At 39.6% G+C, this 144,179-nt stretch overlaps 1 protein-coding gene and 1 pseudogene across 1 annotated transcript; one reads left to right on the top strand and one right to left on the bottom strand.

Moving 5' to 3' along the window:
* Positions 1-77,197: 77,197 nt before the first annotated feature.
* LOC149168628 (uncharacterized) lies at positions 77,198-77,806 on the top strand. The gene has a single exon (XM_089424937.1). The coding sequence runs from the start codon at positions 77,198-77,200 to the stop codon at positions 77,804-77,806; it is 609 nt and encodes a 202-aa protein (XP_089281063.1).
* A 7,168-nt stretch (positions 77,807-84,974) lies between these two features.
* Positions 84,975-143,611, bottom strand: LOC149168627 (bifunctional riboflavin biosynthesis protein RIBA 1, chloroplastic pseudogene; annotated as a pseudogene).
* Positions 143,612-144,179: the final 568 nt, after the last annotated feature.

Genomic DNA, 144,179 nt, shown 5'->3' with positions numbered 1-144,179 from the left:
ACATTTTTTTAGTTCATGAACTTCCAGAGCCATTTTGAGGCCCTAAATGACATTTTTATGGGGAAAAGGTTTCGAGGACAGTTGGAAAATGTGTGTCTTTGTTAGACAATTCCAATAGGATAATGAGCATACCAAATAGAGATTGTATGCTAAATTTATGACCCCAGGAAGTTGGCGTTCGAACTTACCCCATCGAAGTCCACAAGCATTTTGGTGCTTCATCTCCTAGGGTTATGTTTTTGGATGTTATAGGGTTTCTCATTACTTCTTTATGATAAAAAGGAAACTGATCCTCATTGTAAATGAATTCGATGAAGGCGCGTAGTCGTCACATCTCTTCTAAGAGATAAGTTATCACCATTGTTTTTATTCTACATCTATACAGGTTCAACATTTTCCATTTATTAATAGAAGTTAGGTTTCACTATATCTCTATGTTTTGGTTATAAATCTATATATCATTTTGTTATTTTCATAAATTCAGATCAATAGTATCATAGTGGTTTTCTCTTTATCTATTTTTTATGCATGTCTCCAATGAGGTTTGGGTATAAGGAATTGGGACTCAAACTACATGAGCCCTTGTAAGACCATCCTCACTCACCTCGACAACCTCCCATGGTGAAAGAAGAGAAAGACAAGGGAGCAAGAGATCATATTAAACTATTGCTCAAGGAACTCTTGAGTAACAAAGGAATGAGATGATGGATAATTTCCCCAAATCCTTTGACGACTACCAACAGGTAATACATCTTCATCAAGTGGCCACTTTGGAGGCACTGCCCCCTTTAAGGTGCAAGCCAATTTTGATATTCCTATATTTGAAGGAAAATTTATGCATATGCTCTAGGAAAATGGTTAAATAAGTTAGAAGAGTAATTTTTGGTCCACAATTTTTCCCATAGAGAAAAAAATACCTTTGCACTCCTTAAGGTTCCCCCCATGTCAAGGATTGGTGGGAAACTTACCATGAAAAAAGCCACGAAGGAAACCACACCATTTACTGTCACACCAACTTGGGACTCTTTTAGAGATGCTATGAAGGAACAATATTACCCTGTTGGAAGCTACAAATACGAATACATGAGATGAAACAAACTACGAAAAGAAAGGGACCAAACAGTGCCAAAGGTCACAAATATCTTTCATACCTTACACACCAAGCTAGGTATCAAAGGCTCTAAGCAACATCTAGTTCCCAAGTGTTGTGGTTGTCTGCATATATGCATTCATACAAAAATGGATTTCCTGGAGATCTCCTCACTTGGCCTAGCATACCGATATGTTTTCAAAATCGAGAAAAAATTTAAATAAAAGAAGTGAAACTTTGGATCTGCGAACTCTTCACAACATAAGAAAGGAAAGGGCATCCCCATATCATAAAAAAAATAACAGAGTCAGGGTGGACCACATCAGGACAACCCATCTAAGCCACAAACAAAGAATGGTAATGGGAATACGAAAAAAGACATGAGAAAGTGGTGTGAGTTCCATAAGATCCCCTCTCATAAGATCGACAAATGTCATGTAAGGAAGTCATTGGTGGCTAAACTAAAAGCCTCAGAGTAATACCCAGGTTCTGACTTTGAACCAGACCTAGACAAGGGGAAAGAAATCATTGATGCAAAACCTAGTGCCACCACCAAGGTCCAACAAAATAAACTTGAAGATTTGAAGAAAGATGAGCACCTATTTCATTCACAAATGTGGGTGAAGGGTGCTCCACTGTGTTTTATTGTCGACAACGGGATTTAAAAGAACCTCATATCAACATAGGTCATTAAGCATTTGGGTTTTCCAACAACATCTCACCCACAACCATACATCATCGAGTGGCTCCACCAAGGGCGAGATATCCACGTTAGCCAATAATGTTTCCTTCCCTATAACATCAAGCCCTTCAAGGGCGAGGTATTGTGTGATGTTTCTCCCCTTAAATTTTGTGATGTTATTTTATACCACCCATACTTGTGGTAGTGTCATGTTGTATATGAGTCTAGACCTTGTAGTGTTTGAAACATGAATTCTATTTAATGGATGAGGAGGATGTGAAACATCCTTTTTTTCTAGAGAATTTTTGTAAGAAATGTGTAAACACTAAGTGAGTTGGTTAATTGAGTGCTCGAGGGCTCTTATTTATTTGAATTGAGAGATTGATTGGGTGGGGTATCATCCCTAATATGTTGGTTGTGGTCCAGTTTTATTAGAGTAGCCTAATGGTTCTAAAAATCATAAGAAATTTGATTTCTTCATTTCACAAGTAAGTTCCACGTCACTCATTGCTCTTTCATAGATCTTTGGCTTATGTATTTATTAATGAAATACTATTTATATTGTCAATTAATGATCTTGAATTTATTTAAGCAATTTTTTGTGTAATTATGTGTTAAATATGTGCCATTACAATAGTTATACCCATAAGGTATTCATAGTAAATAGTATATCCAAAATGTCTAAGGCATTCAATTTATCTTTTCAAACATATTACACAAGATCATGAATTCTTTAGTAAATACTTTAAAATTTAATTGAAATGTTTTCTAAAGAGTTTTGTTATGTAATATTCACCATAAAACTTAAGATCTTAATCTTGGAATCAAATTCCTAATTCCATATGGATAGCCTGCATTTCAACACAATGTCCAAAACTACTTGGCATGGTTGGTGAAGCCCAAACACTCATATTTGAGATCCACTTACTGTCTTCCACTACTAGTGAATCATCAACACAACTCAATAGGCTAAGAAACATGTTTTTTCTTTGTCCTTCCAATATTACTTCCTCATTTAAGGGGCTTATTACAACCATGTCTCCAATGACAATAGGTGATAAAAGAACCTAAAAATCATTTATTCTCATTTTCTATTTGAGGAATTCATGCATACAATCACATATATAAACTTACTAACTAATTTTACTACTAAGCAAGCAACCACATTTATTCGCCCATTTGTATTAATCATTTTTCATGTCAATAAATGTATAATTACATTGCTAATTAAAACACATGGACACGAACACTTATCTGAAAGTTACTTGTCGTTGGCAATTGATGTAGACCACCCCTTATCCCAAACATGATACCACAAGGAAAAAACTAATAATTCACTAGTAAATGTGTTGGGTGAAGGAAATTTTCTTTCACTACCATGAAAACATCAGAGATATTCTTTGTTAGCGGAGCTTGAGGTCTCCATAAATTTCCAAATGCCTCCCAATTGGATAGCATAACAATATGGAAACCCCTTTTCTACTCTATAGTTCCTTGGTTATTTCCTCATCCATTTCTTTTCATCCCCCCCCGCAACATGCATCAAATTGTAGCCTCCTTTTCCAACTAAGTTCTACAACTCCCTTGCCAATCTTTGGCATGCATATTGATTTTTAGAGAGCCAAAAACATAGTATATTCACTCATAACACCCCAACAATGTTTCCACTCTGAAATGGTATCATTCAACTTGCAAATATGAACTCCAAGCATTGGGTGTCTCTAGTCTCTCTCTATCTATGGCCAAATTCCTTCAATGCTAAATTCTCCATTATGAATGATTGGTCATATCCTTCTTTTTCCATTTTTGGGTCTCTAGCCGTTTCAAAATTTTTCCATATTCAATTCATTTTGCTACCATATAACCCGCATTTTCCTCTTTCAAGAATTCCATGGGTCAATTTCAAAATCCATGGAATGTACTTAGCCCACTCTTTTCATTGAATTTTGAAACAACATTTCAATTGCTACCCTAACTTCTACTATTATGAAGGTGACTATTCCAACTACTTGGTCATTCACAGTCAAGGAGTCCTTACGCAATAGGTAAAATTTTTAGATTTGAATTCAAATTTCATGGTAAGACTTTGCCAAGTTAATTTCCACAAGGCACAGTTTTCCCACTCATGGTATTATAGTTCGTACCAGTGCTTGTATGTTCCAGATAAAATTTGTCAACATATTCATTAATCAAGTATTTATACTATTTATAGATTGTTCTTGTATTTATCTAATTCATCTTTGTCTCAATAGCTCAATAGCAACACATCCATGTTGAAACATATAATACAATATCATTAACATGAGTAATTATAATTAACTACAAATTAACACATGGGTCATGTTAATTACAATTAATTACAAATTAACCTAGGGATCAAGATAGGGATGTCACAATTTCCATGCATATAGCTTGCATTTTTAAACTATTTAATTCAACACATCATAACTTGATTTTTATATAGTAAATGCAATGATTTTAATTAATAACTATTTCTTTAAAAAAACATATGATTATATAACTTGTATTTTAAAAACATTTCATGTAATACAGTATAATTTGTTTTTTATATAGTAAGGTCAATGATTTTAATTAATAAATAATAATTGAGCAAATATTTTTAAATACAATTGCTCTATTTTCTCTTAGCTTACAATATGCATCTTATGAATAAATTTTCAATAATAAATATGTTTAGTGTTTAATGGTTAACAAGCATTGATTCATAGTCATCATTTTATGGAACCCTATTATAGAATCTTTTCCCTGACACATAGTCAAACATTGATTCATAATCATCATTCAATGGAACACTATTGTAGAATGTTTTCCTCAACTCATACTCAAACACTAATTCATAGTCATCATTTTATGGAACCTAAGTGTAGAATGTTTTCCATAATTAATAATCATCATTTTGTTTATATGGAATTTTATTACGTTCTATCTTAACTTATTGATTTGGAAAAGTTCACCCCTACAATGCAATAATTATTTTTATTAAATTATTCTATTACAATTCTTCAATATTTGTTGGGCAAGCCCGAAAAAGCTACATGAATAAACTGATGGATTCTACATATATTATTGATAAAAAAGGAGATATTTATATAATCTGAAAACAAAGGGATAAAATTGTGTCTGAATAACTTATCCATAACTAGAAATACAAGAACAACAAAAAATTACTAACAATGTCCTAATCTAAATAATGTACAAAATCCTGAAGGATTAGTTAACATTTCCCCCCTTAATCCGAAGGTGTTGAGAAATATAGGGCAGCTAGATTAAAATACTTCTCTTACTTCGATAATTGCTTGTGATGTCTTTTTACTTAACTTGATTAACTTCTTCTTTAACTTGATTATTATTGTGTCTTCTATCATCAAAAAATTACCAAATAATAAATATCAAAGAGACAAGAGGACACAAAATGTAGGTTGCTAGCTAGAGACAAAACCTCTCCTCTTGAGAGGAAAACCAACACTAATTCTTCTCTTCTTGTAGAATCTTCAAATGACGAATTCCAAGACCTAAGACCCTTGACAAAGACCCCTCCAAGACCAAGTAAACCTTTCTCCTTGATGATCTTTCTTTCTAGCAATTTCAATCCCATCAACTTCTTCAACAACTACAACCCCAATAGGTTCTTTTGCAACTTTGATCCCAATAGTTTCTTCTGCAACTTAGACCCCAACAATTTCTTCTATAACTTCAACCCCATCAGTTCTTCTACAACTTCGACCCCAACAACTTTCCAGAAATTCAACTTCCCAACAACTTTCCAACACTTCGACTTTCCCGACAACTTTAGAAACCATAACACGAGAGAGAGAGAGAGAGAGAGAGAGAGAGAGAGAGAGAGATCCAAAAACTTCGATCTTGATTTTCTTCTTTTTATCCTTGATTTTCGTCCTTTTCCAACTTATTTCTTGAGGAGATCAAACTTCCTTGTTGTGTGTCCAAATGAGGTCAAGTTCCTTCTTATATATAGACTTTCCAAGGGTACGAATTTCTTCCTTGAGGCTGACTTGATCTTTCATGTAGGCTGAATTGCTTGAGACACCATGACAAGGCTTTGGAGGGTCTTTGACTCTAATTTGAATCAAATAAATTTTTATTTACAATATTTAACATGCCCAAAAGGGTCTTCCGTACATAACAATGGCTCTTATGACTTGTTGACTCAAATAAAAGCCCTAGAAGCACTCAATGGGTTCTTGACCTATAAAATGAATTTCACTTGAGCATGAAACCCATGCCTTAGGAATGAAAATAATAAATTAATTTTTCTCTTTACATCAAATACATAAGATCATGATTACATTTGTCATTATGAAGACTGAACCTAGTTACATATTTCAATACTCCTGCTTAACTAGGGAGGTATTCATAATCCATACATGGTACTTGGACATTCTCAAACTGAAGAATTCTCATAAGAAGAGTCATATTGGTAAGCCATCCCATAGGCTATCAATTCAGCTTATCTTATTGCATCTCAATATACCGACCAACATTATCACATGGAAAGCCTTTACTAATAGCTCTATCTCTCCAGAAGATCAAAGCACAATGTTGGCAAGACCAATGATTGATATACACCATCATCAATGTCTTTGAAGACACAAAGGTCACATTGAATACTATTACTCAATTTTTATTTTTATTTTATTTTTGTTTTACTCATATTATGACTAACTTAGCTATCATGTAATCATGTTCCTTAAAGTATTTCAATGTAAAAATATAACATAAGAATTCAGGGATAACTTTCCCTTAAGGACCAATTCCAAAACACATTTCCTCTAAAGTTTAAAAGATCATAACATGTTCTATTTTCATACTTATACATGAGCTCTAAGTAAGAGTGGAAATAAATTCTACCATAATTCCATGTGAACATTAAGCTAGATCAACCTATTTGATTTCCTAGATTATGCTAGAGAAGCTTCATTTATTGACTCTTGATATCATAACCACAAAAGTATTATGCTTCTTTTACAAAAATCACATATAAGTGTATGAGTATTAACCTACCTATAACATGGTAACTGAGGGAAGAATATGTCTCTCTTAATCAATAATCTAATAAATATGATATGTTTATGAAATAAAATCACAAAATATATTGACCCAACAACATTTCCAAATTCATCAATTAAAATTCCCAATCCCAATTATTAAGGCAATGCTGCAATCATGAGAATTATATATTGAATGTTATCTTAAAAAAGTGTCATGTAAAACAGTGAAACTGCATAAATTGGGCACAAGCAGTTGTTTTCTACTATTATTGAAGCACACGAATGCACCCATGAACACATGTAGCTCAAACAAAATTATTGTGCTCACTTGCACAAAATCTTATAGAAAGTCACTATAAAATTGTTTCCAACAACCCCCTTTTTTGATGAAAGATTTAGATAATAAAAGTAACAACAATCCTATTCTCTATTCACACTTCAGAAAATTATTAAATTAATTTTCACGTTCATACCAAAAACTTGTAGACATAAGAAGCTACATCCATAAAATAGTCTATTCATAAATTTCTAGTACATAAAAACTACGGTAAGTAGGACTTTTACTCTAACAATTTATACGCACAAAAACTACAGTCATTCATGTCTTTTGACAAACACTTTGCATGACGGTAAGTAGGAATTTTACTCTGACAATTTATATGCACAAAAACTACAACCATTCATGTCTTTTGACAAACACTTTGCTTGACGATAAGTAGGAATTTTACTCTAACAATTTATATTCACCAAAAATACAACCATTCATGTCTTTTGACAAAAACTTTGCAAACATGCAATCTACAACCATTGAGGCATTTTGACAAATACTTTGCAAGCATGCAATCTACAACCATTGAGGCATTTTACCAAACACTTTGCAAGCATGCAATCTACACCAATTGAGGCATTTTTCCAAACACTTGGCAACAATGAATTTGAGATTCTTCTTCAACCTATTCAACTTAGAAAATTCAGAAATTGAAACTTCAAATGTTGGCATCTTAAAACAGGGACTAAACAATCTTAGTTTTTCATCAAAAACTTGAAAATAGATGCATATAATTGACAACAACAATCTGTAAAATTGCCTAGATTTTTGATCTGGGTTTTGCAAAGTACTTTTTTGGAATCAAATGGGGGTTTAAATGGTCAAATGGCACAGATACCCCCTGATATTGAGCGAAAAAGTAACAGAACGTTCCAGAGATGCGATTTATTAAAACAACAAAAACAAAAACATTCCTACTATGTCATTTATCACTTTGTCAAAAACTTAGTGTGCAAACTTCATCTACAAATGTACATGGAGAAAAAAAAACTAAAATTTATGATAATATGGTATTGTAGTCAACTCATGGCAACCTGCAATGGACAAAAATTCATTATAAAAAGAACTTAAAACTTTGGCAACACATTATTGTTTTAATCCCCCTGCATGTACATTCTCAACTATAATTGCCATTCATTATTGGTTAGCTCATAAATAAATCTATAAATATCTCATAAACATTCACAAGTAGCAATTTCCAATGAGCTTTAAATTTCTACAACAATTTTAAATTAATAATAAACTAAAGTTTCAAGAATGCTTATGAACATACCTGGCAGTGTATTTATACAATTCTAAAAAGATGGGAATATGCTCCAGCTCCAATGAGATTGTGCTCCTGCTCCAATATCCTTACCAACTCATTGTGAACCATCCGGTTTTCCTCCCAACCATATCTAGGGAGAACTTCTCCCCCTGGAACCCCCGAGCTATAAGAGCTCACAAATAACACCAAAATATAGCAGTGGAGAGATATCCAAGGCAAGTCGAGGAAGGTAAGTTTCACTTCCTCCCAACACCACTCATGGTTAGCTCCACCAAGTAGAGCTACATAGTAATTTAGATTAAGAATTTCAAAATCATTTCAAAATCAATTGGCTACTGTCCAAGTCTCCCACTCTCATAATATTTTTAAAATCTCTCCAACTCTTGGTATCATAATGCACCTCCCTCCCCCTAAGTGAGAATACATGATGTTAGAAAATTATATATTATGGAGCAATGGAACACATAAAATATTCCAGAAATATAAACACAGAAAGCGCATAAAACAAGAGAGACATAGATATATGTGGTTCACCCAGTTTGGGCTACGTCCACCCTGAACAGCCAGTCCTTCCTTTCTATTATCCAGCAAAATGAAGAGACACAACCTACAGCAGATCCGATGTAATATCCTCTATTTTCTCTCACAGTCTCACCTCTCTATTTCTCGCTCAAAAAATACACATCTATCACACAGCCTCAAATACAATGCCCTCATACAAAGAGAGGGGTTGCCTTCTAGGGAAAAAACCCTAAACTAAACATAAGTTGTACCGTCAGATCATCCACCTAATGAACGGCCCAGATTGACTAGAAATTACTATACTTTTACAAGGCAATTTTATAGTTGTTTTTAGCTTCAGGGGCGCTGCCCCGAAACCCCCCACCAGGGGGGGGGCTCCCAAAGGTCGCAGCCGCCCCCCCCTGGACCCCCCCTGTAGTGAATATTTTATGGGCGGCGTTCCCGCCCCCATTTCGAACTAGGGTCCAATGTGGCAATAACTTTGAATATAGAAGATAATCAGGCTCCACAACCAACAATCTCCCACTTGGAGACTGATTGTAGCAACTCCACCGCTGCTCCATTTGCTGGACAATGACTCCTCTTTGGACTTGGCTGTTTCTCATCTTCATCGTCATCCTTGAAGACCAATTGAAACTGAGCATATTCTCAGTTTCTCCCTGGTTACAACTTTTGCTAGCATATCTGCAGGATTCTGGCTAGTGTGTATCTTTTTCAGCTTCAAATCTCCATCTTCCAACATTGATCGTATGAAATGGTACTTGAGCTGTATGTGTTTAGTCTTGGAATGAAATGTTGAGCTCTTTGCAAGATGAATGGCACTTTGGCTATCACTGTATAATGTGCCCATATCATGCTCCTTACCCAATTCACCCATAAACCTTTGTAACCAAATCATTTCTTTACTAGCCTCTGTAGCAGCAACATACTCTGCTTCTGTTGTTGAAAGTGCAACAACACTTTGGATTTTTGAAACCCAACTAACAGTTATTCCTCCAACAGTAAATACATATCTTGTAGTGCTCCTCCTGTTATCTCTGTCACCTGCCATATCTGCATCAACATATCCTTGTAGGGAGATGTTTGAACCACCAAAGCATAATGCTTGATTTGTGGTACCTTTCAAATATCTGAGAATCCATTTCACTGCCATCCAATGTTCCTTTCCTGGATTGTTCATGTACCTGCTTACAAATCCCACTGCATGTGCAATATTAGGCCTTGTGCAGACCATTGCATACATTAAGCTTCCAACTGCTAATGCATATGGAACTTTAGACATATAATCCATGTCTTCTTGGGTCTTTGGGCACATTTCCTTGCTAAGTTTGAAATGGCTAGCAAAAGGTGTACTAACTGGTTTTGCATTGTGCATGTTAAATCTTTTCAACACCTTTTGTATGTACTCATTCTGAGACAATGTTAATTTACGATTTTTCCTGTCTCTAGTTATTCTCATACCAAGGATTTGTTTTGCAGCTCCCAAATCCTTCATTGCAAATGAATTTTCCAATTTTATTTTGAGCACATTTATTTCCTACATGTTAGATCCTGCAACAAGCATGTCATCTACATACAATAACAATATAATATAGCTGCCATCATTTTGCTTTTTCAAATAAACACAATGATCAGAGTGACATCTAGTATAACCTTGTTCAGACATAAACTTGTAAAATTTTAGATACCGTTGCCTTGGAGCCTGTTTTAAGCCATACAAGCTCTTCTTCAACCTGCACACTAGTTTCTCCTTCCCTTTCACCTCATATCCTTGTGGCTACTACATATATATCTCTTCCTCCAAATCCCCATGGATAAATGTTGTCTTTACATCTAACTGCTTAAGATGCAAATATTCAGCTGCTACAAGACTTAAAATAGTTCCGATTGAAGTCATTTTAACAACAGGAGAAAATATTTCATCAAAATCAATACCTTTCTTCTGTGCAAACCCCTTCACCACAAGTCTAGCTTTATACTTATGTTTTCCTCCATCTTCTTCCTTCAGCCTGTAAACCAATTTATTATTCAATGTAGTTTTTCCTACAGGCAACCTGACTAAATCCCAAGTCTGGTTATGCATTAAAGAGTCCATCTCTTCTTCCATGGCTACCTCCCACTTCTTCCTGCTTTCAACCTGCATTGCTTCTTCATAACATTCGGGCTCACCGGAATCAGTGAACAATAAATAATATAATGAAGGAGAGTATCGTTCAGGGGGTCTACTTATCCTGGTAGATCTTCTAACACCACTTTCAGGTGTTTGGGGTGCCTGTTGTTGTTGTGGTGGTTGTTGTTGTTGTGGTTGTTGATTATTATTAATTTCAGGCACCTTTACTTTTTCAGTGATTTCATCAAGAACTGCGTATTCCTTGTTTTCCTTTTCCTGTTTCTTTTCCTGCAACTGATTCTTATACAGGACCTTTTCATTGAATATTACATCTCTGCTCCTAATGATTTTGTGATTTTGGTAATCATATAAGCGATAACCTAAATCATTAACACCATATCCAATAAAGGTACATTTCTTTGACTTTGCCTCAAGCTTTGTTATATTTTCTTTATCAATATGGACAAAGGCCTCACAACCAAAAGGCTTTAAAATAGAGTAGTTTACCTTTTTACCTGTCCATGATTCCTCTGGAACGCCACCATCCAAGGAACTTGAAGGCCCTCTGTTTATTAGATAAACAGCAGTATCTACAGCATCTGCCCAAAACTGTAAAGGCAATCCTGCATGCAATCTCATGCACCTTGCACGCTCCATGATTGTTCTGTTCATCCTTTATGACACACCATTTTCTTGTGGTGTTCTTGGAACTGTCTTCTCTCTGCGAATTCCATGCTCTGAACAGTACCTATCAAACTCTTTGTTGCAATATTCACCTCCAATGTCCGATCTAAGACACTTCAATTTCTTTCCTGTTTCAATCTCAACCAAAGCTTTCCATTTCTTGAAAGTATCAAATACATCAGATTTATTCTTAATACAATAAATCCAAGTTTTTCTAGTTGCATCATCAATAAAAGTAACATAATAAAGAGAGCCACTGAGAGATGATACCTGAGCAGGTCCCCATACATTTGTATGCACAAGCTCTAATTTTTCATTCTTCTTTTCTTTCCCAACTTTGAGAAATCTGACTCTCTTCTGTTTTCCATAAATGCAACTCTCACAGAAGTCCAAATCAACATTCTTCAAACTCGGCAACAAATTCCTTGAGTGAAGAATCTTCATCTCCTTTTCAATCATGTGTCCGAGCCTATGATGCCATAATGTTGCATCTGCTCCTTTGGAAGTTAAAGCATTAACAGAGTTAGAAACACCATTGCACAAATACAATGTACCAACCTTTTCGCCTTTTGCTATTACCAGGGCTCCTTTGGTGACCTTCCAAGCTTTATCTGTGAAGGTTGTCACACAACCTTCACCGCCTAACTGCCCTGTTGAAATCAGATTTTTCTTTAGATCTGGAACATGCCTTACCTCCTTTAATAGCCATTGGTTTCCATTCTGCTGTTTTACAAGAACCTTACCCATTCCAACGATTTTATAGGGTTTATCATCACCCAGACGAACTTGTCCAAAATCTCCTTGAACATAGTCATGAAAGTATTTCTTATCAGGTGTGGCATGGAATGAAGCCCCTGAATCTACCACCCAGGAATCAGTAATATTTTTGAAAGAAAGAATCAAAACATCTTGTAACACCTCACCTGTCACATTTGCTTCATGATTGTTTTCTTGCTGTGCATCTCCTTCTTTTCCCTTCCGAGATCTACAGTCTTTCTTTAGGTGTCCTTTCTTTCCACATTTCCAGCACACTATCCCCAATCTGGACTTGGATCTGCCTTTCCTTGATTTACTGCGATATCCTGAGCTCTTTCCTCCTTCCATTTTTCTTCCTCTAGACTCTGCACTCAAAGCATTTCCCGATGTCTCACCGGAGCTTTTTCGTCGCATTTCCTCGCTAAAGATAGCACCGAAAACATCATCAAACTTTAAAGTACTAGATCTAGAAACGGAGTTACTAATGGCCATTACCAAACCATTCCAACTTTCTGGTAATGAGCACAAGAATAACAGAGCTCTAACTCCATCATCAAAGTTTACCCCTACAGAACTTAACTGACTTGTAACTGTATTAAAATCATTTAAATGGTTTGCAACAGATCCACCTTCCGACATCTTCATATTAAATAACCCTTTCATAAGAAATACCTTGTTTGAGGCCGAGTGTTTTTCATATAGTTTCGACAACGCCTGAATCAAACCCTCTGTCGTGGTTTCCTTCGAAATGTTGAAGATGACTGACGCAGCAAGGCACAACCGTATTGTTCCGAGTGCCTTTCTATCGAGAAGGTTCAATTCTTCGTCTGTCATACCCGTCGGCATCTTTGATTTTCCACCCAATGGTAGGTATAGATCTTTCTGATACAGATAATATTCCATCTTCATCTTCCACAGTGAGAAGCTTTGGCCGCTAAATTTCTCGACCCTAAAATTACCATCTTCCGCCATTGCTCCCACTCGAACTAGGAACCCTTCTTTCCTGCGAGTTTATCAGCCAAATAGACCTTCGGCTCTGATACCAGTTGTTAGAAAATTATATATTATGGAGCAATGGAACACATAAAATATTGTAGAAATATAAACATAGAAAGCGCATAAAACAAGAGAGACACAGATATACGTGGTTCACCCAATTTGGGATACGTCCACCCCGAACAGCCAGTCCTTCATTTCTGTTATCCAGCAAATTGAAGAGACACAACCTACAGCAGATCCGCTGTAATATCCTCTGTTTTCTCTCACAGTCTCACCTCTCTATTTCCCGCTCACAAAATACACATCTATCACACAGCCTCAAATACAATGTCCTCATACAAAGAGAGGGGTTGCCTTCTAGGGCAAAAACCCTAAACTAAACATAAGTTGTACCTTCAGATCATCAGCCTAATGAACGGCCCAGATTGACTAGAAATTACTATACTTTTACAAGGCAATTTTACAGCTGTTTTTAGCCTCGGGAGCACTGCCCCCGAAACCCCCGGCCAGGGGGGGGCTCCCAAAGGTCACAGCCACCCCCCCTGTAGCGAATATTTTACGGGCGGCGTAGCCGCCCCCATTTCGAACTGGGGTCCAATGTGGCAATACCTTTGAATATAGAAGATAATCAGGCTCCACACCCAACAATCTCCCACTTGGAGACTGATTGTAGCAACTCCACCACTGCTCCATTTGCTGGACAATGACTCCTCTTTTGACCTGGCTGTTTCTCATCTTCATCGTCATCCTTGAAGACCAATTGAAACTGAGCATATTCTCAGTTTCTCCCTGGTTACAACTTTCGTTAGCATATCTGAAGGATTCTGGCTAGTGTGTATCTTTTCCAGCTTCAACTCTCCATCTTCCAACACTGATCGTATGAAATGGTACTTGAGCTGTATGTGTTTAGTCCTGGAATGAAATGCTGAGTTCTTTGCGAGATGAATGGCACTTTGGCTATCATTGTATAACGTGCCCATATCATGCTCCTTACTAAATTCACCCATAAACCTTTGTAACCAAATCATTTCTTTACTAGCCTCTGTTGCAACAACATACTCTGCTTCTGTTGTTGAAAGTGCAACAACACTTTGGAACTTTGAAACCCAACTGACAGTTGTTCCTCCAACAGTAAATACATATCCTGTAGTGCTCCTCCTGTTATCTCTGCCACCTGCCATATCTGCATCAACATATCCTTGTAGGGAGATGTTTGAACCACCAAAGCATAATGCTTGATTTGTGGTACCTTTCAAATATCTGAGAATCCATTTCACTGCCATCCAATGTTCCTTTCCTGGATTGTTCATGTACCTGCTTACAACTCCCACTGCATGTGCAATATCAGGCCTTGTGCAGACCATTGCATACATTAAGCTTCCAACTGCTGATGCATATGGAAATTTAGACATATAATCCATGTATTCTTGGGTCTTTGGGCACATTTACTTGCTAAGTTTGAAATGGCTAGCAAAAGGTGTACTAACTGGTTTTGCATTGTGCATGTTAAATCTTTTCAACACCTTTTGTATGTACTCATTCTTAGACAATGTTAATTTACGATTTTTCCTGTCTCTAGTTATTCTCATACCAAGGATTTGTTTTGCAGCTCCCAAATCCTTCATTGCAAATGAATTTGCCAATTTTGTTTTGAGCACATTTATTTCCTGCATGATAGATCCTGCAACAAGCATGTCATCGACATACAATAACAATATAATATAGCTGCCATCATTTTTCTTTTTCAAATAAAAACAATGATCAGAGTGACATCTAGTATAACCTTGTTCAGACATAAACTTGTCAAATTTTAGATACCACTTCCTTGGAGCCTGCTTTAAGCCATACAAGCTCTTCTTCAACCTGCAAAATAGTTTCTCCTTCCCTTTCACCTCATATCCTTGTGGCTTCTGCATATATATCTCTTCCTCCAAATCCCCATGGATGAAGGCTGTCTTTACATCTAACTGCTCAAGATGCAAATCTTCAGCTGATACAAGACTTAAAATAGTTCTGATTGAAGTCATTTTAACAACAGGAGAAAATATTTCATCAAAATCAATACCTTTCTTCTGTGTAGACCCCTTCACCACAAGTCTAGCTTTATACCTCTGTTTTCCTCCATCTTCTTCCTTATGCCTGTAAACCCATTTATTCTTCAATGTAGTTTTTCCTACAGGCAACCTGACTAAATCCCAAGTCTGGTTATGCATTAAGGAGTCCATCTCTTCTTCCATGGCTACCTCCCACTTCTTCCTGCTTTCAACCTGCATTGCTTCTTCATAACATTCGGGTTCACCGGAATCCGTCAACAATAAATAATATAATGAAGGAGAGTATCGTTTAGGGGGTCTACTTATCCTGGTAGATCTTCTAACACCACTTTCAGGTGTTTGGGGTGCCTGTTGTTGTTGTGGTGGTTGCTGTTGTTGATTATTATTATTTTCAGGCACCTTTACTTTTTCAGTGATTTCATCAAGAATTGCGTATTCCTTGTTTTCCTTTTCCTGTTTCTTTTCCTACAACTGATTCTTATACAAGACCTTTTCATTGAATATTACATCTCTTCTCCTAATGATTTTGTGATTTTCGTAATCATATAAGCGATAGATGTCCAAAATCTCCTTGAACATAGTCATGAAAGTATTTCTTATCAGGTGTGGCATGGAATGAAGCCCCTGAATCTGCCACCCAGGAATCAGTAATATTTTCAAAAGAAAGAATCAAAGCATCTTGTAACACCTCACCTGTCACATTTTCTTCATGATTGTTTTCTTGCTGTGCATCTCCTTCTTTTCCCTTCCGAGATCTACAGTCTTTCTTTAGGTGTCCTTTCTTTCAACATTTCTAGCACACTATCCCCGATCTGGACTTGGATCTGCCTTTCCTTGATTTACTGCGATATCCTGAACTCTTTCCTCTTTCCATTTTTCTTCCTCTAGACTCTGTACTCAAATCATTTCCCGACGTCTCACCGGAGCTTTTCTGTCACATTTCCTCGCTAAGGATAGCACCGACAACATCATCAAACTTTAAAGTACTAGATCCAGAAACAGAGTTACTAATAGCCATTACCAAACCATTCCAACTTTCTGGTAATGAGTACAAGAATAATAGAGCTCTAACTTCATCATCAAAGTTTACCCCTACAGAACTTAACTGACTTGTAACTGTATTAAAATCATTTAAATGGTCTACAACATATCCACCTTCCGACATCTTCATATTAAATAACCGTTTCATAAGAAATACCTTGTTTGAGGCCGAGGGTTTTTCATATAGTTTCGACAATGCTCAATGAATCAAACCCTTTGTCGTGGTTTCCTTCGAAATGTTGAGGGCGACTGACGCAGCAAGGCACGACCGTATTTTTCCGAGTGTCTTTCTATCGAGAAGGTTCCATTCTTTGTCTGTCATATTCGTCGGCATCTTTGATTTTCCACCCAATGTTAGGTATAGATCTTTATGATACAGATAATCTTCTATCTTCATCTTCCACAGCGAGAAGTTTTGGCCGCTAAATTTCTCGACCCTAAACTTACCATCTTCCGCCATTGCTCCCACTCGAACTAGGAACCCTTCTTTCCTATGAGTTTATCAGCCAAATAGACCTTCGGCTCTGATACCGGTTGTTAGAATATTATATATTATGGAGCAATGGAACACATAAAATATTGCAGAAATATAAACACATAAAGCACATAAAACAAGAGAGACACAGATATACGTGGTTCACCCAGTTTGGGCTACGTCCACCCCGAACAGCCAATCCTTCCTTTCTATTATCCAGCAAAATGAAGAGACACAACCTACAGCAGATCCACTGTAATATCCTATGTTTTCTCTCACAGTCTCACCTCTTTATTTCCCGCTCACAAAATACACATCTATCACACATCCTCAAATACAATGCCCTCATACAAAGAGAGGGGTTTCCTTCTAGGGTAAAAACCCTAAACTAAACATAAGTTGTACCGTCAGATCATCCGCCTAATGAACGGCCCAGATTGACTAGAAATTACTATACTTTTACAAGGCAATTTGACAGCTGTTTTTAGCTTCGGGGGTGCTGCCCCCGAAACCCCCCGCCAGGAGGGGGCTCCCAAAGGTCGCAACTGCCACCCCCTGGACCCCCCTGTAGCGAATATTTTACGGGTGGCATTGCCGCCCCCATTTCGAACTGCGGTCCAATGTGGCAATACCTTTGAATATAGAAGATAATCAGGCTCCACACCCAACAATCTCCCACTTGGAGACTGATTGTAGCAACTCCACCACTGCTCCATTTGCTGGACAATGAATCCTTATTGGACCTGGCTGTCTCTCATCTTCATCGTCATCCTTGAAGACCAATTGAAACTGAGCATATTCTCAGTTTTTCCCTGGTTACAACTTTTGTTAGCATATCTGGTGGATTCTGGCTAGTGTGTATCTTTTCCATCTTCAACTCTCCATCTTCCAACACTGATCATATGAAATGGTACTTGAGCTGTATTTGTTTAGTCCTGGAATGAAATGATGAGTTCCTTGCAAGATGAATGGCACTTTGGCTATCACTGTATAACGTGCCCATATCATGCTCCTTACCCAATTCACCCATAAACCTTTGTAACCAAATCATTTCTTTACTAGCCTCTGTAGCAGCAACATACTCTGCTTCTGTTGTTGAAAGTGCAACAACACTTTGGATTTTTTAAACCCAACTGACAGTTGTTCCTCCAACAGTAAATACATATCCTGTAGTGCTCCTCCTGTTATCTCTGTCACCTACCATATCTGCATCAACATATCCTTGTAGGGAGATGTTTGAACCACCAAAGCATAATGCTCGATTTGTGGTACCTTTCAAATATCTGAGAATCCATTTCACTGCCATCCAATGTTCCTTTCCTGGATTGTTTATGTACCTGCTTACAACTCCCACTGCATGTGCAATATAAGGCCTTGTGCAGACCATTGCATACATTAAGCTTCCAACTGCTGATGCATATGAAATTTTGACATATAATCCATGTCTTCTTGGGTCTTTGGGCACATTTCCTTGCTAATTTTGAAATGGCTAGAAAAAGGTGTACTAACTGGTTTTGCATTGTGCATGTTAAATATTTTCAACACCTTTTGTATGTACTCATTCTGAGACAATGTTAATTTACGATATTTCCTGTCTCTAGTTATTCTCATACCAAGGATTCGTTTTGCAGCTCCCAAATCCTTCATTGCAAATGAATTTGCCAATTTTCTTTTGAGCAAATTTATTTCCTGCATGTTAGATCCTGCAACAAGCATGTCATCTACATACAATAACAATATAATATAGTTGCCATCATTTTGCTTTTTCAAATAAACACAATGATCAGAGTGACATCTAGTATAACCTTGTTCAGACATAAACTTGTCAATTTATAGATACCACTGCCTTGGAGCCTGTGTTAAGCCATACAATCTCTTCTTCAACCTGCACACTAGTTTCTCCTTCCCTTTCACCTCATATCCTTGTGGCTGTTGCATATATATCTCTTCCTCCAAATCCCCATGGAGAAAGGTTGTCTTTACATCTAACTGCTCAAGATGCAAATCTTCAGCTGCTACAAGACTTAAAATAGTTTTGATTGAAGTCATTTTAACAACAGGAGAAAATATTTCATCAAAATCAATACCTTTCTTCTGTGCAGACCCCTTCACCACAAGTCTAGCTTTATACCTCTATTTTCCTCCATCTTCTTCCTTCAGCCTCTAAACCCATTTATTCTTCAATGTAGTTTTTCTTACAGGAAACCTGACTAAATCCCAAGTCTGGTTATGCATTAAGGAGTCCATCTCTTCTTCCATGGCTACCTCCCACTTCTTCCTACTTTCAACCTGCATTGCTTCTTCATAACATTCGGGTTCACCTGAATCAGTCAACAATAAATAATGTAATGAAGGAGAATATCGTTCAGGGGGTCTACTTATCCTGGTAGATCTTCTAACACCACTTTCAGGTGTTTGGGGCGCCTGTTGTTGTTGTGGTGGTTGTTGTTGTTGATTATTATTATTTTCAGGCACCTTTACTTTTTCAGTGATTTCATCAAGAATTGCGTATTCCTTTTCCTGTTTCTTTTCTTGCAACTGATTCTTATACAAGACCTTTTCATTGAATATTACATCTCTGCTCTTAATGATTTTGTGATTTTCGCAATCATATAAGCGATAACCAAAATCATTAACACCATATCCAATAAAGGTACATTTCTTTGACTTTGCCTCAAGCTTTGTTCTATTTTCTTTATCAATATGGACAAAGGCCTCACAACCAAAACGCTTTAAAATAGAGTAGTTTACCTTTTTACCTGTCTATGCTTCCTCTGGAACGCCACCATCCAAGGAACTTGAAGGCCCTCTGTTTATTAGATAAACAACAGTATCTACAACATCTACCCAAAACTGTAAAGGCAATCCTGCATGCAATATCATGCACCTTGCACACTCCATGATTGTTCTGTTCATCCTTTCTGATGCACCATTTTCTTGTGGTGTTCTTGGAACTTTCTTATCTCTACGAATTCCATGCTCTGAACAGTAGCTATCAAACTCTTTGCTGCAATATTCACCTCCATTGTCTGATCTAAGACACTTCAATTTCTTTCCTATCTCAATCTCAACCAAAGCTTTCCATTTCTTGAAAGTACTAAATACATCATATTTATTCTTAATACAATAAATCCAAGTTTTTCTAGTTGCATCATCAATAAAAGTAACATAATAACGAGAGCCACCGAGAGATGATACCTGAGCAGGTCCCCATACATATGTATGTACAAGCTCTAATTTTTCATTCTTCTTTTCTTTCCCAACTCTGAGAAATCTGACTCTCTTCTATTTTCCATAAACGCAATTCTCATAGAAGTCCAAATCAACATTCTTCAAACCCAGAAACAAATTCCTTGAGTGAAGAATCTTCATCCCCTTTTCACTCATGTGTCCGAGCCTATGATGCCATAATGCTGCATCTGCTCCTTTGGAAGCTAAAGCATTAACAGAGTTAGATACACCATTGCCTAAATACAATGTACCAACCTTTTCGCCTTTTGCTATTACCAGGGCTCCTTTGGTGACCTTCCAAGCTTTATCTGTGAAAGTTGTCACACAATCTTCACCGCCTAACTGCCTTGTTGAAATCAGATTTTTCTTTAGACCTGGAACATGCCTTACCTCCTTTAATAGCCATTGGTTTCCATTCTGCTGTTTTACAAGAACCTTACCCATTCCAACGATTTTATAGGGTTTATCATCACCCAGACAAACTTGTCCAAAATCTCCTTGAACATAGTCATGAAAGTATTTCTTATCAGGTGTGGCATTGTTACCGGAAAAAGTGTCTATTTAGAACTGCTCTATCCCACTAAGGTGTGACAGCTGCCTTAGAAACAAACAGAGAAAACTACTTTTGTATTTCCTTTATGAATTAAAGATAGAGGGGGATAGAAAGAACCGACTTGTGTCTTGCGCTAATCCTTTGATCCAATCCCTCTCTTCTTTGACAGCTTCCAACTACCTGCTCCCTTACTTGCCCAGCTTCACCAAGTACCTGTAAGATCACAGAAGAAGAAAACTATACAAAGACATGGATCTATATTCATAAACAGCTTAGGATCAGATTTAGGCTAACCATACAAATGTAACAAGCATCAATGATACAAAAGCATGGAGGAAAAACTCAAATAGTTTTTATTGATATACAAGAAGATCCAGGAGGAGTTACAACCGATGATTCCTGACCCAGCATCAACCTCCCAACAAAGAACCCCCTCTTCACCTCCAACAAGGCATAAATCACCCAATACTATGATATCTATCTCAAAACCAACAACAATTCCTTGCAATGTACAAAATTCTAGCCTCTTGGATCTCTGGGATGAGGGATCCATTTATAGATGTATGCAAGGAGGATGAGTCAGCTTGTGATTTGATTAGTGTCTTCTCTCTGTCAGTTCTTACTTCCACGTGGAGACTGAAAGCCTCTTACTCATCCTTGGTCGAATTCAGTGAGGCAAGTGTCATAGGAGAAGATTCTGGAAGCTTCCATTGTCTTTCCACCTCGCGGAATGGCATTGCCATTTGTCATTTCCCGCTCAACGCACCCTCATAGTGCATTTCGGTGCGTTGCAATGCACCCAGCTAGTGTGTTTAGGTGCTATGCAACGCAGCTAGCCAGTGGAGCAGCTGAAATGATCCTTTTTTGACTTATTCTGAGCAGTTTCTAGTGGAGAACTTCAGGGAGAAGCTATAATTTGTTGACCTTGTTCCTTTAGGGGTTAGAACAACACTTTTAGGGACTTAGGAGCCCTTGGTTTATGGACATTTCATGCTTGGAGCTGCAAGGCACAAAAATGTCTATAACAATTGCCCCCTAAAGTATGAGGCCGTTAATCGGGTGAAATGCTTTATTATGAGGATCCGAAGTTCTTTCAATGCTGGGAGGAGACCATTAATAAGATACAATACAATACATTATCTTCATACTGTTTTTCATGATCTAACTGAGGTGGGAATTCCCATGCTCAGCTTTATAAATTCATTTTCATGTACATAGGACAGACAATCGTCTGAGTGTAGACTGATGATTCTGATAGAGCCATCATCCTTTTGGAAGGATGATTATCTGTGCTGCAATGATGTACATTTAATGTCTTTATTTTCCTGAATATATATCGCAGCCCGGATGGATGAAACTAGATCTGGGGTCTTCAATCTCGTCCAATCTTCACTCGAAGTACAAGTCGATCCATGTGAAAAGTGTTTTGAAGTCGAACATGGAAAGACATCGCTTGATTACTAGTCAATGATGTAAACTGTTAACAAGCGCGAGAGGAATCACCGATAATGATAATGACCCTCAAGGTACTGCAGTACAATTCACGTGGTGTGAATAAAGGACTTGGTGTCGAACACCACGAAAAATATTTCGGTCGAAGGCCATTGATGTAAACCTGTCGCCAGAAGTGAGAAACTTGCCATTAAGGCGTGAAAGCTTCAAAGTACTGAATGGGGTGTTCCTAGACCAACTTCTTGGATAATGAGTTGATGTCGACAAGAAGTGATCCGTCATAGGAGGGCCTTAATGAATCCCACATCAATGACATGGAACAGAGCAAATGATTTTGATGGAGGTGAAAACAATCTGATGATATACGGTTCAGGGTGGCGGTCATGAAAGAATGGAATATCATGTATGGTAGTGGGTGGGACACAGGTGACTTCTCTAGATGACTTCTCTTGAACATGTCGGTGACACTTATGTGATGGATTGGTAGCATTAACCCCAAATGTGGATGGTATGGCGTGACCATGGCGATGTGACCGGTGAATGAAACAACCCAACCCGACTCGGACACGGAGTGGAAGTGTCATGTTCAAGAGCGACTTGCTACGAATAAAGATTCTTTGAGTTTTCTTCCCAATTTTTCCCCAGTCATTGCTGACCAATACCTCTTTATTTTTGTCAAGCTTGAGGAGGATAACATATGCTTGTTCTATAATTTGCCCTTCGGGCAAACCCATCGCTATGTTTTAACGAGCCTAGCGATAGTGAAACTCTTTCTCGTCTAAAGACAAGTTTGTCGCTATTAATCTTTTTAACGAGTTTAATGACAAAGATAACTTGGTTCTTTTCATTTTTAGAGAGTCTGAAAAGGTACGTAAAGGTAACTCCAAAATTCCTTTTTCGTCATCTAATCCCTTAAGTCCGAAAAAGTATAAAACAATACAGAAGGGATGAATTTTCGATAGTTTTAACAAGCCGAACAAAACAAGCGTTTGATCTTTTTGTGTAATAATCCCTCAGTTCCAAAAAGATTAAAATCTAGAGGAGGGATAGCACTTCTTGTCCCTTTAACGAGCTGGAGAGGCCAATGGCTTGGCAATCTTTTCATATTTTACGAGTCAGTTGAAAAGAGCTTAAAGGAGACTCGTCTTTTGAGGAACGAGTGATAAAATGGGTAGCAGCTGATTCCAGGTAAGGTTTGGAATTTTCCAATCACGGAAGTGTCACAAGGATGGCTAGTGAAATCACTCTTCGCAGTTGTTCCTCAAAAAGGGTAAACATTCAAATGGAGGTGAATGATCGGCCAATGTAAAAAGTGGAGGTGATGGTGCAAACACGACCAAGGCTTTAATGGCTGAAGTACTACATTCACGGTGGTTATTTACCGGGGAATAGTTCATTTTTTAATGAGCTTAAACGCGGGTGGAAACATTTTCTCATGTCTTATGTTTATTTTTTAACGAGCTTGAACTATGTGCTAAAACTGCTTGATTAATCCAGTCATATGATAAGAATGTCTCATATAAAACGGCAATTTTTAGAGTTTTGCCCCACATCCTTTCTTTATGCAAGTTAGGAAACGACCAATCCTATGAGTTTAAAGGGTTAGAGGTCCTAAAAATTTAAAAAATAAATAGTCGCTCTTCGCTTGCATTCCAAAAGGTTTGCATGCCCCCAGGTATAAAACAGAATTTCAAGGTTACCCCTTCTTTAGTCCGTTAAAACATTTGTTTTACCGAGAGAGGCCTACCTCTTATAGGTTACCCAAAGATTGTTCTATTCGCGGCGCAAACAAAACACTTCTTCGGCGATGTCTACCGAGATAAACAAAGGTGAGCGGCGGTGCTCGCCAACGTACATAACTTTGACAAGAGAATCCTGTACTAGAATAACCCCCTCTTCCACTCACAGACGGGGGTACAGACTAGGCATATTCTCCCGCGGAAACCTACTCTATACCAGAGGTTTTCCTGCCGAAGCAGACCAGGATGCATGGCCCCTGGGTTTCAGTCATATCCCTCCGAATTACTCGCGCTCATCGGGAGGACAAACTGGAGATTGAGACATTTCTTGCGTGAAAAGACCATTCAGGGATGGTATATGACTATTTGCTCTGTATGATCTGGGAAATGAAAGCTGGTCCACAAGCTTGACCACTCTTCCTTCGTGCGGAAAACACATTACTCTAAAGAGTGAGGAGACAATAGCTCCCATGCAATAAATATCGTCTCGTCCAAGGAGTAGATTGTAATCTAGGGGTCCTTGAACTACCATTACGTTCAGGCGAATGGTTTTCCCTCTCAATGTTATGGGCACATCGGGAAGGATCCCTAAAGGTCGACTGTGTTATCACTTAGAACTAGAATTGATATATGTAACTTTTCATCCTAGCCCGATGACAAAGGTCAGTGCTAGTTTATTTTTGTTTTAATTTTCTTCCCTTAGAATCTGAAGTTTTGAAGAGTTTTTGAGTCAAGTTGTTCTCAGCTCCCATTGGTTCCCCTCCATCTACCATTGTTTTATAGCCACCTGTTATCTTATGTCAGCCACCGTGTCTTTTTGTAATTTCGCAGCGCAATCCTGATTAGACAGTTTCACAACGCATCATTCAAATTTAAAACTGACAGCGCTGCGAAATCATGGATTCGTACATTCCGCAGCGAATCTTTCCCGAAATGTCAAATCCGTTAGGTGAGTCATAGGCCGTGTCTTCTCATGTCAGCTCATGTACCCCTCTTATCACATTTCACCACTCATTGCCACTATCACCACCACTAGATCTGTTGATACGCATGAATCACCATTTCCAAGAAAGACCACCGTGCATAAAACTTAATGATGGTCGTAAGTCTTGCATGAAATGACAAATCTGCAAGATTACAACTTGAAAGATTTTAAACGGAAAAATTTAAAATTCAACTGCAAAGATAATCAAGCGAGGCTGAATTCAAATAGAAGCTGAATCACAATTCCAACTGGAGCTCGTAGTTATTTTTTGCGAAGATTTGGAAGAATCAATGGAGAAAAAGGAGCACAGATCCGGCAAATGTCTAAGGACTGAGCCTGAAGGCTTAGATATAACGCTGAGAAATAAAGAGGTGGAGAAAGCATTTAAAAAGGCCGGGTGCTGGAATTTTTGCAAAAAGTTACAAGGAGGGCACGCACAGGTAACTAAAGAATTTGCACTTAACTTCACAGGCTTGAATTCAAAAGTAGCCATGATAGAATTGCAAGTTTCGACAGAAGTGATATCTACTGTGACAGAGATACCACGAGGACAAGAGCAATGGTTTAAAAATTTCAAGTTTGACATGAATCCTTGCAAGGAGTTTTTGAAGGATGAATTTTTAAATGAAGATTTAAGTAAGGCAGTGCCCAGGAGTTATGTCAAAGAATATTATGCTCATTTACTCACCTGCATACAGAAATATCTGACTTGTGAAGGAATGTATAACAAGGTTTACTCTTACCATTTTAAACTCCTTTTGCATTTCACCGGGAAGGTCTCCATAGACTTACCTTTTTATCTTTTCCGTAGTTTGAGTAAGATGTGTGATAAGGTACAACTGAGGAAAGAGGATTGTGAAACCTCTTTGTTTCATCATGGTTTGATCAAACTACTGGTTTTAGATGGGCTCCAAAAGGTAGATAGAGATTGGAATTCGTTCATTTTTATGGCTGGCTTCAAAAGCCAGACTGGCCTCACTCCTCTACCTGCTAAAGATTCTACAATAGCTGAGCTCCAAACAGAAGCAAGAGCTAAAAGAGTTCCAAATTCACAAGTAAGAAAACAAGTGAAGCCACTCATCATCCAAGATCAACCTCAGCAATCAACTAAGGAAAAAGCTCATGGTAAAAAGACTGTACCTGAAACAAGCACATCTGAAGTAGCCTCAAGGATAAGAACAAGAAGCCAGATGAATAAGGAAAAAGGTAAAGCTGTAGCAGTCGAAGAAAGTCCAGTGTCCAAGGGAAGTTTAAATACCCTATTATAGGCTATTGACTTTGAGAAGTCTCTACCAGTTCAAATTGAGTTGATACAGTCAGAACAAGAAAGCACCAAGAAAGCCAAGGCCTCAAAAAGGCTTAAATTTGATGAGCCAACTGAAGAGTTTGTTTTTAAACCTAGAAGACCTATGACAAGGAGATTCCAGCAAGTACAGGAAGCACTGTCAAGAACAGAGGAAACAGGGGAAGGGACACAACGTTGGCAAAAGAAAAACATAGGCAAAACAGTCATCACATCAGATAAAGAAGATAATATAGCAGCCATGAAGAGCCAATTAGAATCAACTAAGCATGAGATCGCCAAATTGAAGAAAGCTGTTAGAAGACATGCATTCATACACACAAACTATTATAAAACTCTATGGAAAGGGAATGAAACTGTAGAAGCCCAGTTGAATTCAGTGGTTGATGGCCATTCACAATTTCACACCTGGACAGTACCAGCAATCAAAGAAGCCAAGTACATCAGAAGGATCAATATGCAACTGAGAGCTGGGAATAAGGTTATGAAGAAACAAATTGAAGATCTGAAGGCACAGCTAAGCCAGCTTAAAGGACCTGCTAAATGAGTTTTCATTTCAAGTAAGATTTTGTTTCAAGAATTTTGATAAGTTTGCTTGATCTTATCTTTCTAAAGAAATCTAAATCCCTATTCAGCCTTTGGAAAGTCTAAAGAAGTTTTTGGCAATCAAGCACTCGGTTAATAAAGGTCTCAGGTTAAAAACAAGCTGTTTTAAATAACTCAGCAGTTTCGTAGCACGACCAAGGACCGACAAACAGGGGTAGTTTCCTATGTTTCAGGGCAATGGAAAAGATGTGTCATTGAAGATCAAACATGGAGCCTTGAACATCCATTACAGCCAAACTAAAGGGGAGAAGATGTCAAAGAACGAGAACCATTGTAATCAAGGCTATTATTAGCATAACACGATGTTAGAATCCTACTTGATTTAGATCTCTAAAAACTCCAGTCAACACTTTGTTGCATTTATTAAGTAGTTAGAGTTTAAGAGTTGTCAGTAATAGAAGTAGTTTTCGAATTCCCCTCATGCTGGAGGAGGAATCTCGATCAGTTAGAATAAGAGCTCTATATATAGCTGAAACAACAATGTAATCAGGGTTGGAAATTTTATGAAAAAGCTGGTATTTGGCCTATGTAAGACTCATTTTCAGTAATATACATGCTGAACTTTACTTCTCAGGATTCATGAAGGATTTTTTATGTTCAGAATATGTGATGTTGTCCTTTTCTTAATTCTTACAGTGGTATGGATGTATAATCACTCAGAATTCACTGAATGTGCTCTGACTTCCTGTATACATTTATAAACTGTGTGGTCCCATATGAGTTTATGTTCTGAATGTTTAAATGTTGAATGCCTTGACTTCCATGTAAGGTTGAGTTCATTGTTATATTGAGGTGTTGTTGACTCCATAAGCCCAATGGATAGTTTTGTTTAATGTGTTTCCACCATTCATATTTTTCACAGTTGTTCTATAAGAGTTAGCCATCTTATCTTTAATCAAAATCATTAACCCATCAAGAGAGAGCCCTCTCAGGTTGAGGAGGCTAAGCCTCAGCCTAAAGTTGGTTTGAAATAGTTACTTGAAGTCTTCCTAGTCTGCAGCCTTCCAGGGCCTGATTTTGAGATAACAGACTGGTTCCTTTATCAAAGCCTGTCGGATTTCTCATCTCAGGCAAAAGCGATGGCGAACCAAGCGCTTTCCAAGCAGTTGAGGAAATGATACTCACAGAAGCCCCCTCATCTATGATGGTACCACCCATAACCATTCTATATATTTGGACGATAATTCGGAATGGTATGCTAGCTGGTAAACGGGGTCTGCCTAGTTGATTCCAGTCGAAGGATACAACTAGGTTGCTTGGAGGTGGGACCGAATAGACGGCCGGGTACGACTCTGACGAACTTCCTTCCTGCGGTAAAGGAACGGGTAAATTGCCCCCATGTTCGTTGGAGTCTGTGCTTATGAAAAGAATTTGGACGGTGTTATCCTTGTTCTCTTCAGTGATTATATCATCTGAAGATGAAACCTCTGGAGGCAAGACCGGGTCAACTGCCACCTCGACCTTTTGACTTTCGTCTGGTATGGATCCAGATAGTTTATCTTCAATGATAGTTGCTTCAGCCGACCACCTGAGCGGGCCAGCCAGATTTTCAACTAGTGACGAACTCGGCAAGAGTTTTTTATATCCAGGAGGAAGTTGTAACGGTGAAACCAGACGATCATCCAAAACTCTTTTAGCTTCGTCTAAGAAGGGACAACGGTGGACGGCATGATCGCCTTTACACAGTTTACAAGGAAATCTATATTTTCCTTTTTGTCCTGGGGCTTCACTCTCACTAGTCGATGGTGTGCTTTCAACATGATCATCAGAGGTTGACGACACTGGGTTGTGCAATCTAGGAGACCAGTCCCTTAATATCCGAGGGATGCAAGGACAATCTCTCTGAAAGTGATCTCCTTTGCAAATGACACATGGCGATTTAGGCCTGGTCAGTGTAGTGTGTGGATTTTCGTTAGACGACACTCGTTTTCCCCCATTTGCCTTTGGCTCCTTCTTCTTCTTCTCTTTCTTCTTCTTTTCCTTCTTCTCCTTAGGAACTTGAATTTTGGCTTTACCAGCCCCATCAAGCGAAGAGGAAGGAGGAGAAGAAGAATTAGAGGAAGTAGAAGGCTGGTGGGCAACTCTGGACTCGTCTAATTGCTGATTCGATTGTTCAGGAATAGTGGTGTTCTGAATGACAGAGGTTGAGAAGAGCCATACAGGCAAACCAATTGTCAGTCCTGGAAGCGACAATGTGGCCATATGGGGTGCACCAACATCTCCCCAAGAGGAGAAGGGACTAGGATTTCCTCCAAGGGGAATTCCTTGGTTGGTAGACTCCATTTTCTCGACCCAAGATCAACGTAGGAAAGGGGTAATGAATATTCTGTTTAAAATAAATTTTTAGATGCTTTGACACAACTTGCTTTTTCAGTTTTTAAGAGTCGAGAAAAAACAAAAGATGACTCTAGTCTCCTTCGATTTTTAATGAGCCTGAAGTGACAAGTGCTCAGATGGACCTTTTCCGTTAAGGAGTCTGAAAAGGAATGAAAGGGACTGCTCTGGAGATCTAGGTAGAGGGAGTACCAAACCAATCGCAAAACTGCAGAATACTTTTTACGGTACGGCAGTCAGTCTTCCCGAATGCTGTGTTTAGTGCATTGCGATCGATAGGGCGACAAACACGGCTTCCTATGGATAAAGGATTTAAGCCTATAGGGGTCTCCCAAAATATACTCGACAGTAAGTGGGAGCACAAGTCCGTACTGGCACTTATCGTCTCAAAGTGGAGGAATCACCCAACCATCAGTGAGGACAACAGTTACCAGGCTTTACGACGCCGGAATACGTCTCTAGCCTAGACCTCTAAATGTTGTGCATTAAGTTCCAAAGCATTGTTAGATTCATTGAATTTATTTTAAGTTGATCTTTCTTATGAAGTTTGCCTTTTGAGTTCACCACGAGATGTAGATGTAATTCCTAAAATGCAATCTAAAGATGATAAACAAACTTTTACCTCTTTTCTGCAATGAAAATCCTAGCTACTAGGGGAAAAGAAAGACACAATCTTTTCACAAAGAGCAAAGAGCACACTGTAGATGCACTTTCCTAAATCAAGCAAAACAGACTGTCAATATGCAAATGCACATGCATGTATTTGTTTTCGAATTTCTTAGTATTGATGCTAAAAAGAAAGTTGATGTACAAATCTAAATTTTTTTTCAAGCGACAAACACAAACAAGCTTCTTTTCGAAATCAAAAGATAAAGATGATTACGACGCTTTACGATTTTGAAATGAACACTCGTTTTTGACACTAGAAAAACACAAATTCAGACCAAAGGCAAAAGTAAAAGTATAATCGACCATCAACAGCTGTAGGAATTTACAGGGTAAGTTCCTCAGAAAGAACACCAAAAGGACACCGCTCACAACCAGATCACAGATCAATACACCAGTATTTTTGACGTGGTTAAAACCCTCAAAGAGGGAAACAGTCCACGGCCTGCGCCGACGTGGCTACTACAGGCAATTTATTAATCAAAGAATGAAAATTTACATAAGCTTCTCTCATGCACGGATTACCCGAACAATGACCCTCCATGCGCTTTAAATAGAACTCATGGACCAATCGGGTGTCAAGCCACAGATCAAGTGTCGGTAATACCGAGGAGAGAATGAACCGTCGGATCACTACATATCGTGACCGTCGGATTGTAAGTTACAATATGTACAACGGTAAAGAAACACACTTTACCTAACTCTATACGTAACTCTAAACTAGACCAAGTTGTACTTAACTACTTCCTATGTGTCGGAATATCCTAACATCCCCCCTTAAGAACAACTTGGGATAGGATTGAAGGATTTACAAATATGACACAATAGGAGAAAGAAGGAGGCACTAGAACCTATCCCCCCTTAGTGACAACTTCCTGAACTCCAAGCATATATCGAAGTTTAGTGAACTTCGCCTCTGTGAGAGCCTTTGTGAAGATGTCTGCAACCTGATCATCTGTTGAACAATATTGCACTTCAAGAACATGGTCATGAATGAGCTTTCTGATGAAGTGCATGTGTAGTTCAATGTGTTTGCTGCAATGATGCTGGACTGGATCTTTGCATAGCTGAATGGCACTTTGATTATCACACCAAAGTGTGGTTGGATGCTGCTGCTCAAAGCCAAACTCTGATAGGATCTGACGAAGCCACAAGGCTTCTTTACTAGCTTCCACGGCACCACGATACTCTGCTTCTGCTGACGAAAGAGAAATGGCAGCCTGTTTCTTACAAGCCCATGTAATAGGTCCTGAACCAAGAGTGAAGACATAACCGGCAGTAGACTTTCGATCATCAGGGTCACCAGCCCAATCAGAATCAGTGAAACCGACTAATAGAGGAGCTGCTTTGGCACTGTAATGAATCCCAAACTGTACTGTACCTCGAACATAACGAAGTATTCTTTTAGCTACTTTCCAATGACTTTCACGGGGTTTTGCATAAAACGAGCAACAAGGCCAACAACAAAGGAAAGGTCAGGACGAGTATGGGTTAAATACAAGAGTTTTCCTACAAGTTGACGGTATAAGGTAGCATCAACTTCAGGAGAAGTACAAGAGACTGAAAGTTTGACTCCAGACTGAAAGGGAGAAGGGGCTGGCTTACAGTCTTCCATGTGAAAATGACGAAGAATATCACAAGCATACTTGGACTGGGAAAGGAAAATACCTTCCTTGGATTGCAAGACTTGAAGACCAAGAAAATAGTGTAAGTGTCCTAAGTCTGTCATTTCAAATTTCTTTTTAAGGCTGGACTTCACATGGTTTATAAGGTTGGGATCACTACCAGTAAGAATAAGATCATCAACATAAAGAACAAGGATGATAAGAGAGTTGCCCACTTTCTTGGTGTAGACAGTATTGTCAGAATAACACCTAGAAAAGCCAGATTCTAAAAGAAAGCTATCCATTTTGGCATACCAAGCCCGAGGAGCTTGCTTGAGACCATAAAGGGATTTCTTAAGTCGACAAACAAGGCTGGAGTCTGTTTGTATGAAGCCAATGGGTTGTTCCATATAGATTTCTTCCTGCAAGTCCCCATGCAAGAAGGCAGATTTAACATCCATCTGATGGACTTCCCATTTTAAAGAGGCAGCAAGGGAAAGAACAAGGCGGATAGAGTTCATTTTGGCAACAGGGGAGAAGGTTTCAGTGTAGTCAATGCCTTCAACCTGTGAAAAGCCCTTAGCAACAAGACGAGCTTTATGTTTATCAACTTTCCCATCTGGTCCATACTTGGTTCTGTAAACCCATTTACATCTAACAAGTTTGCGTCCCTTTGGTAGAGGAACAAGATCCCATGTATCATTTGCCAACAATGAATGATATTCTTCATTCATAGCTGCTTCCCAATGTGGATGGCCTGAAGCTTCTGCAAAAGTGTCAGGATCATGATTTACTGGAGCTTGAGCCAGTAAAGAAGAGGCTCTTTCAAACTGAGAACGTGTACGTCGCTGATCTGTAGGATCACCGGCAAGATCACCTGCTGCATCCCAAGTAGCACAGACCCATCTTGGAAGTTGAGGATCCTGAGAAGGTGGGGGAGGATTATCATCCTCACTTTCATCATCTGAAGAAGAAATGTTTTCAAAAGTAGAAGAGATAGGAAGAGGTGGCACATCCGCCGGACTAGGCTCGCAGGCCGATTTATTTTCATCAAATTTTACATCTCTTCTAATGATAACATTTTTGGACTTAAATGGAATAAGTCTATAACCTTTTACATCTTCAGAATATCCAACAAAAGTACATTTCTCACTCTTAGGTTCTAAAGCTTTATGCTTTTCATCTGGAATATGGGCCCATGCTTCACTTCCAAAAACACGAAAGTGACTTACATCTGGTTTAATGGAACTCCAAGCTTCTTCTGGAGTGATATTCTCTAGAACCTTAGTAGGAGTGCGATTGATTATATAATTTGCACAATTAATTGCTTCAGCCCAAAAACTAAGACTGAGTCCTTTAGATTGCAGCATACAATTAGCCATTTCCTTTAAGGTGCAATTTTTTCTTTCAGCTACACCATTTTGTTGTGGAGTGTATGGAACAGTATGTTGCATTTGAATTCCATTTTCGGTGCAAAAGTTGATGAATGTGTTTTTAACATATTCTCCACCATTATCAGTTCTTAGCTTAATAATTTGATGTCCAGATTGTTTTTCAACAAAGGCTTTGAAGGCCAAAAATGTGTTAAATACTTCGCTCTTGAGTTTTAAGAAGTATACCCAAGTGCGTCTGGAGAAATCATCAATGAAAGTTAAGAAATACTTGCAGCCAGAGAATGAAGCAACAGGAAGAGGACCACATAAATCACTGTGCACAAGCTGTAAAGGGGCTGAGGCATGCCAAGAGGCACGTTTGTCAAAACTGTCCTGATGATGTTTTCTGAGTACACATCCGGAACAAACACCATCTCTACAAGATACCATAGGAAGACCTGTCACCATTCTTTATTTACATAGATGCTGAAGGGAGCGATAGTTTAAGTGACCAAATCGCTCATGCAAAAGTTTGCTCACTTCATCATTATGAGCAACAAATACTGAGGGAAGATTTGATGACCCAAAGTTGTGAAATTTATACAACCTTGTGGAATCATCAGCAATACTAGTAGCTAGAATCTGTTTAGGATCTCTTAGATCCTTGATTACAACATCATGAGGTGAAAATTCAACAATTTTACCTTCACCTGAATGAGTTATCTGATATATAGATAGAAGGTTGCAGGATAAGGTTGGAACACATAATACATCATTAAACTGACCATTGTCTAGATGAACAGTTCCAGTCCCGACAACATTAAGAGATCTATCATCACCAACATATATATTTTTGGTGTTACAATCATTTAAAGAAGAAAACATGGCTTGGTTTTTGGCCATGTGATAAGAGGCTCCAGAATCAATGAGCCACTCATGAGAAGGAGAGGAAGAAGATACATTTAATGCATAACCAGACTAAGATGATTGACAATGACATGCAAAAAGTGCCATTCTGGAAGTTGAAGTTGAAGTAGGCTCCACATGGATGTTATGTTTCTTCATTGCGGCTTCCAAGGCTTCCATCTTCTTAAAGCATTTAGATTCTAAGTGGCCATCTCGATTACAAAAGGTACAATGTCTATCAGTCTTCTTCCATTTGTTTTTATTGGTCTTATCATTTTGCTGAAATGATCTTTCATTTTGAGGCTGAGTTGGTTTAGGACCATTCTTTTGAGGATATGACTTCTTAGGATTCTTTGAATTTGGTTGCTGCTGGGCGGCTAACGCTTTCGTGGAAGAGTTTCCAAGATTAAGAAGACCAAGGTGTAAGAGTTTTTCTTGTTCTCTTATTAAGGAATCACAAAAGGAGTCAAAGGAAGGGGCCTTGTAGTCTTTTCCTTGACAAATGAAAGCTTCCCTTGTAGAATGGAAAGTGGAAACAAATACAGAGTAGGCTGGTCCCAACTTAGTAAGGATGGAATAAATAAGGTTACCATCTTCTTTCTTAACCTTAACACCTTCCAAGAGATATCTAAGGGTCTTGAATTTGGACAAGAAATCTTCAATGCAAGAAAAATTATTAGGATCCAAAGTAAGCAACTCATTTTCAAGTTGATGGGCTCTAATTTCATTTTTGATCCCAAAAACTTTAGCAATTTTTTCCAATGCTTCATGAGAAGTCTCAAGTTCTGCAATATGGAATCTAAGATCAGGAGAAATAGACATCCCTATCAAACCACGTGCTTGATCTTGTCTATTTTCCCATTTTGCAGCCTTGTCTTCATCTTTTGGTTTCTTCTCTTGGTCTGTGGCTATTCTGTAGAGACCTTTACTTCTAAGTAAATCTTCCATGTAGGCTATCCATTGGAAGTAGTTAGTGCTGTCAAGAATGACTTGGCATGGACTTTCCATTTTTAAAAAAAACTGAGGCTGAAGATGCTGAAAGTAAGTGTTCCAATGGATAGATCTCGAAAAATTAGGCTGTTTTAAAAAAAACGGCTTTGAAAAAGGCTTTCGGATGAAGAAGTTATGGCTTTTTGAAAAAAAATTGTTGAAGTTGCCGGCAAAGTGCGCGAATGAAAAAATCCGCCCCTACAAAATGGAGACTTGAACCCAAGACCTCTACTCTCTTAAAATAGCTTTGAACCAATTGATCTATACAAAAAATTTGAGAGAGAGAGAGAGAGAGAGAGAGAGAGGGGGGGGGCCTCGGTTTGCGTGCTTGCCTTGAGAAAGCTCTTTTTCCCTACAAAACACAAAACACAAAACCCAACACGAATATGCAAAGAAAAACGAACCTTGCGGCTCGAAGTTAGCTTTAGCCAAAAAACTAGATATTTTTTTAAAAAAAATCTCAAACTTAGCTTTAGCCGAAAAACTAAATATTTTTCTCAATGTTTCTGATTTTCCGAGATCACACTAAGGTGCAGGGAAAAGAGCATACGCATGAGAAAAATCCTTCCTTTCTGTTTCTGATTTGCCCAGATCGCACAGAGTCGCAGGGCAAAGAGCATACGCAGAAATGAAAGGTATAGATCCGGTTAAATCGACACTTTCTCCTATGATCGAAATCGACACTTGCGACAGATCTAAATCAAAGGACGACAGTACGACTATTCTACTTTTGCAATGGAAAACTGTAAATGACTCAACAAACACACAAAAACATCTACAGTTCTTTTGTACAAAGGAGGCGGAATAACAGTAAGGAAAAGGGGTATTTAAACAGACATATACTGATCACAGGCTGCAAAAATCACAGACAAAACTGGAAAGAATGAAGCACAAGAACCTCAGCTGCACAGGGCTAGTCTGATCAGCGCACCTGTAACACAGAGAAACTGGATTGCAGTGCAGGTTGCCCTTTCGGGAAGTGCGCTGAAATGTAGGAACTCTTAACAGTACCTGCGCTGGGCCAGAAATGAGAATCTGTCCGGGTTCTGGGTCACGGTTTGCAGTTTAATCTTTGGTTTTTGGCCGAGTAAAAGCAATCAGTAATGCACATTCAGGGGGTAGATCTAAGGACGGTCTAAGAGCTATCACAAAGGGCAATCAGATCATTTGTGAATCAACTGTTCAAATCATAAACAAATCCAGTGAATGGATAGAAGTAACAGATGTCTACTTTGCATTTGTTATGGCAAATGCAGTTCGAATGCTACTTATAAGTTTATGAAACAAACAACAAAAAGATACACAAACAAACTAATTAGACAATATTCCCCAGCGGAGTCACCATTTTGTTACCGGGAAAAGTGTCTATTTAGAACTGCTCTATCCCACTAAGGTGTGACAGCTGCCTTAGAAACAAATAGAGAAAACTACTTTTTTATTTTCTTTATGAATTAAAGATAGAGGGGGATAGAAAGAACCGACCTGTGTCTTGCGCTAATCCTTTGATCCAATCCCTCTCTTCTTTGACAGCTTCCAACTACCTGCTCCCTTACTTGCCCAGCTTCACCAAGTACCTGTAAGATCACAGAAGAAGAAAACTATACAAAGACATGGATCTATATTCATAAACAGCTTAGGATCAGATTTAGGCTAACCATACAAATGTAACAAGCATCAATGATACAAAAGCATGGAGGAAAAACTCAAATAGTTTTTATTGATATACAAGAAGATCCAGGAGGAGCTACAACAGATGATTCCTGACCCAACATCAACCTCCCAGCAAAGAAGCCCCTCTTCACCTCCAACAAAGCATAAATCACCTAATACTATGATATCTATCTCAAAACCAACAACAATTCCTTGCAATGTACAAAATTCCAGCCTCTTGGATCTTTGGGATGAGGGATCCATTTATAGATGTATGCAAGGAGGATGAGTCAGCTTGTGATTTGATTAGTGTCTTCTCTCTGTCAGTTCTTGCTTCCACTTGGAAACTGAAAGCCTCTTACTCATCCTTGGTCGAATTCAGTGAGGCAAGTGTCATAGGAGAAGATTCTGGAAGCTTCCATTGTCTTTCCACCTCGCGGAATGGCACTGCCATTTGTCATTTCCTACTCAACACACCCTCATAGTGCATTTAGGTGCATTGCAACGCACCCAGCTAGTGCGTTTAGGTGCTATGCAACGCAGCTAGCCAGTGGAGCAGCTGAAATGATCCTGTTTTGACTTATTCTGATCAGTTTCTGGTGGAGAACTTCTGGGAGAAGCTGTAATTTGTTGACCTTGTTCCTTTAGGGGTTAGAACAACACGTTTAGGGACCTAGGAGCCCTTGGTTTATGGACATTTCATGCTTGGAGCTGCAAGGCACAAAAATGTCTATAACAGGCATGGAATGAAACCCCTGAATCTACCACCCTTGAATCAGTAATATTTTCGAAAGAAAGAATCAAAGCATCTTGTAACATCTCACTGTCACATTTGCTTCATGATTTTTTTCTTGTTGTGCATCACCTTCTTTTCCCTTCCGAGATCTACAGTCTTTATTTAGGTGTCCCTTCTTTCCACATTTCCAGCACACTATCCCCGATCTGGACTTGGATCTGCCTTTCCTTGATTTACTGCGATATCCTGAGCTATTTCCTCTTTCCATTTTTCTTCCTCTAGACTCTGCACTCAAAGCATTTCCCGATGTCTCACCGGAGCTTTTCCGTCGCATTTCCTCGCTAAGGATAGCACTGACAACATCATCAAACTTTAAAGTACTAGATCCAGAAACGGAGTTACTAATGGCCATTACCAAACCATTCCAACTTTTTGGTAATGAGCACAAGAATAACAGAGCTCTAACTTCATAATCAATGTTTACCCCTACAGAACTTAACTGACTTGTAATTGTATTAAAATCATTTAAATGGTCTGCAATAGATCCACCTTCCGACATCTTCATATTAAATAACTGTTTCATAAGAAATACCTTGTTTGAGGCCGAGGGTTTTTCATATAGTTTCGACAACGCCTGAATCAAACCCTTTGTCGTGGTTTCCTTCGAAATGTTGAAGGCGACTGATGCAGCAACACACGACCGTATTTTTCCGAGTGCCTTTCTATCGAGAAGGTTCCATTCTTCGTCTGTCATACCCGTCGACATCTTTGATTTTCCGCCCAATGGTAGGTATAGATCTTTCTGATACAGATAATCTTCCATCTTCATCTTCCACAGCGAGAAGTTTTGGCCGCTAAATTTCTCGACCCTAAACTTACCATCATCCGCCCTGCTCCCACTCGAACTAGGAACCCTTCTTTCCTGCGAGTTTATCAGCCAAATAGACCTTCGGCTATGATACCAGTTGTTAGAAAATTATATATTATGAAGCAATGGAACACATAAAATATTGCAGAAATATAAACACAGAAAGCGCATAAAACAAGAGAGACATAGATATACGTGGTTCACCCAGTTTGGGCTACGTCCACCCCGAACAGCCAGTCCTTCCTTTCTATTATCCAGCAAAACGAAGAGACACAACCTACAGCAGATCCGCTGTAATATCCTCTGTTTTCTCTCTCAATCTCACCTCTCTATTTCCCGCTCACAAAATACACATCTATCACACAGCCTCAAATACAATGCCCTCATACAAAGAGAGGGGTTGCCTTCTAGGGCAAAAACCCTAAACTAAACATAAGTTGTACCATCAGATCATCCGACTAATGAACGGCCCAGATTGACTAGAAATTACTATACTTTCACAAGGTAATTTTACAGTTGTTTTAGCTTTGGGGGTGCTGCCCCCGAAACCTGCCGGCCCGAGGGGGGCTCCCAAAGGTCGCAGCTGCCCCCCCCGGACCCCCCCTGCAATGAATATTTTACGGGCGGCATTGCCGCCCCCATTTCGAACTGGGGTCCAATGTGGCAATACCTTTGAATATAGAAGATAATCAGGCTCCACACCCAAAAATCTCCCACTTGGAGACTGATTGTAGAAACTCGACCGCTGCTCCATTTGCTGGAGAATGACTCCTCTTTGGACTTGGTTGTTTCTCATCTTCATCGTCATCCTTGAAGACCAATTGAAACTGAGCATATTCTCAGTTTCTCCCTGGTAACAACTTTTGTTAGCATATCTGCAGGATTCTGGCTAGTGTGTATCTTTTCCAGCTTCAACTCTCCATCTTCCAACACAGATCGTATGAAATGGTACTTGAGCTATATGTGTTTAGTCCTGGAATGAAATGCTGAGTTCTTTGCAAGATGAATGGCACTTTGGCTATCACTATATAACGTGCCCATATCATGCTCCTTACCCAATTCGCCCATAAACCTTTGTAACCAAATCATTTCTTTACTAGCCTCTGTAGCAGCAACATACTCTGCTTCTGTTGTTGAAAGTGCAACAACACTTTGGATTTTCGAAGCCCAACTGACAGCTGTTCCGCCAATAGTAAATACATATCCTGTAGTGCTCCTCCTATTATCTCTGTCACCTGCCATATCTGCATCAACATATCCTTGTAGGGAGATGTTTGAACTACCAAAGCATAATGCTTGATTTGTGGTACCTTTCAAGTATCTGAGAATCCATTTCACTGCCATCCAATGTTCCTTTCCTGGATTGTTTATGTACCTGCTTACAACTCCCACTGCATGTGCAATATCAGGCCTTGTGCAGACCATTGCATACATTAAGCTTCCAACTGCTGATGCATATGGAACTTTAGACATATAATCCATGTATTCTTGGGTCTTTGGGCACATTTCCTTGCTAAGTTTGAAATGGCTAGCAAAAGGTGTACTAACTGGTTTTGCATTGTGCATGTTAAATCTTTTCAACACCTTTTGTATGTACTCATTCTGAGACAATGTTAATTTACGATTTTTCCTGTTTCTAGTTATTCTCATACCAAGGATTCATTTTGCAGCTCCCAAATCCTTCATTGCAAATGAACTTGCCAATTTTCTTTTGAGCACATTTATTTCCTGCATGTTAGATCTTGCAACAAGCATGTCATCTACATACAATAATAATATAATATAGTTGCCATCATTTTGCTTTTTCAAATAAACACAATGATCAGAGTGACATCTAGTATAACCTTGTTCAGACATAAACTTGTTAAATTTTAGATACCACTGCCTTGGAGCCTGTTTTAAGCCATAAAAGCTCTTCTTCAACCTGCACACTAGTTTTCCCTTCCCTTTCACCTCATATCCTTGTGGCTGCTGCATATATATCTCTTCCTCTAAATCCCCATGGAGAAAGGTTGTCTTTACATCTAACTGCTCAAGATGCAAATCTTCAGCTGCTACAAGACTTAAAATAGTTCTGATTGAAGTCATTTTAACAATAGGAGAAAATATTTCATCAAAATCAATACCTTTCTTCTGTGCAGACCCCTTCACCACAAGTCTATCTTTATACCTCTGTTTTCCTCCATCTTCTTCCTTCTGCCTGTAAATCCATTTATTCTTCAATGTAGTTTTTCCTACAGGCAACCTGACTAAATGCCAAGTTTGTTTATGCATTAAGGAGTCCATCTCTTCTTCCATGGCTACCTCCCACTTCTTCCTGCTTTCAACCTGCATTGCTTCTTCATAACATTCGAGTTCACCGGAATCAGTGAACAATAAATAATATAATGAAGGAGAGTATCGTTTAGGGGGTCTACTTATCCTGGTAGATCTTCTAACACCACTTTCAGGTGTTTGGGGTGCTTGTTGTTGTTGTGGTGGTTGCTGTTGTTGCTGTTGTTGATTATTATTATTTTCAAGCACCATTACTTTTTCAGTGATTTCATCAAGAACTGTGTATTCCTTCTTTTCCTTTTCCTGTTTCTTTTCTTGCAACTGATTCTTATACAAGAAATTTTCATTGGATATTACATCTCTGCTCCTAATGATTTTGTTATTTTTGTAATCATATAAGCGATAACCAAAATCATTAACACCATATCCAATAAAGGTACATTTCTTTGACTTTGCCTCAAGCTTTGTTCTATTTTCTTTATCAATATGGATAAAGGCCTCACAACCAAAAGGCTTTAAAATAGAGTAGTTTACCTTTTTACCTGTCCATGCTTGCTCTGGAACACCACCATCCAAGGAACTTGAAGGCCCTCTGTTTATTAGATAAACAGTAGTATCTACAGCATCTGCCCAAAACTGTAAAGGCAATCCTGCATGCAATCTCATGCACCTTGCACGCTCCATGATTGTTCTGTTCATCCTTTCTGACACACCATTTTCTTGTGGTGTTCTTGGAACTTTCTTCTCTCTGCGAATTCCATGCTCTGAACAGTACCTATCAAACTCTTTGCTGCAATATTTACCACCATTGTCCGATCTAAGACACTTCAATTTCTTTCCTGTCTCAATCTCAACCAAAGCTTTCCATTTCTTGAAAGTATCAAATACATCAGATTTATTCTTAATACAATAAATCCAAGTTTTTCTAGTTGCATCATCAATAAAAGTAACATAATAACGAGAGCCACCGAGAGATGATACCTGAGCATGTCCCCATACATCTGTATGCGCAAGCTCTAATTTTTCATTCTTATTTTCTTTCCCAACTCTGAGAAATCTGACTCTCTTCTGTTTTCCATAAACTCAATTCTCACAGAAGTCCAAATCAACATTCTTCAAACCCAGCAACAAATTCCTTGAGTGAAGAATCTTCATCCCCTTTTCACTCGTGTGTCCGAGCCTATGATGCCATAATGCTGCATCTGCTCCTTTGGGCGTTAAAGCATTGATAGAGTTAGAAACACCATTGCATAAATACAATGTACCAACCTTTTTGCCTTTTGCTATTACCAGGGCTCCTTTGGTGACCTTCCAAGCTTTATCTATGAAAGTTGTCACACAACCTTCACCGCCTAACTGCCCTGTTGAAATCATATTTTTCTTTACATCTGGAACATGCCTTACCTCCTTTAATAGCCATTAGTTTCCATTCTACTGTTTTACAAGAACCTTACCCATTCCAACGATTTTACAGGTTTTATCATCACCCAGACGAACTTGTCCAAATCTCCTTGAACATAGTCATGAAAGTATTTCTTATTAGGTGTGGCATGGAATGAAGCCCCTAAATCTACCACCCAGGAATCAGTAATATTTTCGAAAGAAAGAATCAAAGCATCTTGTAACACCTCATTGTCACATTTGCTTCATGATTGTTTTCTTGCTGTGCATCTCCTTCTTTTCCCTTCCGAGATCTACAATATTTCTTTAGGTGTCCTTTCTTTGCACATTTCCAGCACACTATCCCCGATCTGGACTTGGATCTGCCTTTCCTTGATTTACTGCGATATCCTGAGCTCTTTCCTCTTTCCATTTTTCTTCCTCTAGACTTTGCACTCAAAGCATTTCCCAATGTCTCACTGGAGCTTTTCCGTCGCATTTCCTCGCTAAGGATAGCACCGAAAAAATCATCAAACTTTAAAGTACTAGATCCAGAAACGGAGTTACTAATGGCCATAACCAAACCATTCCAACTTTCTAGTAATGATTACAAGAATAACAGAGCTCTAACTTCATCATCAAAGTTTACCCCTACAGAACTTAACTGACTTGTAACTGTATTAAAATCATTTAAATGGTCTGCAACAGATACACCTTCCGACATCTTCATATTAAATAACCGTTTCATAAGAAATACCTTGTTTGAGGCTGAGGGTTTTTCATATAGTTTCGAAAATGCTTTAATCAAACCCTCTGTCGTGGTTTCCTTCGAAATGTTGAAGGCGACTGACGCAGCAAGGCACGACCGTATTTTTCCAAGTGCCTTTCTATCGAGAAGGTTCCATTCTTCGTCTGTCATACCCATCGGCATCTTTGATTTTCTGCCCAATGGTAGGTATAGATCTTTCTGATACAGATAATCTTCCATCTTCATCTTCCACAGCGAGAAGTTTTGGCGGCTAAATTTCTTGACCCTAAACTTACCATCTTCCGCCATTTCTCCCACTCGAACTAGGAACACTTCTTTCCTGCGAGTTTATCAACCAAATAGACCTTCGGCTCTAATACCAGTTGTTAGAAAATTATATATTATAGAGCAATGGAACACATAAAATATTGCAGAAATATAAACACATAAAGCGCATAAAACAAGAGAGACACAGATATACGTGGTTCACCCAGTTTGGGCTACGTCCACCCCGAACAGCCAGTCCTTCCTTTCTATTATCCAGCAAAATGAAGAGACACAACCTACAGCAGATCCGCTATAATATCCTCTGTTTTCTCTCACAGTCTCACCTCTCTATTTCCCACTCACAAAATACACATCTATCACACAGCCTCAAATACAATGCCCTCATAGAAAGCGAGGGGTTGCCTTCTAGGGCTTAAACCCTAAACTAAACATAAGTTGTACCGTCAGATCATCCGCCTAATGAACGACCCAGATTGACTAGAAATTACTATACTTTTACAAGGAAATTTTACAGTTGTTTTTAGCTTCGGGGTCGCAACTGCCCCCCTGGACCCCCCCTGTAGTGAATATTTTACGGGCGGCGTTGCCGCCCCCATTTGGAACTAGGGTCCAATGTGGCAATACCTTTGAATATAGAAGATAATCAGGCTCCACACCCAACAATCTCCCACTTGGAGACTAATTGTAGCAACTCCACCGCTACTCCATTTGCTGGACAATGACTCCTCTTTGGACCTGGGTGTTTCTCATCTTCATCGTCATCCTTGAAGACCAATTGAAACTGAGCATATTCTCAGTTTCTCCCTGGTTACAACTTTTGTTAGCATATCTGGAGGATTCTAGCTAGTGTGTATCTTTTCCAGCTTCAACTCTCCATCTTCCAACACTGATCGTATGAAATGGTACTTGAGCTGTATGTGTTTAGTCCTGGAATGAAATATTGAGTTCTTTGGAAGATGAATGGCACTTTGGCTATCACTGTATAACGTGTCCATATCATGCTCCTTACCCAATTCACCCATAAACCTTTGTAACCATATCATTTCTTTACTAGCCTCTGTAGCAGCAACATACTCTGCTTCTGTTGTTGAAAGTGCAACAACACTTTGGATTTTTGAAACCCAACTGACAACTGTTCCTCCAATAGTAAATACATATCCTGTAGTGCTCCTCCTGTTATCTTTGTCACCTGCCATATTTGCATCAACATATCCTTGTAGGGAGATGTTTGAACCACCAAAGCATAATGCTTGATTTGTGGTACCTTTCAAATATCTGAGAATCCATTTCACTACCATCCAATGTTCCTTTCCTAGATTGTTCATGTACCTGCTTACAACTCCCACTGCATGTGTAATATCAGGCCTTGTGCAGACCATTGCATACATTGAGCTTCCAACTACTGATGCATATGGAACTTTAGACATATAATCCATGTCTTCTTGGGTCTCTGGGCACATTTCCTTGCTAAGTTTGAAATGGCTAGCAAAAGGTGTACTAATTGGTTTTGCATTGTGCATGTTAAATCTTTTCAACACCTTTTGTATGTACTCATTCTGAGACAATATTAATTTACGATTTTTCCTGTCTCTAGTTATTCTCATACCAAGGATTCGTTTTGCAGCTCCCAAATCCTTCATTGCAAATGAATTTGCCAATTTTCTTTTGAGCACATTTATTTCCTGCATGTTAGACACTGCAACAAGCATGTCATCTACATACAATAACAATATAATATAGCTGCCATCATTTTGCTTTTTCAAATAAACACAATGATCAGAGTGACATCTAGTATAACCTTGTTTAGACATAAACTTGTCAAATTTTAGATACCACTGCCTTGGAGCCTGTTTTAAGCCATACAAGCTCTTCTTCAACCTGCACACTAGTTTCTCCTTCCCTTTCACCTCATATCCTTGTGGTTGCTGCATATATATCTCTTCCTCCAAATCCCCATGGAGAAAGGCTGTCTTTACATCTAACTGCTCAAGATGCAAATATTCAGCTGGTACAAGACTTAAAATAGTTCTGATTGGAGTCATTTTAACAACAGGAGAAAATATTTCATCAAAACCAATACCTTTCTTCTGTGCAGACCCCTTCACCACAAGTCTAGCTTTGTACCTCTGTTTTCCTCAATCTTCTTCCCTTAGCTTGTAAACCCATTTATTCTGCAATGTATTTTTTCCTACAGGCAACCTGACTAAATCCCAAGTCTGGTTATGCATTAAGGAGTCCATCTCTTCTTCCATGGCTACCTCCCACTTCTTCCTGCTTTCAACCTGCATTGCTTCTTCATAACATTCGAGTTCACCGGAATCAGTCAACAATAAATAATATAATGAAGGAGAGTATCGTTCAGGGGGTCTACTTATCCTAGTAGATCTTCTAACACCACTTTCAGGTGTTTGGGGTGCCTGTTGTTGTTGTGGTGGTTGCTGTTGTTGTGGTTGGATATTATTATTATTTTGAGGCACCTTTACTTTTTCAGTGATTTCATCAAGAACTGCGTATTCCTTGTTTTCCTTTTCCTGTTTCTTTTCTTGCAATTGATTCTTATACAAGACCTTTTCATTGAATATTACATCTCTTCTCCTAAAGATTTTGTGATTTTTTTAATCATATAAGCGATAACCAAAACCATTAACACCATATCCAATAAAGGTACATTTCTTTGACTTTGCCTCAAGCTTTGTTCTATTTTCTTTATCAATATGGACAAAGGCTTCACAACCAAAAGGCTTTAAAAGAGAGTAGTTTACCATTTTACCTATCCATGATTCCTCTGGAATGCCACCATCCAAGGAACTTGAAGGCCCTTTGTTTATTAGATAAACAACAGTATCTACAACATCTGCCCAAAACTGTAAAGGCAATCTTGCATGCAATCTCATGCACCTTGCACGCTCCATGATTGTTCTGTTCATCCTTTCTGACACACCATTTTCTTGTGTTGTTCTTGGAATTGTCTTCTCTCTGCGAATTTCATGCTATGAACAGTACCTATCAAACTCTTTGCTGCAATATTCACCTCCATTGTCTGATCTAAGACACTTCAATTTCTTTCCTGTCTCAATCTCAACCAAAGCTTTCCATTTCTTGAAAGTATCAAATACATAAGATTTATTCTTAATACAATAAATCCAAGTTTTTCTAGTTGCATCATCAATAAAAGTAACATAATAAAGAGAGCCATCGAGAGATGATACCTGAGCAGCTCCCCATACATCTGTATGCACAAGCTCTAATTTTTCATTCTTCTTTTCTTTCCCAACTCTGAGAAATCTGACTCTCTTCAGTTTTCCATAAATGAAATTCTCACATAATTCCAAATCAACATTCTTCAAACCCGACAACAAATTCCTTGAGTGAAGAATCTTCATCCCCTTTTCACTCATGTGTCCGAGCCTATGATGCCATAATGCTGCATCTGCTCCTTTGGAAGTTAAATCATTAACAGAATTAGAAACACCATTGCATAAATACAATGTACCAACCTTTTCGCCTTTTGCTATTACGAGGGCTCCTTTGGTGACCTTCCAAGCTTTATCTGTGAAAGTTGTCACACAACCTTTACCGCCTAACTGCCCTATTGAAATCAAATTTTTCATTAGATCTGGAACATGCCTTAACTCCTTTAATATCCATTGGTTTCCATTCTGCTGTTTTACAAGAACCTTACCCATTCCAACGATTTTACAGGGTTTATCATCACGCAGATGAACTTGTCCAAAATCTCCTTGAACATAGTCATGAAAGTATTTCTTATCAGGTGTGGCATGGAATGAAGCCCCTGAATCTACCACCCAAGAATCAGTAATATTTTCAAAAGAAAGAATCAAAGCATCTTGTAACACCTCACCTGTCACATTTTCTTCATGATTGTTTTCTTGTTGTGCATCTCCTTCTTTTCCCTTCCGAGATCTACAGTCTTTCTTTAGGTGTCCTTTCTTTCCACATTTCCAGCACACTATCCTCGATCTGGACTTGGATCTATCTTTCCTTGATTTACTGTGATATCCTGAGCTCTTTCCTCTTTCCATTTTTCTTCCTCTAGACTCTGCACTCAAAGCATTTCCCGATGTCTCACTGGAGCTTTTCCGTCGCATTTCCTCGCTAAGGATAGCACCGACAACATCATCAAACTTTAAAGTACTAGATCCAGAAACAGAGTTACTAATGGCCATTACCAAACCATTCCAACTTTCTGGTAATGAGCACAAGAATAACAGAGCTCTAACTTCATCATCAAAGTTTACCCCTACAGAACTTAACTGACTTGTAACTGTATTAAAATCATTTAAATGGTCTGCAACAAATCCACCTTCCGACATCTTCATATTAAATAACCGTTTCATAAGAAATACCTTGTTTGAGGCCGAGGGTTTTTCATATAGTTTCGACAACGCCTGAATCAAACCATCTGTCGTGGTTTCCTTCGAAATGTTGAAGGCGACTGACGCAGCAAGGCACGGCCGTATTTTTCCGAGTGCCTTTCTATCGAGAAGGTTCCATTCTTCGTCTGTCATAACCGTCGGCATCTTTGATTTTCCGGCCAATGGTAGGTATAGATCTTTCTGATACAGATAATCTTCCATCTTCATCTTCCACAGTGAGAAGTTTTGGCTGCTAAATTTCTCGACCCTAAACTTACCATCTTCCACCATTGCTCCCGCTCGAACTAGGAACCCTTCTTTCCTGCGAGTTTATCAGCCAAATAGACCTTCAGCTCTGATACCAATTGTTAGAAAATTATATATTATGGATCAATGGAACACATAAAATATTGCAGAAATATAAACACATAAAGCGCATAAAACAACAGAGACACAGATATACGTGTTTCACCTAGTTTGGGCTATGTCCACACCGAACAGCCAGTCCTTCCTTTCTATTATCCAGCAAAATGAAGAGACACAACCTACAGCAGACCCGCTGTAATATCCTTTGTTTTCTCTCACAGTCTCACCTCTCTATTTCCCCCGCTCACAAAATACACATCTATCACACAGCCTCAAATACAATTCCCTCATACAAAGAGAGGGGTTGCCTTCTAGGGCAAAAACCCTAAACTAAACATAAGTTCTACCGTCAAATCATCCGCCTAATGAACAGCCCAGATTGAATAGAAATTACTATACTTTTACAAGGCAATTTTACAGCTGTTTTTAGCTTCGGGGGCGCTGTCCCCGAAACCCCCTGCCAGGGGGGGGGCTCCCAAAGTTCGCAGCCGCCCCCCCTGGACCCCCCCTGTAGCGAATATTTTACGGCGGCGTTGCCGCCCCCATTTCGAACTGGGGTCCAATGTGGCAATACCTTTGAATATAGAAGATAATCAGGCTCCATACCCAACAATCTCCCACTTGGAGACTGATTGTAGCAACTCCATCGCTGCTCCATTTGCTGGAAAATGACTCCTCTTTGCAAGATGAATGGCACTTTGGCTATCATTATGTAACGTGCCCATATCATGCTCCTTACCCAATTCACCCATAAACCTTTGTAACCAAATAATTTCTTTACTAGCCTCTGTAACAGCAACATACTCTGCTTCTGTTGTTGAAAGTGCATCAACACTTTGGATTTTGAAACCCAACTGACAGTTGTTCCTCCAACAGTAAATACATATCCTGTAGTTCTCCTCCTGTTATCTCTGTCACCTACCATATCTGCATCAACATATCCTTGTAGGGAGATGTTTGAACCACCAACGCATAATTCTTGATTTGTGGTACCTTTCAAATATCTGAGAATCCATTTCACTGCCATCCAATGTTCCTTTCCTGGATTGTTCATGTACCTGCTTACAACTCCCACTGCATGTGCAATATCAGGCCTTGTGCAGACCATTGCATACATTAAGCTTCCAACTGCTGATGCATATGGAACTTTAGACGTATAATCCATGTCTTCTTGGGTCTTTGGGCACATTTCCTTGCTAAGTTTGAAATGGCTAGCAAAAGGTGTACTAACTGGTTTTGCATTGTGCATGTTAAATCTTTTCAACACCTTTTGTATGTACTCATTCTGAGACAAAGTTAATTTACGATTTTTCCTCTCTCTAGTTATTCTCATACCAAGGATTCCTTTTGCAGCTCCCAAATCCTTCATTGCAAATGAATTTGCCAATTTTCTTTTGAGCACATTTATTTCCTGCATGTTAGATCCTGCAACAAGCATGTCATCTACATACAATAACAATATAATATAGCTGCCATCATTTTTCTTTTTCAAATAAACACAATGATCAGAGTTACATCTAGTATAACCTTGTTCAGACATAAACTTGTCAAATTTTAGATACCACTGCCGTGGAGCCTGTTTTAAGCCATACAAGCTCTTAAACCTGCACACTAGTTTCTCCTTCCCTTTCACCTCATATCCTTGTGGCTGCTGCATAAATATATCTTCCTCTAAATCCCCATGGAGAAAGGTTGTCTTTACATCTAACTGCTCAAGATGCAAATCTTCAGCTGCTACAAGTCTTAAAATAGTTCTGATTGAAGTCATTTTAAAAACAGGAGAAAATATTTCATCAAAATCAATACCTTTCTTCTGTGCAGACCCCTTCACCACAAGTCTAGCTTTATAACTCTGTTTTCCTCCATCTTCTTCCTTCAGCCTGTAAACCCATTTATTCTTCAATGTAGTTTTTCCTACAGGCAACCTGACTAAATCCCAAGTCTGGTTATGCATTAAGGAGTCTATCTCTTCTTCCATGGCTACCTCCCACTTCTTCCTGCTTTCAACCTGCATTGCTTCTTCATAACATTCGGGTTCACCGGAATCAGTCAACAATAAATAATATAATGAAGGAGAGTAGCGTTTAGGGGGTCTACTTATCCTGGTAGATCTTCTAACACCACTTTCAGGTGTTTAGGGTGCCTGTTGTTGTTGTGGTGGTTGTTGTTGTTGTGGTTGTTGATTATTATTATTTTCAGGCACCTTTACTTTTTCAGTGATTTCATCAAGAACTGTGTATTCCTTGTTTTCCTTTTCCTGTTTCTTTTCTTGCAACTGATTCTTATACAAGACCTTTTCATTGAATATTACATCTTTGCTCCTAATGATTTTGTGATTTTCGTAATCATATAAGCGATAACCAAAATCATTAACACCATATCCAATAAAGGTACATTTCTTTGACTTTGCCTCAAGCTTTGTTCAATTTTCTTTATCAATATGGACAAAGGCCTCACAACCAAAAGGCCTTAAAATAGAGTAGTTTACCTTTTTACCTGTCCATGCTTCCTCTGGAATGCCACCATCCAAGGAACTTGAAGGCCCTCTGTTTATTAGATAAACAACAGTATCTACAGCATCTGCCCAAAACTGTAAAGGCAATCCTGCATGCAATCTCATGCACCTTGCACGCTCCATGATTGTTCTGTTCATCCTTTCTGACACACCATTTTCTTGTGGTGTTCTTGGAACTTTCTTCTCTCTGCGAATTCCATGCTCTGAACAGTACCTATCAAACTCTTTGCTGCAATATTCACTTCCATTGTCTGATCTAAGACACTTCAATTTCTTTCCTGTCTCAATCTCAACCAAAGCTTTCCATTTCTTGAAAGTATCAAATACATCAAATTTATTCTTAATACAATAAATCCAAGTTTTTCTAGTTGCATCATCAATAAAAGTAACATAATAACGAGAGCCACCGAGAGATGATACCTGAGCAGGTCCCCATACATCTGTATGCACAAGCTCTAATTTTTCATTCTTCTTTTCTTTCCCAACTCTGAGAAATCTGACTCTCTTCTGTTTTCCATAAATGCAATTCTCACATAAGTCCAAATCAACATTGTTCAAACCCGACAACAAATTCCTTGAGTGAAGAATCTTCATCCCCTTTTCGCTCATGTGTCCGAGCCTATGATGGCATAATGCTGCATCTGCTCCTTTGGAAGTTAAAGCATTAACAGAGTTAGAAACACCATTGCATAAATACAATATACCAACCTTTTCGCCTTTTGCTATTACAAGGGCTCCTTTGGTGACCTTCCAAGCTTTATCTGTGAAAGTTGTCACACAACCTTCACCGCCTAACTGCCCTGTTGAAATCAGATTTTTCTTTACATCTGGAACATGCCTTACCTCCTTTAATAGCCATTGGTTTCCATTCTGTTGTTTTACAAGAACCTTACCCATTCCAACGATTTTACAGGGTTTATCATCACCCAGACGAACTTGTCCAAAATCTCCTTAAACATAGTCATGAAAGTATTTCTTATCAAGTGTGGCATGGAATGAAGCCCCTGAATCTACCACCCAGGAATCAGTAATATTTTCTAAAGAAAGAATCAAAGCATCTTGTAACACCTCACCTGTCACATTTTCTTCATGATTGTTTTCTTGCTGTGCATCTCCTTCTTTTCCCTTCCGAGATCTATAGTCTTTCTTTAGGTGTCCTTTCTTTCCACATTTCCAGCACACTATCCCCAATCTGGACTTGGATCTGCCTTTCCTTGATGTACTGTGATATCTTGAGCTCTTTCCTCTTTCCATTTTTCTTCCTCTAGACTCTGCACTCAAAGCATTTCCCAATGTCTCACCGGAGCTTTTCCGTCGCATTTCCTCACTAAGGATAGCACCGACAACATCATCAAACTTTAAAGTACTAGATCCAGAAACAAAGTTACTAATGGCCATTACCAAATCATTCCAACTTTCTGGTAATGAGCACAAGAATAACAGAGCTCTAACTTCATCATCAAAGTTTACCCCTATAGAACTTAACTGACTTGTAACTGTATTAAAATCATTTAAATGGTCTGTAACAGATCCACCTTCCGACACCTTCATATTAAATAACCGTTTCATAAGAAATACCTTGTTTGAGGCTGAGGGTTTTTCATATAGTTTCGACAACACCTGAATCAAACCCTCTGTCGTGGTTTCCTTCGAAATGTTGAAGGCGACTGACGCAGCAAGGCACGACCGTATTTTTCCGAGTGCCTTTCTATCGAGAAGGTTTCATTCTTCGTCTGTCATACCCGTCGGCATCTTTGATTTTCCGCCCAATGGTAGGTATAGGTCTTTCTAATACAGATAATCTTCCATCTTCATCTTCCATAGCGAGAAGTTTTGGCTGCTAAATTTCTCGACCCTAAACTTACCATCTTCCGCCATTGCTCCCACTCAAACTAGGAACCCTTCTTTCCTGCGAGTTTATCAGCCGAATAGACCTTCGGTTCTGATACCAGTTGTTAGGAAATTATATATTATGGAGCAATGGAACACATAAAATATTGCAGAAATACAAACACATAAAGTGCATAAAACAAGAGAGACACAGATATATGTGGTTCACCCAGTTTGGGCTACGTCCACCCCGAACAGCCAGTCCTTCCTTTCTATTATCCAGCAAAATGAAGAGACACAACCTACAGCAGATCCGCTATAATATCCTCTGTTTTCTCTCACAGTCTCACCTCTCTATTTCCCACTCACAAAATACACATCTATCACACAGCCTCAAATACAATGCCCTCATAGAAAGAGAGGGGTTGCCTTCTAGGGCAAAAACCCTAAACTAAACATAAGTTCTACTGTCAAATCATCCGCCTAATGAACGGCCCAGATTGACTAGAAATTACTATACTTTTACAAGGCAATTTTACAGCTGTTTTTAGCTTCGGGGGTGCTGCCCCCCCCCCTGGACCCCCCCTGCAGCGAATATTTTACGGGGCGGTGCTGCGGCCCCCATTTCGAACTGGGGTCCAATGTGGCAATACCTTTGAATATAGAAGATAATCAGGCTCCACACCCAACACATGAGACACATATATAGGAGGAGAAACAAATTCTTGTCATAAATGAGGAGTAATATGCATGCTTTGTATTCCATTTACAGTAGTGTAACTCATGCCATTAAGGAGAGGTATGCATGCCTTAGTTAAGGATAGTGTAACTTATGCATTAAAGAGAGCGTAAGAGGAATCTTTTATGACATGTGTTTAATGAGTTGAAGAGGAATATGCCATTATTTGATGAGTGCATAAAATATAATGTAATGTATAATTAAAAGAGAGAGATTTACATAGAGCCATGAGAGTCATCAAGGAGAGAGGTGTGAAGTGATTGAGAAGAGGAAGATGACTTGTAATTCTCTTTTAATAATAATATCATAGTCTCATAAAAGATAATAATAATATTAATAATATTGAGGATTAATTCGAGATTAAATGATTAGGATTGATTAATGATAAGTTAATTGATTTTCGTTCAACTATACACTAGTAGAAAATGATGAAATTAGTGACTAGGTGACTAAAAAAGTTAGTCACCGCAATTATTTCAAGTGAATTACTACTAAATTTGAGCAATTTTAAGTGACCGAACTAAAAATGACTAACTTAAATGACTAATTTAGTCTAGGGATAAAATATACGACTAGATAATAAGTGACCAAACTAAAAGCGACTAACTTAAATGACTAATTTAGTCAAGGACTAAAATATATGACTAGATAATAAGTGATAAAATTAATAATGATTAATGTAAATGACTACTATAGTCCAAGAATAAAAATATGACCAAATAACAAGTACAACAAGTATATGAATTACTCATTTATATTAGTAATTTTTATTATGTCACTCCAAAAATAGAAAACTGCAATTTTGATACTGAAGTGTTACATTTCACTATATGAGTCTCGAAATCCATATGTAGTGTTAAATTTAGAGACAAATGGGTCTTTGAATCCATATACAGTGTTAAAATTATGAATACCCTTTTGTCTCTAAATTTTAACACTGTAGATGGATTCAGAGATCCCCTTCTTTGAATCAATCTGTAGTGTTAAATTTAGAGGCAAAGGGGTCTCTGAGTCCATTTGTAGTGTTAAAATTTAGAGACCCCTTTAAGAGGGTCTCTAAATCTGTCTGCAATGTTAAAATTATTTAGGTAGATGGATTCAATGACCCCCATAAAGGGGTCCATGAATCCATCTATAATGCTAAAATTATAACAATTTTATACAATATAGAGTATAAGTTTACAATATATAATAGTTTTATACTCTCTTTGGAAGGAGGGACAAGAAAGAGAGACATAATTCTTAAATACTTGTTCAAGAAGATTGATCATGGGAAGATTCAAATATGACCCAAGCACCTTATGATTCTTCTTTTACCATGGTTAAGACCCCAAGTGCCATACATGGTGCAAAAAAACTCCTAATGATATTGAGGCCAAACTTAGAGGCCCCAAGACCCAACTATGGCACACAAAACCTTCAAATAACACCCATAACATCACACTTGAAGGCTAGATATATCTTAGATAAGATATGTGTGGTGGTTTGAGGCCTTATTCATGTCCATTGAACTACTAGAGAAATTTTGTTTAGGGACTAAGGATCTTATTTTCCTTCCCTATCCATCGTAAAGGCCATAAACCCCATTCTTATTATGCAAAACATACTAATTGTGCTCATATTCCCATTATAATATTTTTTTCATGGACATTAAACATGAGAAATATTTGTTTTAGGCCTAAGGCCCTTTTTCATTCCTTGGTCAAGATATAAGCCCTAACTCCCATATATTATGTGGAAAACCTCATAATGGAGCCTTTATCCTAGATGGAGGCCTAAATTCCCTCAAAGATGATTTATATTGTTCTTTATGGTCTTTTTCATGTAGTGTAAGCTAAAGAAGTTTCATTTTGGGCCTGAGGCCATTGTTTTCATTCCTTTGCCATGGTACAAGCCTAAGACCCATAATTCTTACTATGTAAAACATACCAATGACACTAAAGATCCCCCATAGAGGCCTAAGATCCCCTATAGAGGTCGTGTGTGGTTCTTTGAGAACTACTTCACAAAGCTTAATCATCAAAGATTCAAATAAGGCCTAAGCCCCTTATGTTCTTATTTTGACCAACTCTACACTTGTAAGCATCATATGTGATTTAAAAACCCCCTAATTTCATTAAGGTCCAATGATGAGGCTCCAAGACCCAATCATGATGTGCAAAACCTTTTAATGGAAGACACATCCCTCATAGAGGCCAAATAATATCCCTTAGAGAATATAATTAATGTGGTGGTTTGAAGCCTTTTTAATGACCACTAATTATTTAGGACTTAAGTCCCTTTTATAAAATTTCCTTCCTTGGCCATAGTAAAGGTCATGAGACCCATTCTTATTATGTAAAACATACTAAATTCCCATATTCCCAGCTAGAGGTCTTGTTCATGGAAGTTGAGCATGAGAAAGATTAATTTAGGGACTAAGGCCCTTGCTTTCCTCTCCTAATCATAACATAGACACTAACTCCCATATGTGGTGATAAATACCTCTTATGGTGCCCATATACTGACTTAAGACCAAAGATTCATTAAAGAAGATCTATGTGGTTTTTAAGTCTAGCTCACAACCCTTGAGACCAAAAGCTTCTTGTAAGGCCTAATGCCCTTGATTACCTCCCCTACCCATGGTACATTCCTTGACTCCTATACATGGTGTGAAAAAATCCTAATAGAATTGATATCCCATATTATCCCTAAAATTATTTAGAGATGATCTATGTGGTTGTTCAATGTCAAATTCATGGCCCTTGAGCACAAGAAGCTTCATTTTAGAAGTAGAGACCTTTTTCTCCTTACCCCATACTAATTTTTATTATGCAAAGAATAGTAATGATGCCCATATTCATAGTCTAAGGCCCTTTTCACGTCCATTGGTAAAGGCCTTGAGAATTATTCCCAGTGTGCAAAATGTGGTAATATTAGTAAAGATAAAGGCCCCAGTAGAAACTTCTCCATTTTTCATAACATTTCATAATGTTAAATGTGGGCAATTGGCCTCATTGTAATAGGAGGAAGCTTAGTTCAAAAAAAAAATTGTCAAAGTTTTAGGAGAGGGTATGTTATCATACATTTCTATGTCTATGTTGAAACAAGAAGAAACCTTGACATGATTTTAATGCTAAGTCTTTTAATTTATCTCAATACATGAAAAATGGTGGCCACATAAAAAAAATTATACTCTTTGACACACATAAATATCATTGCATAGAATCACAAATTACATTGATTAAAACTTAAATTTTACCTATTAAATAGTTTATATACAACTAATATTGTGTTTATTTTTATTAAAATTTTAAATTAATACTATGTATAATTTTTTTATTTTTTTTTATTTTTTAAATATTATTATCGTATTTAATTTTCGCTATAGAATTGGATGTTCAACCCAGCGAATCTTCTCACTCACTTTTAGTTGTTCCCTCTTATCATAATTAACACTTTGAAACCACATATAAAACCCACATATAATTAACACGTGGAAACCCACATATAAAACCCAACTGCAATTGCAAAAGATTTTGCAACAGATTGAGCAGCAGTTGATTTTAAAGCACGATCAGATATCAGACAATGGAATTGTGGGTAACACTGGTGCCACCCGGATCTAGGACTCATCCAAGTTGCTTGACATCTTTCTTGAAACCATCTCACGAAAAAAAAATTGTCATCAAAATGCATTGCGTTTGAAGGGCGTAGAATGCAGTGACCGAGACGATGCGTGGACTCTTTCAAAAAACCCCAAGACCTCCACAATTTTTACACCTTATCGAATTCTTTCCTGCCACCAACATATAACATTATTTAGATACATTATACCAATGATACCCATCAGTAGTTATGCAAAGACATTTTATATGAACCCCCAAAATCCATACCCACATTATTTTCTGCCGCTTTTGGGTCCCTGCACAATTCATCACATAAAAAATTGTTCCTTGTACAAAATTTCCTTATAGCCTGCTAGACTTTGAGGCCTCTAGGTAGAAGACATTTTTCCCACCACAACGGTAACTTTGTTAATAAAATCTACGAAGATATCAGGCAAGGCAGATGGGATCTCTTACAGCAGGATTCAGTGCCTTCCACATTACCCCCATTGATGATCACACAAGTTCTGTTGAGGACACAATTAGAACTAGCAATGGCCTTCCAATTCTTCAACTAGACAGAACGGAAAAACAGAGTAAGGCACAGTTTACAGAGCTGGTGTGTCATGGTCAATATTCTGAGCTTTTCCAGAATGTTTCAAATGCAATAACCCTAATTCACCACTCAATATCAGGTCATGAGACCTGCAATGAGGTATTTGACGGGCTTCTAGAGACATCAAACTGGTGCAATTGGAATCCTATGGTGTTTGATATGCTCATCAAGGCTTATGTCCAGCGTGGGAGGGTGTAGGACGTTGCTCAGATATTCAGGCTAATGGAAGTTATTGATTCTGTTCCTCACATCGCTGCCTACAATAGCATTCTGAATGGTTTATTGAAGTCCAATTGCATCAATCTGTGTTGGGAAATCTATATTGAAATGGGTAAGAGACAAATACCTCCCAATGCTTTTACTTTCAATATAATAATTCATGCTTTATGCAGAGAAGGTAACTTGGAAGAGGGATTTTAGGTTCATATTGTAACATATAATACTCTCATTTATGGGTATTATAAGCCCTCTCCACTATATAGAAGCTACAAGAGAACCCTCCAAAATATGGCACTCCATGTGTTTGATAGAATTGTAGTCACACAAGGGTGGCAAGCCTCGTCACTCCCCTCTTTAATTTTATGTAGATTCAATGGGGTGAGGGGTAACCTCCCCGAAACCCATTTGTCACTTATGTATCCACCCCATAAGGGAATAATTAAATTGTATTTTTAATAATATTATCTAATTTCATTGATAAGAAAACCAATAATATATATATATATATATATATATATATATATATATATATATATATATATATATATGGTAATATGTAGTTCACTCATGAGCTCACATACTAATATGCTTATGTAATAAGAACATGTTCACATTTTAAAACTTATATTTGTGTCATTTTTATGCCGAAAAGCATGTTATCTATGGAATTGGCTCAGAAAACACTATTTAGCCCAACCAATCTCCTCGCTCCCTTTTCATCGTTCCCTCTTATCATAATTAAATGCGTAGAAACCATTCATCAGTCACTTTGTACATGGTTCTTCGAGTCTCATTTACTCCACATATAAAACCCAACTGTAATTCCAAAAGCTTTTGCAACAGAAAGAGAGACAATTGATTTTCAAGCATCATCAGATCTCTAACAATGGAATTGTGGGCAGCACTAGTGCCACTTGGATCTAGGACTCATTCAAGTTGCTTGATGTCTACGTCAGAGTTTTTGTTGGTGTGTCTCACATAAAAATTTAGACACTTGAGAAGGAAGACTGCGTCGAGAACCACGAACCATGCCAAGGTTTCTTCCTTGTAGTTGAGGAACTTGTGGTAGCTGCTCTAGATTCACCATTCGTGCTTCCTAAACTCCTCCACAACTGCTGACTCAAACTTGAGTCCATTGATTCTTTTTGAAATCTATGAGTAGGTTGAAGTTTGTAGCGCTCCATGTCATAGAGCTCAGATCTCCAATGATGATAGGGGCCAATGGAAATGGACTGAGGAGTGTATGCTTCAGGTTTCACTGCCAATAACTCTTTGGGCACATTAAAAATGAACATACATAATTCCTTCACTTCTTCTTATTCTTCTCAATCAAAACTTCCCTTGATTTGAATAACCCAACTATTCTCATCGATCTTCAATTGAACATCAGTTGTGGACTCCATGTTTCTGAGTCAAAAGCAAATAGTCTCACAAGAAACAAAGGAGAAGAGGTGGGAAATATGTGAGACAGTTGAGTGACTACGAAACCTTATATGGAGCTTCTCTAGTTAATGAATACATAGATCCGACCAGAGGAATTGGGTACTAAAAACTTTCCTTATTTCCTTCCTTTGAAACAACACCCCACATGGGTCCTTATACAATGCCTTTGTCGACAATATCTTTCACATGTTTAACACGATTTTTAATTTATGCTGAAAGGTGTTTTGTTTATAGAGTTGGTTGTTCAAAAAATGTTTAGCCCAACCAATCTCCTCACTCCATTTTCGTCGTTCCCTCCCATAAAAATTAAACACGTGGAAAGCATTTTTTCCTCGTCGTTAGTCCATTCATTCAGAACATGGTTCTTCAGGTCTCGTTTACTCCACATATAAAACATATAGAACTGTTGGCTCACAAGTTCCAGTGATATAAATTCCAACACCATTCTTCAAATTCTTTTGCGCCTTCAACTTGTTCCAACAAGTTCCAACAATTCCATGAATATTATTGTAGAAGGAAGTTCCAAAAATTCCATGAAGATTGTTGCTTGAGGGCTGTGGAAGGATAGATGCTTCCCAACACTGATCTAGACAATACCACTGAATGTATCATTGTTTTTTCCCTATTTCTACACTGAAAATCACCACCTATTCTTTTTTGTTGGACCCCTTGGGAGCCTTCGCCTTCTTAGCAGCCTTGGGCCCCTTGACATTTGTTTCAGGCTTCATCATAACAACTTCCTCGGTGGTGATAGCAACTCCTTCCATAGGAGAATTCTCGGCAGATGTGGGGGCCATGGTTTTGTTTCACAGGATTCAATCACAAGAAAATCTCAGAGAATTGCAAGGGATTGCCGATTCCAACACACAACAATGCAAACATGCCAAGGCAATCGAAGAATGAGCATGTATAAATTCAAGAGAGCAATAAGTAAATTCAAGATAGCATAAGGAAGGAATTTATTAAGTGACTAATGTAGCATGGGTGTCTTCTGGCATGTAAATTAATGGAATGAACTGGCTTGACAACCATGTGTGACAGCGAGGCAAATTTGTGAAATGCCATGTATGAACCAAAATAGAGGACAACCACCTGAATTTTGATTGCCAAACAATGCCACTGAGGTTCCTCTTCTTCACATCTAGCGCCAATACAAATTGAATCATTGAATGTATACTTTAGAGACATGAGGATTATTCAATGAAGAGCAAGATGTGCTCTCAGAGTTGTCCTCTGTATTCAACGCATAAGAGTCTGCACAATCATGAACTCCTATATCATTTAGTGGAACTCGAGAAGATTTCAACCATTCTCTGAAATGTGAAATCTTAAAATCAATTTCAACACATGGTCATTGGTAGAGATAGTAGCTTGATTTCAGGGTTTAATTTTGAGTCACATTTCAAAAATATAGAATCCTAGTGTAGATATCATGTCGATTGTTTACTATGTAGCATGATATTTCTCTCACAACGATCACGAATTAGACTTCCACAAATTTGAAACGGGCTGTTGATTTAGTGTACAAGAGGGTTTCCACCATTAGCCGCTCACCTCTCAGTTTAAATGGTAGAGTCACTCATGGTTGTGCAATTGAGTCATCAGAGGGCAGTGATTGTATAACACACAAAGATTTTTGAAGTCCCTTGGAGTATGTAAAAGCTCTAGGTCGTAGGTATTCTAGCACTATAAACAAAGGTGAAAGCTCTGTTGCAGGGCAAACCTTGAACAAGGAGGTGGATAAATGCAGTAAGGCTTCTCTTTTCTCAACTGGGATTCAAGGAAGGAGAGCTCTCAATCATTTCTTTGGGCCATATTGGACTCGAAGTATCGGGCAGGGAAGACGATTCTACTATGTGGATAGATAAATTGTACAACACTTTAGACCAAGAGGGATGGATTGACAATCCACGACACCTTTTGGTTATCATATTTCTCAGCTCAGGTTTGGTTCTTACTATTTATTTCTCAAACTTGGAAACCATACCATATTCTCATCACAAACATTTTGTTTTGATATCCAATGAGATGGAAAAAAAGATCAGCGAAAACCAATTTGCATAGGTGAGCCACTCTTCTCCTAATACCATTGGTGCTCTATTATGGTAAAATGGTTGAAACTTGAAAGTATATATTTTAGGTTATAAGTCTAGCTCCCCTTCGTTTTTTGTTGGAGTTGACGTATTTCTCCCACTGCCACTATATTGGTCTTCTAATTTCCTCTTTACCAAACTCCTTCAAGGCTTTGTTGACTGAAGTCTAACACTAGTCTTTGGGGAAATAATCAAATCATGCCCATTAAGAGATAACTTGGTCCAAAGCATTGTCGCAATAGTCAAATTATCTAATAAAAATTATTCTATATCTAAAAGGACAAAAAAAAGTCATTATTGTTGTTTATTTATCCAATTTCATAACTTGGTCTCATAACATAGAGATGGAAAACTACCTATCGATGCTATAAAACAATAAGACTCAAGTAGAGATCACATCCATTGACATGTGTTAAATTGGCAACTAGGGACCAACTCCATGTGGGTCATCTTATTTATGGCAGCTGATATTTTTCTTAGATCCCTCTCATCAAGAGGTGTAGGATTGATCTAAAGATCATCCAATTCCGATAAGTATTCATGGAGATATGAATTTATTTGTGTTATAAGACAATTCGTCAAGGTCGGCTAGCAACCAAATAAACCCCACAAGTACTCAACGTTTTAGTATAAAAGGAAATGACTTGAGAGTCATTTCTCACACACACTTCTATCTTGATTTCTCTCCACTTGTCTTGGGTTTTAGTGGAAGGGAAATCTTGGAGTGGAAGCCATAGACATCGAAGGAAAGAAGACTAAGGGAGCTACCCTAGCCCTAGACACTATTAAAGAAGAAGTCAAAAACGCTATCAAGGAAGCATGCCCTAGCCACAGTCTTGGAGGAATCTTATCATAGCCAAGAGAGGCCCTAATGTTGTCCAAAAGGTAGCCTTAGATGCAGTCTAAGAGAGGCCCTAACATTGTCCAAAAGGAAGCCCTATATGCAGTCTAAGAACATCCCTAAATGCTATCAAAAATGCAGCCCTAGAAGCAATCTAAGAGAAGCCCTAAATGCAGTCTAAAGGGTAGCCCTAAATGTTGTCTAAAGGTAGCCCTAACACAGTATAAAGGGAGCCCTAATGCTAACTTACGGTGCCCTAGATGCAGGCCTAATACGGCTAAAAAGGTGGGTTGTAGGTGACCCTCAAAATAGGGACATCATGAGAGTTTGAGGACTCAAACATGGCCAGGAAAACAATGCTAATAATTGGGACAGCAACAAGACATGGTGCTGCAATAGCAATTGGGACAACAACAAGACATGGTGCTGCAATAGCGATTGGGACAACATCATACTATGATGGGACAACAATGACAGTGATGGGACAACAACATACTATGATGGGACAACAATGACATTGATGGGACAACAACATACTATGATGGGACAATAGCATACTATGATTGGACATAAATGACATTGATGGGACAACAACATATTATGATGGGACAACAACATACTATCATGGGACAACAATGAAATTAATGGGGATAGAAGCATACTATGATGGGACAATAATGACATTGATGGGACAACAACATACTATGATGGGACAACAACAAAAAAAATGGGACAACAAGCTAAGATGGAATGGCTATGTCACTAATAGTGGGACAATAGTATGCAACATAGGACAACAATGGCTAGCATGGTGCAACAATGGCACATGGGACAACAGTGCAGCATAAGGTGCAACAGTATGATGTGTACAACATGGTCATGAGGTCCAGCATTATGATGATGGGTGCAGCATGGTGCAACATGGTGAGGTGCAACATGATGATGAGATGCATCACAATGATAGGTGAAGGAGTCACCTTGGAGAATCAGTTGAAGAAACATGTCTTCAACTGATCTCATGTATCATCCTCTTAGAGATGATATATTCTCTTATCTAGATAAGTCAAAATGTTGACTTCTATTGTAAATGTACTATCTCTCTCTCTCTACTAAACTATTGAAGAACATATAAGAAGAATTGATCAAGGGTTCCCCACATTGGGGTTTTTCCATGGCTAGCATCACATCTTATGTCCTATTGGCTTGGCTTGTCTTCTGTGATTTATGTTTATGTTCTATCTGTAGTTTACTTTAATGTTGATGTGATTGCTAATCTGGGAAAGATATTGAGCTAACTGTGAAAATTGAAATAAATTTCTCTAAGCATAGAGCATACCTAAAATTAACAACATGATCCCTTTTGATTGCAAGAACTAGAGTGGTTCATGAGGTCTAGAGGTTAGAAAATTTCCCCCCTTCAATGTGGCATTGTTCACCCCATAAGGTAACACTGATGATGTACCCTTAGATGTAGGACAAGGAGATAGTTTCCTTCCACATTCCCAACTCCTTTTGGTTTTCCATTGCACCTCTTGGTGCAATTTCTAGTTTTATAAACATTTTTACTTGAGGCGGGCTTCACCCCATCCTATCCTAAGCGTTATTTTTGTTGGCCTCCAAAAAATTACACAATGACTTCCAGGCAAGTTTTGCAGAATTTTGGGTGAGTTTCAACCATTCAAGTCGAGTTTTCACCTCGTTTCAAGAAAGTATTCAGCATGACTCATAAGTCTTGGGTGATATCAGTAATCCATCGTGAATGATTGATTTGATAAATTTGCAGGTTCCACTCTTCTATAGCACAGGGACCTACATTGTGCATAGGAAACCTTCCAGGGAAGGAAATAAGGAACCACAAACCCATACCTCAAAGTTGCTCAAAACAAAGGATCACCTTCCAGAGAAAGAAAATACTGTGAGATCAGAATTTTTTATAGTTTTGCATGGGGATACTTCAACATTGCATCCATGAGACTAGTCTGCGTGATTGATGAGCCTGTCCGTGAACAACTAGAAACGCTTGTTAGCCTGACAACCCTAAATCTTTCTGATAACAAGTTGAGTGGGTGGTTGCCACTGAAATTGGGTACACATTCTAATATTTGGTTGATCGATGTTTCAGGAAATGATTTTGAGGGCCCTCTACCTAGAAATATATATAGGGAGGAATTTTTTTTGAGTTGGTTATATTTGCGAACAATTTTAGTGGGAATTTGCAGCCCTTTGACTCTTGTATTAATTTGCAATATCTAAACATTGACAACAATTGGTTCAGTAGAATGATTTCTGCACATATTGGACATCTAAGGAATCTCTTAAAGTTCAGTGCAAGCAATAACCAATAGTTTGGGCCTCTTCCTGGTGAGCTTGCATACATTCCATGCCTCTCGGACCTCAATCTCGCAAACAATTGGTTAACAGGTGATATTTATGCATTGTTAGGTTCCTTGGAAAATTTAAGCTCTGTCAAACAATCAACTTGATGGGGACATTCCTCCTGAATTGGGATATCTAAAAAATTTAACCTTTTATAGCGCATTTGACAGTCAGTTGTCTGGCTCAATTTCAGCCAGTTTCAAGAATTTGCATTATAGATATAGTTTTCTTGCCAATCCCTACCTATGCGCGGATCTGGCTTTGGGGCTTAGGGTTATACCAAAATATCAGGAAGAAGGTCCCCAGTGAAAGCACTCTCCCAGGAGACGGACTAGGTCCTCCAGCCCTCAACAACATGCATACTCCCCCAGGCAATGATTTATTGGACAGTCGACACTTTCCACCAACCCTTCATCGGGCCAACAAACTTTGTAGGGTTTTCTTCAGTGTTCTTCATTCAACCTCGAATGTTAGGAGAGAAAGGATCACCTTCCAGAGAAATAAAAGACTGCAAGATTATAATTTTTTATAGTTCAGCATGGGGATACTTCGACATTGCATCCATGAGACTAGCCCGCATGATTGATGAGCCCGTCCGTGAACAACTAGAAATGCTTGTTAGCCTAACAACCCTAAATCTTTCTGATAACAAGTTGAGTGGGTAGTTTCCATAGAAATTGGGTACACATTCTAATATTTTTCTAATCGATGTTTTAGGAAACGATTTTGAGGGTTCTCTACCTTGAAATCTACGTAGGGAGGAATTTTTTTTTAGTTAGTTATATTTGCGAATAATTTTAGTGGGAATTTTCAACCCTTGGACTCTTGTATTAATCTACAATATCTAAAGATTGACAAAAACCAGTTCAGCAGAGTGATTTCTGCATACATTGGACAACTAAGGAATCTCTTAAAGTTTAGTGCAAGCAATAACCAACTGTTTGGGCCTCTTCCTGATGAGATTTCATACATTCCATGCCTCTCAGACCTCAATCTCATAAACAACTGATTAACAGGTGAAATTTATGCATTGTTAGGTTCCTTGGAAAATTTAAGCCTTCTATATCTGCCAAACAATCAACTTGAGGGGAACATTCCTCCTGAATTGGGATATCTAAAAAATTTAACCTTTTATAGCGTATTTGGAAACCAATTGTCTAGCTCAATTTTAGCCAGTTTCAAGAATTTGCATTATAGATTTAGTTTTCTTGTCAATCCCTACCTATGCGTGGATCTGGCTTTGGGGCTTAGGATTAGACCAAAATATCAGGAAGAAGCTCCCTAGTGAAAGCCCTCTCTTGGGAGATGGACTAGGTCCTCTAGACCTCAACAACATGCGTACTCCCCCAGGCAATGATTTGTTGGACAGTTGACACTTTCCACTGACCCTTCATCGGGCCAACAGACTTTGTGGAGTTTTCTTCAGCAACAGGCTTTGTGGAGTTTTCTTCAGTGTTCTTCATTCAGCCTCAGATGTTAGGAGAGATGGGTCTGATCCTCAGACCCATTAGCTCATGATCCTCTCCGCCAGGGCATTCCATACATTGTATCTTTTATGTTCCTGCATTGTGTCTTTTATATTCATACATTATATTTTGTATAGGAGACGTTTAATTCTCCTACATTTTATGGACATCATTGTACTCAATAGTCCCTTTCACCTACTTTGTGGTCAATAGCTGGACATAAATATAAATATCTTATCTTCTCTCCCATATAACCAATTATTCGAGATTTCTCAAACTAAGAAGCCTAGAAGGCAGAGAACCAAAGGAAAAATTACTGCCCAGATCCAACAACTGTAGGTTTTCATAGTCCCCCAATTCGTCAGGAAAAATCCCATAAGAAAATTCGTTTTAACATTCATGTGAGCCATAGAAGTTGGAATGCATATTTGATTGGGAAAGTTTCTAACAAGACTATTGAACGAGAGTTTGAACCCCACAAGCCTCCCACATTGTGACGATTCAAGGCATTCAAATCATTGACGACTCATAGACTCTCTTGTGGCATTTGGAACCACTACATTTAAAGGATTTGTTTGAAGTTTGAACTTCCTGGAGGGGCATTTGAGTCTATAAATCATTCTGTATGTCTTTTAGTTCCAAGGTCAACAGTCTTATCACTTTGCTTGATGTGGCTACTTGCATCAAGCATACAACTCCCTAAATTATTCAACTATTAAGCAAACAGGTTTTTCAAAGGCCATTTCATCCATTGTGATCTTGTTATCTCCCAAGAGAGTATTATGTCAACCAACCAGGCACTTCGATATTAGTAAATATATTACCTTTTGTAAATGCTAGCCAACAAATCCCATCGTACACTGACATTTATCCCAACATTTACAAAGAACCTTAGGCATATAATTATCGGCTAGAAAAGAAGAAATAATAGGCTCGCTTCGTATATATGCATACCCTAAGCATGGAATAGTTGGCCTACCAATAGATAGCATGGAATAGTTGGCCTACCAATAGATAGTATGGAATAGTTGTCCTACCAATAGATAGCTTGAAGACTGATTCTAGGAGAAATTGGGTAAACAAGAATAGGTAAAAGGTCCTTTTTTGACAGCGCATAAAACAAATTTTAGTGGGGTTCCATTCTTGATATGATATAATGGCTGAAGCAGTCAGAACACGTTCTTCAAATGCCTCTACTACTTTGTGTTAATGGACAACTATTAGTAGTGGCTCTGCTTCACCATTCCACTGGATAGGGTTACCTTTGGCCTCTTATTTATATGTTGTTGTAGTCAATTCTCTAGGATATATTTTTGCAGTTGTTGAACTCAATTGTTTTTTTTAGGAGCTCAATTCTCAATTAAAAGTAGTTACCATTTTGTTAATGGCTCAGTTCTCACTCCCAACCTATCTAGATTCACGCATTTCTCAAATAAAAACACTATAATAATACACCATAGGTCTCTCCAAGACAAAAATAACCAACATAGAGTGACAATGGTGAAGGGGATGCCACATGTTTCTTTTTCAAGAAAAACACCTCCTTCGATGAAACATATTTAACCAAGCAAGTAAACACCTCATGTTGCTTATTCTCTTCTCCTTTGGCATGCTATTTGATGATGGCCTCATAACACGTAAAGTTGTTCCCTATGTGCAATTTGTTTTCCATCATGTGAATTCTGTAATCACAATCTTCCCAAATAACCAAAATGATCAAGCAACAAAGGTTGGGCATTTCTCAAAAAATTGATCAAAATGTGGTGAGGGTTTTAAGGTGATGGATTTGTATCCACAATATCTCCCAGGAAGATTTGTCCAAATTTCAATTATGACCCTAATTTTAAAATTTTGCAACAATTTTGCATTTATTGGCACTCATTTGGCAACAATTTGGGAACTTGTCAAAAGGTGTATGCTCAAGAGCTAGGATGCCCCTCCAATAAAGTTATCACACTCCTCCATAAGTAAATATCATAGATAAGTGGGAAAGCAATGGTCAAATAGTTGTTATGAAAACTCCTCAAAGGGTGACCTCAACATGTGTGCCAATAATATGTGGGGCATTCCTCAAATCATGCCAACCAATCCCATATGTAGTGGATCTATGTAGATAGAACTGTAAAGCGGGCAATGATTGTAGTCTATACCATGGAATACCATAATATGCTTATAATCCTTAAATATGGACAAGGGTGTTTACCTCATGAGCATAAAACCATGCTAGAGCATATTCAATCATCCCAAGAATAATTTCAATTTGTTGGGTTGTGTTATATTCTTTCCACGCCATGTAGTTAACTGGGGGGTTAGAGGGGGGGCAAAGCACCCCCTTCATTGCACTGATTGTGTAACGAGGGGGGTCACAGGGGGTTTGAGGTGTACTCGTAACCCCACTTTATGGGGTCCGGGGCAGCGCCCCAAAAAATTTTGGTTTTGGACCTTATGTTAGGTTGGGCAGACCCACCTATGGTTTTGTGCATGATTTTCGCACATGTTTTTGGACGCGATGGTTTTCAGTCCATGGTATTGGATGCTTCGGCATGTATAAATATGTATTATAACATTGAAAGGAAAATAATGAAAAATCAAGCTGGTAGTCCAGGTTTTGGGATCTAAGGGAAAATCTCTATGTATATGTGTTTTACGTGTTATGCTCTCGCATTTTTTATTTTGTGTTTTAGAATTCGTATGCAGGTAATTTTTGTACGGGGTTAAAACCTACATTTGGTATCGGAGCATATTTGGCTTCAAGGGGACGCCTTTGTTGCTGAGGGGCTTCGCTCGGGCCTATGGTAGACCCTGTTCAGTGGGAGATCTGCGAGATCGATTCTAGTGGTGAAAGAAGATGGTGAGCGGTGGAAATATAGAGATCAAGAAATTCAATGGTCAGTGTTTTGAGTTGTGGAAACTCAAGATGGACGATCTGTTGGTGGATAAAGATCAGTGGATCACAGTAGATCCAGGTACTAAACCAATGGGAGTGTTCGATGAAGAATGGAAGAAGTTGGATCGAAATGTAAAGAGCACAATAAGATTGTGTGTCTCAGATTCAGTATTGTTGAATGTATCAGGGGAAGCTACGATGAAGGCTTTGTGGGACAAGTTAGGGACTTTGTACCAATCTAAGTCTTTGGTGAATAAACTGTTCCTACAGAAAAAGCTGTATAACCTGAGGATGAAAGGTGGAGCCTTGGTGACAGAGCATCTGAATGCATTTAATACTATAGTAAGTCAGTTAGCATCTGTTGATATTAAAATTTTAGATGAAGATAAGTGCATCAGTTTGTTGTGTTCTCTACCAGATTCGTGGGATAGTCTAGTTATTGCAATAGGTAGCAATGCAACTGCCTTGCAGTTTGATAAAATAGTCTCAGCCTTGCTGACGGAGGAGATGAGACGGAAAAATATGGGGAGCCAGAATGGTGATGCCTTGTCTGTACGAGGATGGTCCCAGAACAGAAACAAAAATAAGTCATCGAGTGGGAGATCTAAATCTAGAGGGAGATCTAAATCTCTAGGAAAACCTATAAAGGTGGTGTGCTGGAAATGCGGAAAGGAATGCCACTTTAAAAGGGATTGTAAATCTAAAGCTCCTGACAAAGGAAAGGGATCTGATGAGGCTCCTTCTGTAGAGGCGAAAACCACCTCAGATGAAGGTGGGATGTGTACTTGGCTTCTTCAAGTACACATGTAGATCATGAGGCATGGTTGATTGACTCAGGTGCATCCTTTCACTTCACTCCCCATAGAGAGTGGTTCTGCGAGTATGAGAAATATGATGGTGGTGATGTCTTTTTAGGGGATGACAGGAAGGCTAGAATCATTGGTCGCGGAAAAGTAAAGTTGAAGTTGCAAGGTGGAAGGGTTAGAACGCTTCCAGGTGTTCTACATATTCCTGCATTAGCCAGAAATATAATTATTGTAAGCAAGATGGATGATGCAGGTGTAAAAACAGTGTTCGAGAAGGATACCTGCAAAATGGTTTGGGGAGCACTGGTATTGATGTGGGGAGTTCGAATTGGAAATCTGTACGAGCTACAAGGTAGCACTATTATTGATGGGTGCAATAGTTCTATGGTTCCTGAAAGTGGAGCAGAAAATATAGTGGTCTCTGGAGAGAAGACCATGCTTTGGCATCAAAGGCTTGGACATATTGGAGAGAAGGGCCTTCGAATATTTCATGGTAAAGGTATGGTAGAAGGTATGATCTGGATTTTGATTTATGTGAAAATTGTGTATATGGGAAGCAGAATCGGGTGAGTTTCCCCTCTAGTGGTAAGAGGGCGAAACAGATATTAGAGCTTGTGAACAGTGATGTGTTTGGACTTGTGAAGGCTCCATCACTAGGTAAGTCTGTGTACTATGTATAATTTATAGATGAATTCTCAAGGAATACATGGATATATTTCCTTAAGAAGAAATCTGAAGTTTTCGATAGGTTTAAATAATTTAAGGCTCTAGTGGAAAACCAGACATAGAAGAAGATAAAGGTGCTTAGGACAGATAATGGTGGAGAGTTTTGCAGTAAGGAATTTGAAGAATTCTGTAAGAAGTGTGGTATGTCATGGCAGAAGACTACTCCATAGACACCTTAGCAAAATGGAGTTGCAGAAAGAATGAACAAGACGTTGATGGAAAGGGCAAGAAGCATGCTCAGTGGTGCCAGTTTAGGACAGGAATTATGGGCAGAGGTGGTGGATGCTACATGTTACATGGTCAACAGGTCACCTTCATCAGCATTGGAGGATAAGACTCCACAAGAGGTATGGACTGGTAAGAAACCCTCTCTTTCACATCTAAGGGTATTTGGATGTGATGCATATGTACATGTTCCAAAGGAGAAAAGAACCAAGTTGGATAGTAAATCTGAAAAGTGCATCTTTATTGGGTATAAGGATGGTTTAAAGGGTTATAAGCTTTGGAGCCTAGTAACAAGGAAGGTTGTGTACAACCGAGATGTGGTTTTCAGAGAGGTGAAAGATGTTATTAAACATGAATTCCAACCAAAGGAATCTGAGAAGATAGAGTTTGAGCTAAAGGAGGAAGAATCAGACTCTACAACAGAGGAGGAATTAGAAGATGAAGAGCCACAAACTCCGGCTGTGAGAAGATTAGTTCGAGAAAGAAGATAGCCAGAAAGGTATAGACCATCTACTTTCTGTTCAAATTTTGATTTGTCTGTTACTGATGATGATCCCAGAACTGTGAAGGAAGCAATGGATTCAGAGGATGGAAAGCTCTGGAAAGAGGCCATGGTTGATGAATTGGCATCCTTGCACAAAAATGAGGCTTGGGATTTGGTGGAGTTTCTGGCTGGAAGGAAACCCATTGGAAGCAAATGGGTGTTCAAAAAGAAGACAAATGCAGAAGGAAAAGTGGAGAAATACAAAGCTCGGTTGGAAGCAAAAGGTTATTCCCAGGTGCTGGGAATTGATTTTGGCGATATTTTTTCTCCTGTTGCCAAGGTAACTTCTATTAGATTACTTTTATCTGTTGCTGCTGCTTTTTGTTTTGAGGTAGAACAGATGGATGTGAAGACAACATTTCTTCACAGGGATCTGGAAGAGGAGATCTACATGAAGCAACCTGAAGGCTTTGCGGTGAAGGGTAAGAAAGAATTGGTATGCAAGTTAAAGAAGTCTCTGTATGGGTTAAAACAGTCACCAAAGATGTGGTAGCAGAAATTTGATACATTTATACGGGGACTTGGCTTCACCAGAAGCAAAGCAGATCACTGTGTGTATTTTAAATTAATTGGTGATCGTGTTATTTATCTGGTCTTGTATGTGGAAGATATGTTTCTGGTTGGAAATGACAAATAAATTATCCAGGATTTGAAGACCCAATTGTCCTCCAAATTCGACATGAAAGATCTTGGTGCTGCAAACTATATTTTGGGCATGGAAATTAAAAGATATCGTACAAAGAGGAAGCTTTGGTTAAACCAAAGGAAGTATGTCAAGACAATACTGCATAGGTTTAATATGCAGGATAGTAAACCGATGAAGGTTCCTATTCCTATAGCTGTGAGGTTATCTGTTGAATAGTTTCCCAAGACACAAGAAGAGGAAGAGGACATGTCCCGTGTTCCATATGCAAGTGCAGTCGGTAGCCTGATGTATGCAATGGTCTGTACTACACCAAACATTGCACATGTAGTGGGATTATTGAGCAGGTTTATGTCAAAACTAGGGAAGGAGCATTGGACAGCAGTGAAGTAGGTTTTCAGGCATTCGCGTGGCACTAGTGAGTATGGTTTGTGCTACCAAGGAAGACCAGGATTGGACAGAGTGTTGGATATTCATGGCTTTGTTGATGCAGACTAGGTTGGAGATCTGGATCAAAGAAGATCTACAAGTGGGTATGTGTTTAACCTATTTGGAGGTGCAGACAGTTGGATGAGTAAGAAACAATCTGTAGTGGCACTATCAACTACAAAGGCAGAATACATGGCAGCCACTCATGCAAGCAAGGAAACAGTTTGGTTGTAGAGATTGTGTTCAAGTATGGGGTTAGTACAGGAAGCTATAAGGATAGACTGTGAGAGCCAAAGTGCAATTTTCTTAGCAGACAAAGAACATTGATGTTCAGTATCACTTTGTGAGGGATATGATAGAAGAAAAAAAGGTGTTGCTGGTAAAGGTGGACACTTTGAAGAATACTACAGATGCATTGACAAAATCTGTGAGCTCTGAGAAGTTCTCTTAGTGTATAGAAAAAATGGGCATTTCAAGGCTGGAAAAAATGACTAAGCTCTCTTGTGGCCCCCTGTGGAAAGAAAACAACAAGTGGGAGAATGTTGGGTTGTGTTATATTCTTTCCACGACTAGCCCATGTAGTTAACTGGGGGGTTAGAGGGGGGGCGGAGCACCCCCTTCGTTGCACCAATTGTGTAGCGAGGGGGGTCACAGGGGGTTTGACGTGTACCCGTAACCCCACTTTATGGGGTTCGGGGTAGTGCCCTAGAAAATTTTGGTTTTGGACCCTATGTTAGGTTGGGCAGACCCACCTATGGTTTTGTGCATGATTTTCGCACATGTTTTTGGATGCGATGGTTTTTGGTCCATGGTATTGGACATGATGGTTTTCGGTCCATGGTATTGGATGCTTCGGCATGTATAAATATGTATTATAAAATTGAAAGGAAAATAATGAAAAATCAAGCTGGTAGTCTCGGTTTTGGGATCCAGGGGAAAATCTCTATGTATATGTGTTTTATGAGTTATGCTCTCACATTTTTTATTTTTTGTGTCTTAGAATTCGTATGCAGGTAATTTTTGTACGGGGTTAAAACCTACACAATTCAAGTGATAACAGGAGGATAATGGTAGATTTTTGTACACCATCATGAAACTATTGAAATGATTATGTGAAAACGATGTTGGTTTAGGCCAAAAATGATATGGAATTTCATCAAGTGAGTCATACATCAACATGTATCATTAACCATCTAATGATCATAGGGGCTTCACAACTAAGTCAACTAGTATGAAAAGAAAATAATCATCATCAAGGCAACCCAAACATCAACATCATCAAGCCATTTATGCTTACTACATAAATAACCTCATCAAATGCAATCACGACTCTAGGGTCATCTAAAGGTCAACCTGTAAACCTCCCTTTGTGATGGAAATGACAAGAGTAGTGAAAACATTCACAAGTGTAGGCCTCATATAACATGAGAGGTAACAAGCCAGAGAGCCAAATTCTCCAAGTGCAGCCTGCTTGGGTGGGGTCTTCAATTGGATTAATTCACATGCCATATGATGGGTAACAGGGCTCACCAATCATGCATTTATTTATTGGTTGGGGATGTCCACCATCTTGGGAGGATATGTTGTCATTCCCCTACCAAATACGTGACATGTTCACCCACACATGGGGACACCTACCTTGACAATTACTCATACATACATCAAAAGTGACATGTGACAATTTTTGTAAGAGTCTAAGACTCAAGTCTTCATACATAAATGTGCTAGATGAACTACTTTTATGATTTTATGTGTTCTATTTCTTTCACTGATAAATGATATAGTCCATTCTCATGTATGCATGAGATTTTTTTTTATCCTTGTCTCCTTTATCTTGGATGGGACCTAGTTGCATTAAGGATGTGTCCCACCTATAAGGGATGCATCCACTAATGGAGCAATCAATGGATCTATGCTTGTTGTCAACCCACCCTGAATGGATCTAGCCACCATCAAATGAAAAATGAAAGTGGATTGGCTTAGACTTTATTGTTTCCCTATCCATGAGGTACAAGGAAACTATTGGGGACATCTCTTTTTCTTTTGGGATGTTACCCACATCCCAAAAAATTGGTGATGTAAATGTCCCTGAGGATGGGCAAATGTCCCTCAACTGTCTTAGGAATGTTTGATTTCCACCTGTCAAAACTAGTTCCTCTTAAGTGCGCTTGATGAAAAGTGAAAACAAATCTAGAATTCCCTTGGGTGTGCTAGCATGGGATACAAAGGAAGGAAAGCAAGCAGTGGTGTTACTATTAGAGCTATCAGTAAATAAAAAATATTGGCAACAAAATATAGAGTTCAAGACTGTATTCTTCTACTAGTCACCATGCTTAATAATGAGACCCATTCTCTAGAGTCTCCTTGCTTAATAGTAAAGACCCCATGATGTAGAGGATTGTTGAGAATCTCACAATACTTTATTAGATGATAATCAAAATATTGTCCAAATTGCAAAAGATAATAATTTCAAGTCACTTTCCTAATATTTGTTTGAAGGCAATATATGTTCTTTTTGAAGGAATTCTTAAAAACCTTCAACAAAGTCTCAGGTTATTGCAAAATTGTGTTACCTCCTAGGTATATAGGAGTTGTTACTTAAGCATACTTACTACTTTGGTCAGCTATTTGACATTTGTTAAGCAAGTTTTCTTGCCACATTATCATTAATATTGAAATGTTGGAAGCTGTTGTATTTTAGTTTATCCCAATGGAGTTGCCTAAATTCCTTAAACTTATCCAACAAATATTTTAGCACTCTACATGCTATTGGAAAGTGAAGTCATTTTCTTAGCAATTGATTCCTTTTCCTTCTCATTTGTGTGAATATAATTTGTTTGGTGTCTTATGATTAATCATTAACCTATAAATCTAACAAATCAGTATATGCCCATTACTTCTATAGTTATGATAGTAGTAGATGGTATTGGTTGCGTATTGTATGGTTTCCTTTTATCGTTCATCCCTTTTATCATACGTCTTTTGTAGGTTGTTGGCCACGTTTTTCTTGTAATAATATGTTTTTGTACATTTTGTCTGCTGGTGCATTTTTGGGGGTTTCTCTAACACTGGAACCAGCTTAGAGGCACCAGAAGTTGTATCATTTTGGGTAGCAGTTTTGGGGACATCTCATTTTCTTTTGGGATGTTACCCACATCCCAGAAAATTGGTGATGTAAATGTCCTTGAGGATGGGCAGATGTCCCTCAAGTGTCTTAGGAATGTCTGGTTGTCACCTATCAAAACTAGTTCCTCTTAAGTGTGCTTGATGAAAAGTGATAACAAATCTAGCATTCCCTTGGGTGCGTTAGCATGGGATATAGAGGAAGGGAAGAAAGAAGTGGTGTTACTATTAGAGTTGTCAGTAAATAAAAAATATTGGCAACAAAATATAGAGTTCAAGACTGTATTCTTCTACTAGTCACCATGCTTAATAATGAAGACCCATTCTCTAGAGTCACCTTGCTTAATAGTAAAGACCCCATGCTATAGAGGATTGTTGGGAATCTCACAATACTTTATTAGATGATAATCAAAATATTGTCCAAATTGCAGAAGCTAATCATTTCAAGTCACTTTCCTAATATTTATCTGAAGGACTGGCGAACTGGAACCTGACTGCTAGGGTTTTGTACTATACTCAGACGGCACAGCCTGATCTGCGCAGACAGCCATCGCGGACCTGACCCTGCACCCAGAAATCACTGAACTGCATTGTAAGGGAACAAAGGGCAAATGGATAACCCCCGGGGGGGTTACGACGACCTCCCCCATGGAAAACAAATCACAGCACCAAACCGAAAGAACGATATCTTTGGATCGATCAACGAGAAGGTGATCAACCAGTAGATCTCGCGCCGGCATGAGCGCAATGACAAGGACAAACTGGAAACTAAAGCGGATGAAGAAACAGGGCGGAATAACCGACCAGATGATACCCCGAAGGTCTCCTCGACCATCTGCAAACCAATAGCAACAGATCGACCCAGAATCGAACTGTCGGGAGAAAAAATAGAAGAAAGAATCTAGTTTATGACAGATCATGCGCTCATCAGAAAATTTATAGGGTTTTGGCCGACGGAGAAATCCCTACACAGTTAGATCGCAGCGAAATGGAAGCCTAAGGGCGATGTAACTCTGCAGCTAGGCCCAAAAGGATTCTTCACAGCGATCTTCTTTTGCCTGGAAGACAAATACAGAATCCTAGTTGAGGGACCCTACTTCTTCAACTCAGCCGGCTTATACTTAAGGGACTGGGCACCCAGATTCAACCCGGATAAGGAGGACCTCACATGGGCTCCGGTTTGGATAAGACTATACTCACTCCCAGATGAGTACTGGGGCGAGGATATCCTGAGAAACATTGGAAATGGTCTGGGGGAATACATAAAGGCTACTGAAGAAATTAAAATGCGTAGATACACATCATACGCCCGCATCTGCGTCTTCATGCATCTGGACAAATCTCTGCCAGAATCGGTAAGTCTCTCTCACCGTGACTATGAATGGATTCAACCCTTAGACTATGAACATGTCCCGTTTCGATGCCGCAAATGCCATTCCATAGGGCATCTTTTTAGAGATTTCCCCCTAAATTTCAAAGCTACTGCCCCTAACCCCTCTGACTCTCTGACCCATGATGGCTTCACCAAAGCCCCTACTCGCAAACGAGCTCATAAAAAATCAACAACAGGGAAGAAACCCCAGCAAAATAATACCTCTGACCCTGCGGTCAAAAACAGCTTTGGAATCCTGGCTCAACCAACAGAAGAGAAAAACACATCCTCTCCCCCCAACTCTGATATCCCTTCCTCCTCCACCCAGCCACCTCCTCCAGCCCCCTCCTCGGATCCACCTCCAACCAAAGCAGCCCCAGATAACCCCTCGAAAAGCAAGGAAAAGTAAGGGGAAAAAGAAAATGAAATGGAGGTTGACGGATCCTCAGACCCTCTCCAAAGCCCAAACATGCCCACGGAGGAAGACAACCAGATGCATCGCATGGAGGAAGAACCGGAGAGTATAGATCTAAATGGACTAGACATATTAGAACTAGAAGTAACATGCAAAAAGGAAGCTTATGAAAGCATCCCAAAGTTTCAGCTTAACAAACTGGAAATGGTTATTTCCAGAGCATACCATCAGCACCAGCTTGGCATCCAAGCAGGAAGCCAATGGGATTTAGGCCAAACTCCAAAAGACTCCAAAAAAAGAGGAAGAAGAACTGATCTCCAAAGAACAATAGCGGTAGGGAAGATCCTGGTAGACTCAGGCAGGTATGCTAAGCTTACGAAGTACTACAAGCCCTCTACCAATAGTGAATCATGAAGCTCATTTCATGGAACCTAAGGGGGCTCAATAGCCCAGGAAAACTCAGAATGCTAAAAAATATGTTAAGAATGGAAAAGCCGCAAATATGCTTTCTCCAAGAGACAAAATGTAACAGCTCAACTCTAGAAATGATCCTCTCTAAAGCCTGGCCAGGATGTCAATCGGTGGCTGTGGATGCCTCTGGTGCATCTGGGGGGCTAGCTATCGCATGGAACTCTCAAGCACTTACCCTCACGGACTTTCATGCTTCACATAGTCTAATTTAGGCTGCTTTCCACATAATAGGCACGAATATACATGGGAATCTCTCGAATGTATACTTCCCTCAGGAAGCAAAGGAAAAAATTGCTCTCCTCCACACCATAGAAGCTCTTAACTCCAATAGAAGGCACCCACTCTGGATTGTTGGAGGGGATTTTAACATGATAACAAAATTGGAGGAAAAGATTGGAGGCAGAAACAGGTTGGAACAGGAAAATACCCACTTTAAAGACTTTATCCAGAACGCATCCCTGATAGATTTACATTTTTGCAATGGCACTTTTACGTGGAGCAACCGAAGAGCAGGCAAGCATCAAATAGCCTCCAAGCTAGATCGGTTTCTAATCTTAGACAACTTGATTCACCTAAGGGGAGACTTCTCGGCAACCATTCTTCCACACTCAGGATCCGATCACTGGCCGGTTGCCCTTCAATGGCAACGTCCTGGCAGCACCACAAGAAGACCTTTTCGCTTCGAGGAATTTTGGTTCACCCATCCCTCACTGAAAGATTTGGTTCACTCTATATGGACATCCTTCAGGCCTCCAGACGGCTCCAAGATGTACCAGTTCCAACAGAAACTCAAACATCTAAAGCTATGCCTCAAGCGATGGAACAGAGAGACCTTTGGAAACATCTTCAATGCGCAACATGATATTCAAAAAGCCCTGAAGGAACTGCAGCAAGAAATAAGTACAGAAGGCCACACAGAGAGAACCCTTAAGCAGGAGCAGCTCATCCACAATCAGCTTGAGGAGAGAAGAAAGTAGGAGGAGATATACTGGAAGCAAAAGTCTAGAATCAGATGGTTAAAAGAGGGAGAACGAAACACCAAATTCTTTCACAGAACCACTGTGCAGCGTAGAATGTGCAATAATATCCCTTACATTCAAAAGTCAGGAGGAGAAAGGGTGGAACAACACGAAGAAATTGAGAAGGAATTCCTCAATCACTTCAAGCAAGTCCATCAAGAGCCTGATATCAACAGACGTCCTGCAATTGAAAGAATCATACGCAATGTGCCAAAATTAATCACAGCGGAGCACAATGAACTCCTCCTTAGTCCAATTCAAACACAGGAAGTGGACGTAGCTATGGCTCAGCTTAAATAAGGTAAAGCTCCTGGCCGAGACGATTTCACCACCACTTTCTTTCACAAGTTCTGGGAACTGATAAAATTGGAAGTATGGGAAGTGGTTGAGGAATCGCGAGTGAATCACTGGCTGCTTCCCTCACTTAACTCCACCTTCATAGCCTTAATCCCAAAAGAGGAGGACTCGATCAAACCAGACAAATTCAGACCGATCGCACTCTGCAACATAATATACAAAGTCATCTCCACAGTCATTGCAAACAGGCTAAAGCCCCTCTTGCCAATGCTCATTTCTCCGGAACAGTCAGGATATGTGGAGGGGAGACAGATCATGGACGGCATCATCCTCTCACATGAGATCATACACACTCTCAAGCACTCAAAACAGACATGTATGCTCCTAAAACTTGATCTTTCCAAAGCATTTGATAAACTCAGCTGGGATTATGTACAGCAAATGCTAACTGTTTTCGGTTTAGTCCCACATGGATTCCCTGGGTTATAAGCCTTATCTCCTCCACTAGCTTTTCCATTCTTGTGAATGGGATCCCCTCTCGACCCTTCGCCCCCTCCCGAGGCATAAGGCAAGGGGACCCTCTCTCCCCCTTCCTCTTTGTATTAATGGCTGAAGTACTGGGACGTCACATTAATAATGCCCTTCACACTCATCAGCTTAGAGGTCTCTCCATTCATCAATTGCCTGCCATTTCCCATCAGCAATTTGTTGATGACACCATGCTCTTTGGTTACCCCTCCGTTCAAGAAGCCTCTAGATTTAAAGCCCTGCTCAATGACTTCACCAAATCCTCTGGAACCAGCATCAATTGTTCCAAATCACAGATCTTCTTCTTTAATACCCCTCCGGTTGTCAAGTCTGCTATAGTCCGCATCTTGGGGTTCCCTATTTCCACCCTTCCCTCCAAATACCTTGGGGCCCCCCTTATTGTCTCCGCCATCAAGCACTCCTCATGGATCAACCTTATTGAAAAGCTTGAATCCCGTCTCAACCAATGGACGCACAGAGCTTTGAACTTATTCAGCCGCGTAGTGCTCATAAAGGTCGTTCTTCAAGCAATGCCGCTGTACTTATTTTCCATCCTAGCTGCACCAAAGTGGGTCCTAAAAAGACTAAGGAATATTCAGAGAGGCTTCCTTTGGGGCAGCAATGCAACTAATCACAAATGGGCACTGGTAAAGTGGAGCACTGTATGCAAACCAAAAGCAAAAGGAGGCATTGGTCTAAGAGATCCCGAGCACAACAATGCCATCATGGGAGCCAAAATATGGTGGCAATGGCTCACCAATCCAGGTAAACCCTGGGTCATATTATGGACGGCAAAGTATGCCAATCATCGACCCCAGGAAGAACTCATTAGATTAAAGCCCAATGATAAAGGATCGCTAATTTGGAATGCAGCCAAAGAACACTATCAAATGATTCAGCAACACAGTTTCTGGGAGGTAAGAAACGGTCACACCACTAATTTTTGGACAGACGCCTGGAACCAAATGCTTATTCTTAGCAATATTTTGAACCTACCACCAGACACCATTGAGGAGGAGACACAGCAAGCTAAGATTAGGCAGCACTGAGCTCAGGAATCTGAGAAGGGCTTCAGGATATGGAAACCGGGTAACCATGCGCTCACAAATGAAGATCTCCAAATTTCCATGGAGCTGGAAAGGGAACTCAGCAAAAGGAAAATTAGGTGCGATGAGAGTAGAGACATTCTAAGGTGGGGATACCAACCGAAAGGAGCTTTCACCACGTCTGAGGCCTACAAAATCATATGCAATGACTCCGTTCCCCAGGACCCTATTTGGAGTAAAATATGAAGTTCTGGCTCCTGGCCCAAAATCTGTTACTTTCTCTGGTTGGTAGGACATCAGAGAATTCTAACTTGGGACAAGCTTAGAAGAAGAAACTTTCATGGCCCCTCCATCTATTTCAATTGCAACGCCCATGAGGAAACTCTCCAACATCTGTTGGACTCTTGCCCCCTGGAAAATCAACTTTGGGAAAAGGTGAGCTTTCGGTGTCAAAGAAGATGTAGACTTGAGAATGAAATCACGAATTCTATACGTCAGTGGCAACAGGACCCTTACAAGAGTGAAATCCTCAATCATCTTTGGAGACTAGTTCCCGGGCTAGTTTTGTGGAGCATATGGAAAGAGCGAAACAAGCGTATTTTTAAAAATCAGTACTCCTCGATAGACAGCATTTGGAACCTTCTCTGCAGAAATCTTCAAGATACTCTTATGCTAAAACCCTGGAAGGAGGAGGACTGGCCTACGCTAGCCAATGAAAAAACCATTATGGACAACTGGCAAATTCATCATACTCAAGGCTCTCACAAGCTGGACCACTCTAAAACCAGCAATAAAAATCAGAATACATGGAAGCCCCCACCAAAGTATACATTCAAACTCAACTTTGATGGTGCCTCAAAAGGGAATCCCGGTCTCGCAAGCTTTGGAGGAATAATAAGGAATCATGAAGGTGTTCCCCTGATGCTGTATTTCGGAAACATTGGATGGGACACCAACAACTCAGCTGAGCTAGAGGGTCTATGGCGGGGATTACTACTTGTGGGGGACACAACTTTCACCCCATGGAGGTGGAAGGAGATTCTCAGATCCTCATAAACATGGCCAAAAAAATCCTTAATGGATCTCAGGCCAGGAAAATAGCCACCAGCTGGAGGCTTGAAGCAAGACTGGAAGCCATAGAACGTGAGCTCCATAACAACAGAGCAACCACCTTCACACACACAAGACGGGAGGGAAACAAGGTTGCAGACTTCATGGCCAATGTAGGAGTGGACACTGACCACTCTCTAATCACAGGGCAGCTGAACACTATTTTAACACATGACAAGGCTCAAGAGTGCTCTCGACTGGTCTAGAAAGACGCAGCTCCCCCGGATGCGGGTGTTAACTGAGATGGGACAGGCAATGGGGGATGGCCATATGTCGGCCCATGGCCATCACGTGGCAGCCATAGACAATAAAGCTATCGATCGCAGATGGTATAAGGTGGAATGGCAGGGGTTAGTTAATTCTCCGCGAGGTAATTTGGCTCAGGCGACGACAGCAGTTATGGCGGGGGAGCTCCAACGCAGGGCCGGTGAAGTCATAAGGGATATCGTTGTATGGAATCAGAGAATGTTGGTGGTAATGCAGTTGCTTGGCCTCTCCGTCTCTATCGGGATATCTCCTCCGTCTGTTTGGTTCATCCCTCAGACGGCTTTGGTTGCAGGGGGTCTGGTTGCAGGGGGTCTGGATTACCCCGTGGTCTATTGGAATATCTTGCCCTTGCCTCCTGCGAGAATGGTGAGACCTCGACAGCATCTGCTTAGCCGCCGAGGCACTTCCATAGGGGGAATCTCGCACAATCATGAAGCGGACAATGTTGTCCATTGCTGCCACTGCAACATTGCTCGCTCCACTGGCGCTAACCCCCTCCATTCCAGCCAATTCATGGATGCAGGGGCTTTGATCTCGAATGCCTTGCTTGCCTTTGGTTCGGCTATCTTCAATTTCCGCAGTGCCATGAACAATCCGCGGATCAGCGTGCATGTCTCAGTCTTGTTCATAGAAAATGACCGGGAAGATGAGGACACCATGGATGAATAGGGGCAGAGGAAGACTGACAATCAGAAGCATGAAGCAGAGGCCCCTGAAGCTGATAAGGAGCAGGAGGGTAAAGGTGCGGCCTCAGATCCGGAAAATGCAAAGCAACGCAAGCAAGAACAGAGGGCGGGAACTGGCGAGGAGGAAGACACCTTTCCCACTGCTGCTGAAAGAGAAGCCTATGGCTGGTGCCGGGTAGAGGAAGTGCAAATGGATGATTGATGACGCCCGTGCACAAGGTTCCTATGGCTTTTTGTTTGGTCTTCTGGTGTCTTCTGCTGTTTGTTTTTTGACTCAGTTATAGTAACAATGCTTCTGGTCTCTTTCGTGCCCTGGTTTAATGTCCCTGTTCCTGAATTTTGTGTTAATGATTTGGGTAAGGTCAGTCTCCCCTGCGTGGGATGAAATGGTTGGTGCCCCTGCGTGGGCGTGCTCTTATGGAAGTCTGGCTTTTGTGTCTGGCGCCCCTGCGTGGGCTAGTTTTTTGGATGCCTCAATTGCTCTCGGGTGACATACCCAGAGCCTGATTCTCTCTTGTTTCACCATGATGTATTTTTGACTCCTGTACATAATATAATAGTTTAGTCTTTTACCGAGAAAAAAAAATATTTATCTGAAGGAAATATATGTTCTTTCTAAAGCAATTCTTAAAAACCTTCAACAAAGTCTTAGGTTATTGCAACATTGTGTGATCTCCTAGGTATATAGGAGTTGTTACTTAAGCACACTTACTACTTTGGTGAGCTATTTGACATTTTTTAAGCAAGTTTTCTTGCCACATGATCATTTATATTGAAAGGTTGGAAGTCATTGTATTTTAGTTTATCCCAATGGAGTTTCCTAAATTCCTTCAGCTTATCCAAAAAATATTTTAGCACTCTACACACTATTCGAAAGTGAACTCATTTGCTTAGTAGTTAATTCCTTTGTCCTTCTTATTTCTGTGAATACAATTTTTTTGGTTTCATATGATAAATCATTAACCTATAATTCTAACAAATTTGTATATGCCCATTACTTCTATAGTTCTGACAGTAGTAGATGGTCTCATTATAATTTTCATCTTTTGTAGGTTGTTGGTCATGTTTTTCTTGTAATAATAAGTTTTTGGACATTTTGTCTACTAGTGCACTTTCTAGAGTTTTCTTTGACACAAGAACCATCTTAGAGGCACCAAAAGTTGTAGAATTTTGGGTAGAAGTTCTAGTAGATTGTGAGGGAATTGAACAAAACAGACATGCTTGTTGGCTATTGGGATGAGGCCATCACCAAAACCTCATCAAATGCAATCAAAACTCTAGGGCCATCTAAAGGTCAACCTGTAAATCTCCCCTTGTGATGGAAATGACAAGAGTAGTGGAAATATTCACAAGTGTAGGCCTCATATAACATGAGAGGTAACAAGCTAGAGAGCCAAAATTCTCCAAGTGAAACTTGCTTGGTTGGGGTTTTCAACTAGATTAATTCTCATGCCATATGATGGGTAACAAGGCCCACCAATCATGCATTTATTTGTTGGTTGGGGATTCCCACCAGCCTGGGAGGATATGTTGTCATTCCCCTACCAAATATGTGAGATGTGCACCCACACATGGGGACACCTACCCTGACAATTACTCATACATACATCAAGAATGACATGTGACATTTTCTGTAAGAGTCTAAGACTCAAGTCTTCATACATAACTGTGTTAGATGAAATAATTTTATGACTTTATAAGTTCTATTTTTGTCACTGATAAATGATATAGTCCATTCTCATGTATGCATGATAAATTAGTAATGTCATCTTGCAGGAATAGTTAATCCCATGTTCCTAGGATAACAATTAGTCTATGGGATCAATTGCCAGAGATGTGGTAGTTATTCCAATAATTTGTTGATATAGTGTCTAAATGGATCAAATTTAATGACAAACCCTGTAAACATTGTGTGGTAGTAAGAGTTATCTTGATGGAATATTTCTTGTTTTTATTCTCAAATCTTACAGACAGAGGCTTACCATTTGAAGAGCATCCACGGATGATAGGAATGGTTAGTTAGGTTTATTTGTTTATGAAACTATAGAGCTTGATATTTTATCACTTTGAAGAGTTGTTATCTTCTATCACAGTGTGGGTTAGCCTCCCCAGCTTACTACTAGAGCCTTGGCATGAATGTGTATTTTCTTGGGTGCAAAACTTTGGGTTCTTATTTGATGCCAACAAAGCTCACAATAGAACGAACCAATGTCTTATACACAATATTGGGTATGGATTTTAAGCTGGAATTAACCTTTACCGACTTTAACTCCACTTGAAGCTAAAGGACTATTTGTGGGAGAAACATATTTGAATATGAAAACGTCCCTTTGAATTGTAATATCTTCTCTGAAACAGGGCATTTGGAAAATTAGTGTGCAAAGGGATATGCATCCTTGGAAATCATTAGGGGTGTTTGTACAAGAAGTGTAAGGCACATAATTATGGGTAGTGTACAAAATCAATTACAACAATCCTTCCTTTTGGCTAATTTGCAGCAGTTGAAGTGTATTTACCCTTTCAAAATCACCCATGATTTGCACCTAGTTTCGATTCTCATCCACAACACACTGTTGGACATATCACATTTGTCTATTTTGCTACAAAATCTATTATCATTATGCTTGAAATCAACCTCATACTCTTGGTGAAGCCACAAATTACTGCTAGATCTTACCATGTGTACTGATATCCTTATTGTCCCTTTCCTTTTTGGAAGGAGTATTTTTTATTTCTTCAGTTTTTTGACTTTTAGTGGAATTAAGTGGTCTTTCCAAGATTTCCTATTTTTGCATTATTATTTCCTTTGTTTTTTCCTCCTCTCTATGTTTTTTACTTCCCATTTTATCTCCTGGTCTTCACTTCTCTGGATATTTTCTTTAATTCCCTTCGAATTACTTCAAACTCTTTTATTATGTCACTAGTGCTTAGAGTCTGTTTGTACAAAATAGTACATGTCTCAAGTGAATCACACTTGGCAAGATCTTTCCCATGCTGATATCAATATAAACTTTGGCACATGTAATGAAGGCCTCATCTTTATAAATATTATGACAAGGAAAAAGCTACCAATAGACTCCAGGGTTCCTGGTAGCTACCCATAGACTATTAGTTGATATAATCATGAAGACCTTGTTCATATATGATGACCAACCATCTCAAGCAGTTGTGGAGGATGTCATATCAAAAGCACTAAGAGAACCTGCATTTGTAAAAACATTTGCTGCTCCTCTTGTTCAATCTGCTAAGAAACATGTGAAGGTTGGGTTGCTTTTTAGATTCCTTAGCACTGTTATTCATGGGAGTCAACAAGCAGCCAACAAGAGGCACATTAGCTTCAACAATATTTGGCTTTCATCACGAAGATTGTAAGCTGACATTTTATGTCCCAAACCAATACCAATATCCTCATGACACAAGTAAACCAACACTCCTCTCCCAGCTAGCTCAATCTGTTGCATAGTTAGTTCCAGTTGGTTTTCATAGTCACACCTAGCCAACCCAAAGATATCTCCCATGAGACATTTAGAATGAACCCTCACCAATACATCTAGTCCATCACCCATGTTACTCTTAACCATGGCAATATGTTCCATGCCTTCCCACTTTGAATGGTAGCAATATGCTTGAAATGGTCCCGACATTGTAGGCAACCTAACAATAGCACTTAGTTCAACCAACTTTTCACATTTCTTCCTGTAACCAATGAGATATGCAATAGATATAAGTGGTAAATTATGCTCCTTTGCAAATTTTTGCAACCTTGGTAAGTGAGCCATTGAACCATCATCATCAACTATCTCATAAAGCACTGCAGTAGGATTTAATCTTGCTAATGTTGGCAGATCTGCGGATGCTTCTGTATGACCAGATCTCTGTAGGACTCCCCCTTCTCTGTATTTTAGAGGGAAGGTATGACCAAGTCTCCTAAAATCACCAGGTTTAGAATATGGAGATGTGAGGGCCAAAATTATCTTCGCCCTGTCTGTTGTTGATACCTTAGTATTTGTACCCTCTTTTGCATCCACAGATATTCTAAATGTAGTAAGAAGCTTCTATTCATTTTCTTTGTCCGGTACCATAAGTGGAAATTCAAGCCTTCTTAGGACTTATTCCTTTATGGAAGATGATTTCTATAGTTGATTCAAGCTAGTTATAGTTTCTACTTTAGTGTAAAGTTATATCTTCTTCACTTTTGTATTATCCCTTTTGTTTGATTCTTTTGTAATAGTCATATTTTTTTATGACACTAACATACACATGCGTTGCGATGGAGTTGTAATATGTGTTGGGTTTGAGCTTACTCGGCACATAATTTTTTTATGCTTGGATTCATTGTAGCACATAGGTGACTTTGTCCCATCTTCTCATCATCTTTCTTTAAATAATCATCTAACTTGCGATTATTACCAGTTGCCTCCCAAGGAGCCATATCAAGCATATCAGGTAAAGTTTTAAGGACACTATTAACTTTTCTTAACAATAGATATTATGGGTCTCTGACAGAAGAAACAACTGCTAGTGTATGTTCAAGGTTACTAGATTGACTCTCTATATGTAACATAAAAATAACAGGTTCATACATAGGCAGAATATACACATGCTTCCCATTCCTAACATATTAGTGTTCATGAGCCTGCACTGCATCCCCTAATCTTATTTTAAGATGTTATATAACAACTTTGTTCCTTTTGAAATTATGCCCTTCACAAGTGTCATCAGCCACAACAATGAAAATCGTATCCTTTCTATTTTCACTCTTAACAAGGGTGCTATTTCGCTAAAAAACTGCAATGCTTTCATAGGCTCCTCTTGTTTCAGTCCCCCACTAGATTCATTACTAGAAAGTACTTCAAGAAAGCCTTCAAGATTAGAAACACATGTCAAACTCAGGAAAGGATTATCTTTTAAAATAATTGGCCTGTCGAATCAGATAAGTGTGGGTCTTAAAAGTGATTATAGTTGCATATGTGTTTTAGGCAGATCACCTAATGGAGGAGGCTTGTCTTGAAAGTCCTCATAAAAGTTTGCCTTTATGATAATGAAATTCTTGAAGGGATATACACCATGGAACATTTCAGAGGCCATGAGTACTGATTCAACTTGGGATTTTCGGGTTCCTTCTACAAACTAAGATTTATGTTATTCTCCTCTTGAAATTGATTGATTCCATACTGTCCACATATAGACCACAATTGCTCAGGGCCTTTTCTATGCATGCGGAGAGGAGCTTCAATTTGAATGGGAATAGAAGACAATGTCTAGGGTGCATATGTATTAAGGCTTCCTCTACTCTGTTGCATCTCATTCCAAAGAACACCTCCTAGGTCATGAAGATGATTAGAAACACTTCCATATAAAGCTAAAAATTGAACTGATATGTCCCCTTCACTAGCAATAGGGTCATCTACCCTTTCAGTTGGGAATAATAGTAATGCTAGATATAGCTCCCTTTGCTTTCGATTTGAATATTTCAAGAGTGGATTGCAATTATTTAAGGTACAGTCTCTTTGGAAAACTGAAGGAGATCTGTTGGTTGGTTCATACTTCAAATGATTACCCTCATCCATTGTAAATTTTCTTTCAACATATGTTGAATTTATGCAATGTTCAAAAAAAGTGTAATTTATAAACAACCAGGTCAGATTTACAAATCCCACACCAACCTTTGCTAAAAAACACTAAGGCATCCTTCACAGAATAGTGTTGTTTCGTTCATTGCAGACCAATAAAGGTTTCAATGGATATTGTTGTTGCTACTAATTCCTTCTTCTCAAGTTTTGGGACATGCTTGAGAAAACACTTATTTAGACCTTCCTCATTATTTCCATGTTGGCTTGAAAGAGTCATCTGGTGAAAAGACCCCGAGTTCAGGCACGGGAGGCCAACAGTGGTCCGTTGTAGTCTAGGACAACGCTGGCATTTTCACTTCACCCCGAAGGGCAAGGAGTCTCACCCGAAGCGCGTCACGACCAAAGGGGAGAAGTGTTAGGCATGGGATCGAGAGAATGTTAATCGGGCACAGGCGATCATACACATATGCATCCATAATACATGAAACATAAATAAAAATACCCAAAACTCATACACATGGATCCATCATAAATAACACAGAACTAACAACATTCTAGTATCAATCTAGTAATCACCATATTCATGCAACAAGCAGACTATTTAAAATTTTAATAAGCCCACAAAACACGATGCACAATGCAATATAAGTCTTGACAACCATCAACTATGATTACATTAAATCAATAGGACAAAGTACATCATAACCTAGCATCTCACCATAAACAGTACATATAATACCCGGCTTAGTAGCTCGGGTCAGATCAACTCCGCAACCTAGTTCCTCAGCTCCCAGCTCTTCCTGCTTCAGACTCTACATCTGCATACCTCCTCGGTAACCAATTCCTCCTGCGTCTGGCGGGTTCAACAACAACCTTCTTCCTTTCTGTTCTTCCCCTTTTATATCCTTTCTGGCTACCTGGACTGCCAGTTCTCGCTTGGCTACTTGATCCCTTGGTTGCTTTTGTGCCTTTCCGTCTCCTCGGCTACCTTTTCCTTCCGCTACCACCTTGCCATCAGTCCTCTACAACTGCTCATTCCACCACCCAACTATTGCTGCCATTTGTCCTTTCCTGCCCTATAGTTGGTTAAAACTGGTCAAAATCATTCAAAATTAACAAAGGCTCCAACAAGCCCCGACCACAATTTCTTGACTCGTCCTCGAGTCAAGTCATTTCGATCTCTGGCAGTTCCGTTGCTACTTTCGTGTGTTCTATAGGTGGTGTCTAGGTTGCTACCAGCATTGTCTCCACTGTCTATTGTGTCGACACCTCTGCTGCTATGATACTTGCTTGTGGAGTAGGCATCTCCTTCGTCTCGATCCTAGCTTGTGGTGTGGCATTTGTTTCTGTGGCCCTTTCTTGACCCTGTGGCTCCTCTGTTCCAAACATAGTCTCCAACTCTGGGACTGTATAGTTGTTTGTTGCCTGAACCCATTGTATCATTGAATTTCTAGGTCCCATTTGGCGAGGATTGCGTCAGCACATTGTGTGAATTCCTCGGCCGATTGTGATGTTAACGTGGTTGGCCACTATCTCTACAGGTCGTCCCATTGTTGGCCACTTGAGTCGCAGGCCTCCTTCAAGAGAAGGACGTGCATCTGAACCAGGGGCCGCAGGTCTTGGATTATTCTTTTCATCCTTGCCAATTCTTCCTCAATGGTGTCAACCTGCGCCTAGAGGATGTCGATCTGTTCGTTTATTTGCTAGAGCTGAGCATAGTCTGTGCAGTCCCTTATGCTGGCACATAGGGACTGAATTAGTTCTCTTAACGGGTAGACCTGATGGTTTTTTAGAGCTAGACTTCCTGACCAATTGTGAACCTTGCCCATTAAGGCGTATTCATCAGTGAGGGCTTCGGCTAAGGCTTGTTTCTTCATCTCTAGGTTCCCGACCTTGCCTTCAACCAACCGTGCGTAAATTTCTACAGGATCTAGCAATGCGGACCTGACAGTCTTGTTACACAGAATTTTGTCACTATCCCTATACTCCCCATTCCTTGATCCTGGAGGACCTCTACAGTGAACCCACATGCTTTGCCTTCATGGCGAAAATCCCATTATGTCCCTCTTCATGAGAAGATCATTTCCATTTTGCACCATTTCCCCTTAAACTTCTATTTTTCCCAATTTATAAGACCGACGCTAATGACCTTTGCCTCACCCACATCGATGTGCAAAGATTAGCAATATTCCCCGAGCCGATCGGTGCGACTGAGCTGTGTTCCAGTTGCGTTGGTCCTGTTATTGAAAGTTTTTTAAATTAGAGCTGAAGCTTCCATCTACAGAAGCTCTGTAACGGAAGTCTGGTAAATGGTTTGGCTGGATGGGGTCAAGGATGATAGTTTGGGCTCCTTTCCCCTATAATGATGGAACTACCTCAAGGGATAAGTCCTTCTCCCATGAGAAGAGGATCCATCTCCCATCCATATTTCCTATATAAACCTCCCTTCTTCCCAAGCACAAGCTAGTTAGAGTGTTGGCTGAGTGTGAGTATCCTATTTTGATTTGACAAGAAAGTTATTACTAGTTGTAGCCATCTCGTTGTGGGAGGGAGAAGTGTGTTTGGTTTGGAGTGTTGCCTAAAGGGAAGAGTCTTTAGACTATTGTTGTTTGAAGTCATCATGAAGTGCTAGAAGAAGTGTGTGGGAACCTGGTCTTGTCAGAGGAAGACTGCGATGTCAAGACGAATGGTTGTAATCTCTCTTTGATATTAATATATGCAACTATCGATTGATTTCCTACATGTTTTGTAATATTACATATTCATGTCTTGATGCTTCTTGACTCATTAAGTAGGTTGAATTGCAATTTGTCTATTATTATGTTTGTGTGTTGTTGTTGTTTACTTGTTTTAGGAGCTTGAAGAAGGAAGTGAGAGATTTCTAGAGCGAGCAAGCGAGGACATCATCAAGTAGGATAAGTGACCAAGAGGTAGGCCCTCTTGATTGATTCTAACATAAGGAAATCTTCCATAGAATGTATATGTTGTGGCTAGACCCATTATCGGGTTAGAGGAATTCGTTCATGTCCGCACTTATAATTTTACTCCACCACAAATTGGCGACTCCGCTGGGGAAATCCCATCTTTTTGTTTGTTTTTTATTTCAAGATTTCGTGAGAACTTTTCTAGTTTCACATTTTCCCTTTTGTTTTGTTACTTTTCTCCTGCTTACTGGATTAAGTCTAAAAATCATAGTAGTATATCTGGTCCCTGTTTTGATTTTTTTTTTCTTAGTTTCCTCAGACAGCGCATTTAATTGAATGATAGTCGCACCGATCAACGTGAATTGCAGAGGAACAGTCACGCCAACCTGCCTCTGGCGCTTGTTGTCAGTTATTTAGTCACGTTGATTCCTGTAAGTGAAGATTAGGGATAGACCCCAATCTTGGAGAGTGTCTTCTGCTCTTGTTTTTTTGACCCTGTGAACCTTTTGACTGTGTTTCTCCCTGACTAGAAAGATACTTTTTGTTTGGTTTTGCTTGCTTGTAGGCTTTTCATCTTGTTTTTTGATTTATTGAGTCATTGAGTGGCCAGCGACACTGGGACATCTAGCTAGTCGCCCATTCAGCAACTTGTGGACTCATCGAGTCCGGTTGTGGGTGTGTTTGATCTTTGCATTTGTTTTTGGTCCCTGTTATGACCTTGACATCTTTTCGCAAAAGTTTGAAAAAGTTTTTTTTACTAGTTTGAACGTCTTTTTCCAGCATAGATTACATTTTCGGTCTTGTGTTTTGGCAAAGTTGGTGCTTCGTCAATTTGAAATAAATTATCTTTTCATGTTTTCATCTGCTTGAAGAGCTCATAGTCTTGAAGATTTTCTCATTGAAAGATTGTATGTGAAAGTTTGTCTCGCTTGTTGCTTCATTATGATTCGCATCTCTTAGAAACTAGAATTGCATCAACATTTGAAAAGGAAGATATATTTTTCCATTTAGAAAGGACTAATAGATAAGTGATTGTCAGGAAATTAGGAATTGGAATGCATTTTTCATTAGTTTATTTTTCAAAAAGTGAAGTAGTGAAAAATCATTTCGTTTTCAATTGTTTGATTGTTGGAATTTGATTGAGTAGTTTCTATCCTCTCTAGTGTAGGTATTTCATCGAATTGAAAGGGTCTTGTCCCATTTAGTTTCATTTTATGTTTTTCGAGTAGCATCGCTAAGACCTAAAAACTGAATCTTAAATCAAGATCAACTCTAAAATTAATTCAATTTACTTAATGTGCATTTGACATTAACGATCACATCTAGAAGGTTTAGGCTAGAGACATGTTTCGTCGTCTGTAAACCTAGCAGTTGTCGTTAGCTTCAGCATTAGACATCGCTAGCACGGATTTGTGCTCCCCATACCATCGTGTATATAACAGGAGACCCCACTAGGCTGCAATCCTTTTATCCTTAGGAAGCTGATTCAACCACCTTGCAAACGTGATACACTGAACACATCATTCGGGGAGATTTCCTACTCATACTTCTTGGTTCGCCGGGAGGTATTCTGCAGTTCACGGTTGCCTAGTAATCCTATTTACCTAGATGATCCAAAGTAGTCATTTGATCTTTTTGACTCATTAAACTTAAAATATCATCTGAGCACTTGTCCTTTCGAGCTCGTTTCCAATTGAAAGCGATAGAGTCATCTTTGTTTCTTTCTCAACTCTTTAAAAATGAAAGAACATCAGTATTTTATGCATTTTAAATAATTGATTTCCCACAATCCAAAATATCCTGTTAGATTTTTTGACCAAATCGTGAGTTACCTTAAAAGGAAATTTTAAAGCCTTGAAGTTATTTGTTCTGTTGGATAAGACAAGGTCATTGTGGATGAACTATCTGGTTCACCCATTTTCTCTTCCTCTCCTCCATTTGAAAGATTGTCCAAGGAGCCACTTCCTGAGTTATCACAGTCATTTGACGATCAAAATGTTGAACTCACAATTGTTTTGAGTGTTCAACCATTATCATCTCATCCTCCACCTACTTTCGATTAAGGGTCATCTACTGGTCTTGACCTGGAATCTCTGGATAGCTGTCTGTCGTCATTTGTTTCCAGACATGGAACTAGAGGGCGATGCTCCAGTCACTTCTCCAAATGAGTCCGAAGCCTCAACTCCACACACTATTAAGGGGGAAGAATTACAGTTGCAGTTCCTCCCAAGGGTTTCCCTTATTCAAAAGGTATTCTCACCAGCTTGCCACCTAACTATGTGTCTTTAGGGCACTTATTTTTGGGCACACCGAGTGCCTCATGACTCTACCATAACTTTGTTTGGGCATTAGGCGTCAGACCTACATCAGGTCCATTCGTCGGGAACACGAACTCCCAACCAGTTGTTACTTCAGTCTCGGTGCAACCCACCATCCCGAACACTCTTGTATCATCAATCTTAGTTACGCGTTAGTCGCAACCAGTGGTTTCAAAGATTGTTTCTGCCAGTTCCTCTGTCTCGTTAGTTGGTAGCCAGATTGTGCCACCATCTGGGGGGCAGAATCTGAATGTATCTATGGTGTCAGGTGCAACTAGTGTGAGTGGTTCACAAGCTCACATGCTTGGTATAAACCAGCCCTCCTCTAGTATTATTTACAACCTTGCTGACCCTACTGGAACAAGCAATGTCTAGTACCAACAAGTTCAGAATCCTGGTGGTCCATCTAGATCGAACAATGTTCAGTATCAGAAGCCTTATGGGGCTCAGGTCCAATACCAAAATCCTTACATTCCATATGGTTCTCAAGGATTGGTTAATCAACCTTACACCATCTCATTTGGATAGTACCAACCTAGATATGGCCAGATTCAGTTCGGTAATTTCCTGGGCACTGTTCAAGTACCCTTGCAATAGTAAGGGTAGCTTTTGTAACAACCAGGGGAACGTTTATTACCGCAAGGGTAACTTTGTTGCAGCAAGGGCTTTCTGCGCAACAGTAATGGAAGATTATATCGCAGCAAGGTCACTTGCAACAACGACAAGGTCAATCCTTCCAATAGTTGCAGCAAACCGTGCAGCAGTAGATGCAATATGCTCTGCATACCTCTCAACCCATACCCTCGCAGGGCCAACCTCTGCAAACCCAGGGACAAATTTTGCAACCGTAAGGTTAACAAAACCAACCTAGGTAGCAAAAACCCTTGTATACCTATCAACAAGGGAAACCCTTGCACGGACAGGTTCAAGGTCAAGTCCTGCAACAGTAGGTGCATAATCCTCTTGTCTAAGGCCAATAAGTTTAAAATCCTACCGGTCAAAGGCACCAGGTACAAAACCCCTACGTCCAAGGCCAAGAAGCGTATCAACCTTATGCCCAAGGATTGCAAGTCGAGAACCCTCTTGTTCAGGGACAACAAGCCCAATAGCCCTATGTTCCAGGACAACAAGTCTCATATGCATATGTCCAAGGTCAATAGGCTTAGTAGCCTTTTAGCCCATACGTTGCCTACCAGCAACCTGTGCATGGATAGTTTCAAGGTATTCCTGGTCTGAATCCTCCCTTTGGTCAAGGTAATCTGTAATGGGGGTAGCCTTAGATGCCATATCGCTAAAATGCCCCACTGTGGGGTCAAAATCCTTACCAGCAGGAATGGGCTCCTCCTTATGGACCCACTTATTGACCTCCCATGCCTTTTAACACTCAATTACCTTTCTTAGCTACACTTGAGTTGCTAGATGTATCACGTCTCACGAATGATCCAATTCTTCATTCGCTATAGTGGCCTTCGGTGTCGTCCAAGATACCAAGTGATTGCCCCAAGTTCAATGGGAAAGCCAAAGAAGATCCTTAGGCCCATGTGATGACATATCACCTCTGGTGCTCGTCGAACTCATACGTGGATGATTCCATTCATCTTCGTCTTTTCCAATGAACCCTTACAGGTGTCGCAACAAAATGGTACATCGAGCTACCTCAAAGTACTTTTCATGACTTCAATTTGTTAGCCATGGCCTTTCTCACACATTTTCAGCTGCTGGTTCCTTTTGAAATGGGCACCTATCTGCTCACATCTCTTAAGCAAGACACTACGACGCACATATCTAATCATATCCATGAATGGAGACATAGACGTCGATTGATAAAGTTTGAAATAGCTGATCAATTTCTCACTAAATGGTTTACCAAATCATTCGTATCCCCAATTGCTCGCAATATAGCCATGGGTGGATGCATCACTGAAGAGAAATCCATCGCTCATGCCCAGTACTTGGACCTGGTCTACTCTCAATCTGACACCTTATATGAATTATTACCCAATGCTCCGTGGCCATCACCTAATCCCGTGACATCGAAGTCACACGTTGTCCCTCCCGTTGATAGAGTTATTGGTTCAATATCCTAGGCCCCTACTAAACTTCTTCCAAATAGAATTCGGTCTCGAATACTGCTCCCAACAGTTCATCTCAAAACCCTCCAGGCCTTGGTAAAACCTCAGAGGTCCACACTATCCTGTCTACCACAGTGGACAAATCCTTGAAAGGAGAAAAGAAAGGCAAAGGAAAGGCTAAAGCCGATGCCCCGAAATAGTGTCCTACCAAATTATCTGCCAGCAAATCATCGCAATAGAAACCTAAGTATCCCTGCCTCATTTGTGAGGAGGATCACTATACTAAGGATTGTCCATGACGATCCAAAGTTAGTCGATTGCTCAAGGGGACTCCTGCTTTCTAAAAGAGCCTTTTCCATCTCAATAGACACAAATGGTAGACCAACCCCGATCTGCTTCCTCTAGATCTCAAGTTTTCAGGATGAGCACGCCCATTAATGTGGCTACCCAATTGAAGGATTATCAAACTCCAACTCCCACAATAGGGAAAGAAAAAGAAGTTCCATATTCTTCTTCTACCCTGAGTTCTGGCCCTCTACAAATCGAGCACCCTAACCCTCATTCCACTCCGTGGCCACCCTCTCGAGGTGTGCTAAGGAAATCCTCGCACAATCCTGATGCTTGAGCCACTTAGCATTACAATATTGTTGAAGATTTTTCTCAAGCGCTGTCAGCTGTGTCGGCTCTCGAGGTACTCCAAAGCTGCCCATCATAGCGGAAATCTTTGCTGTCAGCTATCAGGGGCATCGATCCCACTGATTCTAATTTGATCTGTTTCGATCTAGAGAACCATGTTCCAAGACTTCCTCATCAGATTTCCTTTCTTATTTAGGTAATCATTAATGAAAAGACCATCCACCGCACTATCATTGATGAAGGCGCTTCTACCTACATCATGTCAGTTGCGTGCTGGAAGGCTATTGGTTTCCTTGCACTGAACCAGTCTCTGAACACATTGGAAGCTTTCGATGGGCGCGATTCACGATCCTTCGGTGTTTTACCCAACCTTGCCATCACCCTGGAAGGCAAGACAGTGCAAGTCGAAGTAGAGATTGTTGATGCCAATCTCAATTATAATCTTCTACTCGGCCAAATTTGGATTCATTCCATGCATGCCATGGACTCCTCTTTGTTTCGTGTGATTCGTTTTCCCCATCAAGGGAGGATTATCACCGTGGATCAGCTGTCTTTCTTTGCCTCTTCCTCATCTGATGGCAACATTCTGTATGTCAAGCACTCTGGTGCTCCCTTTAAGAGTGTGGGGGTAGGTCTCTTCAAAGATTCTACCTTAATGGGGATTTTTCCACTCCCACCTCCTCATGTTTCCTTCGTCAACATGATCTTGGTCAAATCTGATCCCTAGGTCATACCTGTGCAATATCTTGTTGATGCTTGGGGCGATGTCATGTTGCTTAGTCCCGCTGAAGTCAATTACGTGGAAATTGTTTCAGCTGTGAACTCTGCATTCTTTGATTCTCATATCTTGAAGACCTCTCTCGATATGTATTCTCAATACCCTTAGCTTGGCACTTTGGAATCATCTGATCCCTTAGCCAAGATCTTCCTCACTGATGAAGGTATCATGGAAATCATGTCTCTCGAGGAACCGCCATTGATCGATACCCACCATCGCTCCTCATTCCTGCCTCACCTGACGGTCATGTCTACCTCTTTTGAAGAGTCCCCTTCTCCATTTCCACCACCAATTGTTACTATGGTCGAAAGGAAATTTTGGTAATATTACCCAAACGATGCTGATTGACATTGCTATCAAACCCGGTGTCGTTGAACATGTTCATATTGAGGTATCTTTTTCTCCAGATGAGATCAAGACATATACTCGTCTTTTTCAGGAATTCCATGATGTGTTTGCATTGTATTACGAAGAAATGTCTGGCATTGATCCCAGCGTCGTGGTGCATGAAACACCAACATATATAGATGCGCAACCCGTTTTCCAACGACTTTGTCCAGTGCACCCTAGAAAGGCCACTGCTATTAAGGGAAAAGTTGAAAAGCTTCTAAAATCTGGATTCATTTATCCCATTCCCCTTACAGACTGGGTGTCCAACATTGTCTCGGTGAATAAAAACAAGGTACGATACGTGTTTGCGTGGATTATTGAGATCTTAATCATGCATGTCCTAAAGACAACTATCCTACTCCCTTCATTGATCAAATCATTGATGAATGTGTCGAGAGTGAGATCTTTTCCTTTATGGATGGTTTTTCTGGTTACAACTAGATCAATATCTCAACAGTTGACCAAGAGGAGACAACATTTGTTTGCCCATGGGGTACATTCGCATACAAGAAGCTCCCTTTCGGCCTAAAAAAATGTTGGGGCCACATTTTAGCGGGTAATGTCCTATGCGTTTCATGGCATTCACAACATTGTCTAGCCTTACTTGGATGACCTTCCTGCCCATTCTCGTATGCAACAAGATCACCCAAACCACCTTCGACAGATTTTTCTATGCTACAGGCACTACAACATTTGGTTAACTCCACAAAAATGTGTTTTCTATGTAGAATCAGGACGACTCCTCGGCTTCATCGTTTCCAAGGATGGGATTCGCTTGGATACACTAAAAGTTGAGGCCATTGTAAACTTACCCCCTCCATCTTCACTGAACCAACTCTAGAGCCTCTAAGGAAAGGCCAACTTTCTTCGTCATTTTATACAACTACACTGGGCTAGCTATGGGATTTACCCAGTTGCTCAAACAAGGAACACCCTTTGCATGGGACGAGATAGCCCAAAAATATTTCGATGATCTTAAGGTTGTACTCATAAATGCTCCTCTGTTGCATCTGCCAGATTATTATTGAGATTAATTCCTTTACCTAGTCATAGCCCCTAGCACCATAGCTATGGTGTTGGTTCAAGATGACAACAAAGGTGTTGAACACATCATCTACTACCTAAGTCGAAATCTCCTCGACACTGAAACACATTATGCACATGTCGAGAAGTTGGCTTTGGCCACCATCTAGGATGTTCAATGTTTTCGGCATTATATTCTCTTACGAATGACTACAGTGATTTCTGAATGCAACCCTATGACCTACATCCTGAATCATCACTTGCTAGGGGGCAAGTATTCTAAATGGATCGTTATCGTGCAAGGATTCGATTTGGTCTTCACTACGACCAAATCTAAGAAGTCACTTGTTTTCACAAAATTGATCTGTTCCCTTCCATCCAAAGCTCTCTCTGCTGGTGCAGATGAACAATTCCCAAATGAGACCCTTTTTCTAATTAGCACCCTTGATCCATGGTACGCTTATATCATCATGTATTTCCAAACCTCCACATTTTGGTCCATGTTGACCAAAGATGATTGTCGAAGGATTCGACATCATTCTCAACCCTACCACATTATTGGTGATACTTTATACCATGTCGGTGTCGATTCTTTTCTTCGTTGATGCCTCACGATTGAGGAAGCTGAAATAGTTCTCAATGATTGCCACTCCGGGGCATGTGGTGGTCATATGTATCATTATGCTACAGCTCAGAAAATCCTTCATGTTGGTTATTTTTGGCCATCCATCTTCATAAACTACATTCTTGCTGTCTGCAAGTGTCACGAATGCCAAATCTACCAACACAAGATGCACCCCCCACCTGCTCACCTACACCCCTTCATTACCATTGGTCCCTTTGCCAAATGCGGCATCGATTATATGATATGTAACCCTCGTTCGGCCGGGGGGCATGGCTACATTATCGTTTTTGTGGATTACTTCACCAAATGGGCTAAAGCGATGCCTGCATATTCGATAGATGGTAAGATGAAAACTCAATTCCTTTTAACCATGTTATTTCCAGGTTTGGCATACCCCAAGCCATTGTCACAAATCATGGCTCCCATTTCAAATATTACATGATGGTAGAACTGACATCTACATTGGGCTTGCACCACAATGGCTCGACCCCATATTATCCTCAGGCCAACGGCCAAGTTGAAGCCGTGAACAAATTTTTGGTCACCATGCTTCAGTGTACTATTGGGATGCACAAGTCAAATTGGAATCTCATGCTTTTTTATCTTTGTGGGCCTACCGAACTTCAACCAAAGATGCCACTAGTTTCACACCATTCTAGCTGGTCTATGGTCTGGACGCAACATTACTGATCAAATGTGAGATTCCTTCACTTAAGTTAGCTGTTGAACTCCTCCCTGAAACATCACCTCAAGAGGAACACCTCTTATATTTGGATCGACTGGACGAGACTCACTGTCTCGCTACCTTAGTCATCGAAGCACAAAAGAAACGGGTCAAATCCCATTTTGACCAGTCAGTCTCCCCACATTCTATCTCTAAGGGTGATTTGATCTTGCTATAAGACCAAGCTAATGATAAGCTGGGGGTAGGCAATTTCAAACCTATGTGGCACGAGCCCTATATTGTAAAATGTGTTTTGCAGAAAGGAGCCTATGAACTTATTGATTATGAAGGAAATCTTTTCGATAAGCCCCGAAATGGGATTTACCTCAAAAAGTACTATGCTTAGGTCATCTTGCATGGTTACTTATGTACATTAGTGTGTGATTCATTTCTGTACAGTGTGGTTTTGTCTGGAATTTTTCAAACAACTTTCCTATTTACTATGCTTTTCTTGCTTTGTAGATGTCTGCAGCTCCTCACATCGGTTTCGCTGATGGTGCTTACTGAAGTACCAGGAACTGATCATCTGCAGCATGGGCTATCTAAAACCCTAACGGTGAGTTGGTTGACCTTCAAGGTACCCCCATAGATCGTATAACCAACAACATTGTTGAATACAATGCGGTCATCGAACTGTTATCAGAAGTCATCGCTCTGGGCATCAAAGGATTGGTTGTCAACTTGGATTCATAGCTTGTCATCCTTCAACTCAATGGGAAATATTCCTTCAGGAACCCTAAAATATTACTAATGTATCTCCGTATCCATTTGTTGGAAAGACATTTTGATTATATTACATATCATCATATTCCTAGATGCATGAATACATAAACAGATGCATTAGCTAATTATGTGTTGGATAGACATTTGCGAAACATGTAAAAGATAAGACAAACCATTTGTATGATAATAGAGAAGAAAATATAACATATATACATATGTGAGAATGTTTGATATATCAAAACCCCCAAAAAATAATATGTATGTCTACAATAACATCGGTGGTTCGCAGGCCTTGTACATCCATGGCATGCAAGCCTCAAAAAATATGTAAGTATTGGACCTAGGAACTACTCAGCATGGTGGTCATGATAGCATGAGACAACTCATACTACGTGACTAAGCAATCGACAGATCCAATTTGAGACTCCCATTGTGTGCCTCCAGTACCCCCGAGGCATTTCTCCTATGTGAGCATATTCAGGGATACCATGAGTCAACCCCTCGAGGTTCCTCGTAATCTCCTCGTTGTTATCGCTTCCTTACTGATAAGGGGTGAAAACATCAATAGGACGGGGATAGCGCCTGGATATTGGGGACATCTCGGCTGGCCGCTCTGATCCAACATTTTCATACACAAGAGATATGTTATAAGCATGCATATACTAAAAACAATTAGAAAGACATCAAAATCAAAATTTGGTTTGGTTTTTTACCTTCATCCTCAAAGTCATCCCCATCTGGCAAGGTCATATCTGGGTCTCCATGGGAATCAATGCCATTGTACAGCCAATCCTCCACGACTATTTTCTGTCATCGTAACCACGAAAAGAATGCTAGTCGGTAGGACATCTGCTAACCCCAGTGATCCTGGGCATCAAATGACTCCAGTGGGCCATTCGTGGATCATGTGGCACAAGAGGATCAACCTTAATCAACTGATATTGGAACAATGGCACTCGTTCCAGGAAAAAAGTCACAAGTACTGATCCAAAGCCAAACTGCTTCAGATTTCCCGCCTTCGCCTTGGACAACTGGTGCTTGATATTCATATTCATGGCCTCTTCCTAGTTGAAGATCATAGGAGCTGTGCAATCTATAGTGTAAAGGAACTTCAACTTATTAGACTCATGTTCCACCTGGGACCTTGCCACTCTGTTGATGGTCAACAGAAGCACCCTCAGTGTCAAATCTCCTACAATAGAAATCTCAATCTTCCCGCTTTTGGATTTCAACACCTCAAGACAATGCGTGGCAAGCAAGGAAGATATGCTTGCCCCGATTAGACGTGACCCATACAAATTCACTGGCTCACCTCTGCGAGACAACCCAGTGATGAAGTAAATGTCTAAAGTTTTCAACTCTAGCTCCTGGTCCCCAATGACAAAAATCTCATGATTGATGTCCCAAAGGCTTATCAAATACCGAAGAAATTTAGGCTGGGCCCACATCCCTATTATAAGGAAAACTTTGAGGAGCTCGCAAGCCCTCAAAGCCTCCAGGAAATTTGTATCATTCATTTCCTGGGTGTCCACATCTTCGTGTTCTCTTTGTTTCGAATCCACCATTTTTAGTGATTTTTCTCTTGCAAAATCCATTTATTTGAGTCAATCATCAATTTTGGTACATAAAAATCAAATTTTAATGGTTAGTTCTTGAGAAAACTTGTTTTTTTTCCTATCCATGGCACTGACGTGCATGTTTTAGAAATAGTCACATCGGTCGGCGTGGATGGCCATGCAAATAACCCTTGGCCGACGCGATCCCGTGCCCGGAAATTGCGCCAACCAAGGGTGAAAACATTTCTCAAAAACCTCCATAAAAATCCAAAAAAATGGTTAAAAGCATAAATAAATAGCATGAAAATGGAGCTCTGGGGTTTGGCTGTTACCTTGAGCTGATAATTCGTCGATTGGCCTCCCAGATCTCCCACAATCTACGCTGGAAAAACTAGGGAAAAAGTGGGTAAAAGTCTTCACTGCAAAGGTAAAATGGTAAATGGTAAAAATATATTTACTTTTCCCATATTTATTCATTTTTTCATGAAAATATTAGGTTTTGTAAATATTTTTCACCTATTTTGCCTCAAGGACTCGATAATACGCTTTGCCTTGCTTGTGTAGTGATAGGTGATGGACGTTCGATGATGGCGATGAGTCATATTTTAGCTCTTTTCTCGACTCATTAAACTCGTATGAAAAGATCGTTGAGTATTTTTTCCTTTTTGACTCGTTAAAGAGAACAAAAATGGGGGGTCTGCTTTAAGCTCTTTTCCGACCCTTTAAAAACGAAAATATGGCCGAGCCCTTATCGTTTCGAACTCGTTAATGAATGCAAAACGTCGTGGACCCAATATAAGTTGACCCCTTTTCTAGGCTAGGAGGCACTATTTACGAAAAAGGTACTCCTTGACTGAAATGGTCCAGCAGTTCTCTCAAGTATTGTTTTCTACATTTTCAAGCTTGAGAGACACAAATGTATGAAAATGGACCATGTGGAGTTTTCTTTTACGTGTCTTTTTCAATCTCTCTAAACATGAAAAATAGACCGAGTTACACCTTTATTGGACTTGTTAAACTATTAAACGACATCAGATTCATCACCATGACGAACACGAGCTTCTCCTTCCTAGGGCTCATTAAACTTACTAGTTTGGATTCATCCAAAGGATGAACTTACAGTGCAAGCACATGCTATCCCCTTTAAGATTGCGATAAAAAGTAATTGGGGTATTCACCAGAAATGGTGGGGGAAAATTTTGGAAATCTATCGAGTTGTGTTGGCAGCTCACTCTTAAACATGACACTCTTTTCTTCGTGTCGGGTTGGGACATCCTCCTTTACATTGTTGACCTTCCTAGGTTTAGGCCATTTATTTTTTGCCTTCCATCTGATCTCTGCTATGTCACCATGACCACTCATCCTATGGATTCAAAAACTACCAAAACTACCTCTATTTCTCTGTATCATCCAAAGTCATTTTGCATGCTCTTGTCCCACATTGATGATGTGGGATTCATTATGGCCCTCCTTTGACATGGTCACTTTCCATCAACATCAACTCATTATCCGGGAAGTTGACCGAGAGACTACCTTCCAGTATCTTTGAGCTTGCATGCCTTAATGGAAAGTTCTTCGCACTCAACGACAAGTTCACATCATTGGATTTCGATCGAGTGATTTCATGGATGTTCAACTTCAATTCCTGTATTCACATTTTGTGAATTGTGTTGATAGTATCTTGAGGGCCATTGTCATTATTGGTGGTTTATTTCACGCTTCTTAATAGTTTACATCACTTACTGGTAATCAAGCGACTTTCTAGCATGTTCAATGTCCACACATCTATTCTCATGTTAGAATTTGTACTTTGATCGGGTCGTGTTGGAGCGCAAGACCCTGGACTCAGATTACAAAAAGTCCAGGTTGTGAAGTGGTGTGACATGGTTATGATGATATGCATGTCTCTATTATATGGTTGGCTGCCACCAGACCATGGGTTATCATTTGTGATTCTTCACATTATTGGATGGTTGCGACCATACCTTGGTTTCATTATGATCCTCTTTGACGGATGGCTGCACCCATACCTGGATCCATTTACATTATCATTCTCTGGGTGACTGGGTCCATGCCACGATTCATGTATCATCTGACATAGATCTCATTTTATGTATATGTATCTGTACTTGCTTGTAGGTTTTCCGACGGAAGACTGGTTCCCCGCACAGATTTATAAAGCATTCATCCCTCGCTCTGGCTCGGCCTTCACGCTTTAGGGGGCATCTGTTACACAAGATTTTGTCACTATCCCTGTACTCCCCATTCCTTGATCCTGGAGGACCTCTACAGTGAACCCCGCATGCTTTTCCTTATGGAGAAACTCCCATTATGTCCCTCTTTATGAGCAGATCATTTCCCTTTTGCACCATTTCCCCTTAAAATTTTGTTTTGTCCAATTTAAAAGACTGGTGCTAATGACCTTTGTCTCCCCCGCACTGATGTGCAGAGATTAGCATTATTCCCCGTGCCAATCGGTGCAGCTGAGCTGTGTTCTAGTCGCGTCAGTCCTATTATGGAAAGTTTTTTAAAATAGAGTTGAAGCTTCCATCTCTAGAAGCTCCGTAACGGAAGTCTGGTAAATGGTTTGGCCAAATGAGGTCGAGGATGACAATTTGGGCTCCTTTCCCCTATAATGATGGAACTACCTCAAGGGATAAGTCCTTCTCCCATGAGAAGAGGATCCAATTCCCATCCATATTTCCTATATAAACCTCCCTTCTTCCCAAGCACAAGCTAGTTAGAGTGTTGGCTGAGTGTGAGTATACTATTTTGATTTGACAAGCAAGTTATTACTAGTTGTAGCCATCTAGTTGTGGGAGGGAGAAGTGTGTTTGGTTTGGAGTGTAGCCTAAAGGGAAGAGTCTTTAGACTATTGTTGTTTGAAGTCATCATGAAGTGCTAGCAGAAGTGTGTGGGAACCTGGTCTTGTTAGAGGAAGACTGCGACGTCAAGACAAATGGTTGTAATCTCTCTTTGATATTAATATATGCAACTATCGATTGATTTCCTACATGTTTTGTAATATTACATATTCATGTATTGATGCTTCTTGACTCATTAAGTAGGTTGAATTGCAATTTGTCTATTATTATGTTTGTGTGCTATTGTTGTTTACTTGTTTCAGGAGCTTGAAGAAGGAAGTGGGAGATTTCTGGAGCGAGCAAGCGAGGACATCATCAAGCAAGATAAGCGACCAAGAGGTAAGCCCTCTTGATTGATTCTAACCTAAGGAAATCTTCCATAGAATGTATCTGTTGCGGCTAGACCCATTATCGGGCTAGAGGAATTCGTTCGTGTCCGTACTTATAATTTTACTTCACCACAAGTCTCTAGCTTCCACTTCATTTCTACATTTTTGTTTGCTAGGCACATGCACACCATCTGTATATGATTGCAGTAGTCGATAAATGTGCAGGCAGACATGTCTGTCGGTGCTTCTGTGTTGACTTCAACGATGGTTGGCCATATGGATTGGAATTTCTAGGTAATCTGATTCAGCTGGGCTTGCAATCCTGTATTTGCTTCCCGCAGGCGATCTCTTTCTTATGTCATTGCAAGCAATTGCATCTTATGTTGTTCATGTTCTTTGGCCACGTGCTCATGAAGGCTCTCGGCCTTGTGGGCTACTTGTTGAATAAAAGAGAATAACTAGGTTGATGACTAGTGATGGAGGGTATCAGCACACATTGTTGGGTTTGGAGGGACTGTGATATTTATAGGGAGGGCGAGCAAGTATGGGGTAGTCCTTTCTCCTTGCCAACTAGTATCCAGGCGTCTCCTAGCTGGTGGGTCCAACCCAAGCATCGATGTTGTACTATCAGTGGGTGGCATCCCTTTTGTCGAGGTGGCACCTTCTGTCCAACTAGCTGACTGAACTTCTACTTCCGGAGTAGTCCACTAATGGCCGAACAGGAGGATCTCAGAAAAGGTTGCGGAGGTGGAGGTAGTGTGCGGGGATGAATCCCATGACGATTGTATTGTAGTGGGTGTGGTGGTATGGATCTCCTCGACTATGGAAGTTGCAGGAATTGGGTGTTCGACCTCAACAGTTAGGTCGACGATTGGAGCTGGGGGGTTAACTTTCAGATTTTTGGCAACCGACTTTTTGACTTGGGGGGTGTGGATAACTCGCTTCTTTTGCAGCTTGGGTAGCGCATCGGGGAGGGTGCTTGGGCTACGCCTGCGGGAGGTTCCATTGAGAGAGGTGGCATTACAATGGAGAACAACATGGTTAAACCTTGAAAATGCTCGGGATAGTCACCCTCACTTAGCTCGAAGCTTGCTAATGTCCTTCTTACTTCGAATATCTTCTCTTCCATTTGGAGCAACATCAGTTGGAGTATGTCATCTGTCGCCCTCTTCCTACTGCTTACTACCCCATTGCCCTCTCGGTCCTATGGTATCAGAGCTCTGAACAAGTACCTAAGCTTCCCTTCTCTCACTTCGTAGGCCACTCCCGGCTAGGACTCCACTTCTCTACGCAAGGCCTCTTCCATCAGGCTAAACCTCTATGGCCTTAATTTGAATGTGGTGGAGTTGACACACCATAGTTGGAGATATGTGTGTGCATGGGAGGCACTGAACCATAGGTCACCTAATAACTCACCCAAGAGAGTCTTGGGTATTCTCTCCGTGGACTAAATGGCATCCACCATCTGTGCGTACCAGCTCTTTGAAGGCTCTTTTTTTGATCTCTTTTGTGTTGGGATCCCCCGATGTCCTCCACGGTTCATACCTGAGAGAAATTGGATGGTCTTTAGTAATGGTTGCCATCTTCCTCTTTAGTGGTGGCCTCCACTTACACATTTCCAGTGCCATTACCAAGTATCCAAACACAAAGCCAGTGCTCCATTGGTAGACATCCTCACATGCCTCAAAAAGTTCACTAAGCACAAAATCTGACCAGTTGAGTATCTCTCCCTGGCAGCAGTGTTCCGCTATTGAAACTGTGTCCAGGGTGCACTCATTCCTCGTGAAGTGCCTCATTTTCTTTCCTGCAATAAGGTAGCAGGCAAACCATATGTTATCTTTGTTTATCTTGTCTAGCTTCGCGCCCTTCCCCTCTCGCTCTGACCCATAGTGGGCGTAGATGTTGTCTTCTATCTATTTCTTCCCCCGCATGGCCCTAGCCTAGAATGTTGGGCAGACTGCATTCCCCATTTATACCAACCCAGTCAATCGATAGATATCTTCAGCATGAATAGGGTATTCCCTATCAAACCATAGCGAACCTCTATGCATCCTACTTGTCAGTAGTTTGGTGCACTACATGGTGGCGAATTGGGTGCCAAATACAGGAAGATTTCGTAGGTTGAACAATGTGGACCTCCATATCCCTTTGAAGTACTCCTCCCTAATTTCGGAGGTCCTGGTGCCATCCTCCCTTTGAATTTCTTCTGCGTATACTTCCCTTTTCATCGTTGGAAACTGGAATCTGTCTGTGAAGTCATTGTCGATGAGATTCGACCTATCATACTTCCCGTATAGGTCATCCACCACTTCAATTATTGCATCCGGAGTGGTTTGTGGGACTGATATGACTCTTTTTTCCATTGTTCCTCTTCTGCTGTAAACAATTTGTACTGGTGGTCTCCTACTTCTCTTTTTCTACTCATGTTCTTCCGCACGATACTAGAATCCTTCTGTTGTTTGAAATTCTACCGTTCCGTGCATCCTTTTGAGATTTATGTAGCCGATTCTGACACGACATCCCTTGAATGATGAGGTTTTTTTCAACTAATTACTTCGGCAACCTTTCCATGTATTCTAGCTATATTTTGCCGTCGTCGGCCGGCTAGTACATGCCAACTATGACGTGGGTTTGGAAGGTACAAAGTGGGCTGCATGGCGTCTTTATTATGCCATGACAGGCTTATTCATTAACTAATTCTATGCTTAACGAGAAATATTTTACGACCCCATCTTGATAGTTGCCTAATTGATTACTTAATTAGGAAATAACTACTCGTACGATCGATGGGATGTGTACTTCTGCGGTCATCAATTCTGGAAAAGGTGCAACCTACATGTATTCTGCTGACGAGGTTTGCCATGCGTGGCTACTTCCTTGCTGACTAGGCCTACCAATGCGAACTGACATTATATGGCCACTGAAACTGTCCCTCTCGACCACAAAAGGGTTGCGTATCCCAATCCCTGTTGCAACCTTATTATTCGATTTTTTTATTTTTTTTATTTTTTCACTTGCGGAAGGGTTTCATGCGTGCACCATTCACCCATCCCTGCAATATGACTCCATCCATTTGTGTGAGTCTTACCGCACCTGATTCTTTTATTTGTGTGATTATGAATGGGCCTAACCAGTGCATCTGTAGTTTTCCTAGGAACTTGAGGAACTTGTTTTCATAGAGGAGCACTTGGTCACCAACTTCAAATTATTTCTTCTTGATGTGCCTATCATGCAAATCCTTCTACCTTTGTTGCTCAAATAATTGATGGAATTCTACTAGGAACCGGGTTTCATCAAGTTCCATCAGCTGGCTCAGTTTGTTCCGCAAGGCAATGCTATCAGTCATTCTCGTAGCCTCTAAAATTAACATGTTGGGCAGTATGAACTCCGTTGGCACCACCGCCTCTTTACCATAAATTAGTTGGAATGGAGTTTGTTTGTGGAGTCTTTTAACTGTTGTCCTATATGCCCACAGAGTCGCTAGAATTCTTTCATCCCAGTAATCCCGGTTGGTCGATACAATTTTTGTTAGTCCCCTTTCCATTATCTTGTTAAATGCCTCTACTGCACCGTTTGCCTGCAGATGATAAGGAATAATCTTGTTATGCTATGCCATAAAAGTTGTTAACAAAACTTCAATTGTTTCGTTCAGAAAGTGTGTGCCCTAGTCACTTGTGAGGCTCCTCGAGCATCCGAACCTCGAAATGATATTTTCAAAAATGAATCTTGTCGTTGTTTCTGTTGTGCATTATTTCATTGGTGCGGCCTCTGCCCATCTTTTTAGGTATTCTGTTGCCGTGATTATGTATCAGGCTCAGGAGTGTCTTGTTGGTGGGGAAATTGGCCCAATAAAATCTACTACCCACTTATTGAATATCTGCACAGTATGGATAAGGTGTAGTGGTATCTCATCATGTCGGGAAGGCTTACCAACCCTTTGATAAACATCGCATTCATTGAAAAATTCCTTTGAATCCTTATGGATAGTGGGCCACCACAGTCCTATGTGTAGTATCTTCGTTGCAGTAGCTTTGCCTCCTACATGGCCTCCCGCGACCCCTGCATGGCACTCCCATAGGATGGCTTCTCTTTCGTGTTGTAGGACACATCGTCTGAGTATTTGGTCCAAGCCCATTTTGTAGATTTGTCCCTCTATGAGATGGTAATCTGCTGCTCTAACCACTAAGTGCTTCCTTTGTGTTGTTATGTATTCCTGTGGGCAGCTACCCATTGTTAGTAAAGTAGAAATCTCCTCTAGGTGATCGGGTATGGCTTCTATCCTAAATAGATCGGCATCAGGCAACCGATTGTCTATTGCTTCGTCAGTCTCCCCTGTTTCCAGGTGAGACAAGTGATCTAGGTCTACATTCAATCTGGCTGGATTAACGACCACTTCAAACGTGAATTATTGAAATAGTAACAACCACCTGCAAATTCTTCCTTCTAGTACTAGCTTGTTTACTAGGTACTTTAGTGCAGAATGGTCTCTGAAGAATTTGAATGGCACACATAGTAGGTAGTGCCTGAACTTTTGAAGAGAGTAGACCATTGCCAAAGCTTCCCATTCTATTGTTGTATAGTTCTTTTTTGCCCTGGAGAGATTTCAGCTCGCGTAGTATACTCGATGATCCATCTTCTCTCCTAGTTGCGCTAAGACTGCTCCTAGAGATATTCCAGATGCATCAATATGTACATGGAACATTTTTTTCCAGTTGAGTACACCAATATGCGGGCACTTACTAACCTTTCTTTCAGTCTGTCCATTGCTACTTGACAATGCGTTTTCCAAATGAACCTTCTGTAGTACCCTGTATGGCCTAAAGTTGCTCTTAGTTTCTTCACATTGCGGGGTGGTTCCATGTGGACGATTGCTGCTATTTTGGTAGGGTCCACACAGACTCCTTCTTTGTAGACAATATGGCCCAATAGAGTTCCAAAGGGAACTGCAAAAATGAATTTTTTCAAATTTAAATAGATTTGCAACTGTTTGCATCTTTCAAACATTACTCTCAGTAGACTGGTATGCTTCTTCAATAGGCTATATACTGTCTAGTCATCCATGTAAACTTCTAGGAATTTTTGAACTTAATCCAGGAATGTGACTATTACAAACCTTGAAAAAACCGATGGTGCATTCTTTAATCTGAATGGAATTACATTGTATGTGTACGACCCCCACTCCATCATGAAACTTATTTTCCTTTTATCTTCTTCGGCTATTCAGACCTGGTGGTAGCCTGAGAACCCATATGTGAATGAGTATGCCTCATTCCCCACAACATTGTCTAGGATTTCGTCACTAAAAGGCGTGGTGAATGGGTCATGCATGCATGCATTGTTCAGGCTTCTGTAGTCGACACATACTCTAATCTCGGTCGCATCCTTCTTGTTTTGAATGACTATAGGGCTTATCTAGTCAGCTTCATCGACTGGAAATATGATTCCTGCATCCAACATTTTGTCAATCTCCCTTTTAACTTTCACTTTGATACTTGGGTTCAGTTGGTATGGTCTGTGCTTCACTAGTCAGACACCTGTTTTCGGGACAATTTTCATCTCTCCCAAGTTACCTTTTATCCCCTTGAGTTCTGCTACCAAACCTAGGAAAAGGTCCTGGTATTCTTGTAATAAATCAAAAAATTCTTTGGTGGTCTGTTCGTCCCAGTAGTCTCCCATTGATGTTATCTTGGTCTTATCTTCCATCCCTACATTCTATTTTCTCAGCTTCACCGGTAGGAGATGGGCACCTTTCGTAAAGGGATTCTCCCAAATCCCCCTTTCTTCCTCTGTTTCTTCAAAGGCTAGGTGTCTAAGCCCTTCCAACCCGTCTTCTTTTGGTTTTGCATCAATTTTGTCGTAGGTCATAAATCTTGGCGATTCCATATCATACAAGCATTGCAGAAATTTTTCTTTATGCTCCCCTTCAACTAGCGTCTCTGGGGTGAAGAAAACCCCTTTTACCGCTTTAAGTACTCCTATCATTTGTGCTTCACTACTTTTGAATGAAAATCACTGACGAACTGGGCTTCCAAGGCATCCCAACTAGCTGTTTGTCATCGTAGTTCCTCCTGGATATACCAAGCCTGGGGGATGGCGTTGAGGGTGTGTATAAAAGCTTGCATCCACAGGTCCTTGGGCAGTCCCCAACTTTCCCAGTTGGTCATGCAATATTTGATGTGCTCCTTGGGACTTGAATTCCCCATGTATTACTTTTCATCTCATGGCCAATCTTCTTTCTTGTTGAACCTCACCTTCATTTCTCGCTTGGCATCATTCCAGTCTTTTAATACCTGGCAGTGTGCTTTCCACCACCTTGCGGTGTTTCCATGAGCACGATGTCTAGCAATGGAATCCTCTGGTCTTTTGGTACATCCTGGTCCAACCTATCTAGGAACTGATCTATCGGATGAAGGCCATAGTACTTCAGGTTGTCGCCCTTTCCTATGTCTCCCCAGTTCACTCGGATTATCATTGAACATCGTTGGGCTGTCAGTTCATATCCACCCTGCTGCCATGCATCCCATGTAGCTTTTGAACCAGCTTCTGAACTGTTAATGCTTCTCCACCTAATTGATCCTTCGTCTGTAGGATTTATGTAGTCCTCCCTTTTTCCTACCGTGAGTGTATACAACTGATCTAACACCCCTGGTTATTCCCTATCATCCGTTGGCTCTGTAAACCTGTGTCCTTAATAAGGGTCCAATGATTGAATCACCCTTAGCCCTTCTGCTTAAAAAATCATCAGTTCCTTCTTCAAATCTATGACAACATAGTTATCGTATGCCTAGTCAATCCCCAAGAGTGCTGGATAAGGGTCTTTATCCCCCATAATATCTATTACTTCGAACTCAGTGTGAATTTTCACCCCTGCCACATCAACCACTATGTTCTTCAAGCTCCCGATAGGCAATATACAGTAATGATTCACCATTCTTAATTGAATTGGTGAATACTTCAATTGTGGCTTCCCCATTGCCTCCTAGGTCTTCCGGGGTAGGATGTTTACATCCGACCCTAGATCTAGCATGATGTCCCTTATCTAGAATCCTGCCACCTTCGCATTGATTCAGAACTCCTTCCCACTTCGTTTCGTATTCCGCTTCACTCTCGTGGAGTATTTCTTTGAACAGGGTTCACGTGGTTGTCCCATGTCCTCTTGTTCTATGGATACCACGACCTTTAAGATTTTCTACAATTCCTTTCGCATGGCCTCATCTTCAACAATTTTTAAGAACAATTTAAACGATTCCCCAATGGGTTGGGGAGGAGCGGGCCCATGGAATTGTGGTTTTTGGGTGTCCTTATCTTCAGTCATTCCCTCGAACAATTTGGTTGCTTCTTGATAATACTGCTTTTGGTGCTTGGGCTGATATGACCTTCGTGGTGACACCGCTTTAACGATCACGGAGGGTTCCTCGATGTAGTGATCCTCCCCTACCTTCTTCCTTCCTCAGGTGACTATATTAATATTTGTCACGGGGAAACCCTCGTCAGTCTGAGGTTCAACATTCACCAGGTTGGCCCCTCACTACTTGGTCCTCTCTTCCCATTTCACAATAAGCTCTGGGCAGTCTTTCGTCGCATGGGTATTACGTCTCCATTGGGAACACCTTGGTATTCTCAGGAGCAGGAATTCCCTTGCGAAATGTCCTTCCTCATCGTAATTGTAGCACCTTAAGGGTCCTCTACCCCCTGTTCTTCCTTCGCATTCATTTCCTCCTTGCCCCCCTCGACTTTCTTCATTGACCCTAAACATGGATCTTTCCAGCCTCTTTTCTAGAGCATCCATCTCTCGGCACTGATCGGTGTGATGAGTGGTCAATGCACAGAACTCACAGTAGTTGTTATTGGGGACATTAGAATACTTTTTCATAATTGGACATATTCGTGGCGGGTGTTCATACATTCTACAAATCTCGCAGAAGTCTACGTTATTCCTTCCTGGGAAGGGTCCTTGGTGGGAAGGTTTCCTGATGACCCTGCCACCCCCTTGTTTGGTTGAGACCCCACAATCGCAGGCACTTCGTCGCAACATGCCATTCCACCAGGAAATGGGTGCACCAAACATTGGGCCTGGCTTGTCATACGGGCTGGAGATCTCTCAACTTCTCAGTTAGGTTAGTGATCTGGCTTTGCAGACTTGTGATCACTAGATCTTGCAGAATCATGCCTCCCTAGTATTCATGGGGATATCCTCCCATTGCTTCTATCCGGGATGCTTTCTTTAATGCATCTTGTAAGGTTCCTATATTTTGTTGCGTCAACGGTGTTCTGGTCAAGGGCAAGAGTTCCTTGATGAACTAGTTCCGCTGGTGGTTCGGGTCGAAGGTGTAACTTAGCTTGGTAATGGCATCCTTAAACCTTTGCATGAGCTCCCAAGCCGTATCACCCTCCCTCTGCTTAATTTCCCACAACTCTAATAGTCCTTGCTGATCTGTTTTGGTAACTTGAATTCCTACACAAATCCCCTCTTAATAATCTATGGTTGGATTCTGGTTCTACTCTGCCCACTTTACGAATCAGCGTAGAGCTCGTTCTCTTAGCGTGGTATGAAATTCCACCACTTGAACATTATTCGGAGTCTGATGGGCCCTCAGATGGCTTCGTAGAGGTACCAATGTTGCTCCACATCTTTTTTCACCTTTCCTGCAAATTTTGGGTATCTAGTAAATGATCCCGCCATAATGCTCTGAGTATTAGCTAATAGCACAAAACCTTTGGTTCCCGGCTATAGGGATCCCTATAGTCCCAAGTTACTACTATAGCTGATTCTTGTATTACTTCTAGTATTGGGACAGGTCCTATATTTCTCCCGCGCACTGTATACTCACACCGCTTTGGCTAAGTTAAGGATGAACTCTTTTGGTTTGTGATAAGGTACCAGGGGAAGGTCGAGGAAAACGACACTTATGTTTCGGGGTTGGGATTGTTGAATCGGGATGGATTCTTGTTCCTCATCGAATAACTTTCTCATCCCATTGCCCCTATTAACGTCATCTTCATGCCAATAGGGGTGCTAATCTTGTGATCCTACTTCCACAACCTTCAGGGAGGATCCCCCATCTGTCCCCTGTTGTGATTCCCATTCCACAACATTCTGAGACGGTCCTCCTCTGGTGTCTTGTTTCGATCCTATTTTTAAAACTCACAAGGAATGCCCTTCCTCCTCTTCTTGATTCCAACATCCATTCCTCCCACCTTCGGGTTACCTAGCACCGTCTTCTCCCTTCATCTCAACTTGAGGCTTTTCCATCACCACTCCTATTTGGTGGGACTGTTTTTGGGAAAAGTATCTATTCAGAACGCCCCTATCCCACTCTAAGGTGTGACAGTGCCTTAGCAACAAACAAGGAAAACTACTTTCGTATTCTTCTTTATGAAATGTAAACGAAGAGGAAGGACGAACTAACCTGTGTCTTGAGCTAGTTTGTTGATCCAATCGCTCTCCTCTTTGACAGCTTCCAGCTACCTGCTCCCTTACTTGCCCAGCTTCACCAAGTTCCTGCAAGATCACAGAAGAGAAAAACTACACAAAGACATAGATTTACATTCATAAATAGCTTAGGATCAGATTTAAGCTAAACATGCAAATATAACAAAACATCATTGATACACAAGCATGTAGGAGAAACTCAAATAGTTTTATTGATAAAAAAAGAAGATCCAGGAGGAGATACAACCAAGTGAGTCTCGATCTAGCATCTACCTCCCAGCAAAGGAATCCCTTCCTCACCTCCAACAAAGCATAAATCACCCAATGCACTGATCTCAATCTCAAAACCAATAGCAATTCTCTGCAAAGTACAAAATTCCAGCCTCTGGATCTCTGGGATGAGAGATACATATATAGATGTAAGCAGAGAGGATGAGTCAGCTTATGTTTTGACTTGTGGCTTCTCTCTGTCAATTCTTGCTTCCACTTGGAGACTGAGAGCCTCTTACTCATCCTTGGTCGAACTCAGTGAGGCAAGTGTCATTGAGGAAGATTCTGGAAGCTTCCATTGTCTGTCCACCTCGCGGAATGACACTGCCATTTGGAATTTCTCGCTCAGCGCACCCTAGTAGTGCATTTAGGTGCGTTGCAATGCACCTAGCTAGTGTACTGGGGTGCTATGCAATGCAGGTAGCTAGTGGAGCATCTGAAATGATCCTGATTTGACTGATTCTGAGTAGTTTCTAGTGGAGAACTTCTCGAAGAAGCTGTATTTGGTTGACCTTGTTCCTCTAGGGGTAGGAACAGAACTTTTAGGGACTTTGGATCCCTTGGATTATGGACATTTCATGCTTAGAGCTGTAAGGCACAAAAATGTCTATAACAGTTGCCCCTAAAGTATGAGGCCGTTTATCGGGTGAAATGCTTTATTAGGAGGATCCGAAGTTCTTTCAATGCTGGGAGGAGACCTGTAATAAGATACAATACAATACATTATGTTCATACTGTTTTCATGATCTAGCTGAGGCGGGCATTCCCATGCTCAGCTTTATAAATTCATTTTTTATGTACACAGGACAAACAATCATCTGATGGTAGACTGATGATTTTGATGAAGTCATCATCCTTTTGGTAGGATGATTATCTGTGCTGCAATGCTGTACATGTCAATGTCTTTATTTTTCCTGAATATATATCGCAGCCCAAATGGATGAAACTAGATCCGGGGTCTTCAATCTCGTCCGATCTTCACTCGAAGTACAAGTCGATCCATGTGAAAAATGTTTTGAAGTCGAACATGGAAAGACATCGCTTGAATACCAGTCAATGATGTAAACTGTTAACAAGCACGAGAGGAATCACCGATAAGGATGATGACCCTCAAGGTACTGCAGTACAATTCACGTGGTGTGAATAAAGGACTTGGCGTCGAACACCACGCAAAATCTTTCGGTCGAAGGTCATTGATGTATACATGTCGCCAGAAGTGAGAAACTTTCCATTGAGGCATGCAAGCTTCAAAGTACTGAATGGGGTGTTCCTAGATCAACTTCTTGGATAATGAGCTGATGTCGACAAGAAGCGATCCGTCAAAGGAGGGCCTTGATGAATCCCACATCAATGACACGGAACGGAGCAAATGATTTTGATGGAGGTGAAAACGATCTGATGATATATGGTTCAGGGTGGCGGTCATGAAAGAATGAAGTATAATGTATGGTAGTGGATGGGACACGGGTGACTTCTCTGGATGACTTCTCTTGAACATGTCGGCGACACTTATGTGATGGATCGGTAGCATTTACCCCAAATGTGGATGGTATGGCGAGACCATGGTGATGTGACCGGTGAATGAAACAACCCAACCCGACTCAGGCACGGAGTGGAAGTGTCATGTTCAAGAGCGACTTGCTACCAATAAAGATTCTTTAAGTTTCTTCCCAATTTTTCCCCAGTCATTGCTGACCAGTACCTCTTTATTTTTGTCAAGATTGAGTAGGATAACATATGCTTGTTCTATAATTTTCCCTTCGGGCAAACCCATCGCTATGTTTTAACGCGCCTAGCGATAGTGAAACTCGTTCTCGTCTAAAGACAAGTTTGTCGCTATTAATGTTTTTAACGAGTTTAACGACAAAGATAACTCGGTCCTTTTCATTTTTAGAGAGTCTGAAAAGGTACGTAAAGGTAACTTTGAAATTCCTTTTTCGTCATCTAATCCCTTAAGTCCGAAAAAGTATAAAACAATACAGAAGGGATGAATTTTCGATAGTTTTAACGAGCCGAACAAAAAAAGCGCTCGATCTTTTTGTGCAATAATCCCTCAGGTCCAAAAAGATTAAAATATAGAGGAGGGATAGCACTTCTGGTCGCTTTAATGAGCTAGAAGGCCAAAACTCGGCAATCTTTTCATATTTTACGAGTCAGATGAAAAGAGCTTAAAGGAGACTCGTCTTTTGAGGAACGAGTGATAAAATGGGTAGCAGCTGATTCCAGGTAAGGGTTGGAATTTTCCAAGCACGGCAGTGTCACAAGGATGGCTAGTGAAATCACTCTTCGCAGCTGTTCCTCAAAAATGGGTAAACAATCAAATGGAGGTGAATGATCGGCCAATGGAAAAGTGGAGGTGACGGTGCAAACACGACCAAGGCTTTAATGGATGATAATGTTACATTCACGGTGGTTATTTACTAGAGGATAGTTCATTTTTTAACGAGCTTAAACGCGGATTGAAACACTTGCTCGGTCTTATGTTTATTTTTTAACGAGCATGAACTATGCGCTAAAACTGCTCGATAATCCAGTCATATGATAAGAAAGTCTCATATAAAACGGCAACATTTAGATTTTTGCCCCACATCCTTTCTTTATGCAAGTTAGGAAATGACTAATCCTACGAGTTTAAAGGGTTAGAGGTCCTAAAAATTTAAAATATAAATAGCCGCCCCTCACTTGCACTCCAAAAGGTTTGCATGCCCCCAGGTATAAAACAGAGTTTCGAGGTCTCCCTCTATTCGAGCTGACAAAACATTCGTTTTATCAGGAAGGGTCACCCTTTATTCGAGCTGACAAAACATTCGTTTTATCAGGAAGGGTACTACCTCTTACAGGTTACCAAAGATTGTCTCATTCGCGTTACAAATGAAACACTTCCTCGGCGATGTTTACCGAGATAAACAAAGGTGAGTGACAACGAGCGCCACACACATAATTTTGACAAGAGAATCTTATTCTAGAATAACCCCTCTTCCACTGACGGATGGGGTACAGACTAGTCATATTCTCCCGTGGAAACCTACCCTATACCCGAAGTTTTCCTGCCGAAGCAGACCAGGACGCATGCCCCCTGGGTTCCAGTCATATCCCTCCGAATTACTCGCGCTCATCGGGAGGACGGACCCTAGGTTGAGACATTTCTTGCGTGAAGAGACCATTTAGGGATGGTATATGACTATTTGCGATGCGTGATCCCGGAAATGAAAGCTGGTCCACGAGCTTGACCACTCTTCCTTCGTGCAGAAAACACATTACTCTAAAGAGTGAGGAGACGATGGCTCCCATGCAATAAATATAGTCTCGCCCAAGGAGTAGATTGTAATCTAAGGGTCCTTGGACAACCATTACGTTCATTTGAAATGTCTTCCCTTTCAATGTTATGGGCACATTGGGGAGGATCCCTAAAGGTCGACTGGTTCCTTTATCAAAGCCTATCAGATTTCTCATCTCAGGCGAAAGCGGTGGCGAACCAAGCGCTTTCCAAGCAATAGAGGAAAGGATACTCATAGAAGCCCCCTCATCTATGATGGTACCAGCCATGACCATTCTATATATTTGGACGATAATTCTGAATGGTATGCTTGCTGGTAAACAGGGTCTGCCTAGCTGATTCCAGTCGAAGGAGACAACTAGGTTGCTTGGTGGTGGGACTGAGTAGACGGCCGGGTACGGCTCTGACGAACTTCCTTCCTACGGTAAAGGAATGGGTAGGTTGCCCCCGTGTTCGTCGGAGTCTGTGTTGATGAAGAGAATTTGGACGGTGTCATCCTTGTTCTCTCCAGTGACTGTGTCATTCAGAGATAAAACCTCTGAAGGCAAGACCGGGTCAACTGCCGCCTCGACCTTTTGACTTTCGTCGGGTATGGATTCAGCCAGTTCATCTTCAATGATAGGCGCTTCAGCTGACCACTTGAGTGGGCTAGCTGGATTCTCAACTAACGAAGGACTCAGCAAGAGTTTTTTATATCCAGGAGGAAGTCGTAACGGTGAAACCGGACGATCATCAAAAACTCTTTTAGCTTCGTCTAAGAAGGGACAATGGTGGATGGCGTGATCGCCTTCGCACAGTTTATAGGGAGATCTAGCTCTCCCTTTTTGTCTTGGGGCTTCACTTTCGCTAGTTAACAGTGTGCTTTCCACATGGCTATCAAAGGTTGACGACACCAGATTGTGCAAACGGGGAGACCAGTCCCTTAGTATCCGAGGGATGCAAGGACAATCTCTGTGAAAGTGGTCTCCCTTGCAAATGACACATGGCGATTTAGGCCTGGTCAGTTTAGTGTGTGGATTTTCGTTAGACGACACTCGTTTGCCCCCATTCGCTTTTGGCTCCTTCTTCTTCTTCTCTTTCTTCTTCTTTTCCTTCTTCTCCTTAGGAACTTGACTTTTGGCTTTGCCACCCCCATCAAGCGAAGAGGAAGGAAGAGAGGAAGAATTCGAGGAAGTAGAAGGTTGGTGGGTGACTCTGGACTGGTCTAACTGCTGATTCGATTGTTTAGGAATAGTGGTGTTCTGAACGACATTGGTTGAGAAGAGCCAGACTGGCAAGCCAATTGTCAGTCCTGGAAGCGACAATGTGGCCATATGGGGTGCACCAACATCTCCCCAAGAGGAGAAGGGACTAGGATTTCCACCAAGGGGAATTCCTTGGTTGGTAGACTCCATTTTCTCAACCTAAGATCAACATAGGAAAAGGGTATGAATATTCCGTTTAAAATAAATTTTAAGACGCTTGGACACAACTTGTTTTTTCAATTTTAAAGAGTCGAGAAAAAACAAAAGATGACTCTAGTCGCCTTCGATTTTTAATGAGCCTAAAGTGACAAGTGCTCAGATGGACCTTTTCCGTTAAGGAGTCTGAAAAGGAACGAAAGGGACTGCTCTGGAGATCTAGGTAGAGGGTGTGCCAAACCAATCACAAAACTATAGAATACGTTTTACGGTACGGCAGTCAATCTTCCCGAATGTTGTGTTCGGTGCATTGCAATCAGTAGGGCGGCCGACACGACTTCCTATGGATAAAAGGTTTTAAGCCTATAGGGGTCTCCCAATATATACTTGACGGTACGTGGGAGCACAATCCGCACTGGCACTTATCGTCTCACAGTGGAGGAATCACCCAACCATCAGTGAGGACAACAGTTACCAGGCTTTACGACGTCGGAACACGTCTCTAGCCTAGACCTCTATGTTGTGCGTTAAGTTCCAAAGCGTTGTTAGATTCATTCAATTTATTTTAAGTTGATATTTCTTAGAAGTTTGCCTTTTTGGATTACCACGAGATGTAGATGTAATTCCTAAATGCAATCTAAAGATGATAAGCAAGCTTTTATCTCTTTTCAACAATGAAAATCCTAGCTACAAGGGGAAAAGAAAGACATAATCTTTTCTCAAAGAGAAAAGAGCACACTGTAAATGCACATTTCCTAAATCAAACCATACAAACTATCAATATGCAAATGCACATATGCATGTATTTGTTTTCACTTTCTTAATATTGATGCCTAAAAAGAAAGTTGATGTACAAATATGAATTTGCTTTCAAGTGAAAAACACAAACAAGCTTCTTTTTCGAAATCAAAAAGGTAGAGAAGATTACGACACTTTATGATTTTGAAATAAACACTAGTTTCGACACTAGAAAGAGACAAATTCAAACCAAAGGTAGAAGTAAAAAGTATAATCAACTGTCAACAGCAAACAAACTTTCTCCTAAGATCAAAATCGACACTTACGACAGATCTAAATCTAAGGACGACAGTATGACTATTCTACTCTTTCAATGGAAAACTGTAAATGATGTAACAAACACACAAAGAACATCTACAGTATTTTTGTACAAAGGAGGCGGAATTAAGGCAAAGAAAAGGGGTTTTCAGACAGGTACACACACTGATAACAGGCTGCAAAAATCAGAGATAAAACTGGACAAAATGAAGCAAAGAACCTCAGCTGCACAGTGCAAACGCTGACCAGCGCACCTGTTGCACAGAGAAACTGAATTGCAGCGCAGGTAGCCCTCTCGGGACCTGCGTTGAAATGCAGAACCTCTTCACAGAGCCTGCGCTGGGGCAGAAACGAGACTTCTATCCGGGTTCTGGTTCACGGTTTGCAGTTTAATCTATGGATTTTGGCCGAGTAAAAGCAATCAGTAAGGTACAATCAAAGGGATGATTTAAAGGAGGACTAAGAGCTATCAAAAAGGGCAATTAGAGCATTTGTGGATTAGCTGTTCAAATCATAAACAAATCCAGTGGGTGGATTGAAGTAGCAGCTAATTTGCATTTGATAATGGAAAATGCAGTTCGATTGCTACTTCTGTGTTTATGAAACAAACAACAAGAGAAACACAAATAAACTAACTAGACACGATCCCCAGTGGAGTCGCCATTTTGTTGTTGGGAAAAGTATCTATTCAGAACGCCCCTATCCCACTCTAAGGTGTGACAGTGCCTTAGCAACAAACAAGGAAAACTACTTTCGTATTCTTCTTTATGAAATGTAAACGAAGAGGAAGGATGAACTAACCTGTGTCTTGCGCTAGTTTGTTGATCCAATCGCTCTCCTCTTTGACAGCTTCCAGCTACCTGCTCCCTTACTTGCCTAGCTTCACCAAGTTCCTGCAAGATCACAGAAGAGAAAAACTACACAAAGACATAGATTTACATTCATAAATAGCTTAGGATCAGATTTAAGCTAAACATGCAAATATAACAAAACATCATTGATACGCAAGCATGTAGGAGAAACTCAAATAGTTTTATTGATAAAACAAGAAGATCCAGGAGGAGATACAACCAAGTGAGTCCCGATCCAGCATCTACCTCCCAACAAAGGAATCCCTTCCTCACCTCCAACAAAGCATAAATCACCCAATGCACTGATCTCAATCTCAAAACCAACAACAATTCTCTGCAAAGTACAAAATTCCAGCCTCTGGATCTCTGGGATGAGAGATCCATATATAGATGTAAGCAGAGAGGATGAGTCAGCTTATGTTTTGACTTTTGGCTTCTCTCTGTCAGTTCTTGCTTCCACTTGGAGACTGAGAGCCTCTTACTCATCCTTGGTCGAACTCAGTGAGGCAAGTGTCATTGAGGAAGATTCTGGAAGCTTCCATTGTCTGTCCACCTCGCGGAATGACACTGCCATTTGGAATTTCTCGCTCAGCGCACCCTGGTAGTGCATTTAGGTGCGTTGCAACGCACCTAGCTAGTGTACTGGGGTGCTATGCAACGCAAGTAGCTAGTGGAGCATCTGAAATGATCCTGATTTGATTGATTCTGAGTAGTTTCTGGTGGAGAACTTCTGGGAGAAGCTGTATTTGGTTGACCTTGTTCCTCTAGGGGTAGGAACAACACTTTTAGGGACTTTGGATCCCTTGGATTATGGACATTTCATGCTTAGAGATGTAAGGCACAAAAATGTCTATAACAGGGACCCTCTCCTTCTTTTCCCTAAGGCCCGAGTCACTCTTTCCTGCCACTTGTCCGCTAAAAGCGCCCTCATCTATGCCCTAACATCCCTAGCTCTTTTTAATCCTTCTGTATCCATCCCCTCGTAGCATCCCTACCCCCTTGTAGGCAGCATTTCCCCCTTTAGTTCCTCCCCCCGCTACTAGGGTTTTACACTTCCATCCTAGTAGTGGGTAAAGATAGTAGACCTTCTTTTACTAAAAACATCTTAATCCATGTCGGGAATTCCCCTATCAATTCTCCCTTAGCTCTAAGTTGAACAGTGCCTCTGCCTTTGAGTAGGACTAATAGCTTTCTGTAGAAAACTCAACCACGTATCCCTCCACCGTAGTCTTCACCTAGAAATCAACTGCTTTCGTCTACTCACTATCCAGTTGTTGCACTAATGCAATGTCAGACGAAGTCCAACTATGGTAGGCTGTCACTGATCCACTCGATGGACTTTGCTACTTCAGCTCCCTCAACCAACTGTACAAGTCCTCAGGGAACTTGCACCAGAAAATTTCATACTAGTCATGTGAGCTATCAGCATATAAAATCCCATCACGTACCTTGCCGATTGGTTGATTCCTCCTGGCAGCTTTCTCTACCAAAAATTGACCTACTTTGTGGTTCCACTAGTTTATGATCTCTCTTTTAAACACCCTCGACACCATATTCTGAACCAGTTCTCCTAACTTCAGGTCCCAGCAATGGAACCATTTGTTGGCTCGAAAGAGTCATCTGGGGAAAGGACCCCAGGTTCAGGCATGGGAGGCCAACAGCGATCTGTTGTAGTCTAGGACAACACTGGGATTTTCACCTCACCCAGAAGGGCAAGGAGTCTCACCTAAAGTGCGCCGCAACCAAAGGGGAGAAGGGTTCAGCATGGGATCAAGAGAATGTCAATCGGGCACAGGTGATCATACACACATGCATCCATAACACATGAAACAAAGATAACAATACCTGAAACTCATACACATGGATCCATCATAAATAACACAGAACTAACAACATTCTAGTATCAATCTAGTAATCACCATCTTCATGCAACAAGTAGACTATTTAAAATTTTAATAAGCCCACAGAACACGATGCGCAATGCATTATAAGTCTCAACAACCATCAACTCTGATTACATTAAATCAACAAGACAGAGTACATCATAACTTGGCATCTCACCATAAATAGTACATAGAATACCCAACTCAGTAGATTGGGTCAACTCTGCAACCCATTTCTTCGGCTCCCATCTCTTCTTGCTTCAGCCTCTGCACCTGTGTACCTCCTCAGCAACCAATTCCTCTTGTGTCCGGCAGGTTCAACAACAACCTTCTTCCTTTTTGTTCTTCCCCCTTTATATCCTCCCTGACTGCCTGGACTGCCAGTTCTTGCTTGGCTGCTTGCTCCCTTGGTTACTTCTGTGCCTTTCCATCTCCTTGGCTGCCTTTGCCTTCCGCTGCCACCTTGCCATCACTCCTCTACAACTGATCATTCCACCACCCAACCATTGGTGCCATTTGTCCTTTCCCACCCTATGGTTGGTCAAAACTGGTCAAAATCATTCAAAATTAACGAAGGCTCCAACATTCCACTATGGAGGTTTTATTTATCTACAGATTTTGCTTTAGATTAATGACATCGGAGGCGTTCTTTACCACAGGAATCTCTTGCTCAAGCTCTGAGCCAATACCATTCACATTAGTTTACATAATTTGTTTCTTCAGAAATCATGATTTTGTTGATGCAACTTTGTACATTTTTCTTTAGTGGGAGTTAATTGTTCTATTTCTGGTACATGGGTCTTTTCAACCAGCATTCCACCCAAAACTTCTACATTATGTCATTCTGTTTCTGATACTTTGGTATTGGATGGATAAGTTCAACTTTGGTATTGGATGCATATCCTAGGAAAATTATGAAATGGATAAAAATGTTCCTTGACAGAATAATCCTACCCCCTGCTCTCCACAGATGTTTCCTTGAGAATCTCCATCAAAGAACCCAATCAGGGGGGTCATGTGAGATTCCAGGAAATTCGATCCTTCTCAGAATTTTTCTAGTTTGAAGAGAAAAATATTCCCTATAGAGAGAAACAATCTTAGAAGCTTGAAGAAGAATGAAAATACTCACATTTTGGAAGATTACCATGTTCTTGAGAAACCAGATACCCCAGGCAACAGAAATAGGCAGAGTGAATTTTTTTTTATACTTCTCCCCCAAGTGAAAAGGAAGGAACTCAAAGGAGATCTGATCCAGATTCTCCCTAATTCCCAAAACCAGAAGAACTGCATGCCAAATTTTCTTATCAGTAGGACAAAAAATAAAAAGATGTTCAATAGATTCATCAAACTATTTTTAGAGGAAACAATAGTTTGGTCTAGTGAGGCATATTTTTTGCAGGTTCTCCTAGGTTAGAACTTTGTCTTGAAGAAAAAGCAAGGTGAATCATTTTAGGTTGTTGGGAATATTCCATTTCCAAATAAATTTGTTCCACCAACTGGAATCTTGGACCACTGCAGAATGGGCTATTGTATCATATTAAGCAAGACCAACCATTTCCTTACCTGAGGAGGAATACATCTCCAGACTTGAGTTACTTAAATAGACCCCATTGATAATTTATCTCCTTAATGAAAGAGTTCCACTCCTCTGCCAAAGAACCATCCAGTCCCAATTTAGCATAACTCAACCAGTAGTTCTTAGAAGATAAAGCGAAGACCATTCTTTAGCATTATGGAGGGAGAAGAGGCATTTTTCATTTAGGCATTGGATCAGATCATAAGATAATTTGAAGACACAAGAACCACCTATAAAGGGGTCCTTTCCTAAGATCACTTTCTTACCATCCCCAACTTTCCAAGAAAGCCAATTAAAAAGGAATGGGAGAGAGTCAATAAGGGTCTTCCAAACAATGGATCCCCTCTTGACAAGTTTGTTTGCTTCTCCTCTAAAAAATTCCATCACCAACATTCTTTTTAGATGCTTTTCCTTTAAAAATTGGCCCCAAAGTCCCACACCAAATAGGCCTCTCCACATAAATTTTAGGGCCAAAGCTTTACCAAACCAATGTATATTTTTAAAACCCCACCCACCAAGACTTTTGGTTTAGATAGGGAGTCCCAACAGGCTAGGTGAATACGTTTCTTACTATTTTACCATTCCTCCATAGGAAGCTGAACATTTTTTGCCTGACATTATTTATAATAGAAATAGGGATTTTAGCTACAGACAACCAATAGACAAATGTTTTGTAGCGCAGATTTTACTAAGACTTGAATGGAGTAAAAACAATGGAGAAATAAGTTCTTACTGGTTTCCTCTCTAGATCTACAAAGGAGACATATTCCATGCCTTATTTCCACTTTAAGAAATTGACTGCAAGTAAGGATTTTACCCATAAGAGTATGCCACATCAATATTTTTGTTTTAGCTGGTACAATTGTCTTCTAAATATTAGACCAACACCACTTAGCATTTACTTCTAAATTTAAAGCTTATTTATATCCTAACTCTATTGTGAAAACACCTCCAACTTCATTCAAACTCTAGATTAAAGAATCATAGTCTTGTATTAATATAAACCGATCCATTTCTAACTCACATATAAATGTATGCAAAGTAGGAATAAAATCCCCAATCAGGCCTAATATTTAGCAAAGAGCCACCCTTGTGACTATCAACTTGTAGACTTTAGTTTGCTGATTTGATTTAACATGAAATAATTGTATTCATGTAGGTGACAAATCAAGTTCTCTAACAAATGTATGTATTGACTCTAAAACATAATAGTATCTTTTCCAAGCTAAATTGGAACCATTCCCAACCCTCTAGGCTAGAAATTTCTTCGCAAGAGGGAACACTAATGAAAATAATTTCTAATGATTAGAACCTCCCTAAAATCATTTTAGCTCCTAGTGGATCGAGTCAATAATTGAACCAAGAGCAATATAATTTTTCACAAGAATCTTTTCCGAAGTATTTTAGAGGAAATGAATAGATTTGGCCATTAATGAACACCCAAAGGTAAAATATACTTCAATCCCCAATCTCCCCTAGCCTTAGGTTTTGTTATATTTTCCTAGCCATCCCAATGATACCTCTTAAAGTTTAAGCACCCTTTCTAGAGGAAATTGTTACAACAATTTCTTATATTTTTTCTACCACCCTTTGGGATTGAGGAAAGAGTGTTAAAAAATAAGGATAGTTTCTAGAATGGATTTGACCAAAACCAACCTACCTCTATGAGAGAGACATTTGTGACACCAAATACTAATCCATTGTTCTAAATTTTTAACAATCCATTTCAAGTCATTTCATCTATGAAGCAAACCCATGGCACATCCTCGTTTTTCCAAGGTTATTCAGCGTCATCCTTATGCAAAACACCCTCCAATGTTTTCAATGCTTTGAACACTTCCTATGAGAATTGTTGGACCAGAACTATCTCCCTTGAAGTTGCAGGTTCCTTCTCACTTAATATGGGTCATATCTCATTTTTTTCAACCAATCACGCTAAAATGTCTTCCCATGAGTAGTTTTTAGCGAAGAGGTTTTGATTTCAAAGGAAACACACAACATATTTGTTTGTTTTCTTTGGCTATGTTATTTTTGTAATAGTTCCATTTGAGAAGAGTTGAGCACCCTCTCTCCTAATCACACTATCCTCTAATCACCAATATTAAACTGTCTCATCCAAGACCTTGGCTTCCTTGCTTGGTGTTTCTTGTTCCTCCATTGATTCCATAAATCATGCCATCTTTCTTGACTATTGATAGTGCTTCACATAATGATTTTGTGAGCAATAGAAGCCCTTGATCAATTTACCTCTCCTTGTAAGAAAGTTGGATCACTCCATTATTGTTGCAACCTATTGTTGGTCATTCTACGTGTTATTCTTAATGTGTTTTGCATAACCATCCTTGGCTTCACTCATAAAAAATTCTTGGCATGATCCAACCATCCGCAAAGCTTATGGTGAGTGCAGTTCTTGCATCTTACTTTGTAAGACATTCGAACCAACCTTGGTAGGATTCACCAACTCATTCAATCAAGTCACCTTGTTTGGATATTATTTTACAAAATGTTCTCCTTAGCATAGACAACATCTAATGGATTCACCAACTTCCTCAACTAGACAAGGTCATTCCAAGATGGCAAGGCTATTAGCTTGGCCATATCCTATCTCGATTATGTCTAAGACCGACAAGTCTTGTAGGTAAGCTTCAATGTTAACAAAAAAATATTTTAGTTAACTCACCCATGACATCTATCACACGATGATATCAACCATCCTCTTTAGTCTTTGGTCCACTACTTCTCTATCTACTTGTCATTCTATGTCATCAAGATGATGCCCCATTCCTGCTAGAGTCATGTCTCCTATACTATTTCCATCACTTGTCTCACATATCAAAAAATCTCACGCATATATATGAGATTGTCCCATAAGTTTGAATGTTGCAATGTTCCATATGGCATAGGCCAATCATGTCACATTGCAATACTCATCCACATGTGAAGTCAAGTTGACCCAACTTCTATGTGGTCCACAACTTAGTGATTTTTCCTGTACATCCTCCTACACACATCATGTCAACAGATGCATATAATTTCAAATTGATGTCAAAATATGTGTCACTCGCTTCATTGCAATACCACCTGGTTTGTCATATAGTTCATTCTACCATTCACCAACATCATGTGCTTTGCACAACTAGACTGTAGGCATAACTTGTCTAATCAACCTCCATATGACCCCCTTGGAACTTCATACACCTAATATTATCCCTTTTCTCATTACATATATCGATTGCTTCATCATGTATCAAGTGCACTCATCCACCTAGTCCATAGTTGTTTTGACCATTTGTTTAAGAACATGTTGCTTACTCGATTATGGTCATTCCTTTTCCTACCACACAATTTATGTTGATGATCCTTATATAGTTCTATCACATAATGTATGAGCCTCAAACTAATATTCATACACAACTTGCATCCACAACCCTTGTTTAAGTTTGTTACATGGTGTGTGAACCCATGCCCTAGTCTCGACTTGTCACATTGTATGTGTGCCCAATATGTCTGACCATCCCCATGAAAGCCCCTTAGCATGTCAGATGCCTAAGGTTTACCAACATCCATGTTATAGGGTCCATCTCAACCTTTGTCATGTCGAGCACATTTTGCAAGATTATAGACATTAATTCCATGACTCAAGCTCTTATGTTTCCCTTGACAAGGGCTTCAAAAAATCCATTTCCAAACATATATTTTGATTTTTTTTTAGAAATAAAATAAATGAAAGGAGTATTACCATTTTTATCACGGTTATAAATAATAAAAATGAAAAAAAATTGTACCAATTCTCATTAAATAATGTGAAGTATTTGACAATATATTCAACCTTGTGATGTGAACAACTATACCCTTGGGGCTCCTATCTCAACCAACTTTGAGTGGGCCATGACAAAGTCATAGGTTTGAAACTAACCCCACATTGTTGACCACTAACAACTCTACAAAATGAGGATTTTTTCATTGGTTGGGATTTTAGAACATGGATATTCCTTTCCTCTTCATTGTTAAGTAATTGAAATATCTCAAAAATTCCATGACTTTGTTAGTTCCATGAAGATGTACCAATATTACTGGCTATTCTGCTATTTTTGCAAAGGTGGAATGAACTTCAATGTTGATTCCTCATTAATTGATGAAAATTTCTCCAAATTTAGGTAGTCATTGTTACTAAACAAATATTTCGAAAACTTCCTTGAAAATCTTCTAATTGTTTCTCGACAAGTCCATTTCTAAAATTTAGGAAGCCCATGATGAAGATGTTGGTTTCTCTCATGATGAAGATGATGACAAACACCAGAGACAATGCCAATTGTCCATTCAATTTCGATCCAAACTGATTGAGTTTATGAATAGCCCAATTTGGCCATTGGTATGAAGCCTGCAATGTAAGCTAATGGAAAATACTACTTATAATTAGATAAAAATCCATTAGAAAATTGGTTTATTTATTGATACTACACTATGAATTTAGATGCAAGCACTTGGACCCCTGCATATTTATTATCCCAACTAAATTCATTCATGTCCTACATTTTCCCACTAAGTGGACTTGCATTGTCAATCATCTAGTTCAAGTAGTATTGGTCTTCTATTGCTTCATGAAGCCATGCTACTACCCATAACAGTTCATCCTGAATAAGGTAGACCACAATATCCAAACCCAAGTTAGAGATCTATCTGTTCATGCACATAATTTGTGCTACCTTTCTTTGAGTAGAAAAGAACTTACAACATATCCAAAAATTGACCCATAATATTCTCTGAATTGTTTAATACTGCTATCATACTTGAGAATTTGTATGGTTGAAAAAAGACTCATTCATCATATCTTATATTTCTGATTTATTTTACAGCCTTCATAGGGCTAGACAGTTTGCATTTTAGGGCTTTTATATTCCCTTTTAATTTCAGAATTTGTATGTCAATTAAAATATAGTGTATTTTTTCTTTCCAGTGCTAGTTTTCATTGGGATTCAAGTTATTTGGTGTTGTAATAACTTGTGTTCTGAAATATACTATCTTAATGACAATTTTCGCAACAACCATACTTCATTTGTAGTGTTTGTGGTTTACTCTTTGACTTATGCTAACTTGATAAACATCCAAAAATGGTCTTGGAAGGTTTATATGCTAAATATGCAAAATCCCTTCACAAACCATTTTATTTCTTACCTTGAATGTTAGGTTTAAGTTGTAGTAATAAGTAGTTTGTTAGGATCCTATACTACTAGTGTAACCCCTTATTGTTATTAGTACAACCCCCTTATTATATTGTTGTGCCCATGTAGTCCCCATATTGTTATTATTGTGCCCCATAGAAGCCCACTATTGCTATTATTGTGCCCTTACATTATTATTGTTATGTCGGCTCTGATTATATTATGACCCCTTAGACTCCTATATAGAAAGGAGGTCTTGTCATTTGTATCATCTAAGAATTGTTCATTTATGTAATGTAAAGGAGGTTTCCCCCTCGAAGAGGCTTATTTCTAAGGCATTGATCTACCTTTTCTATATTTTTGTGAGCTGGTTTTATAACATTTGGTATCAGAGCTTTGGATTCTAGGGTTTCACTACTCCAAACAGGTCATCGTGGAATTTTCACTATAACATTTTTCTGCGATGTTTCAGAAGCTAATGAAAAATCCCATTTGAGAGAAAACCTTGTTGAACCTCGAGTTTGAAGTTTAGATCTTCTCTCGCTATATTCTTGGTGATATGATCTGAGGACGTTAGGGTTTTTGCAAGCTCTAGAATTTCATCTAAAACAGGTCATCGTGGAAGTTTCGCTATAACTTGTTTGCTACAAAGTTTCAGAAGCTAAAAAAAACCCATTGGAGAAGAAAGCAGTCTGAAACTCAGGTCCGAATTTCAGGTCTTGTCTCACTATATTATCAGATATATGATATGAGGCAATTAAGGTTTTTGCAGACTCCCAAATTACATCTTAAACAAGTGACCTTGGGAAAATCGTCATAACTTTCTCTCTGAGCATCAGATTCAAATTTCGTAAGAAGTTGCAGAAAGAGGATGGACTGTAGTTTCCTGTTTATATCTTTCAGATCCGAAGGTTGAAACAGTGACACGTGGCCCGTCATACAAGTTCGCTCTACTGAAACATTATATAATCAAGTCATCGTAGGAGATTGGGCATAAATCTTTCTTGGAGAATCAAATTCTGATCAGACTTACGGGGTTAGACAGAGGACTCAGAGGGCTACTACAGGAGACGATTTCAGAACTTTGAGATCTGAAAGTACAGAGTTACAGTCATTTCAAGATCGAGCTCCTGAAATCAAGAAAAGGCGATATGAGGAAGTTTGATGGAAAGGATCCAATAAATTGGATACTATAGATGGAGCAATATTTTGATCTACATGGTGTACCACTGTTACAAAAGGTATGTATCGCAACTTCATATTTAGAACTGGATCAATTTTTATGGTATAAAGGGCTTTTTTCTCGTAAACAACTTGTTACGTGGTCAATTTTCTCAGAGGAAATGATAGCACATTATGAGGATACAAAGAGCAACACCTTCTTTAGAGCAACACCACAACGATTGGAAGAAAAAAGAGAAAAAGGGCTTTTTTACAAAGTGGAAAGCAAAATTATGGCAACAAGGAATTCTACCCCTCACAACTATAGAGATGGAAGTGTTGTTTCTCCTAGCCTTCCACAACCTACAAGGGTTACACCACAACAATTGGAAGAAAAAAGAGAAAAAGGGCTTTGTTACAATTGTGATAACAAATAAATTAAAGGTCATAAGTGTGCTGAGAAGAAATTATTTTACATTGATTGTGGAGAGGAGGAAGAAAAGGATCAAGAAACATCAAAAGAAGAGTATATATACCAGGAACCAACCCTAGAGAAAGAAGAAATGAATTCAAACATAGCTTGTAAAGCATTGGAAGAATTACCACTCCTAAAAATCTCAATATAGAAGGACGTATCAAGAAGAAAAAGGTTCAAGAAGTGAAGGATCACATTGAGAAAGAAGAAATGAATCTGACCATATCTTGTAATGCATTGGATGGAATTACCACTCATCAAACTATCAATATAGAAGGGCATATCAAGAAGAAAAATGTTAAAGAATTGAAAGATCACATCGAGTCTCAAGAAATCAATCCGACCATATCTTGTAATGCATTGGAAGAAATTACCACTCCTAAAACTATCAACATAGAAGGACATATCAAGAAGAAAAAGGCAAGAGTGTTGATTGATTCGGGCAGTACCCATAATTTTATTGATTGTAAGATAGCCAAGGAATTGAATTGCTTCCTATATCCAACACCAGAGTGTCAAGTGATGGTTGCAAGTGGAGGAACCATAAATTGCTCTGGAAAGTGCCATAATATCAAGCTATCCATGGGAGAATATGTATTAAATAGCCCAATGCTTTCCATTCTAATGGGTGGTTCTGATGTTTTACTAGGAGTCCAATGGCTACAATCTTTGGGTATGATAGCTTTTAATTTTCAAGAACTTTTCTTGAAATTTTTTTGGGAAGGAAAGGAATTTGAATTGAGGGGTATCGAAGGAAAACCTAGAAAGATAATCAAATATAACATGACGACAAAGCTTCTAAATGAAGAACAATGGGGTTTAATTGCACAATTATGTTCGCTAGAGGATCCCACATCGAAATCATGTATTTCTCCAAATCTCCAAAACGTTTTGGACAATCATTCCAAGTTATTTGAGACTCCCAAAGGCCCCCCACCTATTCGTGATCATGGTCATGCTATTCATTTGATTCCACGAAGTGTTCCTCCAAACATCAGGCCTTACATATATCCATATGCCCAAAGGAGTGGGAGCTCATTCAAAAGTTATAGATGATCCCAGTTCAAATAATATTGCAAGAACTTGATAAGGAAGGAAAAATCATATTGGAACCTAAAGTAGTCACAGAACCGAGAAATCGAAAGCTACGAAATAGATCAATTTCAGAGTATCTCATCAAGTGGAAGAACTTACCCACTGAAGATTCCACATGTGAGGACAATAATTTATACAGAAGATCAAGAACTACTCAAGCATTGAGGACAACACTTTTTGAAGGAGAGGGGCATGTTAGGTCCCTATAGTACTAGTGTAACCCCTTATTGTTATTAGTACAACCCCCTTATTATATTGTTGTGCCCATGTAGTCCCCATATTGTTATTATTGTGCCCCATAGAAGCCCACTATTGTTATTATTGTGCCCTTACATTATTATTGTTATGTTGGCTTTGATTATATTATGACCCCATAGACTCCTATATATAGAAAGGAGGTCTTGTCACTTGTATCATCTAAGAATTGTTCATTTCTGTAATGTAAATGAGTTTGCCCCCTCAAAGTGGCTTATTACTAAGGCATTGATCTATCTTTTCTATCTTTTTGTGAGCTGGTTTCATAACATAGTTAGTATAGAAGGCCCTAGACTTGATTTTTTCTTGCTTAAGGACTCCTTGAGGCTACAAGGGAATCCTCCCTTATGTTGGATTTATATTTCACTAAAAAGAGGAATTGGTTACTTATGTGACAGTGGTAATAGTTTGTCATAACAATCCCATAATAGATATTTCTTCATGGTTGAACGAAACACTGAGACCTTGCACAATCTGTCTGTAGCTGAGAATTTTTTATTTTTTTTTGTAAGTTTACTATTTCTAACATATTAGTGTACTGAGCATTGTGTCTCCTCTTGTAAGATCAATTCTCTTGTCACCATGAAGCTGGAGGAGTGGATCTTGATGAATTTCTTTGTTTCTTATGATTTATCTTCCATCCATTAAAATATAGAGTGGTCATTGCCCTGTGAATATACTTTCTTGATGCTTGACACCAATACCTAGAGAAGGAAGGATAAGGATATAACATACTTCTTCCATACGCTGTCCAGCAATACAAATTGCAAAATATTTAGAAATGACAATACAAAAACCCATTCAATAGGTTAATTCCATCTACATTTGTTTTTATGGAGCTAACTGACATGTTAAAAACAATATTCTCTAGTATTTGATGGTCACACCCTTTTGTATACAAGAATATTGATGCTCATCCTTGCCACAAGCTTGCATGCCTCTTCTTGTCTTGACATATGAATTGTGATATCGATTTTCTGTCTCGCACATTAAACTTTGAATAAATCATAATTAGAGCTCATGGTATAGGGACAATGAGGAGTGATGTTCCTTCCATTTGTAACTAGTTTTATGGCTTGTAGGAAGATGTTGCATTTTTTGAGTGATCTACCTTTTGGTTTAGTCCTCTTAGCACATGGTATAAATCAATGAAATCAAACCATTTTTTTCCTATCATTTGATTCTTGAGATTATTCTTGCATGATTAAGAACCACTGGACGGGATAAATTTGGCATGTATGTCATAATAAGAGAAGAATCTACTATGAATATCAGTTGATGAATTATTTGATGCCTCCCTAGACCCCACCCACAATTGTTTCTATTTCCCCCCAAGATCAAGCACATCCCCACCCCCACACTAGCTAGTGGATTACCCTTTGAGTCTATTGAGAAAGGGTATTTTTTCTGAGATCTGCCATTTTTGGGATTCATCCTCATCCATTCAAATTTGCCACATATCCACTGATCTCGTTTTCCAGAGGATACATTTTGGATGTTCCATCCCTCCTAGAAATAGATCTTTGATCCAACTCTTTTCCTTCTGCTCTAGTATCTGGATATTATTCCTCTTCTTTCCATTAGCCTGTATTGTTTCCATCAATTTGGCTGCTACGTTTTTGACATATTGTTTTCTTGATGGATGATAATTTTGTTTCTATCCGACCACATTTGTAGACATATGAATTTAGGCATGGCCGACGAGGTGTGTTTTAGAATTTGTTTTGTTAAAAAAAAATTGTTCATATTTTTTGTGCCATGAAGTGAACATCTCTGCTCACGTTGAAGGTAGAGCCAACCATGGAAAAATTTAATGTGGCCATGATAATGAAAGGTATTATTATTGTTGTTAGTGTGTTTTTTTAATTGGTGACAGTCAGGCCTCAACCATAACCCCATGCTTCCCACTTACTCTGTTGTGTGGGAGTCCACAATGGCCATTTGTGTAAGATGGGGCATTCCTTAAGTTTTTCCTCTTATTACAGGTGAACAGGTAGTTAAAGCTTATTGAATTGCCTCTGATGTCATGGAAAGGGTGGTGTACACTATACTTACAACAATATCTGCTCATTTATCTTGAGACAACCATTTGTGAAAGATGTAATAATATTTTTTTCATAAGATGATGGCTTGACTTCTTAAAGCTTTAGAATCATGGGATTTAGCAATTTTTATATAGCCATTGGTCATAAGACACTTTTTCTTGTTATTAATATGCTTGTCAATGCTCAACGTGTTGTTTCTTTTGTAAATATGAAACTACTACCATGTTATGATTTCCTCACCTAGAATCCAATGCATCCAAATGGATTTATGGGTGTTATTGTCACTTCCCATAAAGATTGCTGCCCACATATGGATAAATTCTAGAGCCCACCATGTGGCACAAATGATAGTCTCCTTCTAATTATGTTGGAAGATGATAAAGTGAGTATTGTATTCTTAAAAACACCATATTATGATGTAGTTTCTTTGCAATCTTCTTGTTTTGAAATTCATTTACTAATATTTTACACAATCTTTTATGTATGTTTTTTGAAATTTCTACCATCATATCAATTTCATGAATAAAGTATTCCTTATTGTTCTTAAATAGATGATTGTGCAAGAACTACCTCCAAATTCAACTATGAAGGATTTTCCAGACAAAATAGTAGGGATTCCTATGGTTTTTAATGTTGTGATTCTTTCACCTCATGGTTATTTTGGGCAAGCAAATGTTTTAGGAATGTCAGGCAAGACATCAGTGGAAAGGTAAACAATTTTTTTATAATTGCAATCTCCATTCCATGATATCCTCTCTTTATTGTTTGATTGTATTTTGAACGTTTCTTTTGATTTTGTTGTTTTTTAACTATGAAATAGAAAATACTTTGTATCATGTCCATTTAACAACAACCAAAGCTTGAAGATGAAATTAGTATTACACGATATTGATTGGAATCCTTATAGCTATTTTGTGTTAAAAAATTTCATGACGATCAAAAAAGTTTACTTTCATGTTGTTATTTGAGCACATGTTGTTTATATACTTGACCAAGTTCATGCATTAGAAAATGAAATGTTGTTGTGAATAAAATGACAAGAATTAAACATCACACCTCAAATTATTTGTTTTCACAAGTTATCTACAACTTTATCTTTTTAGCATGTAACTTAGTGGGCATGGTTGTGCCTAAGATTTCTTTGAAGGTTGAATACTATGTTACTAAGGTGTTATTTTATATGGTGGAATTTTATTTTCTTTGTTTATACAGGTCATCTAGTCACATTATAGTGACCACTATCGCCGAACTAAAGAAAACTTGTTCGAGTTTCTTGCTTGTATGGGGAAAATGGCTTTGACATTGCTAATGTTGAGGTATATGTTGTATAAACTCTTTATAGTATAATTTAGTTTATATTCTAGTGTTCATTGTATTTCATGTCTTACACTCTGCATTGTATATTCTTTTGTTTTCAGAAAATGAACTTAGTATTGATGGTAAGAAGCAAGAATTGAAGAAAGAGGCTGAGAGCAATAACAGTGGAGTGACAAATGCAAAAAGAGAGAGACAAGAGAGTTGGTCTAGTGATACCCTTAGAGTCAATATCCCACATAAGACACACACATAGAGACTGATGGTTAAGTCTTTAGAGTTGGTGAATTCACCTGCAATGCCTTGTCAACACAATGATAACATTTTGAAGTGATGAAACATCATTTCATGTGTAAATTGTAGTCCAACCAATATTAAGTTGGAAACTCATATTGTAATACTTTAACATTTCATATAATATAATTTATGTGGTTGAAATTATTTATAGTTGCACTTGATATTGTTTAGTATTGTAATTAACATATGCAACTGTGCGTTTTTATATTAGATGAACATGCACATTGTATGCCATTTTTTAAATTTAGTCGCAAAATCATATTAATTAATTTATGTTGATTAATTATGAACACATAAAATCAATCTAAAACTACTAATTAGTAGGCTATATTGATTAATGATGAACACAAATAAAATGAATATACAACTAAATTAGTCATTTATAATGATTATTAATGAAAGTAAATAAAATGAATATAAACTACCAAATTAGTCATTTATATAATGAATATGAAACTACCAAAAAAAGATAAGTGACTACTGTGTTAGGGTCCTATAATAATCTTTATTCATAATTTTGAATTGGCTATGGTTAGTCTTGTTATATTGTACATACTTTTGCTTTCTGAAAAATGTTTTCCATATTAAAAAATTTAAAAATGTAAAGAGAGTATGTCCTAAAAGAATAATCAAAGGACAAAAAGAAGGGGAAAAAAGATAAAAAAAAAAAGTGAAAAATATGAACAAAAAAAAACAGAACATGAAAGTGTGCAAATTCAAATGCCACTACTTTTTACTTTACTATGCAAAATAAGGTTGTGCACAGCCTGTTAGAAATGCCACAATCCATGATGGTCAAACAACTTAATCTTGACTCATTCATGTTTTAAATTTTATGTTGATAGATAGAGAATAAAGATCTAGCCAAATTGTTTAACCTTGTGTTGTGGCCAGCAACAACCCCCCTTTTTATTTAGTGTTATCCCTAATACTAAATAAGTGGGGGCCCTTAGTCAAAAAATTTTAAAATCAATTAGTACTTGAACTTCCTTTTTCAATAATACTTACCATCATAAACTTAAGACAATACTCTTAAAAAAATAAACAAGCCTAAGTTTTATGATAAAGTAAAATTATTCCTTAAGAAATATCGCATCGCAAAAAGATAATGGATACCTCCTTACAAGCAGAAGTCTAAGATTGCAAGATCGCGATGTGAAACTACACATTAAGAAAACATTTATCGCATCGCATGTCTAAAAAAATCACTTACGCTGAAAAACTTTAAACTGCCGATAAGCGATGGCACATATCGCAAATCGCATTTCGCAGAAAATAGATTAACGAATGATTGAGATATATTGTGCTCTAGCGATTTGTGATATAGCGATGTTGCGATTCTGCGATATTTGCGATATTGTGATATAGCAAGCTAGCAACTTTGCGATGTTTCGATTCTGCGACGTTGTGATCTGCGATATTGCGAAGAAAATCGCAAAATCGCTTCATCACAAATCTTTAGGGCTCATTATTCGAGAAAACTGTTTCCATAAACCAAGACCTGGTTATGCGCGTTAATGCTAATTAATGAGTTAGTTGCTAGTGGTTAATGAAATAGGGTTTCGTGCTTATCGAAGAGCCATTTCATGTAAGGTGGTATATTTTATACGTCTTCGACATTTAAAGCTTTCCCATCACCTTTCCTTATCATTACTCTCACCTTATCTATAAACTACAGGAACGAAGAACAAAGAATTATACAAAGCACAAAGCAGTATATAGGATATTATGGGGAAGAAAGGAAAAGCTCCGAGCTCTGAAGAGAAAGAAATGGCGCCCTTGTATACAGACATTGCTTGTAACTACGTTGGTATTACTACTTGGGAAGGCATGTATAATCTACTTGAAGAAGAGAATCCCAAGGTGATGGAGGTTACGTCTACTGCAGGTTCACAAGGGCCTTCTGAGGCATCAGTTGCAGATTTAGCTTGTTCGTTTTACATCGAATAGCGATGAGGCACAAAGTTCTCCCATACACAGACATGGTTAAATGGGTACTGAACAACACTGACATCAAAAACAAACAATTTAAAACTCAGGGTCAAGAGCTTACAGAATCATTATTTTCACAAAATTTGAGCTTTATATCTGCTAAACGAAAACGCGCCAAAGGAAAAAAATGCACCAAGGAAGCCCGGATCAAGAAACGGAGGCAGTTTCCGAGGCGCGCATTGCTGGGCAAAAATTCTTGAAAAAGAAAGCTTCTAATTGCTCAATCACCCGTAAGCCCAGAAATTTGTGAAAAGAACGCTAGAGGTTAAATAAAAAGTAAAACTTGAGTCCTAAAACCAGTAGTAATTGTCTGAAACCACTTCAGGGTATCTACTGAAAGTACAGCAACTGCAGACAGGCTAGAGACAGAAGGCTCAAGAAAAGGCAGAATCAATCAAAAGATTAACTAAGTTGAATTGGGATTCTTACTGGGCAAACTTGATAAAGCCACATAGTTAGTGTATGATTCTCAAATGCATCATCAATTTTGCCGAGAAGATGGCGCCAGCTCTTGCCAATTCTGTTTTCACAGCACAGCTAAAATCGGAAGTCGGTCAGCTGACTCTTCTCAAGCAAATGTTGAATGCTTGCGATTTCAAGGATCAGATACAGAAATAGTTAGCATTTTAGTTTTAGATTCAATATTAGTTTTAATTTTGCTTTATTTTTGCCTGAAATGAGGACATTCATTTAAACCGCATCCTACATTTTTGTAATAAGTTATTTTTAGGTTTAGTTAGTAGTATTTAAACCCTTCTCATGCATTTAGAGAAGGGTCCTGAAATTTGTCAAAAACTTATCCCCAAAACATGCACTTCTGTACCCTCTGAGGAGGTTTTGATGAATGAATGGAACAAGATTTATTGATATCTGTATTTAATATCTGCTACTGATATTTCACTTTTGTACTCTTAGTGGATGCTAGATTAAGAAGAGATAAATCATTATCGCTTGAAGCTCATGAGTAGAAATAGTTATAAATGGTACTTTTATCTCTTAACTATTTCTGCCTTTGTGTTAAGAGTGATATTCATGTTCAGCTGTTTATATATTGATGCATGAATGTCTGAGTTATCATTTGGCACTTTTGTCCGGTGATAGCTATTTATTTATGCTTAATGTATGAGTAGCTTATTATGCGATATGTTTTTCACAACTGTTTCGTCTAACTTTTTATACGAAGTGGTTCATATTTATTGAATTCTTTTCTCATAACACTTGAATGATCTTTATTGCCAATTGTTATCTGAAATCATTTTAGATCACATAACAGAAGGTTTACACCCCGGGTTAGTGTAGACTTAGATATTCTGCTTACTAGAATACAATTTGCATGTTATTAGATTAGAGTTAGAATTAGAGCATCTCACTTAGGAACTTTTAGAAAGGAAATATCAATTCTTCACACACACACATGAATTGGGAAACTGGTCCCATATCCCCAGCCGGACCCACTATACCAAATGGAAAAGGAGCTGCTAACCAAGGTCCGGACCGGGTGGGTATCCCCCTTGTTGTAGACCCGATTTTTAGGGCTTCAACACCTTGGCAGATCAATAGTTAGGTAGAGAATAAAAATGTGCTCATCAGCATAATCTGAGCCATTGGAAGTTATAAGGTTAGAATTAGATAGTTTGCTTGTCAAAAGAAAAGGAAATAAAGGGTCTGCAAGCTCAAATGCACCCAATAAAGTGAAGAAAAAATGTTAGGATAAATAAAGGGTAGGTAGAAGAAAGGTTGCAAATGTACAAGGTTGTTAAGTAAAAATCACATTTATCATGCTTAATCCTATGTTTCATGTGCAGGAGCATTTATGAGAGTGAAAAGATATTCACAAGCTTGTTTGATTAATTTCTCCTCATTTCATTTCACCTCCACATAATTACTTATTAATTTCCCCATTATCCCCTCATTCCTTATCAAATACCTTTCACCCCTCATCCTGACTCTTACCCCATGGTTTCACACATTCCCCTAGGAATTACCCTGAAAAAATCATCCCCTACCCAAAACCCCTTTTCCCTAGTGTGAAACCCATTCTCCATTGCAAATATTACCATCCCCCTTATTAATTTCCTTATTTCCCTTCAAAACCCATAAAAACCCCCCTTATCTTAAGTTTTTATCCCCTCGCATAAGTTAACTAACTCCTCGTTTCATATTTCCCCGATAAACCCCTTTTAACCCACCAACCCTTGGTGCAATTAAAAGACCCTGCCACAATAACCCCTGGTCCCACTTTAATAAACCCGCAGCTTATATTAAACCCTGGATTTATTGTATTAATTAATTACAATTGTTTGTAATTAAACCCCAGGCCCCAAAAATCCCGCAAATCCTGGTCCTGATTCCCTTTGTGCAGCTCAATCACGCAACAATTGTCCAATCTCCCACCCCCAGATCTGACGGTGCGCATCCATATCATGCACGTTCACCATCTGATCGTTAGTAGCCTGAGAGAATGCAAGATTCACAGTTTTTCCTGGGCACTGTTCTGCAACATGGCAGTTTCAGGCTAGATAATGTGCTCGCAAGGAAATACTGCCTACCCTCCAAAAGTGGTGTGATGGCCCAAAAATCCGCCTCCCCGTCAAAACCAAAAATCGTGCACTATTTATTTGTAAATTCCGCACCAAAATGTAACCATTGCCAATTAAAAGGGTGGAGAAGCCCCATTTCACCCTTTTCGCTCGTTTTCACTGTGAATGCTGCTCAAGCCATTCTGTAACACCCTGAACCTCTGCAACCAAAATTGACCACCGTCTGCCACCCGAAGAAGCTCTGGACACCCAATTCGAGCATCCAGTTCACAACTGAAGACACCGTACCCTCTGTATTCACCATTGAAACTAGTTTGCAGCCCATACCACCAAATTCCAGGTACTCTTGGGAAAACCATAATGACTCTTTAATTTGAAAGCATACAGTCCAATTAAAAGATTAATTAATTGAAATTAATCAATATTTGTCTAAATTGAAGATTAATTCACTTGAATACTTAAAGCCCTTCTTTTGAAAACTGTAATTAGCCTCTCACTGAACCAGAGCTTCCAAACCTTACTTCTGCAACAACCACAAGCCTAATTCATACCTCTACTCCTAAATATGGCTTCCCAAACCTCTATGGATGTGAGACCCCTGTCAACCCCTCACTTGGTCATCAACCATTTGGAATTAGCAAACAAGGAATTTCAAATAAAAGGTACCGCTTCACCAGCTTACCTTTTGAAGCTCCACTGCTGGAGTAAGGTTAAATTCCTGAACCAAAACAATGGCATCCACCTTTGGGAATCCAATTTACCCAAGTATTTATTCCCAGAAGTGCAACCATTCCCTGATATCATACATTTCCGTAATGCTTGCTATATCCCTAGCCAAAGAGCTATTGTTTCTCCTAACCAACAGTTTTTATTCACCATCATTGCAGAATCCATCAACCAAATGTTGCAAGTCCAACCCAGCCCAAATGAAACCCCACTGTCTATTGGTGACTTGTTATACCTATATGTAAAATTAGACCTATCTAAAATATCACAAATTTTCCAGACATTCATCATAGAAGACCACCATACTCCCACAGATAGTCCACCTTATGCTGCCACCATTTTTCAGAGAGAGGCAGACAAATAATTACCATGCTCTCTTGCATCCTAGGATATACGTCAGATGAGCATGTGGATTAGGTTATCCTGGCCTTTCTCTCCATCATTAGCTGAGGCAAGCCTCTTGCTGTCATGTACAAACTATGCTTAGTTCATTGCAGACAAGATCCATGAATAGTTCACAAGAATCCCAACTGAGAGAGTTTTCAAGTACTCTTCAGTATTATTTCATATGTTTTTGTATTATCTATCAGATAAATTCCCTGTTAGCATCCAAAAGTTGGATACCAAGGGAAACTAGAGGTCAGCTATTTATTGGACACCTTTGATCCAGAAATACTCCACTGCATTCACCTATAAGTACTTCATCAATTCATTTGTCCATCTAGTCATGAACATGCTGACCAGTACCCCTCAGCCCAGAATCATCCAGGAAATCAAAAGGGTGTTACAGTTGGCCAAGAACATCAAGGTGGGAGACTGGTATATGTACCAGAACCACAAATAAATTAGAGTTTATGGATGCCAACTTGCCCCTTATAAACAACCCAAATACCTCTCCATGAGGATATTTGCACTGGAATATTTTAGGCAGATCATCAAATCATATGAAGTAAACTTCCTAGCAGCTAGGAAGAAGACCCAATTTAAAATGAAAAACCAATTGGGCCCCTTCATATGTAATAATAGAGAAGATGGACCTGAGGCTGACAAGATATTGTAGGACATGAAATTTAGGAACAACTTTATGTAGCAGTATGACCCTCATGGGGTCATAAATAAGTTAAGACTCAAGGTCAAATTCAGACCTTTCATCCACCATCCAAGACTTGATATTGAGCAGTTTGCCAACCAATCAGAATGGTTGGAAAGCACATTGATTGGCATGGATATCACAGTAGTGGATGTAGAAAACACATTGTTTTATGTTGAAAAGAAAATTGATCAAATTTCTTTCCTGCAGGTTCTAGAACTAGGGGAACCAATGAATTATCCTCCTGTTTTACAGACCCCAGCAAATGAAGAGAGAAATCTAAAGAGAAACAGTGAGGAGGGTTCTAGTTCTACCATGGAGACCACAGATGAGTATTTTGAACTCATAAAAAGGACCAAGTTGAATCCTGTCACTGAATAGGAAGAAAACATTGAATCAATGCAAATCATTGACACTGAAACAATGGGTGAAAGAAGCAAAGGCACAACTTCTTCAGGTGAAACACAACAACCATCAACCTCTAACACCCAACTGATTGAGAGATAGCTCAGTGTTGAGGTTTCTTCCTTTACTAGGCCAGCTGATAAGGAAAAGGATATTAAGGACAGGTACAAGGAGATCAAGATGAGAAATGAGAAGTTGAAGGCTAAAACATATGCCCAATACTTCAAACACACACCGACCAATTAGAGCAGATTGATGTCATCTTTTGACATCAAAGTAGTCAAAATGCAGGTGTCATTTATGCAACCTACTATTCAATAGCAAAAAACATCTACTGACTATAGAAAAGCTCATTTTGAGGTGTTGGCCAGGGATGTTCATCCCATTGACCAGATAGAATTTCAAAAACAGGCTAGAGAGATTATATACTCCACCCTAACAGGAAAGGCCATGGTTGCACACAGGCTGCAAGGTTCACTAGACAACATTACAATCCAATATAAATTGGCAAAGGCCTCCTCACAGGCCAAGGACAATAGCATCAAGTCATTGGAGGAATTGATAATTGAGCCGGACCATGATCCAAGTGACATCAAATATGATGAAAAGTTGATCAAGAAGAAGAATGAGGATATAGCAACTCTCAAGAAACAACTAAAGCTGCCTCATTCAGAATGCCCATAAACAAAAGAGGTCCCGGAGAGCCAAACAAATCATGAGGAATGATGGACATGGTGCTATAATTGAATGATCAGCTGAAGGAAATGAAAAAGGAATTAGATAGCTTGATATAGGTAAAACAAACTAGTCTAGAGAATGCCCCTGCCATTGTTATCCCAATAGTTACTACTGCACTACCTTTCAGCTTGGCAGCATCCTTAACTCCTACAGCTCCAATGGCTACAACACTGCCAACTTCTACATCGTCTACATCAGTAACAGGGTCAACATGTGATGAGGCAAGTAGATTGGTCAAGGCAATGGAAGACATGTCCATTCAGACTGCTGAAATGAACAAGCTCAAGGAGAAGGTGACTAGTCTGGAGACTGACAACAAGCTTTCCAAGATTATGCACAAGTAAGAAGTGTAGAAAGCCACAAGGATAAATGAAATAATAAAAAGCCTGGAGAAGGAACTGACATTGAAGGAACCCCCCTGTCAGGCTAAGGAACAATTGTGGGCCAATATCATTGACTCTGTCAATGATATTTGACCATCCATCCAAGTAATTTTTTAGTAGATTGACTTAATAAAACAGGCTACAGAAGCCATACAGAGAGTAAAAGTAGAATTGGGGGACACACTAGACGAAGTTGCAAGGATCATTCACTTCCTCAATTCCAAAAGTAAGTATGAATTGCACGAATTAGAGATTCCTGACAGAAGAAGTACAATTTTGGAAGTGAAAAGGGTCCCCACCAAGAGGAACTTAATGTTAAACCTTGAAGATAAGTGCCAAACCATGCAGCTGGCCATTGACAGATTCATGGTTAAATTTGAAATTTTGAGGCAAAAGGGTTTACCACGAGAGGACTACAACAGAAAAATCAGAGAAGTA

Source organism: Pinus tabuliformis, chromosome 4_2, assembly GCF_031772625.1.
Source record: "Pinus tabuliformis cultivar Carrire ecotype Pingquan chromosome 4_2, CPIR1, whole genome shotgun sequence".
Lineage (NCBI taxonomy): Eukaryota > Viridiplantae > Streptophyta > Pinopsida > Pinales > Pinaceae > Pinus > Pinus tabuliformis.
This window is presented reverse-complemented; position numbering and strand designations above follow the sequence as displayed.

Bases quoted from the DNA above. Each gene is read 5' to 3' on its own strand.
- LOC149168628 (XM_089424937.1), top strand. From the start codon at position 77,198: ATGATAACAAAATTGGAGGAAAAGATTGGAGGCAGAAACAGGTTGGAA.